At 38.4% G+C, this 144,029-nt stretch overlaps 1 protein-coding gene, 1 non-coding gene and 1 pseudogene across 10 annotated transcripts; 1 reads left to right on the top strand and 2 right to left on the bottom strand.

Moving 5' to 3' along the window:
* The first annotated feature begins 67,576 nt into the window (after positions 1-67,576).
* Positions 67,577-69,953, top strand: LOC118893970 (annotated as a pseudogene).
* Positions 69,954-78,764: 8,811 nt separating this feature from the next.
* Positions 78,765-142,825, bottom strand: ECT2 (epithelial cell transforming 2). 9 transcript variants are annotated; one of them, XR_005019754.1, is made up of 26 exons: positions 142,736-142,812; positions 138,981-139,132; positions 138,271-138,350; positions 138,065-138,157; positions 136,313-136,495; positions 134,418-134,507; positions 133,454-133,561; positions 132,418-132,491; positions 131,252-131,382; positions 130,993-131,108; positions 130,830-130,892; positions 129,246-129,468; positions 124,962-125,098; positions 119,757-119,876; positions 112,126-112,194; positions 110,878-110,988; positions 110,124-110,220; positions 108,098-108,179; positions 105,214-105,292; positions 104,700-104,819; positions 95,286-95,424; positions 93,825-93,979; positions 84,237-84,344; positions 83,124-83,270; positions 81,374-81,639; positions 80,016-80,095 (listed from the first exon to the last, which is right to left on the bottom strand). XR_005019754.1 is itself a non-coding variant. In XM_036851354.1 (25 exons), the coding sequence occupies exons 2-25, from the start codon at positions 139,108-139,110 to the stop codon at positions 80,006-80,008; spliced, it is 2,745 nt and encodes a 914-aa protein (XP_036707249.1). In that variant the 5' UTR covers positions 139,111-139,132; positions 142,690-142,825; the 3' UTR covers positions 78,765-80,005. The 9 variants fall into 9 exon arrangements, 4 of the variants coding, with proteins under 4 accessions (XP_036707249.1, XP_036707251.1, XP_036707252.1 ...); XR_005019753.1 differs by having other exon boundaries at positions 142,690-142,802; XR_005019756.1 differs by having other exon boundaries at positions 129,333-129,468; positions 142,690-142,802.
* LOC118895071 lies at positions 119,034-119,174 on the bottom strand. Its single transcript, XR_005019846.1, has one exon. It is a non-coding gene; the product is annotated as a U4 spliceosomal RNA (small nuclear RNA).
* Positions 142,826-144,029: the final 1,204 nt, after the last annotated feature.

Below are 144,029 nucleotides of genomic sequence, written 5' to 3'. Positions count from 1 at the left end.
AATCAACACTCATAGCTCTTCAACAAGGTATCAAATAATTAGAATTCTTAATAGGTATAATAGCAATGTCCATAGGAATGAATTTTGCTCATTGTTTCAACATTAGTGTCAAGAGCCTTGAATAGCAATAATACAGATGAAGGATTTGTAAAGCAATATGATATTAGTTTAAAATAAAATTAATACCAGAGAAAGCAAAGTTTACAAAGTACTTTCAGAATGCTTATTTTATACCAACTTCATAAGAATTTCTTCACGTATGCATTTCCTCCCTTTGCAATTGAAGAAACCAACACCCAAAGAGGTTAATGCCTTGCTTGACTCTAAAGACTTGTTCTGTCCCATACTTGCTATTTGAAATGTGGTCCATGAACCAACAGCACCAGCATCACCAGGGAATTCATGAGGAATGCAGAATCTTAAACTCCTCCTCAAACCTACTACCTCAAAGTCTGTATTTTTAACAAGCTCCCTAGGTAATTTATATATGCCCATTAAAGTTTGAGAATTGCTCTTTTACCATATTGGAAAATATTTTCCTGTCTGTTCAAAGTTAACATGACACAGGGCCTGATGATATGCTACTCTTAGGTTCTGGTCCAAAAATATTTCCTAATATGATCATTTCTGCAAAGGTTTATGCACCAAAAGAACGAAAAATTAAAAGTTCAGTAATTATAGGAAATGTGTTTTTCCTCTGCCATTTTATTCTAAGATAGATAGGATTTTATTCTGTAACATTTCAAAAACATGAAGCAAAACAAAAGAAAGACATATGGGCCAAAAAGAAGTGGTATACACTTGATGATCAGACCAATTTAAATATTATTAATTGTATAGCTAGTCCATGACCTAAATGCCTCAATTGTTTCCTCTGTCTTCCCTTATCATTTCTCCTATGTCCCTCCATCATTTACTGACATATCTAGATGGGAAGCAGAGCTCTGCTGATCTCTAGAGCTAGGGGCAACTTATCTTTCAAAATATCTAAACAGATTCTTTCCAACTTGTCTACATCACCGTGATCAATTCTGTCCATAAAATGTATTTGGGGAGACTGCCACTGGGTATTATTCTGTAAGAAATAGTTCAAGTTCAGAAGTCCCACCCCGAGAGGAGGAATCCCAAAGGAGGCCACCTATGATCACATGAAAATCCTGTGTATCCTGATCCATGTCTTCCTTAATGTCGGGTACTTGATCATTCTCAGTCATTCCTTCATCATCCTTCGAGACACTTTGGTATTGTTTGTATGTGTAGGGGTTCAGAATATGTCATCCTAAAATATGCTACATTGGCATATTTATTATTTTGAATTAAAGGTACTTGAGAAGCTGCCAATGCAAGAAGAACATTCTGAACTTCCTTTGTCCCCCGAAAGCAGGAAATAAATCTCCCATATGAAAGGTATCCTCTCTGTACCAGGAGGTAAAAGACATCCTTACTGCCAGAGACAGGGAAATCAGGGCCATAAAAGGCTATATTAAACAAACCTTGTTATTTCTTCACTGTTTACTAACCCCAGCCCAAACACCTCTGCCTTGGTAATTATAAACAAAGTTATTGTTTCTTTGTCTAAAAGGTACAAAAGCTTCCTGCTTTGGTCACTTCTTTGAGTCTCATATCTTTGTGAGGCTCCTGCACATACATACGTAAATTAAATATGTTTTTCTCCTGCTAATCTGTCTTTTTATTACAGGTAGATCTGAACCAATAACCTAGAAGGGTAAAAGGAAAATTATTTTTCCTCCCCTACAGATGTTTTTCTCAGCTTTTCAGTTTCAAATTTTTCAAACCTATGGAAAAGTGGCAAGAATAGTACAATATAACTGATATACCCTTGGCATAGATTTCCCCAATTATTAACATTTTGTCTCACGTGCATTTGCGTTCTCTCTGCTCCTTGTCTCTCTCTCACCTTCTCCCCTTCTCTCTCTCTCTCTGTCATCAAGTAAAACACATTCCATAAAAAACCAAATTGTTTCTTTTAGTAGAATTACCTTATCATGAATACACTATGTTAATCCCCCAGTTGCAGGTCTACATTTGTTCTCTGCATCAAATCAGACAAGTGAGCACAGCTACTTATAAACTGCTGGGGCAAGTGGCTATGGACAGCACACACCACACTGTCCCTGTCTTCCACCTCCCTGCCGGCCTTTCTGGAGCATTGCTTTAATGATCACAACAGCATTCAGCAGGGGCAGGGTTCTTGAAGAAGGAAAAGTAAGTAACAAATGCTGGTTGTTACTTGCTAGCAAGGTACAGCCTCAGAACTGGTAATTCATACTTTTTTGTATCTTCAAGGATGGCCAATCTTTTTGAGAACAGATGTTGCAATTTTTGAAAACAGCCAAATTTTACTCAGAACCCAAATCGGTGACTAGAGTAGATGGTCAACTGAGTAATGTTACTCTGTGTCCAAGACTGTGTGCCTCTCTGAAGTAATGGCAGGCACAAAGGCAACTGCAATGACATAAGAAGAGCTTTCCAAGTGACTTCTCTGAAGAGAAACGTGTACCTTGGTATCTACATGCTATTGATAGTATGTTTGTTTCTATATGCTTCTGATGGAACAGAAAATTGGATAAATGTTAAAACCTCTCTAGAAAGCAATTTGTCAGTGTGTATCATGAGCGCTAAAGATGTTTATACCCTTTGCCCCAAAAATTCTACTTTTAGGAAACTATACTAGAGGAATAATCAAATACATGTTTTAAAAGTTTATATTCATCACAGAGTTATTTTAAATAGAAAAATAAAATAAACTCAACCAAAATTTTCCAACATAGGTAATAGACTAAATGATTAATGACAGTCTATCCAATGCTTATTAACCTAATCACAGGTAAAAATTTTATCATGTTAAAAGAAAAAAGATATAAAACTATATAAGCACAGTTATAACTAGGTTATAAAATATATGCATATAAAAGACTGGAAGGACATACAATAAGATATTAAAAATGGTTATCTTGGGCTTCCCTGGTGGCGCAGTGGTTGGGAGTCTGCCTGCCAGTGCGGGGCACGCGGGTTCGAGCCCTGGTCTGGGAGGATCCCACATGCCGCGGAGCGACTGGGCCCGTGAGCCACAATTACTGAGCCTGCGCGTCTGGAGCCTGTGCTCCGCAACAAGAGAGGCCGCGACAGTGAGAGGCCCGCGCACAGCGATGAAGAGTGGCCCCCGCTCGCCGCAACTAGAGAGAGCCCTCGCACAGAAACGAAGACCCAACACAGCCATAAATAAATAAATAAATAAATAAATTTATTAAAAAAAAAAAAAAAAAGGTTATCTTTAGTGGAGACAGTTCTGGGTGATTTTATTATCTTTTCCCTAATATTATACAATAAATATATGTTCCTTGACAATAAGAAAAAAACCTTAAAATATTATTATTTAGTATCACTCTGCAGAGAAAGACCAATTCATATCAGCTTTTCTCTGCCTGTTTAGAGGAAAAAAATTATGTATTCTGAAAACTTGCATCTCAGATAATTGCTGTTGCATAGACAGAGGCCAGTGGAAACATTTTATTTGCAGAATTCTTTGTGGCATAAAAGTTTTTACGACTACCTCCACCAAAAATCCATGGGATACACAGTCCAGAAGGTCACTGAAGTAACTATTACACAGAGCACCAATTATGGTGTTTTACCTGCCTTTAAAAGTAACAAAACTAGAACTTCGCTAGGTGGCGCAGTGGTTAAGAATCCACCTGCCAATGCAGGGGACACGGATTTGATCCCTGATCCGGGAAGATCCCACATGCAGCGGAACAACCGAGCCCGTGCGCCACAACTACCGAGCCTGCGCTCTAGAGCCTGTGCCCCACAACTACTGAGCCCGCATGCTGCACCTACTGAACCCCACGCACCTAGAGCCCGTGCTCCGCAACAAGAGAAGCCACCGCAATGAGAAGTCCAGCACCGCAACGAAGAGTAACCCCTGCTCGCCGCAACTAGAGAAAGCCTGTGCGCAGCAACGAAGACCCAAACGCAGCCAAAAATTAATTAATTAATTAATTAATAACTGATACCACATGTGAGTTGTCCCTATGTCCCTTGCTTGTGTTCCTCATAACTTTCTCCTGATTGTTTTGTTTCGTTCTTTCCCTGTACTCACAGGATATAACCCTACAAAACATGAGATGATCACAGACCAAAGTCCTTTAAAACAAAATGTATTGAAAGTTAAGAGACCACTGGCAAAGCAAAGCTCTGATTTATAGTGGCTTGATTCACTGAGATGGGGTGATGGAGTCCAAGTTCAATCAGATATTTCACAAGTTGCCTGATCCACTCAGCAGTTCCCTGGGCTCTCGGGACATGGATACAAAGGACTATTGTGCAGCCTTGACAAGCAGCAGATTGTCAAGATGTAATAGAATGTAATGACACACCTGGGGCAGGCACCTATCTTTGACAAGTCATCAAAGGGAGGGAAAATCAGAAAACAGACCCAAAGAGAGTATCAAAAGTTATAAATGTAAGCATATCCTGCTTATGCCTCAGTAAAAAGAAGCCAGAAACACTCAGACTGCATGACATAGAGACTAAAATTACTCTCTACGTACATTATTTAATAAATGGTATGGGAACGTGAAAATTAAATACTGGATATGCTCTTTTGTTGTGATCCTTTATTGATCCAAGGCAATGTGCAGAACTAATATGCATTAATAGTCAAGACTTTAACTTTCTTCTTAAATAAGTGTTTGGGGAAGTAGAAAGGTAAATATTCGTTGAGAAATGGGAAGACTAAATCCCTGATATTGATAACAAGCCAGTCTTTCTCTAAGCCTTGTTCAGTAGGTTTACAGATATGAATAGCTATGTCAGGCTATTCCCTAAAACCAGAAGGGGAAGCTGGTGTACTACAGCTGTTAAATGTAAAGCCCTAAGAAAAGTACCTCTCACAGTCACTGCTCAGTTCAAGTTAGCTGACGATGGTGGTAATCATGACATGGAAAGCAAAACGGGCTTTGATTTTGAAGACCAGGGTTTCAGTCCTAGCTATGTTGTAATGAGGGATAATAATTTTTTTCCCTACCTAATGAGGTCTCAGTAAGGAGCAAATAAGATAATGAAATATAAAATAATTTTTAAACATTGAAGCAATAATGCCTTTATTGACAACTCACAATAAGCTGGGCATTGCCCTCTAGTCCTCACTACAATGCTGAGACAGGAAATGTTATTATCTCCTTTTACAGATGAGTAACCTGAGGAACAGGAGGTGATGTACTTCCTTAGAGCTAGAAAGTGTCAAAGCTCAAATTCAAACCCAGGCAGCTTTACTCCAGAGTTGGGACTTGACATTGTACTTCAAGGCTTGTGGCAACCTTGTGTCAAGCAAGTCTATCAGCGCCATTTTCCTAAAGCATTTGCTCACTTCATGTCTCTGTGTCACATTTCACTAATTCTTGAAATATTTCAAACTTTCTCATTATTGTGATATTTTTTATGGTGGTCTGTGATCGGTGAGTGATCTTTGATGTCACTCTTGCAAAAAGATTATGACTCACTGAAGGCTCAGATGATGGTTAGCATTTTTTAGCGATAAAGTATTTTTTAATTAAGGTATGTGTATTTTGTTTAGATGTAATGCTATTGCACACTTAATAGACTACAGTATAGTGTAAATATTACTTTTATATGCACTGGAAAACCAAAAACTTTGTGTTACTCACTTTACTGCAATATTCACTTTACTGCAGTGGTCTGGAATTGAACCCAACATATCTATGAGGTGTGTTTGTATCACTTCTCTGTGATATTTCTGTTTTTAAGACCTGGTGGGGGCTTCCCTGGTGGCGCAGTGGTTGAGAATCTGCCTGCCAATGCAGGGGACACGGGTTCGAGCCCTGGTCTGGGAAGATCTCACATGCCGCGGAGCAACTGGGCCCGTGAGCCACAACTACTGAGCCTGTGCTTCTGGAGCCTGTGCTCCGCAACAAGAGAGGCCGCGACAGTGAAAGGCCCGCGCACCGCGATGAAGAGTGGCCCCCGCTTGCCACAACTAGAGAAAGTCCTTGCACTGAAACGAAGACCCAACACAGCCAATAAATAAATAAATAAATAAAAAGTCAGGAGCTCTTTAAAAAAAAAAAAAAAAAAAAGACCTGGTGGGTCCCTGGTAACATTAGCATTATATACACTTGAGATTGCCCAAAAACAACCCCAGGAGCTCCTCTGTATTCAATACAGTAGCTGCCAGTTACATAGGACTATCAAGCCCCTGAAATGTGCCTAGTGCAACCAAATAACTAATTTTAATTTAAACTTTAAATTTTCCAACTTAACTTTTTAAAGTTAAATTTAAAAATGGACACAGTTCAGTTTTTGGAAAACTTGGAAATATATTTGGAACAATTTGGATATGAAAATCTACTTTTTAACTGTTAAATTTTATGAAATCAAAATACAGATCAAGTATACCCAAAGAAAAATTAGCATCCAAATTGAGAGATTCTGTAAGTGTAAAAAACACACCTGATTTCAAAGACTTAATATTAGAAAAGAATGTGGGGAATTCCCTGGCTGTCCAGTGGTTAGGACTTGGTGCTTTCACTGCCGTGGGCACAGGTTCAATCCCTGGTCCGGGAACTAAGATCCCTCAAGCCTCGCAGCACAGCCAAAAAAGAAAAAAAAAAAAAATTGTTGTACACCTGAAACTAACACAACATTGTAAATAAACTATACTCCAATAAAAATTTTTTAAAAAAGAATCTGTACTAAAATTGAGTATTTCAGAAAAGAAATGTAAAATGTCTCAATAACAAACTTTCTATTAATTACATGTTGACATGATAATATTTTGGATAAAGTGATTCAAAGAAAATGTATTATTAAAAATTCATTTCACCTGTTTCTTTTTACTTTTTTTTTTTTGGCTCACATTATATTTCTATTGGCCAGCACTGGCCTGAACAATAACTCAGCTGGAATGAGGAGTTCTCCCCTTTTCCCAGCAGAAGGGGCTCAACAGGATCTTGACCTTCCTACCCTGGCTGTAAGCCCCCAAGGTTCCCAGAGGCAGAGAAAGCGGCTTTCCCAGACAACTGGCCGTGAAAGCCCTGGAGTCCAGTGGTATCCCCCCTTTGATGAGTTTGCTCTCATGTTTGCCCTATGAGAAATCAACAAGGAGGCAGGTCCTGCTCTTGGAATGTACACCCTTGGTGTGTCCAGCACAGTGCCCTACAGCCAGCCCTCCTTTCTGTGGACGTCATGTACGCCACATCTCGCCGAACCTTGCTTGAAGTTTCCCTAAGCCTTTCTAACTCATAGATCTATAGAATTGGCTTGGCTCCTGACAAATGGTGACCACAAAGGGACCCACCTTGCCCAACAGGGATTCCTGGGATCCTAGGAAAAGACTGAACTTCCTGCTAATAGGAAGGTAGATACTCAAAGAGCACGGAAGTGTGATCTTATTGTAAATGTGACACATGTGTACTTACCACAGGAGAAGCCAAGGACATACTGGTTACATCTGTAACCAGTGTCAGTCCCCTGAGTCACATTATCCCATAAAAATATAAGTGGCAGCAAAGTGAAATTCCTGTACTAAGACATAATACTGCATTTAACCCAGAATAAAGCTAAAACACAATATGATTTATATATTCCAGGGACAGGGGAATCCCTATCCACTAGCAAGCATGACAATGGGCTACCTAATGATGAGAAAATCCACCTCTGTTTAAATGCTAATTAAACATCTACTGAGAGCATCCGACTATATGACAGGAAGTGGGGTAGACATTAGCACAGTAACGTGAAATAATATAAAAAGCATTGGCTTTCTCATGATGAGATCTGTGTCTCAATCTCTTAATCTGTGGAAAAAATGATAACAATCCTCATATGGGTATTGTGAGCCTTAAATTGATCATGTATTTTAATTGCCTAGACAGTGTGTGACACATAGCAAAGACTCTTTTAGTGCCCTCCCACTAAGATAGAAGAGTGAAAAACAGTCCCTGACATGAAAGAATTGATACTATAGCCAGAGAAGCAGCAGACCAGCACAGCACCCATCCTAAGACTCCCATAGCAATGCTGTAGCCCAGGTGTAATCGTGCACCTCTACAGTGGCAGGAAGAAAGGGGGGGGCCACTGATGCATGTGCCTGTGAATCCAGGACAACCAGAAAGTGGACATTCAGAGGCAAGAGGGGGCAGGAATATGACACAGAACATGTATGATATTGAACTGATATGATCCCAGGACAAAAAGTAGGAATTGCTTCCTTGAAGATAAAATTGCTTTAAGCTTGTTTTCTTGTCATTTGCCTTTCTCATAAATGTTTAGCACAGAAAAACCAATTATTTGAGGTATTTAATGAGCTGTGTTCTAAATAATCACAATTTTAAACTAAATATGTTCATGTTTTACCAGAATTCTAGATTTTTGTAAAATAGAAACATGTCTTTCCCCTTATACTTCGCAACTAGGCATCTTTTTTTATTATTATTATAGCTCAAAATCATAAATTTCTCCATCCCAGTCCCTTGGTTACAGACTTTTTCTCATTTTTCATGAGTTTTTATTGTTCCTGATGGGCCCCATTCTCCCAGTTCCCCCTCACTCCAATACATCTTCCACACTGAACCCACAGCAATCTTTCAGAATCCCACAAGTGCTGGTCACTGCACTGCTTCTCCCACCATCCGCAGCCCCCCATTTCTATAGAAGCCAGACCACTTGGATTGCACAGACTTCAAGACCCAGTCCTGCCTAATTTCCTGCCCCATCTCTTGAGCAGTCCTACCCTGGAACACCCCATAGCTCAGAGATGCTGGGCACCACACTTTGGCAATCTCTTGCCATCGTGACCTTGTTCTTACTCTTCCCTATACACTTTCCCTTCTCATCTACCTGGCTTTCAAAGCCTCAGCTCAAAATGTCACTTATTTTTTAAAACCTTCATCCATTCACTTCTCCTGTCTCCAACCCCCAGCGAACTATCATGCTGTTCTCAACATTTACATAACACTTTGTTCATATCACTAGCATAACTCTAGTCATATCATATTAGAATCAATTGTATACACATTATTTTTCTCAGTTACATCATGGACTTTTAAAGGAAAGGGAGATTTTTTTTATCCCTAGTTTAATGATAGGACTGGGCAAAATATCACCTTATAAAATCAGGGTAGCTAGTCAATAGCTCTTTAAAAGTGCCTAGGAGAGAGTGAATTCTCCAAAAATCTTATATAGAGAAGAAAAATAGGGGTGATGAAAGAGAAGGGGGATATTTAGCAACTGAGTTTAGAATTCAACACAATTGGTTTTTAAGCCTAGTTCCTACAGATGAAGTAGCTATGCTGTGACCAAAGACAACCCACATTGTTTCTCTATCACTCACCTAATCTGCGAAACAGAAATAGAAATACTAATAGTAGATCTTACCTCCCTGGTACTGCTCCAGGAACAAATAAGTTGAAGGAGTGCCTGTAAAATTCCAATTTTGAACTGAGTCCAAGGTCACTCCATTTTTAAAAATGTATTTTTCAGAAAAGGAAAATTGGAAATTTGCTCTAAAATTTTTATTGAAAAAATATTCTCTTTTGTTGAATAATGATAGGAGATAAAAACATGCCACAGTTCCAACTCATCCCCCTTTGTGAATGAATTAAGCCACATCAAAATGCAATAAAAAGGGTATAAGGGGCTCCTAAGAATCATTCAAATTTTTATCATTTTCCCTCCATAAAATAAGCATTTCTGTTAAAATGATATTACATAAAAATGGGATTTTAATGTGTGAAGATTCTTTAAAATCACGAGACCACCTGGTAAAAGGGAGGTTTAAAGCTATTTTTCCCTCCGTAGAAATTAGAAGTGAAAGAAATCAGAAATGAATTAAATTAGAAAATGCAAAATCAAAATAGCCACAAAATAAAATGTGCTCTCCAAATGTGGAAGTGTCAGGATATCCAACTCAAAGATGCCCACAGTTAAGAGTACTGGACTCTTGGTCAGCAGTGACCATGGGAATGAGAAGTTCTGCAGGAGTGGAAAGACCGCATGGGTTATGCAGGAAGGCACAACTGCAAGGGAGAGACAAAGTGACTAGAAAACAGGAATTGTGACATCATAGCACAGTCAAAAACTTTAATTACTTGCCAACAAGGTACCTGCCATGAGAAAGAGTCACAGTAGACAAAAAATACAGTAACGTTGAAAGGATGTTCACTTCAGAGGGAAATGGGCTCCTCAAAGCATAGGAAAAGGATCCTTTTGATAAATTTGTATTAATAGGCAAGCCTCAATGTCTTTTTCAAGATACGACTATAGTGATGAATAGAAAGCACTTCAAATTGAGAAGTGTTGAGATAATAAGCATAACACTTCATACATTGTATCTGTAAATATTTGGGGGATGTGAATATTTATCTTGGTCATCCCTGGAGAGCTTCAGTTTGAAAAAACAATGAAAAATGTATGTGAGAACAAAATATCCAACAAAGATTCTTCGAGGGTATAAGCTGAGCACCTTGGAGAGTATCACCTCTGTTGTCCCCTAGGACACAGCTAAGGAAATATCTTTTCTTACACCCAACGTCACCCAAGTGCACTAGAAGAACTGGGTCTCCCAAGGGACTTCATTCACTGTTAAGAGTCTTTTATAAACAAGAAAAATCTAGCTCAAAGTATTCAGTGTATTTAACAAATCTACAGGGCTTCCCTGGTGGCGCAGTGGTTGAGAATCTGCCTGCCAATGCAGGGGACACGGGTTCGAGCCCTGGTCTGGGAAGATCCCACATGCCGCGGAGCAACTAGGCCTGTGAGCCACATTCACTGAGCCTGCGCATCTGGAGCCTGTGCTCCGCAACAAGAGAGGCCGCGATAATGAGAGGCCCGCGCACCGCGATGAAGAGTGGCCCCCACTTGCCACAACTAGAGAAAGCCCTCGCACAGAAACGAAGACCCAACGCAGCCAAAAATTAAAAAAATAATAAATAAATAATTTTTTTTTTTAAATTGTCTTTTGGTATATTAATGAGGTGACTCAGGGAAAGCACCAAAGGATGGGGGTTGATTGCCAATGGAACCAACTATGTGATTAGAGGGTTGGAACTTTTAGCACCACCCCACGACTTTCTGGGAGGGGGAAGGGACTGAAGGTTGACTCAATGGCCAATGATTATATCAATCATGCCTATGTAATGAAACTTCCATAAAAACCCCAAATGGACGTTGTTAGAAGAGCTATGGGGTTGATGTACACGTGAAGGTCGGGGAGAGTGGTGAGCCTGGAGAGAGCATGGAAGCTCCACACCCTTTCCCCATACCTTGCCCTAAGCACCTCTTCCTTATGGCTCCTCCTGAGTTACAGGCTTTGATAATAAACCCATAACCTAGTAAATTCTGTAAGCCACTCTAGAAAATTAATCAAACCCAAGGAGGGAATCTTGAGAAACTCTGATATATAACCAGTTGGTCAGAAGTACAGGTAACAATCTCAGGCTTGTGACTGGCATCTGAAGATATGGTGGGTAAGGGGCAGTCTCCTAGGACTGAACGCTTCACCTGTGGAGTCTGATTCCATCTCCAGGTACATAGTGTCAGAATTCAGTTAAATTGGAGGACACCCAGCTGGTGTCTGGAGCACTACTTGTTGCTGTGGGGAACTCTCCCCTCCATACATGTCGAAACTGGTCTCAGAACACCATTTTAACAAATATTAAATTTTCAAATAAAAGCTGGTCATAGTTCCCAAAGCATGTTCATACACATTAGCTCCTTTGATCTTCAACACAGCCCCATGCAATAGGTAGTGCAGTTACTTGCTGGATGAGAAAACAAAGTCTCGGAGAAAGAAGGTCAAACTCCTAGAAAGCGGCACACTGAAGATAAAAATCCAAGTCTTCTGGGTCCAAATCTACTGCACCTCCCACTTCCATTTTAAATTGCATAACGAACATGAGGATGGTTCAAACCTCTGAGAAAGAACAAAACCTTTGACAAGTGCTCCTAAATTTTTTCAGAGCCCTTTGGAGGAGTCAGTGCCCTGTTTTAATCCCTGGGAGGGGAAGAGACTGGTGGGCTGAATTCCGCGAAGCGTCAGCAGCAGGCTCAGGCTGAGACCAGGGTGCCAAGCGCCAAGCGCAGATTAAACATCCAAATCGGAAAAAGAACAGCTGTAGCCCCTTTACACTGCGGTTTTAAAATTCTGAGCATATAAAGAACTATAAAAATCACAAGTAGGCTCTGGATCATAACAGGTGAATAGGGATTTATAATCCTTAAACTGCAAGGAGAATGGCTTACATTTGTACCATTTCCTATTTTGATTACAAGCATTGTCCTGAGAGCAGATTCATGTTGTGCCTTTTCTGATTCATTTTGCAATCCATCACAAAGAGAAACAGAATGATGATGCCGCTATACATTCTTACATTCTTTGAAAGACAATAAAAGCCTGTGTAACTTCAGGCCTCTTTTTTTTTTTTTTTGCTTGTTTGTCATAACTTGATTGGGCAGTTTGTTTTCTATTGTGGCCTGTTAGCTACCTCATTAATCTAGAAGGGTGAGATGGTCTGGACAATGAACTTCTGGAAATTTTTAAAGGTTAAAGCAAAAAGCCTGCTACTCAGTGCTTTTCATGAACTAGCTGGGATATTAAATTCTGATATCTTGTTCCAGGGTCCCAGACTGTTTCATAAGAAATGGCACAAAGCAAGCCTCTTCCCGAATTGTTTTAAAATGACATTCTTCTTCTAATGTTTTCTGGCCCTATGCAGTTTATATGTCAGTAAGCCTGGTGGAAATGTGTACCCTCCCTTCCCTATAAAACTCTCCTACAACAGAATGGCCTTTATTCCTCAGGAGGGACTTTTTTTCAGCTCAGTCTGTTTTCCTTTGTATTATAGAAACGTCTATAAAATTGATAAGAACCTCTACAGCAACCAAATTCTCTATTTTTCTAGAAATTCATGAAATACAGTGTGAAGATACTGAAGCTCATATGCAAAGAAACAAATGCAAAAGTTTTAGAACCAGTGCGTCTGGGCTCTAGCCTGGCTATTAAGTATTATGGCCTATAGTAGAGCCATCACAGTGTGCACCTACCTGTATTATCGTGCTATACGTGTGACCACCTGTAAAACTATAGCTGCACCAATGCAAGAAAAATGAAAAAAAGAAAGACACGGATTACGTTACAATTTTTCAGATGTTACTCAAATCCCCCAGTTGGGTAAATGCAGGAAGGACATAAAAATCCAGTAATTTCTAAATTAAAAAGGAAACATTCATTTTTCTTCTCTGTGTTATTTTTTTCACTCTTGATCCAGCTAGATTGCCTAGCCTTTTATAGCATAGAAAATCTATGGAGCATTAGAAATTGGTAGCATGCCCCCAGCTGACCTAACGTTATGGAATTGCACCCCTATCCCTATCACATATATCATACTCCAACTTCACCTAGGTGGCTTTGTACACAGGTGACAGTTGGGATCTGTGGGGATTTTCCCCTGGGAGGCTGCAAAGCTTGGGGTAAATTATGTCACATGTGGCTTATCTAGGAGCTCTTGAAAGCATTTCCACACAGTGCTTTATGATGGATATGGAAGCCTCAGGAATTCCAGTTGGATATATAAACAGCCTCTTGTTTGTTATTCTAATTGTGGTCATTATACAAATGTAAATGAAATGTACACTCTGCTCTTCATTTGCATGTAAATTTAGCAAGCAGTATTTGAAAAAAAGTCTTGTCACCCACTTCTTTTACCAATCACTACTCTTCTCAGACAATAAATTAACTAACTCATTCATTCAACCATTCATTTATTCCACAGACATTTACTCTAGTATGCACTAGACAGTGTGAGAGGGTAACAGGCATGGGATATACAAAAATGATAAAGAGATAGTCCCTTCCCTCAAAGAGCATATGTCTAGTGGGGAGAGAAGTAGATAAATTACAAGCACTATTTGTTAAGTGGTGGAATTTGGGTACAAATAAAATTCTGTATCAGGAGACCCAAGCAGGCAGGTTTAACAGAGATAGTATTTGAGTTGGATTTTGAGGAATGAGTAGGACATTTCCAAATGGAGACAGCGCAAAGGACATACTTGATAGAGGAAAGAACAAAGGCATAGAAAAAATGTGTGTCAAGAGAATGCACAGGGGACATCCCTGGTGGCGCAGTGGTTAAGAATCCGCCTGCCAATGCAGGGGACATGGGTTCCAACCCTGGTCCGGGAGGATCCCACATGCCACGGAGCAGCTAGACCCGTGAGCCACAACTACTGAGCCTGCACTCTAGAGCCCATGAGCCACAACTACTGAGCCCACATGCCACAACTACTGAAGTCCATGTGCCTAGAGCCTGGGCTCTGCAACAAGAGAAGACACCACAATAAGAAGCCCACGCACCGCAACTAAGAGTAGCCTCCGCTCGCCGCAACTAGAGAAAAGCCCACGCACAGCAACAAAGACCCAACGCAGCCATAAATAAATAAATAAATAAATAGAATGCAGCATTAGTTCTGGCCGCAGCAAAATTAAGTAAAATTAAAATGAATTAAGTTAAAATTAATTAAGTAGGGGCAATCTACTTTCCTTTGCTGCTCCTTCTCCAAATCACGTGACACAGGGACATTCCAATACAAATAATTTGGGACTCTGCTTCTGTTCTTCTCCATTCTCATGAACAAAGATAAGATTTTATTAGTAACAATCACAAAGACAGCAACTAAATTGGGTCCTGTGCTCTTTCACATCACTGTCTCCCTTGATCTCATAGGTCCTAGGAAATAATCAGACCAGGCTTACTGAGAATCGCCGGCTGACTAAGGCCTACTTGGAATTGGGAATAGATGTTTGCGCCAGGGCATGAGAAGTTTTCAAGGGGGTCAGTCAAGATTTCAAACCAGAGTGTCCTCAGCTGTGCCGCTGTATTGCAGGGACTGGCTGAGCACATGGTCCCTGCCTTCTCAGGGCTGCAGCGGGGCTGTACCACGAGGTGGGAGACAAGGCGACTTCTCAAGGAGTTGGCTACTGCCGCAGCAATGAAGTGGTACAGGGACCATATTTTCTGAAGATAAAATGAAAACATATGGTCTGGTAACAGCACTCAGTATCTGAAGGCAAGACCATCTTGAAAAACTGCCAAGACGGAAGGGCGCCGCAACCATTGCTCTGAGGGGGAGTTGTTCTTTATACCATTTCTGTCCAGTAACAATGAGTCACAACATGAACCACGTGTAATTTTCAACTTTCTTATAGCTGCATTAAAAAAACTAAAAAAAAGGTAAAATTCATTTTAATAATATATTTTATTTAACCTAATCTGTCCAAAATATTATAATTCTAAATTGTTAACAGTATTTTTAGAGTATTAGGATATTTTACTTTTTTTATTCATACTAAGTCTTTGACATCCAGTATGTATTTTCCACTGACAGCCCATCTCACTTCAGACTAGCCACACTGCAAGCGCCCAACAGCCATGAGTGTCTTAGCAGCTATGATGTTGGACAGCATAGCTCTACACCAAAGGCGCTAGCTGTCTGTGGTCCTCCCTTCCCTGCACACTCTGTATTGATAGTAATACCCAAATAACCAAAGCATGAGCTAGGGTTAATCAAGACTCTGGCTGAGGACATATAGTAACTATCCTTGGTTCTTTTATTCATTCATTCATTTATTCACTTAATAAACATTGGCTCAGCAACTGTTATTGTGTGCCAAGTTAAGTGCTTCTTGTTGAAACACAAAATGAAATAAGAGGTCTCTGCTTTGAGAGTCTAGTTGAGAAGAAACAAGTAAAACAATAATGGTGCAATGCCTTGAATTCTTTTCCAGTGTGTGCACAGGGAGCCTTGGGAACCCAGGGGCAAGTCAGGGAATGAACAAGGAAGAGAGGAGAGCTGAGGAACCATTCAGAGCACTGCAGGACTAATGCAAGTTTACTGGACAGTTGTAAAGTGAAAGGAAAAAGATTCCTTGGAAGAGAAAGGGAACAGGTGCAAAGACCTAAGGCACCACTCCACAGAAATCAAAAGTATAATCTGTAATAAGGAGGTTCCAGGGATGTCAGAGAATGTGTCAGGAAAGCTTGTGTGTCTGTTGCATACACCCCAACATAGCTTGGCACGGCATGGAACCAGAGAACCTGCAAGCATCCGACACCTAGTTTGGAGTCTTCTGATAAGTTCCAGGCAACTCCCTGCAACTTGTTTTTAGATAGGGCCAGTAGATGTCTGTTATCAACATTCCACAACCAAACTAAAAATCCAACAAATTATGCTGCAAATGTATATGCTAGATATGAATGTAAGGTTCTGTCATAGTTATTCAAACTTACAATATTTTCAGAGCATAGGCTAGGCACTTAAGGTCAGGATGTCCTGCTTATAAAAAAGTTTTTTACCAATTCAGAGAACTCTTTGCTAAAATATTTTCAGCAACAGTAGCAGGATTACATTTCCCTGGGTTGAGTCCCTTTAAGACGACAGACAAGGTCCCTCCCTTGCCTACACTGCCACCTTCATCCCCAACCTGACACTCACTCAATCCACTGCACTCCAGTCACAGGAAATGACCTGTGGTTTCTGAAACACAGAGCTGCAGTCACTCTCAATTGCAGACCTTTGCACATATGACTCCCAGAGTGCACTAATTTCTACCTGACTGACTGCTTAAAACTCAGCTCAAAGCACAACTTCCTTGAGGAAGGCTCCCCATCGTCCCAACTCTCCATCTGGGTGGGTGCTACTCTGATGTGCTCCCACAGACCCCAGTGAATATCTCTACCATTGTTTTTTAGGCCATTTCCTTCTTATCTTCTGCCACAAGACTGTTAACTCCTAGTGGACAAAGTTTTTTGTTTGTTTGTTTAATTTCTATATCCCCCACCCCTATTCAATAAGTGATTGATAAATAGATGAATGAAACAATCAATAAACCATACTGTCTTTAGAACAAAAGGATTCAGGTTGGAAAAGTTATATGTTATAAATAACTTAAATACAGAAGGCAGAGTTATGGCAAATCAATCAAATTTTTTTTTAAACAGAGTAATGCATGGTAAAGGAGATAAAGAGCTGTGACTAATTTAAAGGGAGACAGATTTTGCCTCAAGGTAGAACTTTCTAACACCTAGGGCTGTCCCACAAAAGAATGCTCTCTCTGGGGGTAGGCAAGTTATGTCTTTGGGCCAAATTCAGGCCACCATCTGTTTTTATAAATAAAGTTTTATTGTAACACATCCACACCCATTTGTATACATATTGTCCATAGCTGCTTTCACAGGCAAAGGCAGAGTTGAATAGTTGCAACAAAACCCAAGGACGAGGAATTCCCTGGTGGTCCGGTGCTTAGGACTCCATGCTTTCACTTCCAAGGGCACAGGTTCCATCCCTGGTCAAGGAACTAAGATCCCACAAGCCTCGTGGTGCAGCCAAAAAAGGAAAAAAGAAAAAACCCTAGGGCCTGCAAAGCCTGAAATATTTACTATCTGGCCCTTTACAGAAAAAGTTTGCTGGCCCCTGGTCTAGTAATGAGGTTGTAAGATTTCCATTGCAGGAAGTACTCAAGTAGAGGCTGGGTCTGTCCAGGATGTGGAAGGAATATGGTCTTTAAAAGAGAGAATGGTTACCTTTAAATGTCCTCCCCTCTGGGCAGGTCTGTGATTATAGGCCTACTTTTCTATGACAAAAGCACATCATACTTTAATTTGTCTTTGACTGACAGCTCTATAATGGGCAGTAGTGCTAGTGAAATGGAGCAGGACCTGTACCCCCCACCCCCCCACCCCGGGTTCAAATCCTTTCAGTGTCCCACCCAAGCAGAGGATGGTAACTTCAGGCTGAGCACAAGATTCCTGGAACGCCACCCTGTTACCTCACCACCAACCAATCCGAAGCAAGTCTGCACACAGTGGAAGATAATGAAGACTCTGACCCCCTCCCCAAATGATCTGCCTTTAAAAACTTTCATGGGCAAGCAGAATCTTCGGAGTTGGTTCTTGGACACAAGTCTGCCTTCTCCCCAGGTTGCCAGCCTCCTGAATTAAGCAACCTTTCCTTTCCAGCTAACACTTGTCTCTCGAGTATTGGCTTTCAAGCAGCAAACAGCCAAACCTTAGCTCAGTAATACTAGTTATAGAAGAGGAAATCATCACATATACAGCCACGGTTTAGGTAATGCACCAGCCTTCCTAAATACAGTTTACACTCTGAATAATGAAGGAAATACGTTTTTGGCTTCAAGCATCACCAGGAGGCTATCATAGGAAGAAGTCAGGAAAGAGTCAAAGGAAGCCAAGGACTTAAACAGACTTAAAATGAGGCTCTCCCTCTGGACCACAGGTATTAATCAGGGGGCAGCCCTTCAGCCTTTACTGTTCTTTATGAGGCTATGTGGTCACAGTGGAAAGGAAAGGGAGCCACCTACGAGATTACCTCTTCTGCTTGCTTTATTCTATTGACTCTCCTCAGCATCATTGGAGGTCAAGTGTCCAAAGCTGCTTTTTCATCCTTTAGCAGGGTTATTTACTTGGAATGAAAAACTCTCAAACTGAAGCACTCTGGATGAAGAATTCCTTTTCAGAAATCATTACATTTTCACATATTACAATGTCACACCATGAAATGTTTTTAATGTTGAAGTAAAGCCATGTGTGTACATTCATTTGGTGTTCATTAGGAGGGTTGAAATGTCTGCATGCTTCCATATTTTCAGTTCTAGAGGATGTACCTTTGGGTAGATTAAGGAAGGAACTGCTGCATCAGGAGAAAGGGCGTTCCTGCATCCTGTTATTCTGGAGAAGGTGTTGCTGCAGGAAACTGGCCAAGGAAGGCAGGTCTGAGGGCAAGGTGCTCCCATCACCACATCAGTCAAGCTCAGCAGTCATCTCAGCACATTTCCTGCATTACCAGGTATACTGTTCTACAAATAAAGGAGGGACAGGAGCAAGTCCTAAAAACCCCCAGTTTTAAAGTGGTTACACGGGCTATCCCCAAATACACTTACCATCCCCTCTTCAATGATCTCCTCACCAACTATATCAAGACTCAAAGATGAAGGCATCTGAAAAGACCCCAAATATTTCTGGTGGAAATTACTTTCAGCTGTTTACTTTCTAGTGGTCACATTTACAGGTTTCTAGTAAATCCTCCAACTTTCCCTCCTATTTCTTCATGAAATGATTCTCTCTCTCCTCGTTTACCACAGCCTCTGTGCAAGTGAGCTGCACTCTTTCAGATTTCTGCCGACTCTTGTTATCAGTCTGAAGGAATTGGCTGCTTTAGGAGGAAAGGGAAGAAATCTCTCCAGCATTATGTAGTATAAGGAGAGGATCATGTAAGTTATAGCTGTCTGGGGTCAACTTATGCAGATACTTAGCATTTGTTCTTTCCTTCTTCGCCCCATCTCTCCCCCCTGTGCTGGAAGATACCTGCTGTAATAAAAAATAGTAGAGAAAATTTGCTCCCGTAAAGTCTTATTGAAATTTTCCATTGGAAGGAGCGACTGTAGGTCAGGAGGGGAAACATTCTGTCAGTGGGATTCAGAGTGACACTCCCTCTTCTGAACTCTGGTGGCACCACGGTTCAGCCAATTGGCTGAACCAGTCATTGGCAGTTATCAAATCCTGTTCTGCTCTGTTTTCTGTGTGTGTTTACCTCATCCACTCAAGGAGGGTGTAAAAATTCCTTAAAGGCAGTCTAATCCCACATACTCTCCTTTGGACCTCCAATAGCTCCTAGCACAGGGCCTTCCACCCTGAAGTCATTTGAAAAAAATTTTTTGCTGTGCTACTTCTGAAGCCTGTGAACTAGTTCGAATGCATTTTAAGAACTTTAAATACTTTTAAGAGTAACCAGAACACAGAAGAGAAGGGGGCAGATTTTAAAATCCTTCCTTACTGGGATAGGCAGAATGATATTACTCTCAAAGATAACCAAGCGAATACGTTATGCAACATGGCAAGGGGGAATTAAAGGTGCAGATGGAATTAAGGTTGCTAATCAGCTGACCTTAAAAGAGGGAGGTTTTTCCTGGATTATCTAGGTGGACCCAACATAATCACAAAGGTCCTTGAAAGTGGAAGCAGGAAGCAGAAGACTTAAGTGTCAGAGTGATGCTATGTGAGAAAGACTCTGCTAGCCATTGTTGGCTTAGGAGATGGAAGGAGACACAAACCAAGCAATGCGGGATGCCTGTAGAAGCTAGAAAAGACAAGAAAAATTCTCCAGGGCCTCCAGAAAGACATGCAGCCCTGCTGACTCCTTGCTTTTAGCTTAGTTCTGAACAATAATAAGTTTATGTTGTTTTTAAGCCACCAAATTTATGAAAAATTGTTGCAGAAGCCATAAAAAAACAGATTCAACTATCCTTGACTTATACAAAAGGGAGGAAAGTTTAATATTGAGGCATTTTCTTCCTGAGAGTTTCTGCCTTGAAGAGGGCCTTCAGTCCTGTTTGACCATAAAGTTTCTAAGTGATAGGGACTAAGATGGAGTCAAGTGACTATATGGCAAAATCTTTGGCCTCCAAGGCCCCTGCATGTTTCAGGTAATACCTATTGTGGAAGGCACAGCTAGCCCTGCTCTCGTATGAAATGAGCAGTTGCCTCTGTAGTGTTATTTCATGGGGAAGGATAAGGTTTCCCAACCTACTTCCCCAAAAATGTCCCTCCTCCTTCCCCACTGGGCCCTGAGAACAGGGAAAGTAGTTTTTGGCTACTTTTGGCTACTATCTCAGCCAGTTGAACAGGGTACCATTCCTTGCTTTCTGTAAGGAAATCTTATATCTATGGATATCAAGGGTCTAGTTTTCACAATGGAAAACCACTTGCTGTAGTGCCTGCACAACAAAATGTCACTTCAAAGTGGTGTCTCCAAACCTGATAAGCATCGGATGTTGCCAACTGAGATAGGCTCAGAGCTAATGGTACTGGCTGGAAACACAAGGGGATGCATGGAGACACAGGTATTTTCCAAGCCAGGGAGGAAAACAGAGAGAATTGGGCTCCAAGACGATCTTTGCTAATATCACAATTTTGCTTACTTTCGACACTTAAAGGGGCAGGCTCCCCAGTTCGGTCTTTAAAAGTTGATTAGCCTCAAAGGGCTGCAAAGGCTGCCTCTATTATATCCTCTGAGTGAAATAGGAACCTCCAGTGTTCTTGTAGTTGTTCAGTACTGAGGTTCAAGTCAAACACATTTATGGGAGTTGGCCTCTAGCCCACTTCTTATGAATACACACAAACGTACCTTTTATTGCTCAATAATGCTTTCCCTTTTGCAACTTTTTATGAAACACTAAAAAAAAATGGGGATTGTGTTTTAATTTTTTTACAGAAGAAACCACAGAAATACCAAATCTTCCAAATGGGAACTTTTCTTGTCTGCTGCCTCAATCAAAAATTATTTGTCAAGGGACTGGTCAAAGCTTCAACATAACAACTCAAGATATTCATTTGGTCCAAATCCAACTGACTTACTCTCCAGACTGAGTTTCTGCATCCCTCTTTACGAGCCCAACCTCCTTCTCTGGGATGCTTAAGGTACAACGCAACAGCATTCATCAGCTCTATATGCCTATGGGATGGGCTCCCCATAGATTCTGTTACAAATCCACATTCTCTCATCTTGGTTCCTGTCTAGAAGAACAAGAAGCTCTTTCATACATGCACACCTTTGCATTGCCACCTCTACATCATGACTCCAGGCCTTCATGAGCCCCCACCTGGACCACTGCAAGAGTTTCCTACCTAATCACCCTACCTCCATTATCCACATTCGACAATCTGAATAAGCACACTGTCATCACATTACTCTTGAAGGAGAGATACAACCGTATTGCCCCAGCTTAGATGCTCCAATAGTTCTCCATTTTTCACCAGGTGAAGTTCAGTCTTCTCAACCTGGCATTCAACCTCATACAACCAGGCTCCGAATTCCCTTTCCAGATGTAGCTCTCACTACGCTCTTTCATGCATTCCGCGCTGCTGACAATCTGGATGGTCCGGCACTCTGCAGTGTACCCCACACATGCCTTTATTCTTGCCACTTTGAGTTCTTTGTTGCAAGCCACAGAAACTGACTTTGGCTACCTTGGGAGCAAGGGGATGGGCTGGAAGGATGTGTGGAAGTTCACAGACTCTGAAGAGCAAAGCACAGAAAGGACAGGAACTAGAGTTGTTAAGGGGGTTGCTCAGTAGTGGGAACTGTTGGACAATCTCTTCGAGGCACAGCCAAAGTGAATAAGTGAGCCCCAGATTTTTGAGTTTTTTGTTTTGTTTTGTTTTTTGCCGCTCTGCTCACATTCCAACTCCAGAGAGCATCGAATGGAACTGGCTTTGGCTGCAGGCAATCAGAGCACCTTGATAGATCATTTTACAAACGCTATTCAATGGGAGAAGAGAATTCTTCAAAAGTAAGTCAGGGGCTTCCCTGGTGGCACAGTGGTTAAGAATCTGCCTGCCAACGCAGGGGACGTGGGTTCGAGCCCTGGTCCGGGAAGATCCCACATGCCGTGGAGCAACTAAGCCCCTGCGCCGCAACTACTGAGCCTGCGCTCCAGAGCCCGCGAGCCACAACTCCTGAAGCCCGCGTGCCACAACTATTGAAGCACGCGTGCCACAACTACTGAAGCCCATGTGCCTAGAGCCCGTGCTCCTCAACAAGAGAAGCCACCGTAATGAGAAGCCCGCACACTGAAACAAAGAGTAGCCCCCGCTCACTGCAACTAGAGAAAGCCCGCACGCAGCCAAAAATAAATAAATAAATTTATTAAAAAAAAAAAGTAAGTCAGAGTTTTAGTGCCAGAAGAACAAATAATAGAGGCCCGGCAACCAAAAGCAACAAATACCTATGACACATTATCTCCACCTGGAATATTCATCTTCTACCTACCATTTTCTGCCCATTCTTCAAGACCCAGCTGAGATATCATTTTGAAGCCAGAGCCCATCTCTTCCGTTGCAAGCTTCCAGTTCAGAATGTGCTCCTCTCCTTCAGTCCTCCTTACTTTCTTCCTTCTTTCATAGTTTTTATGTTGTATCCCTTTCCTCACTAGCTTTGTAATGAGAAAAGTCACATCCCCTCTCTATGCTCCAGTTTCTGGATCTACAAAAAGGAGATAATAATAACCATTTCACATAATCATTGTGAGTAGGATTAATATCCATATGTAATGAAATTAGTTTAGTGTCTGCCATGTTGTGGTTGTTACTTTTATTAGCCTGTCATCATCATCATTATTATCAGCATTAACACTTTTAGACTGGGAACCATGATTTGTTCATCTTTATGGACCCTAGTCAAATATTTTACACACAAAACTATTTGCTACTTCTGGTGAATGAATGCCTCAATAAAGTAATCAATTAATGAAGGAAGAAAAATCTGGAAACTGAAATTGAAACTGGGATTTCAGTAGGCCTTCCCTTTCTACTTTTACCATCCAATAAGGAGACCCCAACTGTAGGAGCAAGGATTATCATAGATGTTCCAAGAAACAGATAGGAAAAGAGCCTTCCATTGAACATTCTGTGGTTCTGAGACAGTTGGAAATACAGCCCCAGTTCTGTTCTTTTGCTGTAATAGCCTCTGTCTGTAGGAGATTTTAAAATGGATAATGAAAAGAAGGAAGGAAGGAAAGAAGGAAGGCAGTGGGCAAACATTAATAAGAAGTTTAGGGTGACCCATGGGATAGGAAACAGAGATCCGCCCCACCCCGACCTAGTTTACCAACTCTTGACAGTGGCCCCCTTAGGAGCCATTCTTGGTGATACCCTGTGCAATAGTTAGGGATGCTCCTCAGGCATCCTTATCTCCCTTGGTTACCATTATGGGTCTGTCATCTATGAATTTATCTAAATCTTCTTCAAATCTATTTGTATGTTTAGTCTTTGCCACTTTCCACTTGTATTAAAGCTTTGCTTTAAAATTTAAATTTTAACCTAGATGGCTAGGGAAAAAAGAGAAAAAAACTCATCCTTCCAACAGAGAACCGGAGAAAGTTCCCTTTAAATTGCACCTGTGCCACCCACTCAACAGCCTGGGCCAGGCATTTGCCCTCCCTGCTTCACCCTGATCCATTTAAAATTGATAGAATAATCTTCAGATTAGTACATTAAAGGTTAATTAGATTTTAACTTTTTCATGCCACTCAGAATATGAAGGAGATTATATAAATATTACATCTTATTATAGATTCTAGATAAGAAGCCTTTCTACATTTGACTAAATTTGTATCCTTCACTGATCAATTCCCTGTCCTCCATACCATCATATTTTTACACACTTTGGATAATCCCTGTATTACCACAATGTGTGGGTGTATAGATTATGCACTGTACTACTCTAGGGGGTGACATTCATATCCTGTTTATCATACATATGTCCATTCACTGTGAAAATTTCCAGACAAAATGTCAGTAAACTGTCTTGGGGAAAGGGTACCTTTTTCTACTTCACACAAAGATATTAAGAAGACATTATGGGGACTTCCCTGGTAGGCGCAGTGGTTAAGAATCCGCCTGCCAATGCAGGGGACACGGGTTCGAGCCCTAGTCCAGGAAGATCCCACATGCCGCAAAGCAACCAAGCCCGTGTATCACAGCTACTGAGCCTGCGCTCTAGAGCCTGAGAGCCACAACTACTGAGCCCGCGTGCCACAACTACTGATGCCTGTGCGCCTAGAGCCCAAGCTCCACAAGAGAAGCCACTGCAATGAGAAGCCTGCCCACCGCAACGAAGAGTAGCCCCCACTCGCCGCAGCTAGAGAAAGCCCGTGTGCAGCAACAAAGACCCAACGCAGCCAATAATTAATTAATTAATTAAATAAAGGGGAAAAAAATCCATGTTAAAAAAAAAAAGAAGACATTATGACTGGATTTGAGACATCACTACTATGTCTTTCCCAACTTTATCCTTGAGCCTTTTAATAAACTTCCATTTATTAGGTAGATTCAAGACAGCTCAATGGTATTTTCAAATATAATACACGTGTAGTAGTTACCTCCTGCATCAGACTTCCCACTCACTGCATACAGCCCTTTGAGCTGAGCTGTTCCTCTTGGAGCTGGTTTTTGAGGCCCAGCACTTCCTCTTCTAGACCTGGTTCTGGGTCCCTAAGATACACACTTTAATGCAGGTCTATACATTAATCAGGCTTGAACGTCTTCACTCCAGATTCCCAACGTCTGGCACAGAAATCTGTCTCAGGTTGGGTGAGAGGATGCGGACAAATCCCTGGAGTAGCATTAAATGTTGTTCCGATTAACAGTATCTTTTATTTTCTCCTCAAAAGGAGATGGCCCCCTGGATTTGGCTCCTTTGGGGTACTGAAGGGTATGTTTTTAACCCTTAGAGTAGAGCCAAGAAAAACATCTCTTGCTCTGTTTCTAGATTTAATATTTCCAGGTGATTTAAGAAAACCACTATTATTTTGCTCTCGGTATACGTACGTGTGCACACACACACACATTTAGATCATCAAGGTAAAACAAGATTTAACCATTTTAACAGGAATGGTTGTCATTTCACAGATTTGGGAGCCAGAATTCTCAGGATGATGCAAGCAGTCATCCATCAAGTACTTAAGTGCTCTTACCTAAAACACTGCTTTTGTTGAAACCACAGGGGAGACAAAATCCTTGCCCCAGGATGAGAATGGAAAGATGTCAAGGTACTTACTCTACTAAACCTCATTTTTCTAATCTTTAAAATGATAATAATAATAATACCTACCCCACGGACCATTAGCTGGTTGAAATAATAAACATGAAATCTTTTAAGTAGCTAATATTCAACAAATGCTTATGGAAAACCTACTGCACTAATTAAAAAGAGAAGCATTGTTCCTGTCTTCATGGAGTTTTACTTTTTATAGGGTTTTTTTTTTCCCCTCAAGAGGTTTTTGAGCAAGGGAGCAACCAATGGTGTGCCAGAGGCAGTGTGTGTTGGCTTGCAAGAGCCAATTAATAAAATATTCAGAACTAGTTGCTAAACCATTGGTAGCTTGAAATATGGGAGTATTTGCACCTCAGAAATTGCCAAGCACTATAAATCAGCCTTTCTTTCCACCACCCCCCAGAAAGCCCGTTTTGTAGCACACCGTTGAAAAATATGAAAGCATGAAAAATACAGCATAGTGGTTAAGAACAGGGATTTGGAACTGGGGAGAGATGGATTAAAATCCTAACTGTATAATCTACAAGCTGTAAGTCATTTAGCTACTCTAAGCCTCATTATCCTCATTCATAAATGAGGAAAATGGATTAATACTGTAATCTACGTATGTTCGTCTGCTCAGGTTGCCATTATAAACGTAGACTAGGTGGCTTAAACAACAGTTTTCTGACAGTTCTGGAGGCTAGAAGTCCAAGATCAAGTTGCTAGTATAGTCAGTTTCCGGGAAGGGCTCTTTATCTGGCTTGCAGATGGCCACGTTCTCACTGCATCTCCACATCACCTTTCCTCGGTGTGTGGGCATGGAGAGAGAGCAAGCAAGCTCTCTAATTCCTCCTCTTATAAAGACACTAATGCTACCAGATCAAAGTCCCACCCTTAAGACTTCATTTAACCTTAATTACCTCTTTAAAGGCTCTATCTCCAAATAAAGTCACATTGGGGATAGGACATATGAATTTTGAGGGGACATAAACATTCAATCCATAACACTGTCTCATAGGAAAATAGAATGAGACACGGTATGTAAATGCAACGCCTAGTTGCAACGCTTCTCAAGTGCTCAATAAATATTAGCTATTATTACCATTACTCATTAGAGGAGTAAGACTGGCTTTGTGGGGTGGTAGGAAGGGAGACTAGAAAGTGAAAGACTACAGTTAAGAGGATCATTAAGCAGACCGTTGGAAAATATCAGACAAAGACAGATCCCAATAAATGAAAAATTAACAAGATATAGAAATTGACTAGATATGGAGGTGATAAGAAGAAATGGTCAGAGTTAGCTCCAAGGAGCCTAGGTGGGAAGGAACTGATGGGAAAAAGACACCAGAAGATGAGAATCGGTTTTAGGAGTTTTAGGAGATGAAATGAAACAATTGAGAGTTTAAGATAATGGCCAAAAATATCCAAACTCCCCAATTTAAAATCCTGAGAGTATGTATTTATTGACCAAATATTTCTTGAGTTTTTATGCAAGACACGGACTATAAGGGATACAAAAATGGTTAGGATATGGTCCCTGTCTTTATGTGCCTATGGTCCATTATGGAAGAGGACATAAAAAGGAAATTGTCACTCAAGCTTGAAAGAGATTCAAATTAGGTGAAATAAAGTTTCAAAAAAAAGGGAGATGGCTTCTTGCTGAGGATAAATTAGCATTTCATGGAGGCAGAGGGATGGAGCATGAAGGATAGATAGGAAGGTGTGGACTTCGATAAACAGTAAGATGTGGAAGAGGGTAGAGAAAGGCTTCCTCATAGAGGTGTTCCTCTAGCATAAGAAAAAGCATTGAATTGAGAAAATGTATTCAGGGGGCAGTTCAGTTCAGCCAAAGCATGGACAGCCAATTAGAGAATAGTAGGAAATCAAGTTAGAGAGGTCATCAAAGACCAAACCACAGAGGATCTTAAAATCTAGGTTAAAGAATTTGAACTTGATACAACATTGATGAAGGAAATTAAAAAAGACACAGATAAGTGGAAAGACATCCTCTGTTACTGGATTGGAAGAAGTAATATTGTTAAAATTGTCCATTACCCAAAGTGATCCACAGAGTCAATGCAATCCCTATTAAAACCCCAATCTCATTCTCTACAGAAATTGAAAATAACAATCCTAAAATTCACACGGAACCATAAAAGACCCCAAATAGCCAAAGCATCTTGAGCAAGAAAACAAAGCTGGAGCCATTTCAAAATATATTGCAAAGCTACAGTAATTGAAAGATTATGGTTCTGGCTGAAAAACACATGTGAGGAGCAATAGAATAGCGAGCTCAGAAATAAACCTATAGTCAACTGATTGTCAACAAGCGTGGCAAGAACACACAATGGGGAAAGGATAGTCTCTTCAATAAACAGTGCTGGAAAAACTGCATATCCACATGCAAAAGAATGAAATTAGACCTTTATCTTACACGACATAAACAAATCAACTTAAAATCGATTAAAGGCTTAAAAGTAAGACATGAAACCATAAAACTCATAGAAGAAAACAGGGAAAAAAAGTTTGACATTGGTCAGGGCAATAATTTTTTGGATATGACACCAAAAACACAAGCAACAAAAACAAAAATAGATAAATGGAATTTCATCAAGGTAAAAAGCTTCGCACAGCAAAGGAAACCATCAACAGAATGAAAAGCGAACTTACAGAACAGAAGGAAATATTTATAAACCATATATCTGATAAGGGGTTAATATCCATAATATATTAAGAATTCATAAAACTCAATAGCAAAAAAACCCCCAAATAACCCAATTTAAAAAATGAACAAACTATTAGATATAAAATAAGCTACAAGGATATATTGTACAACATGGGGAATATTGTCAATATTTTATAATAACTATACATGGAGTATAACCTTTAAAACTTGTGAATCACTATATTGTATACCTGTAACTTATATAATATTGTACAGCAACTATACTTCAATTTTTTAAAAAATGGATGAAGGACCAGAATAGACATTGAGAAAAAAGTGAAGTGAAGGGAAAAAGTGAAGGGAAAAACTGAAGGATGTGCCCGCTCTTCTGGCCACATTTGATGAGCTGTATGGGAAACTGCACATAAATGGCCAGGTCACCACTTACACTTTGGATGCTCTGCTCTGCCACAACCCAGTGACAGGAAATTCCACACGGTGCTATTAAACAAGAGGACAGTCAGCCGTCGGACCTTCCAGCCGCTCAGCCAGTCCCTGTGGGCTGAGTAACCTTGGGTTCAAACCATCCGTGGGTCTGAGTTGGAGGGGGCCTGCTTCTAGTGAATTATTGGCTTCCTAAGAAATCGGGCATCGTACTCCAGTGTACAGTATACTAACACTTGGTCTCCTTAAATTTCCAAGATCATTGAGCGCTGGCGTGCCGCCTTGAGACATTCATATGTTGTGGCACCAGGAAGATCTAGATACAGGCAAGCAGAAAGCTCGGGCTCCCATGGGAAGGAGGCTTCCCCTTGTAAAGGGCTGAGGATCCTTGAAGGAACATGGTCACGGTCTCCAGGGGAACCCAATAAGCACTAACAGGAAGGAATTTCACTATAAGTGGCCACCTCCAACTAATTTTCAGGGGAATAGTGGTCTGAAACCCTACTCTACCATGCCGGGAAATAGCCCAGGATTTTCTCACTGCTTCTGTCATCATTTACCTGTGACCCTAGACAAGATACTTGAGCCCTCAGTTTTTCATCTGTAAAATAATAGTGCCTATGTGAATCTCCATATTGATTTGAAATTTTCATTCAAGGTTCAGTAGGGTCAAGTTTTCTCAAAAGTAAGAGAAATTAAAAGGTTCCTGAGAAAACTTGTTTTCTCAGCAGAACAAACAAAACCAGAATTTAACTCTCAGAACTGATAATAAGCCAAAATTTAAATGGTGACCACTTTGGTCATGGGCAATCCATGTGCTTTTCAAAATAAATGCCTATAAAAACCAAAAAAATTAAAAAACAAAAAATAAAAAATGGATGAAGGACCAGAATAGACATTTCTCAAAAGAAGACATACATATGACCAACAGATATATGAAAAGGTGCTCAGCTTCACTAATAACCAGAGAAATGCAAATCAAAACCACAATGAGATATCACCTCAAACCTGTTAGAATGGTTATTATCAGAAAGATAAAATATAACAGGAGTTGGCGAGCATATGGGAAAAAAACAACACTTACACTGTTAGTGGGAATGTAAATTGAAACATCCATTATAGAAAACGGTATGGAGGTTCCTCAAAAAATTAAAAATAGAACTACCACATGATCCAGCAAGCCCACTACTGGGTATATACCCAAATAAATGAAATCAGTATCTTGAAAAAATATCTACACCTTCATGTTCATCACAACATTATTCACAATAGCCAAAATGTGGCAACAACCTAAGTGTCCATTAACAGATGAGTGGATAAAAAAATGTGGCCTACATTCCATACAATGGGATATTATTCAGCCAGATAAAAGAAGGAAATCCTGCCACTTGCAGCAACATGGATGAACTTGGGGGACACGACGTTAAGTGAAATAAGCCAGACACAGAAAGACAAATACAGTATGATCTTGCTTACATGTGGAATATAAAATACTCATCAAACTCACAGAAGCAGAGAGTATAAATGGTTACTAGGGGCTGAGGGGAGAGGGGGATGGGGAAAGGTTGGTCAGAGGGTACAAAGTTTCAGTTATGCATGATGAATTTCTTCTGGAGATCTCATGTACAACAATGTGACTATAGTTAATAATTCTGTACTGAATACTTGAAATTTGCTAAGAGGGTAGATCTTAAATGCTCTCACCAGAAAAAGAAACTAGTAACTATTCAAGATGATGGATATGTTAATTAAATTGATTGTGGTGATTCTTTCACAATGTATATGTATATCACATCATCAAGTTGTACACCTTAAATATACACATTTTTTAATTGGCAATTATACCTCAATAAAGCTGGAAAAAATTTTTAAGTAAAAACTGCCCCCCTAAAAGAACTTGAACTTGATTTATTTATTTATTTTTTAACATCTTTATTGGAGTATAATTGCTTTACAATGGTGTGTTCGTTTCTGCTTTACAACAAAGTGAATCAGTTATACATATACATATGTTCCCATATCTCTTCCCTCTTGCATCTCCCTCCCTCCCACCCTCCCTATCCCACCCCTCTAGGTGGTCACAAAGCACCAAGCTGATCTCCCTGTGCTATGCGGCTGCTTCCCACTAGCTATCTATTTTACGTTTGGTAGTGTATATATGTCCATGCCACTCTCTCACTTTGTCACAGCTTACCCTTCCCCCTCCCCATAGCCTCAAGTCCATCCATACGACCCAGCAATCCCACTACTGGGTATATACCCTGAGAAAACCATAATTCAAAAAGAGTCATGTACCAAAATGTTCATTGCAGCTCTATTTACAATAGCCAGGACATGGAAGCAACCAAAGTGTCCATCATCGGATGAATGGATAAAGAAGATGTGGCACATATATACAATGGAATATTACTCGGCCATAAAAAGAAACGAAATTGAATTACTTGTAGTGAGGTGGATGGAGTTAGAGTCTGTCATACAAGGTGAAGTAAGTCAGAAAGAGAAAAACAAATACAGTATGCTAACACATATATATGGAATCTAAGGGGAAAAAAAAGGTCATGAGGAACCTAGTGGTAAGACGGGAATGAAGACACAGACCTACTAGAACTTGATTTACTGATAGTAGGAAGTGATGAATCACTACCACACCATTCAAATATAAGCATCTTTCACCCCATCCACAATTGATTTACTCAGACCCTTTCATTCTCCAAGTCTCTAAATAAACTTCTATCAGCTGTGCTGACTTTTAAGGTGCCTAATTCCTGGCATTAACCCTTTTGCAATTCCTTCAGCAACCAGGTTGTCCAAGATCCCAGAACTCTTCCTGATCTCTAGAAAACTAAACCACCTCCCGCCTTTAACTACCTTAGCTTTCAATCTCAGAATTTCCTCAAAAAGATTAAGCAGAGGGGCTTCCCTGGTGGCGCAGTGGTTGGGAGTCCGCCTGCCAGTGCAGGGAACACGGGTTCGAGCCCTGGTCCGGGAGGATCCCACGTGCCGCGGAGCGGCTGGGCCCGTGCGCCACGGCTACGGAGGCTGCGCTCTGGAGCCCGCGGGCCACAGCTGCTGAGGCCCGTGCACCTAGAGCCCGTGCTCCGCAACAAGAGAAGCCCCCGCTCGCCACAGCTGGAGATAGCCTGCGCGCGGCAACGAGGACCCAACGCAGCCAAAAATAAATAAATAAATAAAATAAATTTATTAAAAAAAAAAAAAAAGATTAAGCAGAAAAATCTGTTCTTCTCAATTCTGCTCGTACTCCCATACGCAGTGCGGTCTATGACCGTGCTCCATATACAGTCCGTAACAGTTACTGAGCGAAAGAAAGAGAAGCTAAAACATGGAGGTGACTTACCAAGAACCTTTAGAAGGTATTCGGGAAGAGGAATCAGAGGCAGAGTGTGGAAGCCGATGTTTGTGAGGTTCCAGAGCACAAACACGTACACACCTCCCGTCTCCTTCACCAGCATTTGCACCTCTGCCTCTTGCTCCCCTCTGAGGCTGCGAATCTCTGCAGAGCGCGCCCGGTTCCTTATTCAGGCCCGTGCCCCCTGTGGGCGGAGGTCACGGGAAGGACGCGACTGCCGGCTGACCTGGAGCTGAACCTGAGCGCTCCGAGGCTCCGCAGCCCCTCCCTGTCCTTGGATTGTACGTTCCGCCCACGGTTCCCACAGCTGGAGCCGGTTTCAGAAGCAAAGGCTTGAGAGAGCGCTATGGTGTTGAGACCATCTTGACGGTGTAAGTGACTGAACCCAGTTAAGGCCTCTGCAGAAACTTTTAAAATTTGGCAGGCGGGTGGGGTGGTCTACCCGCAGCCGCGGGAGACTAGTCTCCTACTTAAGTTTCCTTGCTCGTTAAACCTGCCACCTACCAACTGGAGTGGTCTCCTCTTTCTTTAGTCTCTCCCTGCCCTCCATGTACGGGGCCAGTTTCAAATTTCACCAGGGAAATTTCAAGGTCGTGAACCAACAATTGGTGAGGCAGCCAAGGGACCGAAGAGATGGGCCTTGGGAAGGAGACATCCTGGGGGCGGGGAAGCCGACTTGGCCATTGACTTCTATGTGGGGAAGGGTGGCCCGCATGTTAGATGCTTGTGGGCCATCGAGTGAGTCAGGGGAGAAACCCCAAAACGCTGGCTGCTATAATGCTTTTGTTTGAGGAACTGCGCAGGGCGAACCGCCGCAAAGAAGAGAAATAAACGGCTGCCCCAGTGGGCTGGCCTCTTAACTGTGGGCAGACAGGCTGCACCCCAACGCCCAACTGGAGGGGGAAGCTCAGGTTAGACAATTGGAAGAAGAGCTGAGGATAGAGAAGGACGTGCAGTGTCCACGGCTCTGCTAGCTTCAGGGCTGGCAGGCGAGGTGGAAGAGCCGGGTAGTAATTTGGAGGCCTTAGTGTGCGGGTTCTGTGAAGTGAGGAGGGCGCAAGCTGCCAGGAATTAAGGTCTGAGTGTTTGTAGCAAAGCGGATTGGGACGGTAAGAGGTAGAATCCCTGGAAAAGTGAGGAGAGCCAAAGCAGGATGTTGCGGTGATTGACAGTGAAACGCACAAAACGCCTCGAGCGGTATAACCCCTAAAACAAAGGAAACCGAAAGCACAGCAACAGCAACGCCAGCCAGCATCCCCCAGTTCAGGAAACGTTCGTGATGAGAGAATGTCCTCCCACTGAGCTTATTGATCTAGCTACCAAGTTCCAGCAAAAGGCCAGGGAAAGTATCCAGGCATGGTTCGTGGGGCTGTGCTATACAGGGGACGGTGACATTTCTCTAATGTCACTGGGCAGCAGGCAGAAAAAATGAGCAACATCACCGCACACCCTGCCTTCCGGCAGCGCCTGCTGGGTGTTAAGGTTGGGGGAGGGTATTCTAGGAACTCACTCCCTCATAGATTGGATTATTCTAGCCTGCAGGGAGGCTTGGCCCAATGATGGGGGCGGGTGGGGGGGAACCTCCCTGGGCCTGTGCAACCCTGGAAATCTATAGAGGAGGTACAACAAATTCTTAGGGATTTGGGAATGAGACAGGCCATCTACACCCCTGTCTTTGAAGGTCCTGAATTGGCCACATTCACTGCAGGAATTTAAGTCAAGATACTCCAATCCCACCCCAGTACCTGCTTTGGGATGTTGATATCCATGCCGAGTGCAGTCGTGGGAGAAGACATTTATGGTGTTGGGCAATTCATCGCTGGTCTGGGGGGAAAACTGACAAATCCCCGGAACAGGTCGGGGCTGTGGGCAAGACCCAAGATGGAGGGAACTCAAAAAGCCAAAAGGCTATGTCAATCACCTGTAAAGGGTTGGGTAAAAGTAACCCGGAAGCAAAAGTGGTTTGACCTCACTGCTGCAGGAGCCCCACCTGAAAAGATAGAGAGAGGCAACCCAACGTTGTTTGGTCAGCCTATGGAAAGCTTTAAAACCTGAACAACAAACAATTCAGATCTGCCTCACCTGCCCCTGCTATCCCTGATGCCCTGCCTGCTCCCGCAGAGGCTTCAGGGATTCACGCTCTGGATATATGATACAAGCCAAGATTGCCTCCAGGTGAGGGCCCTTGGGGGCCTCATGTTGAGCTCACATTCACTGTTCCCCAGAAATAAACAAAAGGTGATGGCTCTGGTTGACATTGGAACCAAATGTACCCTAATATCATGGTAACCCTCAGAAGCAGCCATTGATGGTTACGGGGGGCAAATGGCTATGGTCAGAAAGGTCCCTTTGGCACTGCAAATCAGGTGTTCTCTTGCACTAGAATACGAGGTTTTTTTCTCTTCAGTACCAGAGAACGTATTGGGCATTGTTATCCTACAAGGTCGAATTTTGCAAACCTCTATCAGTGAATTCCACATCCAGGTTAAAGTAATCAAACCAGTGTTGAGGGGAAATGCCAGCTGAGAACCAGTTAGTCTACTGCCCCCTTGAAGAGTAGTAACTGTCAAACAATATAAATTGCCGAGGACACAGCATAAGGAAATAGGAGAAACTATCCAAGAACTGCACTGAGTGGGTATTGTGCGACCTGCCCCTAGTGCTTTCAACAGCCCAGTATGGCCAGTAAAAAAGCCAGATGGCTCATGGAGGATGACCATGGACTACCAAGGATTCAGCAAGCCCCCCAAGAATTGAAGAAGTCATCCATGTGGCTGTACCCAACACTGCACCATCTTAGATACCTGGCGGCCACCTTAGGAGTGGACCATGCTGCACTAGACTTAGCAGATGCTTTTCTCGGTGTGCCCCTGGCCGCTGAGTCACCAGATCAATTTGCCTTCACACGGGAGGGGCAGCAAGGGACTTTAGGGAATTTCCCCAAGATTACCAACACAGCCCCACCAAATGGCATGGGACGGTAGCTTGAGATCTGTCCCAGTTCTCTTTCCCCACATCAGTAAAATGAGCCCATTACATTGATGTTAAAATGTTAACATGAAGACTTGCCTGTACTGCAGAACACTCTGCAGACTTCAGTGCAACATCTGTGAGGGAGAAGATGGGCAGTGAACCCACATAAAATTCAAGGCACAGACACCACTGCAAAGTTTTTGGGAGTCATTTGTGTCAGGTAAGATGTGTCTTGTCCCAGAAGCTGTGATTGATAAGGTGCAAGCCTAAATGGCCCCTAAGAACACAAGAAGTGCAAGCTTTTGTAGGAGTTTAGGGGTTTGGGGGGACTTTTATTTCCCACCTGGCACAGTGCCTCTATCCCTTCTACTACCTGGTAAAGGAAGGGCATGGGTGAGACTGAGGATCAGAGCAGCAAGCTGCCTTTGAGAAGAGAAAAATACTTGTGAAACAGATCTGGGCATCATCTCCCAAGCAGGGCCACCATTTGGGGTAGATGTGTCTGTGAATCTGGAAGGTATGGGTTGGGCACTATGGCAGAGACAACAAAGGAGAGGGTCCCAGCTCTGGAAGGGGGCAGGAGCCTGACAAACCACCACAGGGCACCAGCTCCTGACAGCGTACACAGTGCTCCTTCAAGTAGAGCCTCTCACACAGGAACAGCATATCATGTGTAAGGATGTCCCTTCCTAGCAAGGGGAAAGTTGAGAATATCTTCCAATGACCCACCTCTGCCATGGCTCAGACTCCCAGTTTGACTAAGAGGCATGCCTATTTGCAACAGAGGAACCTCCTGTCTGCCAGCCCACTCTCTCTAGAAATATGGGGGCTACTTGACCCTGTAGAGTATGTAGATCCTGCAAATGCCTCCACCCCTATTCCGGTGGCAGCCCCTGCAGCCTGTAGGGAGGGACTGGGGGAAATTCCCACTGATGCCCGGTATACAGATGGGTCTAGTAGGGCAAACAACTTCTGCACATGGACTGCAGTCACTATTCAGCCCAACACTGATGCCATCTGGCTGAAACAGGAATAAACTGGTGATCACTTGCGAGCCCTGACTGTTAATTCTTTGCACTGATGGCTGGGCTGTTCTAAAGGGATTAACGCTATGGTTTGCACAATGGGAAAATAAGGGGTGGATAACCATGAAGAAGCCCTTGGGGGTTGGGATATGTGGGAAGACATTTGGGTTCGCCTCCAAGGGCCTAAACTGTCCTCACTGTCTTCCACATCCCCGTTCATAAGGTACTGACACCCACTGGCAATCAGGAAGCTGATGTCCTAGCTTGGGTACAAGCCCTAGCAACTGACCCTTCGGTAGATACAGCAGATTGGGTGGGATGACATACTGCCAAGGATGCTGTGTTGCCCTTGAAATACATTGACTTGATTAATGCAGTAATGGCATGTCCTATGTGTTCTAAACAAGGCCGAAGGCCACTGCCAAAGGAGTCTAGGGCCGTCCACTGGAGTTCCCAACTGGTGAGGGATTGACCAGTAGATTATATTGGCCCCCTCCCTCTGGGTGAGGGTTCTAAATATGCCTGGATCTGTGTGGACACTGTGTCTAGCCTAACCCAAACTTTCCCCTGCCGCTGCACAATCCAGGCTGCCACTATAAGGGGTTTAGAGAAACTGAGTACAATGTATGGATACCATTATCGAATCAACAATGATTGGGGGGTCATGTTTCAAAGGTCATGATATGCAAAGGGCAAAGAACATGACATTACATGGAGGTGTCATTCCCTCTATAACCTACAAGCAGCAGGGTTAATAAAAAGGAAGAACAGAATATTAAAGCAGCAGATTAAATTACAGGTAAAACCACTTTGGCCAGCTGGACTAAAGCACTATCTCATGCCTTAATACATTTGAATGATCAACCAGGAGGACCTGCTGCCTCATACACCAGACTGGGGACCCCTGCCGAGGCACTCAACACTGTAAAGGTATGGAAGTTGCTGGAAACAGCCATTGCCCTGATTCTCACCTTGGATGTGCTATGCTGCTGAGAATACCAAGCCCCATCATGACTGGGAAAGGCGCTATCTACTGGAATTTGCAATGGGATGGGTGAGTTATTAGGCACCACTGGGTGAGAGACCTACTCAGCCTCCGCTGGGATCCCGTTGTCCTGGTGCAGGCCAGACCTGTTGAAATGCACTATACCTAGAACTGAACACATACTATCGGGGGTCCTGGTCTGGCATATCGCATCCCCATCCATCTCCTCAAGCCTGACAGTGTTGCTTCCCCTGGCCAATATGCATGGTGTGCGCAACCAGGTCAAATTCCTAAAGCTGCAGCCACATTTATATCCAAGGATCAGGCCATAGTGTAATTCTTTTGGAAAGGAAAGAGGCTCCCATCCAAGTTCCTACTAACTATCTGTCTTTTTTTTTGGTTTTCAGGGAACAGTTTTTATTTATTTATAATTAATTAATTAATTACATTATTTATTTATTTGTTTGTTTATTTTTGGCTGCATTCAGTCTTCATTGCCCCGTGCAGGCTCTCTCTAGTTGCGGCGAGCAGGGGCTACTCTTCGTTGCAGTGCGCGGGCTTCTCATTGCGGTGGCGTCTCTTGTTGCAGAGCATGGGCTCTAGGCACACAGGCTTCAGTAGTTGTGGCTCACGGGCTCTAGAGCACACGCTCAGTAGCTGTGGCACAAGGGCTTAGTTGCTCCGTGGCATGTGGGATCTTCCTGGACCAGGGCTCGAACCCGTGTCCCCTGCATTGGCAGGCGGATTGTTAATCACTGCACTACCAGGGAAGCCCCTAACTATCTGTCTTTTTGACCTTAGACTTCGGCTTCTCCTGTGGTGTTGGGTAATGGAATGGGCACCTGATGACTGGTTTGGCACTGACTGGTCATGCTGCCCAGGTATTTATTAGGTAGCCCCAGATGGGGCCCAATGGGTGTGTGGCACAAATCTTTGGCCATGGCTTCCACCTGGCTGGTTGCACCGTTGCGCCCTGGGTTTTCCCTGGGCACAGGGGAGAATCCACCCCATGGTAACAGAAACTGCCCACCTCCCTCTCCTCAGGGCCAGATGGGCATGCTCTGTTTTCCACTGGTACAATCATTTGGCCACCACGTTTATTCCTTCCCTTGGCCTGGAGGGCATTATAGCACACATAGAAGCCCTTATTAATTCACCCAGTAACACTTCATTAATAGCCAGCAAAGCTTGTCCTTACTGAACACTGAAATGTCTCTAATGAGAAAAACTGTCCTCCAAAATAGAAGGGCCTTGAACATTAGTACTTCGCTGCAAGGAGGCACCTGTGCCATTGTCCAAGCAGAATGTTGCGTGTTTATACCTGATGAGTCTGCCCAGGGATCATCTTTATTAAATATGAGGACACAGCTGAAGGCCCAGAGTGATCCGACCCCCAGCCTAGGGGACTTAGTAAATCAGCGGTTCCCATCATGGGGCTCTAGGTGGCAAGAACTGTTACTGGGGAATTATTATCTTAATCTGTGTTTTCTCTTGCATGTGCCTGTATCGTCACTGTGGTATCTGCCTCCAGTGCAGCCAGACCTCTGCCAAATGCGCCACCTCCATGCTAGTGAAACCCCTTGCTGATCGCTCAGGGCGCCTTGCAGAAGAGGGCAGCATGTGAGATTGTAAGAGCCGGGCACAAGGGGAGGAGTGTTGAAAGAGGGCATTGAGAGGACACAACCACCAGTTGACCTGTAAGCTGAATCCAGGCAATCAAAGGCTCCTCACCCCCTCCCCTGTCCTTGGGATGTATGTTCTGTCCCCCTTTTTCACAACCAGAGCCATTTTCAGGGATGCAGCCTTGAGAGAGCAATGTAGTGTTGAAACCACCTGGACAGTGTACGTGACTGAACCCAGGTAAAGCCACTGTATAAACTTTTAAGATTCTGGCGAGTGGGTGTGGAGATCTGCTCGTCCAGAGGCAGCCCAAGCCTGCTTATTAAACCTGCCACCTACCAGTCTGCAGTGGGAGGCTGCTTCCTTCTTCAGTCTTTCCTTGCCCTCCTTGTACTGGGGCCAGTTTCAGATTTCACCCGGCCAAGTTTCCAGCGTCGCAAAGCAACACCCCAGCACCTGGCCTTGGGCCTGACACAGATAGGTGCTCAGCGAATGGTGGCTGAAGGCAGGGATGGAGGGAAGGAGAAAAGGGAGGGAGAAGAGGGGCAGCAGGATGGCAGGGCACAGAACTTTGGCACTAAGACCTGCCAGGCTCCGTTACTTGGGTGCAAGTTTGCCTCCACTCTAGATTTTGAGCTTAAGAACAAAGATCATAATCTAGAATCCTCTATATACTCTTCCAGCCAAAAGGCCTAATATGGAATCAAACACAATAAAGCTTCACTAAATTGAATTTCCTCTGTGCAGTGAGTCTGCTCTTTTCTTTCACTTTAGGGAGGCTGATGGGTAGGCTAGCCATAATTTTTTAAATCCACAGATTTTTGTAGATAGGTAGCTGCTAAATTCAAAATTATAATGGGTTCAGTAGCAGGAGGAGCAGCATTACTATTACTACTATTACTGTTACTACTGCTGCTATTCCTATCTCTTGTGCCCAGGAGTATTTAAAGATTCCCATGGGTAGGGCTTCCCTGGTGGCGCAGTGGTTGGGAGTCTGCCTGCCAATGCAGGGGACACAGGTTCGAGCCCTGGTCTGGGAGGATCCCACATGCCGCGGAGCAACTGGGCCCGTGAGCCACAATTACTGAGCCTGCGCGTCTGGAGCCTGTGCTCCGCAACAGGAGAGGCCGCGATAGTGAGAGGCCCGCGCACCGCGATGAAGAGTGGTCCCCGCTCGCCGCAGCTGGAGAAAACCCTCGCACAGAAACGAAGACCCAACACAGCCATAAATAAATAAATAAATAAATAAATAAATAATAAAAATAAAGGAATTCCTTTAAAAAAAAAAAAAAGATTCCCATGGGTAAAGGAGACTGGAGTCTTTTAAAGACTCAAAACTAAAGCACCAGCCTTCACCTTCTCTCTAGCACACCAGCAAGAATTGATTACCTACCTGGGGGGAATTAACAGAAGCATTATACCATCTAGCATGGGAAAACCAGGGCCTCAGGATTCAGAGGGCTTCAAAGCTAAGCCTGCTAAGCTGCATCAGTTTAAGGAAGATTTAAATGCTCTACCCAGCTTTCTCTCTGTCAGAAATGAATCACATTGCCATGAGAAGGAAGCCCAGCAATGACAGCAAGCCCTGGCTTGAGGTCTGTTGGCATAGTCTCTCCTAGATACTTGAAATGTGAAGATGGCAACTGGGTCTCTGCAGTCATGCACCTTTGAGTTATTAGGAACAGGGATTAGAAAGAAGCCTTGCATTTAAAAACAGGTGGGTTTCTCTTAATTTCTAGGAAAGTTAGGAGTGCCCAGATGCTGCTGCTGATAGAATTGACTTCTGTTCGCGTACTGCAGGTTGATGCTCTGTCATTTGTGCTTCACAGAAATCCAGAATCCTTAAGTGCTCTGATCAGTAACAGCCTTAGTAAACTGGAGCTGAAGGAGCTCCTTTGTCCACATATCTCACCATCTTCCACTTCCCCTCTTCTGCTCTGCACCGAGCACTCTCTGATTAAAAGGCAGTCACCTATAAAAAGAATGCAGAAGCCCAACACAGGTAATGTGTTCTTTCCCTTTGCACAATGAATGAAATCTCAAGCTTTTAACCAATCTAGCAGCAACCAGTTTTAAAGATCTTCAGCAAGCTTCCTTGGTGGTAATCAGTGCAAAAGAATTCACTGATTAGTTCAACAGACTTTTCTTGAGCATCTATGTTATGTCAGGGATTGAGCTTTCAGAGGTGCTGGACAGAGTCCATTACTAAGAGTTTACGGCAAAACGCCTCAGGCCCAAAACTCACATGCACTAAGGCCAATGTAGTCCAGACAAATGTGGGCTGTGGGGCTTCCCTGGTGGTGCAGTGGTTGAGAATCTGCCTGCCAATGCAGGGGACACGGGTTCGAGCCCTGGTCTGGGAAGATCCCACATGCCGCGGAGCAACTAGACCCGTGAGCCACAACTACTGAGCCTGCGCATCTGGAGCCTGTGCTCCGCAACAAGAGAGGCCACGATAGTGAGAGGCCCGCGCACCGCGATGAAGAGTGGCCCCCGCTCGCCGCAACTAGAGAAAGCCCTTGCACAGAAACAAAGACCCAACACAGCCAAAAATAAATATAAAAAAAATAAATTAATTAAAATAAGATTTAAAAAAAACAAAAATGCGGGCTGTGGTATCTTCCCAAGGATACACTGGCAAGATTGAAAGATGTTCTTCGTAGTACCTGTAATGGACTTTGAAATAAGTTTTGATAAATCTTGTGAGTATCTTGTGAAAACCCTATTTATATTGCACTATATTTTTGTCTTAACAGAATTAATTGATCATAGATAAATAGATATACACATATTTTTAATACTCTACAGTTTTTAGCCCTATTTTAGCATTTCTCCATTTGTAAACATACTGGCTACCTCAAAATGTGGAAGTAGCTCAGGCGTCTCAGAGTATAAAATAATAAAGATAGCATGAAACCAAAATGACATCATTGTTTTCTAGCCCTTAAATCATCTCAAAGTAACTACTCTTTCCTTTTAAATCTTCACTAAAGGTTTCTTATTGACTCTCTTTATAATGGCATTTCACTGTGGTTTGAAATTGTATTCTGCTGCACTTTAATCTAAATCCCTCCTGCATCAATTTCACTCCATTCTTTCTTGACCTATTGGTGTAAATAGAAACAAAGAGTCATTTACCATCTTTTATACTGGGCCTGCCTTACCTTTTTGCAGTGTATGTGGACAGAGTACTTTGCTTATCATAGATGCTGAACAAATGTTGTTCAAATTTAACCAATCAAGTCAAGTGGATTTATACACGCACGCGCGCACACACACACACATACATATATATATAGGCTACTGAGCAAACTACTTCTTCCAAAACACTTAACGCATATTATTTTACAACATTCCTGTAAAACTTGTTTTTATTATCCCTGATTATGCAGCTGAGGAAACTGAGTCTCAGAGAGGCTAAGTAACTTGCCCTAGGTCACACAGCTAATGAATTTTAGAGTTGGAACTTATGCCCAAGTCTATCTGACCTCAAAGCCCTGTTTTTGGCTCCAGACTAGTAGGTAGCATCTCATCTTTGGTCCCGGGGCTAGATTTGGCTGCTTTTAATTGCCAGTAGACTCTACATGCACTTTCTAATGAAAACAATTCTCAACTATGAACAACTCTACAGAGAATTTGAAAAAATGAAGAGGAAATTTGAAGAGGTCAGAGCTTTGAAATTTTTCCCATCATATTTCTTGAAAGTAATTGCTCAGAAAGATAAGGTGGTACTTACTTCCGGTAAAACTGGGACAGTCCCAGAAATGCTGACTCACTTGTAATGGAACATCATTCCTGGAACCATGTTCCATGTAAAGTGGCCTGTCAGAGCTCTAGCAGACACAAGAGGGCCTCTGTGATCACAGCACCTCTTCCCCTTCACACCAGCCAGAGAGTTCATGGGACACCTTCTGTCTGCTTGATGCTCACGCATTAGGTTTGTGTTAGAGAACCCAGCACTTCTCAGGTTGTATCGTAAACTATGTAGCTACCAGGGCATTTGTTTTCTTCAAAACAAACAAAGTTTGCTCATTTTTAATAATTTATTTTGTCTCCTTTACTATTTTTAGCATTTCATTTTTGGGGTTATTTTACCCTACTTCATTTATGTGCAAGTTTCTGTTTTGTTTTGTTTTGTTTTACCAAGCCACTTGTGGAATCTTAGTTCCCCCACCAGGGGTCGAACCCAGGCCCCCAGCAGTGAAAGCGTGGAGTCTTAACCACTGGACCACCAGGGAATTCCCATTTGTGTAAGTCATTTTTATAGAGTTCTGTCCTATATCAGACAGAGCAGGAAGCAGAGCTCTGGCCACTTTCTCTGTCCAAGACCCCCTGCCCCAAAATTTCTAGTACCCCTCCCTGGCCAAGCTTTTTAAAAATTCTTTTCTACTCTATCACTTCTCATTCTTTCTTCAGTACTCAGCCTTCAATCCACTATTCCCCTTACTACAGGAAAATGATCTCACACTTGCACCTCCAAAGAGTCACGTAACCTGGATATTTCCATTCCTTATTTGTTAGATTTCTGCAGTATGGGATTCTGTTCACCATTCCCTCCTTGAAACTTTTATATCCCTTGACTTCCTTGGTATAATTTTCTTCTCTTCTCATTTTCCTCCTGTTTGGCCAATCCTCCTCATTTTTATTCATATAAAATCTTTCATATCATTCATCCTTCTTTCTCCTGCATCTTAAATATTAATCATTCCTGGGATTCTGTTTCTGCACTTTTAACCACACTCTTCCTAGGTAACCTCATCCCCAATACTTCAAATAGGTCAATTATACTGTGTCTACCAAATACTGTAATCATAATGAAAGCAAGGATCCCACTAATCTTAGCCTGAAGTACAGAAAATAATTAATAGATGTTTGTTGAATGCATTAAATACCCATCTCCAGCCCAGGTCTTCCTCCTGAGCCCCAGACAATAAATACGTATATATGTATATGTGGGCATACATATTATATACCTGCCTATTGGGCTACTCCACCTGAATGTCTTACAAGCATCTTACATTTATCTTTTTCAAAAATAGCTATTCTCTACTGGCCCCCAACCTCTTCCTTACCTTTGATTCTCTATTTTAGTAAATGGCACCATGCAAATCAGACACACTGGAGGTTGTCTTTATGACTACCTCTTCACCTACATGCCCTCCCCCCATATCTAATTATTCATTAAATCCATTTATTTTTCTCTTATAAATCGTTCAAGTCTATCTTCTCTATTCCACTTATTCACACGGCCGCAACCTTAGTTGAGGCCTTCATCCTTCTACAACTACCATGGCCTCCCTCTCTCGCTCTCTCTCCAGTCCCAGATCACCCCAATGCAGCCTCTACACTGCTGTCAGAATGTTCTTTTTCTGAAAACAAACCCAATCACGTACAGTTATACATCCAGTATCAAAAGTCCATGAATTTCCCTTTTCTCTGTCCTTAAAAGCACTGCAACAGGCACCTTTCATGAAAGATTCACTCAAGGCAAATGCAACCATACCCCATAACAGGATTCAGCCAACCTTCTCTAATAGGAATCAGAGCCCTAGGTCAAGAGCACCCTAGATTCCTATGCTTCGTTCATGCAAGGGCAGTGGTGCCTGTGCCACATTCCTAGCCAATACATTTATCTTGAATAGTACTTATTTCACTCCTTTAAAATTATTGCTAGCATCCCTCAGACTACCTAATAAACCCTCTAGTGCTAATTGAAATGGCAGAGAGTTAAACATTTACAGTAGCTACCTGAGTAGAGTCTTTCAGATGCTAACTAACCTCCCTTGGAGTGTGTATTTCTGATTAAGGTACTTCACACATCAGCAATCTGCCCATAGAGGTACGTTAAACTAACTAAACACACATATATGTATTACACTTTCTATGTTGAATAATTTTAAACTAAATTGCAAACTATATAACATCCTGTTTTGCAGGGCCTTACAGGCGTGCCTAATTTGCCTACTGGGTAATTAAGCAGAGCTAGTACATACCCAACCCTTGGCATTCTTGTCTCAATGCTCAAGACAAGAAAAGATAGGCAACAGATGTTTTGTTAATGAAGAGACCAGTGACTTTACTAATCCATTAGGTATAAGGGCAAAAGTTCTGGATGGGAACTCAGAATTCATTTCATCTATCCGGGCTTCAATCTTGCATTTCTCCAACAGAAGCTAATATTAAGCTGAACCATATGAAAATGCCGTCTTCAAAGTGGAAAAACACACAGATTTTGGCAATTTTTATACGGTTCAGTCTCCCATGATGCTTCTAAGCCACCTTCAGATAAACAGAGAGAAACTATTTTAAAGCACTTATAAGAATCAAATTCTATTCAAATGCTTAGTGATGAGGTCCCAGGAGGAGAAGCAGATCCTTACCTCTCAGTGTTGCTAGTGCCTCCAAACTCCTTAATATTCTTAATCATTCAATAAGGGGCTGTGGTTGCCACGAAGTTGTCACAGATCAATTAAATCCTGGGCATTTCTGAGGTGACATTCAGATTAGTGGGAGGATAAAAGGAAATCAATTCTTCCTTTTCAGCCTGCACGTGCCCACTGATTTCCTGGTGTGAATCGTGAACTCTCATTTCAAACACAAAGGCAAAGATGGCCTCTCCTTTCAGGGCCACTAGTTGATTGCTGAGGTGATGCTGGAAGAATAGAAACCCCAGGGGTCTTGCCTTGCCATTAAGGGCACTGACACAAAAAGACCTCTTTATACCAGGACTTAGAAAGAGGAGAGGACAGAATTCCTATTTCACCAATCCTTGAAGTAAAATTACCTTGAGAATTTGGGCTTCAAACAGGGATAAGAGCACCAGCCTTCATTTTCTGGCCTACACGTGAAGAGAAGTAATGCTTTTTGAGGAAGAGTGTCACTGCAGCGTGGGGAGGGGGAAGAAAGATGAGTCAAGGTGAGGCGAAGTGAATTCCACCATTTAATTAGCAATCACCCCTGACCTGCCAGACACTGCTAGTGTAATTCCTGAATGGCTGAGTCAAAGCAAAAGAGCAGATAATTAGATAGCATGCACTAGATCACTAGAAGCATCACATTTTCAGGGTTTGCACTGAGAGCAAACTGGATATATGTGCTATGCTTTTAATATGTTTTGCTTTCCAGTTAGCAATCAGACCTGATTTGTCAGTCATCCCACCTATAATGCATAAAGCACTGGAACATGGAAAAAAAGCAAGTTCAGAAAATCAATCATGCTTATATTTATATTCACTCAAGGCTGAGGCGTTGCAAAAACTGCCGAAATATTATCTTTCTCTTTACAAAGGAGCAGAAATGAAGGGTGAGATTGCAATTCAATATAATGAATAAAACTCTGGCTGTTTGGGGAAAAGTACAATAGCTGAATATTTATGAGATTGATGATGGGAAATGCATTTCATATAGTCAGCAATTGTGGAAATATTCTACCAGTTTTAAAGAGCATAGGAACAAGTACATGTTCAAGAAATATAGAGTCATCTTTTACATATAAGGAGTTAACAGAAAATGTTTTAAAATATAGCCTTTTTATTGGATGGTAATTGGCAGAATGGGAATTTCTCATCTATCTCAAATAACCGCTTGAGTGTAACACACTCACACAAGAGTGAAACTGAGTCTCCCCCAAAACCAAGGCCCTCTAAAACTGAGTTCCCCTGCTGAGTTTATGGTAGCCTCTTTATCCAAAACTTTATTCCCTTTCAGTCCCACTCCTTTCCCCCTCAGGATTGAAGAGTATCAAAGAAAAGGGGGGATCGATACCGAGCAGGATGCTACAGGGACCTCCCAGCTATAAAAACCCCCTACGTCCCCCATTTTCTTTTTGTAGAAAAAGGCTTTAGCCTCCTAGGCCTTCCCCGTTTTCCAAAGAGTGGACTGAAGAGGTTACTAAAGGTTAGGGAAGTGAGGGAACACAGAAACAAAGGTAAAGCAGTCAAGCAAGAAAAGTAATGATAGCTTAAATAAGAGTTCAGGTATAAAACAGAGTCCTAGTTCATCCTCAAGGGATATACACAACAATCTGATGCATAACTTTGAGTTATTCTGCAGAAACTGGGACCCAACCCCCACCCATACCCAGGTGACTACTTGCTGACCACAAGCAGGTAGACCCCAGACTGGCTGGAACCAGAATGTTGATGATCATGATTTCTAAAACATCACTCTGTTACATCACCACCAACCAATCAGAAGAAAGTCCACGAGCTGCAACCCTCACCCCAAATCTTGCCTTTTAAAAACCCTTTCCAGAAAGCCATCAGGGAGTTCAGGTCTTTTGAGCACCAGCTGCCCAATCTCCTTGCTTGGCACCCTGCAATAAATGCTATACTTTCCTTCACCACAGCCCAGTGTCAGTAGATTGGCTTTGCTGCACAGTGGGCGAGGGGACCCAAGTTTGGTTCAGTAACAGAGGTAGTATATAACTTCCTTCTAGCCTTTTAAAGAGAGTAGTCTAAACTCATTCAGTTTCCTTACTTCCTCAGCTCATATTCAGTTCTCAACCAAAGAATCTGTCTTCCATTACCACCATTCCATCAAAACTAGCCTTACCAAGGCCTCCAGTGACCTCTTAATTTCCAATTCAGTGAATACTTCCTGGTAGTCATCTTAACAGATGGCCCTGTGGCTGTTGCCACTGATGACTTCTCACATCTTCTTCAAAAGCTCTCATCCTTGGTTTCTGTGGTGCCTAGCTCTTGATTCTCCTTCTGCCTCTCTGATCATCCTGTTTCTATCTCTTTTGTGAGCTTCTCTTTATCTGCATGTGTCTTAAATATTGGTGCTCCCCACTTCAGCCTGCACATTTTCGCTGAGTGTTACTTGCTTCTAGCCTCTGGTTTTAATTGCCACTGGCAGGCTGAAGATACCTAAATCTTTACCTCTTGTTCTGATCCTATACCTGAGCCTCAGGCACAACATCTCATTTCCAGATGGACCTCTTCATCTAAATATTCACCAACACTTTATACTCAATATGTCCAAAATGGAACTGCTTATCCTTCCAGCTTCCAACCCTGCTCTTCCTCTTGCCCTCCATGTTGCTATTCGTTGTTTGCGGGAGAGGCAGCCCCAACCATGGGCCCCAATGACTTCCACTTCCTGTTCAGGCCCTAGTGTCATCCCCTTGCCTTGAGTGTGGGCTAGTGACTTGCTTCTAACAAATGGAATATGGCGAAAAGTACTTCCAAGATTAGGTGGCAAAAAAAGATAGTGACATCCTTCTTGCTTCCTCTCTCTTCCTCTCTCCCTTATTCACTCAGAGGGAAGCCAGCCACCATGTTATGTGCTGGCCTACAGAGAAGCTCACATGATAAAGAACTGATGTCACCAACCAAGGAGTACAAGAGTCCTGCCAACAGCCATGTGACTGAGCTTGTTAGCAGATTCTCCCCAAGTTGAGCCTTGAGATGGCTCAGCTCCAAACACCTTGATTGTAACTTTGCAGAGCTGGATCCAGCTAATATACCATATACCATATGAATTCACTGTTTACTAGATTAAACAATACATTATTTAGGAAAAAAATATATACATGTGGTAAAACCATAAAAAAAGAAGAGGGAAATGATTAACACACTATTGAGAGAAGCAGTTACCTTTGGTAGAAGAATATGGAGGATAAAATTGAGGAAGGGATCATAGAAACTTCTGAGGTGTTGGTACTATTTAAGCTTAATGGTAAGAAGTGAATATTTGTTTTATTATCCTTTAATCTGCGCTTCATGTGTGTGTCTGTGTATATATATAATGTACTCTTTGAATACATGATACATTTCACAGGTGCTCAATTTGGTTGTTTTCTCATGTTTTCTCATAATTAGATTGACCTTAAGCCTTTTGGGCAAGAATACTACATGAAGTAATGTTTTGTTCTTCTCAGCGCATAACAGAGGGTCATGCCTTATTACTGGTGATACTAACCTTGATCAAGGTGGTGTCTGTGAAGTTTTTCCTCTCTGAAGTTACTATTATTCCCTTTGTAATTAATGGAGATGGTTTGAGACTGTGCTAAAACCCTGTTTCTCCTCAAACTTTTGCCCAATGATTTTAACATCTATCTTACTTAGTGGCTCTTTCTATTGGGTTTGCCCAGTAATGATTTTATATTTCCTTCATTCCTTCAACATTTTTTAATTGAAATTTTTCTATAGGGAAGAGTTGTCCCTTCTCCTTACATAAAGAGTTTTTCTTTCATAAATAAATGAAATTTATTTATTTCATTATGTATTTATATCCGTATTGGCTCAAGGATACTTATTTTACTCTACTGGTCATAATCCAATGTTATTGTTATATATTTTTATTGTTTGAATCATTCCATTCTTGGCCATTGGGAGTTCCACCTTAGCTCCTGTGTCCTTATGACACAATGTCATCCTTTTTTTGAATACTTCTTTTTTCTGACATCACAAGATGTTCCAGTCTCATCTTTTATTTTTTTCCTCCCCAACTTTTCCAAAGAGTTCTGGTTTCTTTCATAGGACAAGCGAATTTATAAACCGAGATTTTGCCACTAGGAGTACTCATGGCTACTAGAGTATCATTACTCCTGGGCTCTCTCAGTGGACAAAGATGGGAAATATACATATGAATACTAACCCACACATACACACATCTACATTTATTTCTACATATATCTATCTGTGTCTATACATATATAAAATCTGTAAATTCATATTCATGAATCATACCTATGATTCCAATCCAACACCATGAGGCTCATTCCACCTTTTTCCCTTGATTTATCTCTAACTTCTTTCTCCAACAGTGAGAGACCCAGCTCTCATTTTCTACAATATATTCACTTGTTTGTTCAATACTAGTATACACATAAAGTAGTTACACAATTGCTCATCTATACCCCTATGAGAAACAGATTTACTAACTAGATAACAGTATTTGCATACAGTTCTTTTTATCTTTAGCCTCACAGCATCCAGCCAAAATATTATTTTCCAAAGCTATTTAGGTTAGTGCTTTTCTGTCCGTTCAACTTCAGTGCAGTAATGTCATCCATTTGTAATACAGTTAGGTTCATTTGTTACTGATTACATTCCATTTTGGATTTTCTCCCAGTTCCTGGTTGATTTTAATTATTAAATGGGGAGAAGGTATGTACGTGAAACATCACTACAGTTCTAAAAGTCAAACCTATAAAAAAAATACTCAGAAAAGTATCTCTACATTTTCATCCCTACTAACCTGTCCCCATTCATTCCTTCTTCCTGCACCTTTCCTACCAACCTCTGTAGATAACCAATCTCTTTAGTTTCTCGTTTATCTTTCTTGTATCTCTTTTGTATACATGTGCAGATACATGTGTATTTTTTTTATTTCGTTCCTTCTCACATAAAGGGTATCATGCTATATATATTCTTTTGTACTTTTCCTTTTCACTTACTAGTAAATATGTCCTGTAAATCACTGCATGTCAGTTCACAGAGATCTTTCTCATTCTTTTTATACAGTAACAGAGTACTCCATTGTCTAGGTATACTATAATTTATCCAATCACTCCCCAATGTGTTGGAATTTACTTCTTGTCAATATTTTCTAATTACAAACAATGCTGTCTTAAATAACCTTGGCATATGTATTTTGTACATATTGGAAGTACATCTTCAGGGTAGAGCCCTAGAAGTGGGATTTTCTGGGTCAAAGACCAAGCGCGTATGTAGTTCTGTTAAGTATTACCAACTTTCCCTCTAGAAGAGCTGTACTGGTGCACATTCTCACCAGGTACTTACTAGGGCATGTCTGTGTCCTCACAGCCTCACCAACAAAACATGTTGACATAGTTTTTTATTTTTGCCAGTTTGATAGTGAGAAATTATTCTTCAGTATTGTTGTTGTTGTTGTTGTTGTTTTTTGTCACGTGTTTCTGCCTGTTGTTGGACAGAGGCAGGTAAACGGAATGAGTTTTTTTTTTTTTTTAATTTTACTTATTTATTTATCTATTTATTTTGGGCTGTGTTGGGTCTTCGTTTCTGTGCAAGGGTTTTCTCTAGTTGCGGCGAGCAGGGGCCACTCTTCATCGTGGTGCGCGGGCCTCTCACTATCGCGGCCTCTCTTGTTGCGGAGCACAGGCTCCAGACGCGCAGGCTCAGTAGTTGTGGCTCACGGGCCTAGTTGCTCCGCAGCATGTGGGATCTTCCCAGACCAGGGCTCGAACCCGTGTCCCCTTCATTGGCAGGCAGATTCTCAACCACTGTGCCACCAGGGAAGCCCCTTCAGTATTGTTTTAATGTACATTACTCTAATTATAAGTGAATCTGAACATCTTTCCATATGTTCGAATGCTCCTTATATATTTTTGTGTCTACTCATGATTTTTTCCCATTTTTCTAATAGGTTTTGGTCCTTTGTTTCTCAATTTCTACAAGTTCTCTCTCTCTCATATATACATATACCACAGACAAAGATTATATATATATGTATTTTTATATATATATAATCTTTGTCTGTGGTATATGTTACAGATATTTTCTCGTAGTTTTTCCTTTGGTTTTGTTTATGATATGTGGTTGTTGTTTTTTTTTTTGGTCACGAAAGCTTTTTTTATTAAACTTTTATCTAGTCAGATTTCTTAATCTTTGCTTTTATTGACCCTGGATTTTGAGTCACAGTTAGAGCCCCTGTGTCTTTAATAATGTTAAAGAGGAATTTATCCATGTTTTCTTCACATACTTGTATGTTTGTATTTTTTACATTTAGATCCCTCACTCCTTTGGAGTTTCTTCTTGGGTATAATGTGAGATGTGGATCTAATTTTAACTTCTTCCAAATGATTACCCAGTTGTCCAGCACCATTAAAAAGTCCAGCTTTATCCCAATGATTGGAGATGCCATCTGATCATTTCTAAATCTGCAACAATGAAGAGGTTATGAAAACCAGCAACAGACAAGACATTTCAAAAAATTATTTGTTACAAAAAGCAGATAGAAGAGCACTGACAGAGGAAGCCAAGCTAAGGAAGTTCATACAGGGGAAGGACATTTTATAATGATTTTTTAAAAGCCAATTCATCAAGAATACATAACAATCTTAAATGTGCATAACTGTACTGTGTCTCTTGACTGATTTTCTAATCTAACAGAATGCTATGCCTCTCATTTAACACAAAAGTTGGGTTGGAAAATCATTTTTTATTTGTTCTTCTGAAATTGTTTTCCATTTCACCCCACAGACCTAGAGGCATAATGAGGAGCTTCCAGCCACATCTACAATAACATCTTGACATCCCCAACATACTCTAGGTCCCTGGAAAACAGCTGGATATAGTAGTCATTCAATTCTTCCAGCTGTGAGTTTTTATCTTTTGCTTTCGGCTTTTTAAAATTTTACCAATTCACTTCCATTCTCCTAGAAAAGCTTCAGAAAATAAAAACATCAATTTGTTTTAAAGGAAGTGGTTCTGGGACAGCACTTTTTATTCTAAAAGGCCATAAAAAGCCAAGTAAGCAGGTTTGGCTACATTACATAGGCCTTCCAACTCCATGCTAGACCTGAGTACTAATGTGCTTCCCAATCAGCAAAAACATTGAGAGATGAATCATTGAATTTCATAAATACTTGGTGTTAATTACAAACTGTGTGATGAATTTTGCTGTAAGTAGGATCAGTATGACATTTTGGAAACTCTCCAGAATCCACTTTTAAGGTGTTCATGAGGTGGGTAGACTAAGTAGCGAGGGTTCATACCAAAAGATTTATCCATATCTCTGAGCTGTTAGAATTCCTGAGTCAGCCAAGTCTTCACTTCATGTTTATGAAATGTCTTTCCTCCAGGGAGTTCTTCTCACATTCATTATCTCTTTAATCATTCACCTATTCCCTTAGAGTAAGCAAAGTGGGGAAACATGGGTTATATTAGCTCTTTTACTCCCAGGAGAGACTATTGAGGTTCAGAGAGAACAAAAAATTTAGTAATTCAAATCTGTGAAGTTAAAAAAAAAAGCTGTCCTAGGAAATTTGTGGAGTAATCATGTAAATTTTATTTTTTTTAATCCCTTAAATGTATACTGAGAATAAGAGGTGAACTCTGCCTAATGAGCATCATTAGTGTTAATTCATAATTTAATGTGATAAAAGCTTTAGAGCACTGTAGCAAAAATGTTAGTCAAATTTTTCACATAATACACAAGGCTATCAGATTCTCTTCTGGTCAAGCTGCTGAAAGTCCTATTCCCTTGCCCACGTTATGAGGATTTATGAGATCAGTCTCAGTTAGGAATAAATCACTGAATCTCCTCATCTGTAAAATGAGGCCTCTGGCCTAACCCATGCCTTGTGCCCTAGGTACTTGGTGAGAATGAAAGATTTGAAAAGTTCCTTACCCCTTAGAAAAAAAAAATTACATATGTCTAGTCAGGCAAATTATTACAGGATGAATGCCTCATGACTTTAAGAGAAACAAGGACTTTATGACACACGATGATCTGAGTGAGAATATTAATAAAAATGAAAATATATTATACAAGTACCTGTTACTGTTTTGTGACTCCCAATATTTATTTCTGGTGGATCATGGTTATGATCTTAACCAATGAAGCTTTCATAAGTTGGTCACCATTTGAAGGTATTGATATGTTTATTATACATATGAGGGAATGGAATTAATTAACGTTTTGGGACTATTGTCTTTGCATGCATAATTTTAATTATTCCTGACAACAGCCAAAAGAAGAAAACATTATTATCCTCATTTTGCAAATTAAATGGGGATACAGATAAAATTACAAAAGATACTTACTCAGGATATCATAGGCAGTAGGTGGTAGAGCTGAGATTTGAATTCTCGTCTTTTGATTTTTAAAAACATGTTCATTCCAATACATGGAACGTTTGCCATCAATGATATGTTTCATATTAATATGAATTATTCCAATATTTTAAATTATGTAATTCACAAAATGGACATGTATCTGTATTCGTTATTTTGGAAATACTGGGCTTCTGCACAAAACGGGAGCAAACTCAACTGTTATAAGTAGAAGATGGATAAATGGCATCTCTCTCTGGAAGAGGCATCCCTGGGGAGTTCGCAACACGTAGGGACTCTCTAAAGGATGCTCCATGATTGCTCTATGACCTGGTATGTTTAGGGAAGGAGGTATTTATAAAATGTCTGACAAAAGAACAATGTTCAAGGCTAAGATTATTACTGCCATACACTATGGCATAAGTTTTCATCTTGTATTTTGTCCCAACATCCCTATGGGATGCAATACACTGATATCAGTAATAGTGGTTTGGTTCTCTGCTCCACCAATTCACACCCTGTCTGAGTACCTTAGGGTAGGGTGGTGAGGCCCCTGCAGAAATCTGGAAAAGTCCCCTTTCTCAGATGACTCAGCTATGGGAGGTGGGAGAGGTAGGGAGAACAGTATTCCCATCCCTAAATAAATTAAGTCATTAGAACAAAACACGCTTTTAAGCAACTTATTAGATATACAGCCTAAAAAGTTACAAGCAAGTTCCCCTTCCTCCAGCCTGATGGAGCTCCATGCCAGGGCATGTGCCTTGATAAGTATAAGACTGTTCTTCAGTCTTGACTCGCCTCTCTGGGCCAATTGGAACATAATCTCCTCAACCATTGGCAGTGACCCTTCTCAGGGACTATGAAAGCATAGGTCTCCACATTTCACTAGAAACACAGAATGGCTCTAAGTACCTGTTAGAAGATTAAAATCTCAATCTCTTTGCTCTTCGATAATTATCAACAGCTCAGTTTATTTACTAAAAAAAGAAAAACATACATACCAAAAGAAGTTTAGCCTAACCAGAAATTAAAGAAACACAAATTTAAATCATTTTTCGCTTCAGGGAATTTCATCTAAAATAGGAATTTTTAGCTTTTCTTGAAAATCTAAAGATCTGGACTATCTTTAGTCTTTATTCCTGGATGACAACGGTTGGCAAAAGCTGAGTATCATCCTCTCCCTGAAGATAGGGCATGCCGTCTCCAGTTCTTTGCTGTCTCCAGTGAACTCTCCCTATTGTCTCACGCATCTGCCTGCTCACTTGCCTGGCCTCTGTTGGCTTTTGAGTTTGCAATCCCTGAGGAAGTACCCTCCTCTGCTCCAATCATTTGTGGCCAGAGAGGTGGAGTCAGGTGACAAGAAACAGCTCCCTGTTTGTAAGAAACGATATGGTCCTGCTCCCTCAGCAGGGGCCATGGATATAGAAAACCTTCAGAAGGGAGATATGGGTGTGGCAGACATTCTGAGGCTTGGCTTATCCATTACATAAACAGGGAAAATCGTCTATTTTTATAAATTTCAACATATACCATTAAATTACATAGAGATATGGTCACAATATATTGTGAAAAAGCAGGTTTAAATAAGTAAGATAGTAACCCATTTTTCATAATAAATTTATATACAGGCATTGCTTGTGATTTGAATCTAATCCTTTTCTTGGTTTGATATGTTGGATATCAAATTTGGACAGAGTGGAGAATGGGCCTTATATCTGTTTCAAGCCCATCCCAAAACCCCAACCAATTTTCCAAAATTTAACTAGATATTCTTAAACACCTATATAGGGAGACAAGATGCTGGAGTAGAAAGACCTTGAGTTCAATTCCTCTCGTGAGAACACCAAAATCACAACTAACTGCTGAACAACCATCGACAAAAAAAGACTGGCACCTACCAAAAAAGATATTGTACATCCAAAGACATAAAGAAGAAATGCAACGAGACGGTAGGAGGGGCACACTCATGATATAAACACCTATATAATAATAACCCCAAGGATTTCTGCATAAATCTATTAGGTAAAAAGTCAACCACATAATTATTTAATGGGCTGTTTAGTGGATATATTTTCATGTAATAGGCAACAATACAGTAGAAATTAGTTTTTCTTCTGTACAACAAGCATATACTATAATGTAAACTAAAAACTACTATATATTTAAAGTAATGAAATGAATATAGATAGAACTTAAATAAGCAAACATGAAACATTTTAGAAATGATTACTTACCAAATAAGGAGGGATTTTTGGAGAGGAAGATGGAGCCACAGTTAGGTAGACAGTGATGCTACTCAGGGGTGGGTGTGGGGAGGGAGTGAGCTAGCGGAGAGCAGGTGAAACAGCACACACCTGCGGTGCACCTACGTTCAAGCCCAAGGATCTTGTGGACAGCCATCTCTTTTTGGCACTTGAGTCTCTAGAAGTGGGTGGCTATAAACCATTATCTGAAATAGCAGATAGCCAAGAACCAAAACTAGCAAACAAACAAAAACTTGCAAAAACAAATATTTTCTCTGCATAATTCCAAGTTTTCTAAAGATCCAGCCACAGGTATTTATGGCTCCCCTTCTTTCTCTTCCTTTGACCTAGAATGAACATCAGGTTGAACAAGTTTCTTGGTTGTAAGTTCTTGGTACCATCCACTTCACTAAAGCTAGCCTCCCGCACAAGATTTAGGATTTTTGCTTTGCGTTAATCACTTCCTTGAAACCTTGGAAGTCAGCAACAATTGCGGGACCAGTTTTTTCCATACTCCATTCGTTGTTTGTGACGATACATGCCAAACCTGGTTGATAAACTTGAAGGCCTTCTGAATGTCAAGACTCTTCCATACATCCTTAATCAAAGCAGTGTTGCCTGCATCACCAGACCATATATCAGCACATAAGCGCCACATAATGCATCACCATCTGTAAACAATATGCCTTGAAGGCTGCAGGGCTCTCAGAGGCTACAATAAGCATAAAGACCACTGTGCTTTTATCTGTGCTATGCTTTATGGGAAGCATAAAGACCACTGTGATATTATCTCTGTAATTGTCAACACTAGAAGGACATCTGGGAGCATTGTCTATTATCAAAAAAGCATTGTTTGCAAGTTTTCCATCTTTGTGTACCCTTTGATGAATAGAGACAGTTAGATCCTCATGTAATGACTGAATACTGCCTTGGTCACCCAATCTTTATGAGTTGATTATCACATAACAGACTATTCACTCAATAGTCCCTAAAAGGTACTGGGGTTTTTAAAGTGATACACCAACGGAGGTTTTAGCTTAGAAACAAATTCACTTTAAAGCAGTGTTAGCCTATTTGGGATGGTTTATGTTTTAGGACTTTTGTCTCCTTTTTCTGAAATGAACGTACAAGATAGCATTTGTTTTCAAAATAGCCCAATTTCATCAATATTAAAAATTTGCTTTGCAGTTCAATCACCATTGTCAATAGTTTTCTGCAATTCATGGGCTCATCTACTTTCTTCATAGGCTTTCCAGCATTCTTAGAAGACATTTTCCTGTAATAATGTGGGGAGTCTGATGAGATAATGCACAACATGTTTAAACTGTGTAAGACAAGATTCAGTATTGCCAAAAGAAGAGCTGAGAATCTACTGCAACATTCTATTTTCTCTCCTGAATTTGTGCACAAATCAAACAGTTTTGCTGCTGTAATAATGTGGATTTGTTATAACAAGTCTTCCTTTCAGATGGTGAATTTTGGGAAAAAATGTTATAAGTCATTTAAACAATGATTTGGATAGTGAGATTCAGATGGCAAGAATTATCCATTATAAGGAGAATATAAAAGGATAGTAACCAAGGTTAATAGTAACTATCCCTGAAAGATGGGACAGAGTAATTTTAACAATTTTTGTTTATCAATGCTTCTGATCTATTGAAAATGAATATCTATCAATTTTATAGTTAAATGGGGAAAATAGATAATAGAATAAAATGCCATCTACCTGGATTAGCAGAGTACCTCACACCTGAAACACACTGTTTTGGTCCTCTAAGCAGAAAAGCACTTTCTGCACCAGGGATTCCTGAGGCTTTGGGGTGTCAAAATCGCTACTGAGCATTCATGCGAAGTGCAGCCTGGAATTGCTGGGGACTTGATGACCATGAGACCACCCTATGTCCATGGCACCACCCTTGAAAACTGGAATGGAAGCTGAGAAATCAATGCTCAGCTTCCTCCTTTCACATAACAGATGGAAAATTTCTACACGACTGAGCAAGGGTGGTTTGTGGTGGTGGCCAGCTTGGTAAAGCAGACTGTGTTGGCTTTCCCTCCTTCTCCGTTTCTTCATTCCTACTCCCCAGGATGAACTACCCAAGTAAACCTTAACACAAGCCTTTTTTTTCAGATTCTGCTTTTGTGGAACCCAGGCTAAGACTAAAGACTACTACATAAATTCTGGAGAAAGTCATGTGTGCCTGAAATACAGCCTGGCAGTGGGAATGGAGACGAGGAAATGGACTCATTCATAAGATCTTAAGGATGTGGAATCAGCAGCATGGCTATGAGGAATGAGGAGAAGAGACAAGACTAGGCCTAGGATGATTCCAGGTGTCTGATTCAGATGGTAGGGTGGCCTTTCACAGAAAGCTGTAGAGAAAAAAGAGAAACAGTACTGGAGGGGTAAAGGAGGAAGAGACTTCAGATGTGAATATACGAAATGGGAGATGGTTTTAAATCATCCAGGGGATGATGTCCTGTGAGCAGTTTCATAAATAGATATAGATATATATATGATATAGATATAGAGATATACATAAAACAGTACAGTATGAGTCGTAAAATACCAAGAAATGAGGAACAAAGATGAACATTTGGGGAACATCTACATATAAGGGCTGGACAATGATTCTCTATATATTCAATGAAATATACTGAGATCTAGTTCAATAAGTAAGAAGAAAAAAAAAACCCAGATGACACAGAATCCAAAGGAGGAAAAGGTTTTTAAAAGGAGGGGATGGGGGGCTTCCCTGGTGGCGCAGTGGTTGGGAGTCTGCCTGCCGATGCGGGGGACACGGGTTCGAGCCCTGGTCTGGGAAGATCCCACATACCGCGGAGCAACTAGGCCCGTGAGCCACAGCTGCTGAGCCTGCGCGTCTGGAGCCTGTGCTCTGCAACGAGAGAGGCCGCGACACTGAGAGGCCCGCGCACCGCGATGAGGAGTGGCCCCCACTTGCCACAACTGGAGGAAGCCCTCGCACAGAAACGAAGACCCAATGCAGCCAAAAATAAAATAATTAATTAATTAAAAAGGAAAAAAAAAAAAAAAAAAAAAAAAAGGAGGGGATGGTTTACAAGAACAGATCCAGAGGTCCAACTGATAAGAACTGAAATGTATACATCAGATTTGACACATGGAAAGTCACAGGTGACCTTGGCAAACAAGTTTCAGCAGCAAAGTAAGTGCAAAAGCCAAATAGCAGTGGGTTACAGGGTGATTGGGAGAGCAATAAGAGAGTCAGAAAAAATAACAACATAGAATTTGCTCCTTCCCCCACCAGAGATATATAGAAAGATGACAGATAGTTGCATAGATGGATGATCTGTTCTACCTATGTGATAGACAGATCATCTGTTCATTATTTTAAAATTTAGACAATAGAGAAGAAATAACTTTTAAAAATCACTTTGTTTCATTCATAGATACTACTATTATTTTGGTATGTCTCTTTCTAGACATTTTCCTAATCATATGTAATACTTCTAGCAAAAACGTGATCATAGTCTATATACCATTTTATAATCTTTTTTTCATATAATAGGTAATAAACATCTTTCCATGTCCATAAATCTATATCTAAAACATCATTTTTAATGACTGTGTAGTATTCCATTGCATGAATGTATCACAATTTACATAACCAATTCCCAATTAAAGGACATAAAACATTGTTGTACTGACAATCTTGTAATACAGCTATGCATGCCTATTTACTTATGATCAATTTCTGGAAGGAGTCTGACTCTATCAAAAGATACGTTTGGTTTGTTTAAAGATTCTGATAGAACTATGCACCAAAAGTTTATAGCACAAGTGCTCCATAAAAGCACTGTTTCCACATACCTTTGAAAATAGTGCATCATTAGTTGTTGTTTTTTTTAACATCTTTATTGGAGTATAATTGCTTTACAGTGTTGTGTTAGTTTCTGCTGTATAACAAAGTGAATCAGCTGTATGCATACGTATATCCCCATATCCCATTCCTCTAGTGTTTCCCTCCCACCCTCCTAATCCCACCCCTCTAGATGGTTGCAAAGCACCGAGCTGATCTCCCTGTGCCATGCAGCTGCTTCCCACTAGCTATCTATTTTACATTTGGTAGTGTATATATGTCAATGCTACTCTGACTTCATCCCAGCTTACACTTCCCCCTCCCTGTGTCCTCAAGTCCATTCTCTATGTCTGTGTCTTTATTCCTGTCCTGCCCCTAGGTTCATCAGAACCATTTTTTTTTTTAGATTACATATACATATGTTAGCATACGGTATTCGTTTTTCTCTTTCTGACTTATTTCACTCTGTATGACAGACTCTAGGTCCATCCACCTCACTACAAATAACTCAATTTGATTTCTTTTTATGGCTGAGTAATATTCCATTGTATATATGTGCCACATCTTGTTTCTCCATTCATCTGTCTATGGACACTTAGGTTACTTCCATGTCCTGGCTATTGTAAATAGTGCTGCAAAGAACACTGTGGTACATGACTCTTTGAATTATGGTTTTCTCAGGGTATATGTCCAGTAGTAGGATTGCTGGGTCATATAGTAGTTCTAATTTTAGCTTTTTAAGGAACCTCCATACTGTTCTCTATAGTGGCTGTACCAATTTACATTCCCACTAACAATGCAAGAGGGTTCCCTTTTCTCCACACTCTCTCCAGCATTTATTGTTTGTAGATTTTTTGATGATGGCCATTCTGACTGGTGTGAGGTGATACCTCATTGTAGTTATGATTTGCATTTCTCTAATGATTAGTGATGGTGAGAATCTTTTCATGTGTTTGTTGGCAATCTGTATATCTTCTTTGGAAGATATTTAGGTCTTCTATTTAGGTCTTCTGCCCGTTTTTGGAATGGGTTGTTTGCTTTTTTGATATTGAGCTGCATGAGCTGCTTGTATATTTTGGAAATTAATCCTTTGTCAGTTGCTTCATTTGCAAATATCTTCTCCCATTCTGAGGGTTGTCTTTTCATCTTGTTTATGGTTTCTGTTGCTGTGAAAAAGGTTTTAAGCTTCATTAGCTCCCATCTGTTTATTTTTGTTTTTATTTCCATTTCTCTAGGAGGTGGGTCAAAAAAGTTCTTGCTGTGATTTATGTCATAGAGTGCTCTGCCTAAGTTTTCCTCTAATAGTTTTATAGTCTCTGGCCTTACATTTGGTCTTTAATCCATTTTGAGTTTATTTTTGTGTATGGTGTTATGGAGTGTTCTAATTTCATTCTTTTCCACGTAGCTGTACAGTTTTCCCAGCACCATTTATTGAAGAGGTTGTCTTTACTCCATTGTATATTTTTGCTTCCTTTATCAAAGATAAGGTGACCATATATGTTTGGGTTTACCTCTGGGCTTTCTATCCTGTTCTATTCATCTATATTTCTGTTTTTGTGCCAGTACCATACTGTCTTGACTACTGTAGCTTTGTAGTATCGTCTGAAGTCAGGAGCCTGATTCCTCCAGCTCTGTTTATCTTTCTCAAGATTGCTTTGGCTATTCGGGGTCTTTTGTGTTTCCATACAAATTGTGACATTTTTTTGTTCTAGTTCTGTGAAAAATGCCATTGGTAGTTTGATAGGGATTGCATTGAATCTGTAGATTGCTTTGGGTAGTATACTCATTTTCACAATGTTGATTCTTCCAATCCAAGAACATGGTATATCTCTCCATCTGTTTGTATCATCTTTAATTTCTTTCATCAGTGTCTTACAGTTTTCTGCACACAGGTCTTTTGTCTCCTTAGGTAGGTTTATTCCTAGGTATTTTATTCTTTTTGTTGCAATGGTAAATGGGAGTGTTTCCTTAATTTCTCTTTCAGACTTTTCATCATTAGTGTATAGGAATGCAAGAGATTTCTGTGCATTAATTTTGTATCCTGCTACTCTATCAAATTCACTGATTAGCTCTAGTAGTTTTCTGGTAGCATCTTTAGGATCCTCTATGTATAGTATCATGTCATTTGCAAACAGTGACAATTTTACTTCTTTTCCAATTTGGATTCCTTTTATGTCTTTTTCTTCTCTGATTGCTGTGGCTAAAACTTCCAAAACTATGTTGAATAATAGCAGTGAGAGTGGGCAGCCTTGTCTTGTTCCTGATCTTAGAGGAAATGGTTTCAGTTTTTCACCATTGAGAATGATGTTGGCTGTGGGTTTGTCATATATGGCCTTTATTATGTTGCGGTAGGTTCCCTCTATGTCTACTTTCTGGACGGTTTTTGTCATAAATGGGTGTTGAATTTTGTCAAAAGCTTTTTCTGCATCTATTATCATATGGTTTTTATCCTTCAATTTGTTAATATGGTGTATCACATTGATTGATTTGCATATATTGAAGGATCCTTTCATTCCTGGGATAAACACCACTTGATCATGGTGTATGATCCTTTTAATGTGCTGTTGGATTCTGTTTGCTAGTACTTTGTTGAGGATTTTCGCATCTATATTCATCAGCGATAGTGGCCTGTAGTTTTTTTTTGTGACATCTTTGTCTGGTTTTGTATCAGGGTGATGGTGGCCTCATAGAATGAGTTTGGGAGTGTTCCTCCCTCTGCTATGTTTTGGAAGAGTTTGAGAAGGATAGGTGTTAGCTCTTCTCTAAATGTTTGATAGAATTTGCCTGTGAAGCCATCTGGTCCTGGGCTTTTGTTTGTTGGAAGATTTTTAATCAGTTTCAATTTCAATGCTTGTGATTGGTCTGTTTATATTTTCTATTTCTTCCTGGTTCAGTCTCAGAAGGTTGTGCTTTTCTAAGAACTTGTCCATTTCTTCCAGTTTGTCCATTTTATTGGCATATAGTTGCTTGTAGTAATCTCTCATGATCCTTTGTATTTCTGCAGTGTCAGTTGTTACTTCTCCTTTTTCATTTCTAATTCTGTTGATTTCAGTCTTCTTTTTTTCTTGATGAGTCTGGCTAATAGTTTATCAATTTTGTTTATCTTCTCAAAGAACCAGCTTTTAGTTTTGATCTTTGCTATTGTTTCCTTCATTTCTTTTTCATTTATTTCTGATCTGATCTTTATGATTTCTTTCCTTCTGCTCACTTTGGGTATTTTTTGTTCTTCTTTCTCTAATTGCTTTAGGTGTAAGTTTAGGTTGTTTATTTGAGATGCTTCTTGTTTCTTGAGGTAGGATTGTATTGCTATAAAGTTCCCTCTTAGAACTGCTTTTGCTGCATCCCATAGGTTTTGGGTCGTCTTGTTTTCATTGTCATTTGTTTCTAGGTATTTTTAAATTTCTTTAGTGATCTCTTGGTTATTTAGTAGCGTATTGTTTAGCCTCCATGTGTTTGTATTTTTTACAGTTTTTTTCCTGTAATTGATATCTAGTCTTAAGATGTTGTGGTTGGAAAAGATACTTGATATGATTTCAATTTTCTTTAATTTACCAAGGCTTGATTTGTGACCCAAGGTATGATCTATCCAGGAGAATGTTCCATGAGCACTTGAGAAGAAAGTGTATTCTCCTGTTTTTGGATGGAATGTCCTATAAATATTAAGTCCATCTTGTTTAATGTGTCATTTAAAGCTTGTTTTTCGTGCTTCCCTAGTGGCGCAGTGGTTAAGAATCCACCTGCCAATGCAGGGGACATGTGTTTGAGCCCTGGTCTGGGAAGATCCCACATGCCATGGAGCAACTAAGCCCGTGCACCACAACTACTGAGCCTGCGCTCTAGAGCCCAAGAGCCACAACTGCTGAGCCCACATGCCACAACTACCGAAGCCCATACACCTAGAGCCCATGCTCTGCAACAAGAGAAGCCACTGCAGTGAGAAGCCTGCACAATGCAACGAAGAGTCGCCCCCACTCATTGCAACTAGAGAAAGCCCGTGCGCAGCAACGAAGACCCAATGCAGCCAAAAATAAATAAATTAAATAAATAAAAAAAGAAAAGAAATTTAAAAGAAAAGCTTGTGTTTCCTTATTTATTTACATTTTGGATTATCTGTCCATTGGTGAATGTGGGGTGTTAAAGTCCCCTACTATTATTGTGTTACTGTCAATTTCCCCTTTTATGGCTGTTACCATTTGCCTTATGTATTGAGGTGCTCCTATGTTGGATGCATAAATATTTACAACTGTTTTATCTTCCTGGATTGATCCGTTGGATCATTATGTAGTGTCCTTCTTTGTCTCTTGTAACAGTCTTTTTTTAAAGTCCATTTTGTCTGCTATGAGAATTGCTACTCCAGCTTTTTTTTTTTTTTTAAGCTTATTTTATTTATTTTTGGTTGCATTGGGTCTACGTTGCTGTGTGCAGCCTTTCTCTAGTTGCGGCGAGCGGGGGCTACTCTTTCTTGTGGTGTGCGGGCTTCTCATTGCGGTGGCTTCTCTTGTTGCGCAGCATGGGCTCTAGGAGCATGGGCTTCAGTTGTTGTGGCTCGTAGGCTCTAGAATGCAGGCTCAGTAGTTGTGGTGCACGGGCTTAGTTGCTCTGCGCATTTGGGATCTTCCCAGTCCAGGGCTTGAACCCATGTCCCCTACATTGGCAGGCAGATTCTTAACCACTGTGCCACCAGGGAAGCCCCTCCAGCTTTCTTTTGATTTCCATTTGCATGGAATATCTTTTTCCATCCCCTCACTTTCATGTGTCCCTAGGTCTGGAGTGGGTCTCTTGTTGACAGCATGTATATGGGTCTTGTTTCTGTATCCATTCAGCCAGTCTATGTCTTTTGGTTGGAGCATTTAATCCATTTACATTTAAGGTAATTATTGATATGTATGTTCCTATTACCATTTTCTTAATTGTTTTGGTTTTATTTTTGTAGGTCTTTTCCTTCTCTTGTTTTTCCTGCCTAGAGAAGTTTCTTTAGCATTTGTTGTAAAGCTGGTTTGGTGGTGCCGTATCCTCTTAACTTTTGCTTGTCTGTAAAGGTTTTAATTTCTCCGTCGAATCTGAATGAGATCCTTGCTGGGTAGAGGAATCTTGGTTGTAGGTTTTTCCATTTCATCACTTTAAATATGTCCTGCCACTCCCTTCTGGCTTGCAGAGTTTCTGCTGAAAGATCAGCTGTTAACCTTATGGGGATTCCCTTGTATGCTATTTGTTGCTTTTCCCTTGATGCTTTTAATATTTTTTCTTCGTATTTAATATTTGATAGTTGATTAATATGTGTCTCGGCGTGTTTCTCTTTGGGTTTATCCTGTTTGGGACTCTCTGTGCTTACTGGACTTAATTGACTATTTCCTTTCCTCTGTTAGGGAAGTTTTTGACTATAATCTCTTATTTTCTCAGACCCTTTCTTTTTCTCTTCTTCTTCTGGGACCCCTACAATTCGACTGTTGGTGTGTTTAATGTTGTCCCAGAGGTCTCTGGGACTATCCTCAATTCTTTTCATTCTTTTTCTTTATTCTGCTCCCTGGCAGTTATTTCCACCATTTTATCTTCCAGCTCACTTATCCATTCTTCTGCCTCAGTTGTTCTGTTATTGGTTCCTTCTAGAGTACTTTTAATTTCAGTAATTGTGTTGTTCATTACTGTTTGTTTGCTCTTTAGTTCTTCTAGTCCTTGTTAAATGTTTCTTGTATTTTCTCCATTCTGCTTCTGAGATTTTGGATCATCTTTACTATCATTACTCTGAGTTCTTTTTCAGGTAGGTTGCCTATTGCATCCTCATTTATTTGGTCTTGTAGATTTTTACCTTGCTCCTTTGTCTGTAACATATTTTTTTTGTCGTTTCTTTTTTTTTGATGGGTGGTGCTGTATTCCAGTCTTACTGGTTGTTTGGCCTTAGACGTCCAGCACTGGAGTTTGCAGGCAGTTGGATAGAGCTGGGTCTTGGTGCTGAGATGAGGACCTCTGGGAGGCCTCACTCTCATTGATATTCCCTGTGGTCTGAGGTTCTCTGTTGGTCCAGCGGTTTGGATTCGGAGCTCACACCACAGGAGCTCGGGCCCGACCTCCGGCCTGGGAACCAAGATCCCACAAGCTTTGTGGGGTAGTTTAAAAAAAAAAAAAAAAGGGAAGAAAGAAAGAAAAAAAAGGAGAAGTACAATATCAAAGAATACAAAACAAAATAAAATTAGAAAGATAAAAAATATATTAGGAAGGGAAGAGATATGGGGACATATGTATAACTGATTCACTTTGTTATAAAGCAGAAACTAACACACCATTGTAAAGCAATTATACTCTAATAAAGATGTTAAAAAAAAGAAAAAAGAATAAAAAGAAAAAATAATATATTAGGAAAAATAAAAGTATAATTGAAACAACTGCAACAAGGTAAAACCACAACAGAAAACAAAGAAAAAGAGAAAAAGGGGGGGGGAACAAGCCAAAAGGAGTGATCACTAACAAAGTATAAAGAATAAAATTAGAAATATAAAAGATTTATTAGGAAAAATAAAAATATAAAAGAATCAACAATGAATCAACAAGGTAAAACAGAACCCCATCTAAAAGAGGTAAAAAAAAAAAAAAGGCTTGGCTATGGGGGCAGAGTTTAGGTGGGGGGGTGGAACTTAGGCAGGGGTGGGGTTTAGGGTGGGGCGGGACCTAGGTGGGGGGAGTGGTGACGTTCAAGCATGGGGCAGGGCCTCTGCTTAGGACCTGTGTGGAAGGGAGAGGCAGCACGTGGAAAGGAGGGCCTCTGGAGTGTGGCGTTCTGGAGTTGGAGGTAGGGCCCTGAGTGAGGGCATGTGGGTGGGGTTTAGGTCCAGCGCGTTGGAGGGGTTCTCTGAGGGTAGAGGTGGGGCCCTGCGTGGGGGTGTAGGGGTGGGGCTTGGGTTCTGCATAGCAGGAGGGAGGCTCCGAGGGCAGAGGATTAGGCCCAGGAGCCCAACAGGCTCCCTGGTGCCTAAGTGGACAGGGAAGGCACTGGCCCTGTTCTCTTCCATTCCCTCGTGCCCCTCCGCATCTCCCCCAGGCTCTCCCCATCGCCGCTGGACCCCTAACCGTGGGTGGGTCCCACTGGGTGTAGGAACTCCTCCCCTCCCCCAGCCACCCCTCAGGGGTGCCGGTCCCAGAGGTCCAGCCTTTACTTTTGCTTCCCCTTCCCTCCTTCCCTCCCACTCCCTCAGGACCCACGCGGCTGGAGGGGGCCTAGGTGGGCAGAGGATCAGGCCTGGGATCTCAGCAGGTTCCTGGGGGCCCAAGTGGGCAGGGGAAACCTGGCCATGCTCCCTTTTGATCCTCTGCCCTCCCAGTGGTTCCCCAATTTCCCCCTTTGGGTGTGGGATCCCTTCCCCTCCCCCAACCGCCCCTCAGGGGCGCCAGTCCCGTCCCGCCTCCACTTTTCCTCCCCCTTCACTCCCCCCACACCCCATGTCCTACCCGGTCGCTGGGGGTTCCTCCTGTCCCCTTAGGTGTCCGTGGTCCCCCACCGGTGCCCGGTAGGTGCCCTAGTTGTGAGGAGGCGCGAATTCCACATCCTCGTAGTACGCCATCTTGACTCCATTCCCCTCATTAGTTTTAATACAGACCTACCTTGTTATATTACACTTGGCTTTATTGTGCTTCGCAGACACTGCAGTTTTTACAAATTGAATGGTTGTGACAACCTTGCGTCCATCAAGTCTATTGTCGCCATTTTTCCAACAGCATTTGCTCAGTTTGTGTCTCTGCGTCACATTTTGGTAATTCTTGCAACATTTCAAACATTCTCATTATTATTATTATATTTGTTATGGTGATCTGTGATCAGTGATCTTCGATGTTACTACAGTAATTGTTTTGGGGGCACCACAGTCCATGTTCATAGTGAACTTAGTCTATAAATGTTGTATGAGTTCAGACTGCTGCACTGAACAGCTGTTCCCCCACCTCTCTCCCTCTCCTCAGGCCATTATTCTCTGAAACACAAGAACATTGACATTAGGCCAGTTAATAACCCTACAATGGCCTGTAAGTATTCAAGTGAAAGGAAGAGTTGCATGTCTCTCACTTAAATCAAAAGCTAGACATGATTAAGATAAGTGAGGAAGGCATGTCAAAAACTGAGATAGGCCAAAAGCTAGGCCTCTTGAGCCAAACAGTAAAGTTGTGAATGCAAAGGAAAAATTCTTGACAGAAATTAAAAGTGCTACTCCAGTGAAAAATGATAAGAAAGTGAAACAGCCTCACTGCTCATATGGAGAAAGCTTTAATGGTCTGGATATTACATCAAACCAGCTGCAACGTTACCCTAAGCCAAAGCCTAATCCAGAGCTGGGCCCTAACTCTCTTCAGTTCTGTGATGGCTGAGAGAAGTAAGGAAGCTGCAGAAGAATGGTCTGAAACTAGCAGAGGTTGGTTAATGAGGTTTAAGGAAAGAAGTCATCTCCACAACATAGAAGTGCAAGGTGAAGCAGCAAGTCCTGATGTAGAAGCTGCAGCAAGTTGTTCAGAAGATCTAGATAATTGTGAAGGTGGCTCCACTAAACAACAGATTTTCAATGTAGATAAAACAGCCTTATATTGGAAGATGCCATCTAGGACTTTCATAGCTAGAGAGAAGTCAATGGTTGGCTTCCAAGCATCAAAGGACAGGCTGACTCTCTTGTTAGGGGCTAATACACCTGAAGACTTTAAGTTGAAGGCAGTGCTCATTTACCATTCCAAGAATCCTAGGGCCCTTAAGAATTATGCTGAATCAACTCTGCCTGTGCTCTATAAATGGAACAACAAAGTCTTGATGACAGCATATCTGTTTACAACATGATTTACTGAGACCTGCTCCTCAGAAAAAAAAGATTTCTTTCAAAATATGACTGCTGGGGCTTCCTTGGTGGCTCAGTGGTTGAGAGTCTGCCTGCCAATGCAGGGGACACGGGTTCGAGCCCTGGTCCGGGAAGATCCCACATGCCACGGAGCGGCTGGGCCCGTAAACCATAATTACTGAGCCTGCGCGTCTGGAGCCCGTGCTCCGCAACAAGAGAGGCCGCGATAGTGAGAGGCCCACGCACCGCGATGAAGAGTGGCCCCCACTTGCCGCAACTAGAGAAAGCCCTCGCACAGAAACGAAGACCCAACACAGCCAAAAATAAATAAATAAAATAAAATTAAAAAAAAAAATATGACTGCTCATTGACGATGCACCTCGTCACCCAAGAGCTCTGATGGAGATGTACAATGAGATGAATGATGTTTTCATGCCTGCTAACACAACATCCGTTCTGCAGCCCATGGATCAAGGAGTAATTTTGACTTTCAAGTCTTATTATTTAAGAAATACATTTTGTGGGCTTCCCTGGTGGCGCAGTGGTTGAGAATCTGCCTGCCAATGCAGGGGACACGGGTTCAAGCCCTGGTCTGGGAAGATCCCACATGCCGCGGAGTAACTGGGTCCGTGAGCCACAGCTACTGAGCCTGCGCGTCTGGAGCCCGTGCTCTGCAACAAGAGAGGCCGCGATAGAGAGAGGCCCGCGCACCGCGATGAAGAGTGGCCCCCACTTGCCACAACTAGAGAAAGCCCTCGCACAGAAACGAAGACCCAACACAGCCATAAATAAATAAATAAATAAATAAAAATTAAATTAAAAAAAAAAAGAATTTGGTCAACAACCTTTAAAAAAAAAAAAAGGAAATACATTTTGTAAGGCTATAGTTGCGATAGATAGTGATTCCTCTGATGGATCTGGGCAAAGTCAGTTGAAAACCTCTGGAAAGGATTCACCATTCTAGATGCCATTAAGAACATTCATGAGTCATGGGAAGAGGACAAAATAGCAAAGTTAACAGGAGTTTGGAAAAAGCTGACTCCAACCCTCATGGATGACTTTAAAGGGTTTAAGACTTCAGTGGAGGAAATAACTGCAGATGTAGTAGAAAAAGCAAGAGAAGTAGAATTAGAAGGGGAACCATAAGATGTGACTGAATTGCTGCAATCTCATGATAAAACTTTAACGGATGAAGAGTTGCTTCTCATGGATGAGCAAAGAGAAGTGTTTTTTTGTGAGGGAATCTACTCCTGGTAAAGATGCTGTGAAGACTGTTGAAATGACAACAGAGGATTTACACAAACTTAGTTGATAAAGCAGCACAGGGTTTGAGAGGATTGACTCCAATTTTGAAACTTCTGAAGTAAAATGCCATCAAACAACATTGCATGCTGCAAAGAAATTGTTCCTTAAAGAAAGAGTCGATCGAAGGGGCAAACTTCATTGTCTTATTTTAAGAAATTGCCAGCTACCCCAGCCCTCAGCAAACAACACCCTGGATCAGTCAGCAGCCATCAACTCGAGGCAAGACTCTCCTCCAGCACAAAGATTCGCCGAAGGCTCAGATGATGGTTAGCATTTTTTAGCAATAAAGTATTATTTAACTAAGGTATATACATTGTCTTTTTGTTTTAGACATAATGCTATTGCACACTTAATAGACTACAGTATAGTGTAAACCAACTTTTACACGCACTGGGAAACCAAAAAATTTATGGGACTTGCCTTATTTCAATACTCAGCTTATTGCAGTGGTCTGGAACCGAACTTGCAATATCTCCAAGGTAGACCTGTATATGTAATTTCTCACCATATACAAACAACTTATCTTTATGAAGTAAAACATGCCTATCTTGACGTTTTTGTCTTGTTTCTTTTCCCCACACACAGAGGTTATGACAATATTTTCCTATATTTTATTGCTTTTATATTTCAAAACGGAACTTATTTTCAAAATGATATAAGCTGTAAATATAACTTTGTTTTCTTCCAAACGGATAGCCCATTATGCCAGTATATTCATAAATAAACCATCCTTTACATCCAAACTGAAATGACACTCTTATCATTTATTAGTTTCTCATATATATTCTGATCTTTTTTTTTCTGGATCTTCTATATTATTTATCTAATCTAGTTGTCTATACCATTCCAGTACTAAGTGGGTTTAATTATAGAAACTTTGGGAGGCAAGTCCTCCCTAACTTGCAAAAGAATTTTGGCTTGTCTCAGATGTCTACTCTCCCCTACAGACATTAGTATTAGAATCATTTTGTACTATTCCAAAAAAAAAAAAAAGCAAACAGAAATAAACAAAAACCTACTTAAAAAAAACAAGTGGGACTACATCAAATTCAAAGGCTTCTGCACAGCAAAAGAAACTAACAACAAAATGAAAAGGCAACTTACTGAATGAGAGAAAATATTTGCAATCATATAGATGATAAGGGGCTAATATCCAAATATATAAAGAACTCATTCAACTCAAAGAGCCAAAACAAAAAATCCAATTTAAAAATGGGCAGAAGATCTGAATAGACATTTTTAGACACACAGATGTCCAACAGGCACATGAAAAGGTGCTCGATATCACTAATCATCAGGGAATTACAAATCTAAACCACAATGAAATACCACCTCATACCTGTTAGTATGGCTATTATCAGAAAGATAAAAGGAGACCTGGTGAGGTTGTAGAAAAGGGAATGCTTGTACACTGTTGCTGGAAATGTAAATTGGGGCTGCTGTTGTGGAAAACAGCATGAAGGTTCCTCAAAACATTAAACATAGAACTACATATGATCCATTCTGGGTATTTACCCAAAGACAGAGAAAACACTAACTTGAAAAGATATATGACCCCCATGTTCACTGCAGCATTATTTACAAAAGCCAAGACATGGAAACAAGTGTCCAGTGATTGGACGAATGGATTAAAAAATGTGACACAAACACACACACACAAAATGGAATATTTATTCAGCCATTTTATTAAAAAAAGGAAATCTTGCCATTTCTGACAACATGGAGGGAACTACTTAAGGGCATTATGCTAACTTAAGTCACACAAAGACAAATACTTTATGGTCTCACTTATATGTGGTATCTTAAAAAAAAACACAACACACAAACACCCCCAAAACACGAGTTCATGAACACAGAGAACAGATTGGTGGTTGCCAGAGGTGGGGAGTGTGGGGTGGAGGGTGGGTGAAATGGGTCAAAAGGTACAAACTTCCGGGCTTCCCTGGTGGCGCAGTGGTTAAGAATCCGCCTGCCAGTGCAGGGGACACGGGTTCAAGCCCTGGGCCGGGAAGATCCCACATGCCGCGGAGCAACTAAGCCCGTGTGCCACAACTACTGAGCCTACGCTCTAGAGCCTGCGAGCCACAACTACTGAAGCCCGTGTGCCACAAATACTGAGCCCGCGCGCCTAGAGCCCATGCTCCGCAACAAGAGAAGCCACCACAATAAGCCCGTGCACCGCAATGAAGAGTAGCCCCCGCTCACCACAACTAGAGAAAGCCCACAAGCAGCAACAAAGACCCAACACAGCCAAAATAAATAAATAAATAAATAGATTAAAAAAAAAAAAAAAAAAGTTACAAACTTCCAGTATTAAATAAGTCATGGGGATGTAATGTACAGCTTGGTGACTGTAATTAGTAATACTGTATAGTATATTCGAAAGTTGCTAAGAGACTAGATCTTAAAAGTTCTTATCACAAGAAAACAAATGGGTAACAATGTGTGGTGATGAATGTTAACTAGACATATGGTAGTGATCATCTTGCAGTATATACAAATATTGAATCATATTTATAACTGAAACTAATATAATATTATATGCCAATTATATCTCAATAAAAAATTTATAAATAAACAAGATTTTAAATGGAAATGCAGTGAATTTAGCTATTAATTTAGAGTTATTTTAAATATTAGGTATTCCCATCTAGGAAAAAGAAGTCTTTATGATCATTCAAGATTGCTTTATGCCCTTTAATAAGGGTCTGTATTTACACAGGGTCTGTTCCTTTCTTATTAAATTTATTCCAAGGGATTTTATAAAGTCTGTCACTATTGTAAGGAGAATTTATCTGTTGCTTCAAATGCTAACTGGATATTGCCAACTTGAAGAAAAGCTTTTGATTTCTGTATTACCTATCATGTAACCAGCCAAATATTAATTCTAAGATTTTTAGGGAAGTCTTTGGAGTATACAGCCACATCATTAATAATTTCCCTATTCTTTTTTTTTGATGTATACCAATTACTTAATTTTTTTGTATTTTGAATTAGCTAAAGCTTTAAAAACCCAATAAACAGTTGTGGGGGAGGGTAAATCTACCTTTTCTAATTTAATGCAATGGTATGTGTATTTCATGTAACATGATATTTGCTGTTCTTACAAAGTATTACATTTAGATGATTTCCCTCTATTGCTATTTTGAGGATTTTTTTTCCTCTTTAAAAACTTTTATTGTGAAATATATAATACAACTTAAAATTTAAAATGAATATTATGAGAATAACAAAATAAACGCCCATGTATACACCATGCCGTATTAAGTTACCAGTACCTTAGAGTCTCCCTTTGTGCTCCTCTCTGACCACATCTCTCTCTCTAAACCCACCCTTCCAAGAGGTAACTGTTATCCAGAATTTTGTGCTAGTTATTATGCCCTTGCTTTTCCTTAAAATGTTACCAGCTATCTATCCCTAAATAACTGTCCTTCTTGTTTTTGAACTTTATATTGTTTTTGAACTTTATATAGACAGAATAATGCTGTATCTATTTTTCTGACTTGCTTTTTCACTCAGTATGTTCCTGAAATTAATGTTTTTGGACATAGATAAAATGCATTCATGTCATCACTGTATGTCATTAAATTGTATGACTATCCTGTAATTTACATATCCATTCTACTGTTGACACTGGGTTGTTTCCAATTTGGGAATACTACTATAAGCAATGCTGCTGTAGGCATTCTCACACCTGTACACCAGCAGACACACGTGTGCAACGGCTTCCCTAAGTAAGAATGGATATAGGTTTGGTCATGTACAACTTTACTACGTAAAGACAAACTGACTTCTGTGCAATAAATCAATTCATCAATACGTCAATTTACCTATCCTTGCACCAAATACCATTTCGTTTATAAGTCTTGGTATCTTGTAAATCAAATGCTCTCACCTTGTGCCTCCTCACGAGTATCTTAACTTTATTGGCTATTTGCTCTACCAAGTCTATTTTAGAATTAGCCAGTTTAATAAATTAAAAATTCTTATCGAGGATGGACAATCAATTTGGGGAATTTCTATCTAAGAATATACTCTGTACTGTTAGATTAATGACTTCTAATAAAGTTTTAATTTTCTGCATAAAACTCTTGCAAATCTTCTGTTGGAATTAATTCTAGTATCTTATATTTTTTGTTGCCACTGTAACTGTTACCTGTTTTTTTTTTTTACTATAGCTTTTGATTTTTGCTGGTACATAGAAATAAAATTGATTTTTACTTGTTTCCAGAACCTTACTAAACTCTTATTAATTCTACCAATTTATCTGCATATTCTTTGTGGAGGTGGGGAGGGAAGATGGGCCTATGCAGACAATAATTCCCCTGTGAATAAGAATATATTTTTTCCTCTTGAATTCTTTTTATTATTTTTTTTTAAATATTTATTTATTTATTTGGTTGCACCAGGTCTTAGTTGCCCCATGTGGGCTCCTTTTGTTGCAGCAGACGGGTTCCTTAGTTGCGGCTCCAGGGCTACTTAGTTGTGGCATGCGAACTCTTAGTTGTGGCATGCATGTGCAATCTAGTTCCCTGACAAGGGATCGAACCTGGGCCCCATGCATTGGGAGAGCGGAGTCTTATCCACTGCGCCACCAGAGAAATCCCTCCTCTTGAATTCTTAGACTTTTTTTTCTTTTTTTAAATTGTCAGTGCACTGGCTAGGACCTCCAATATAATGACATCCTTGTATTCTGATCTTGAAGGAAATGCTTTTAAAGTTTCATCATTAAGTAAGATGTGTGCTGTAGTTTTTCTTGGTGAAAGTCCTTTACTACCTTAAGGAAGTGCTTTTTTATGCATTAAATTTTTCAGATGTTTTTTATATTATTGAGATGATCCTATGATTTTCCCCTTTATCCGTAAATGTGGTGAATTACATTTTGTATTTAAAAACTGATTTTGCATTGTTAAAGCAACCTTGCATTCCAGAGATAAACTCAACTTAGTAATGATGCATAATCTTTTTTATGCAATGCTGAATTCACATTGCTAAGAGTATTAGCAATTTTAGAATTTTTCCATTGATAGTCTTAAATGAGATTAGACTATAATTTTCCTATCCTTTTCTCTTTGTTCTGATATCAAGGTTATGTTAAAAACTCATTAGAAAATGGAAAATGTTGGGATTTCCCTGGTGGTCCAAGTGGTTAAGAATCCACCTTACAATGCTGGGGACGTGGGTTCAATCCCTTGTCAGGGAACTAAGATCCCACATGCCACATGGCAACTAAGCCCACACTACAACTACTAGGCCCACGTGCCACAACTAGCGAGCCCGTGTGCCGCAACTACTGAGCCCGCGCACTCTGGAGCCCGCTCGCTCATCACAACTAGAGAGAAGCCCATGCGCTGCAATGAAGAGCCTGTGTGCCAGAACGAAAAATCCCGCGTGCCGCAACTAAGACCCGACGCAGCCAAAAACAAATAGGTAAATAAATATTTAAAAATAAATAAATAAACGGAAAATGTTCTCTCTTCAATCTGTTCCTTGAATTTGGGGTGTACTTACCCTGAAACTATCTAGGCCAAGCATTTTCTTTGTAAGAAAGAATTTTAACTTTGGAATCTATTCTTTAATAATTATAGAACCAACCAGGATTTTTTTTTCTTACTGAGTCATTTTTTTTGTATTTTCTTCAGAATTTATCAATTTCAACTAAGTCTGCAATTTGACTGGCATAAAGTTGTTCATAATATAATATGCATGTGTCAGTGTATTATATCACATCTAACATTTTATATTTGCTCTCTCAACCTTGAAAGATGTCAACATTATTGGTCTTCTTAAAAAGCTAAATAAAACAATAAATTACTATGAAGTGAACAAGTGTATAACATAAAGGTTAAGAAATAGAATGCTGCCAGAGTACATAAGTTCCCATGTGCCCCTTCCTCATTTTCCCCCATGGAGGTTATACTATGTTGGCTTTTAGAGTAACAATTTTCTTGTTTGTCTTTAAACTTTTACCAGATAACTCTACAACCTTACACAATAAAGTATCACTTTGTCAATTTTTAAACTTTATATAAATAGAACTTTAAAAATAGTTATTTTTATATCTGTTTTCTTTCACTCAATACTCTCAAGATTTATCCAGGTCACTGCATGTTCAGGAGTTCATTCAATGCATGACTATAATACAGTATATTCATCCATTATAATGTTGATATAAATTCCTGATTTTTCATTTTCAGGCTATTATGTATAATGTAGCTATGAACATTCTTTTGTACATGGATTCTGATATTCACGTGCCTATTTTTCCTGAAATAAATATCTGGGATTGCAACTGTTTGGTTTTAAGGTATGCATATCTTAAACCTTACTGCTTAATGCCCAAGCGTTTTGTAAAATGATTATACAATTTACACTCCTACAAGCAGTGGAAGAGACTTCTCTGCTTCCCATTTGTGCTAAGCAAATATGGTGCATGTGCAATTGTATCTTACTTGCATTTTCTGCATTATGAATGAGGAACATTTCTTAATAAGCTTATTAGCCATTTGGGTTTCTCACTTGTAAAATGCCTTTTTTTCTATAGAGATGTCTGATTTTTCAGATTTTTAAGTTATTTACATATTCTGGATATGAGTCGTTTGTCAGTTGCATAAATTGCAAACATCTACTCTGTGACTTTCACTCTCTTAATGATGTCTTTTCATGATTAGAAGTTCTTAATTTTAATGTAGATTTATCAGTCTTTCCCACTATAATTAGCTTAAACAAAGTAACATGTTTAAGTAATCTTTTCCAACCCAACAGATTAAAAATACTCTCCTATATTACCTAGTAAAATCTTTATAGTTTTACCTTTCATATTTAGGTCTACAGTTCCCTTAAAATTCATTTTTGTATAGTATGTGAAGAAATTAATTTCCTTCTCTTCTTTTTTTAATAAAGATACCCATTTTTCTCTGCACCATTTATTGAACAGACTGCCTTTTCCCCAATGTTTTAAAGTGCTACTTTTGTCTGTTTATGTATTTTCAATTATAATTCATTAATCTATTTGTGTTCAGTACACCAAAACTTCCAACACCTCAACGTCTTGATTGCTACGACTTTATAATAAACCTTGTTTCTAATAAAGCTTTGTATTTTGACTGGCTTTGTTTGAATCTATAATTCAATTTGGGGGAAACATTTTTCAAAAGTAAAGTAACCAATCCATGACTATGGTATAATATCTCTATTAAGGTCTTTAATTAACGTAAATAAAGTCCCATGGTCTTCTCTGTAAGATCTTGTACATCTTTTATTAGATTTATTCTTAAGTACTTCAGTGGTTTTTATGCTATTGTAACAGGTATCTTTTAAAAAAAAGCATTTTCAACCTGTTTGTGGCTAGTGTTAATATAATTGATATTTGTATACTGATTTTGTATCAGAATTTAACTTAGTAACTTATCTGTAGATTCTTTAGGATTTCCTATCTACACAATCATATCATCTGTGAATAACAGCAGTATTGGTTTTTCCTTTCTAATTTTTATACCATTTCTTTTTCTTACAATACTGCACTGGGAGGGACTATATTAAAATGTTGATTAAAGGTGCAGTAGGCACCCCTCTCCTTTCTGATCACAAAGAATATGTTGCCAGGCTTCCCTGGTGGCACAGTGGTTGAGAATCTGCCTGCCAATGCAGGGCACACGGGTTCGAGCCCTGGTCTGGGAAGATCCCACATGCCACGGAGCAACTAGGCCCGTGAGCCACAGCTACTGAGCCTGAGCGTCTGGAGCCTGTGCTCCGCAATAAGAGAGGCCACGATAGTGAGAGGCCTGCGCACCGCGATGAAGAGCGGCCCCCGCTCGCCACAACTAGAGAAAGCCCTTGCACAGAAACGAAGACCCAACACAGCCAAAAATAATAAATAAATAAATAAAAATTAAAAAAAAAAAAAAAAAAGAATATGTTGCCAAGGTTTCATCATTAAGTATGATGTTTGTTATAGTTTTTTTGGTAGATAATCTTTTATCAGTTTAAGGATGTTCCATTCTACTCCTAATCTGCAAAAAGTTTGATCACAAGAGACAAACTTATTGGATGTTTTCCCTGCAACTACAGAGGTAATATAATTTTTCTCCCTTAACCTATTAGGAAAATATACTGATAAATTATCTAAAATTAGAATAACCTTGTGTGCCTGGCATAAACCCAACTTGGTTATGATATACTATTCTTCTTATATACTACAATATTTCATTTGTTAACATTTTGAAATATTGAATGTATTTTCACAAATAGGATTAACATTTCTTAAAATGTCCAAAGTTATCTGGAACTCATAAAATGAGATGGGAAGTTTCCTTCCTCTATTCTCTTTAAGTATTTGTGTAAGATTGGTATTAATTCTTCATTAAATATTGAATAGCATTATCCAGTGAAGCCATTTGGGTCTGGTGATTTTTTTCTAGGAATAATTTAAAATGTGGATTCCATTTCTACAGTGTTTATAGGAACATTTATACGTGTTCTATTTCTTCCTATATCAGTATTAATAAGTTACATTTTTCTAGAAATATGTCTATGAGAATTGTGGTATTCTGTTGCAGTAATGAGTTCCAATTTGCTCACATCTTTCTGCATCCACACTCCTGGGTAATAGTACCTTCCCACACTGACTTTAAAGCTCCCTTTAAAGTTAAAATTAACTACCTGCTACACTTTGCCAGTGAACATCCAACACATTTCCAACTTCATGCCTTTTCTCACATCACTTCCTCTCCCTGGAAAACCCACATCTTTGGAGGCAACCATAGCTCCCTCCATCCCAATAGAATGATAAAAGTTGTGTATTTTCTGCCAGAAAAAATGCATACATGCACATAAACACAAACTCTTATATAAACTATCATAGGATTCACTACCTCCATTCTGCAAAGTAGATTCCAGATTAAAGACTCCTAACTTACACATTGCCAAGTATATATAATGCTTACAAATACTAATAGAGGGAGAAATAAGCAATAAATATGCAAGCAAATATACAACAGAGCAAAGGCTGATATAAGCATTCATACTGGCCTATGAAAATTTGTCTAAAAGAACTGTTTAAAACATGAAACATAAAATATACTTGGGTTTTAAGTATTTATTTACAAAGTTCTTCCTAATACAACTGCTTTTAAAATATAGCAATAAAGGATCATTTACTATTTAAAAGTGGTACATATGTGGCATAGAAATAAATCTATATAGTCAGTTAAACTATTATAACTGATAACTGAAAATTGTTAGGTGACAATTAAACATTTGCAGTACTCCCTAAACAGGTAGGAAATAAAAATGCATTTATTCATAGGAACTTGATTAATTTGTATTACTGACTTAAAAAAAAAAAAGACTACTGTGAAAGATGACATCAGGGTTTGAAAAATATTTTACAAAAGCAAATAAATGTATTTCAGTTTTACACTTAATTATGAGGCCATGATAAAAATTTGACCATACACATATCTATGTATTTTACAGCAGGTTAGCCAACTTTAGAATTATTTCATAAAGAATATAAACAATCTTTACCACAATTTCCCCATGGTCTTATCCTTCAAAATAAAATTCCACACACTATCAAACTAAATCAAGATTTGCTAGTGGCTAAAATCACCATAAGTATATTGTCCCTTAAACAGCTACAAGTATACACCAGTATCACATTTGTGCAAAATATACATTATTTTCTAATCTTTCTGCCCTTATCTCAATTTGCAAGCGTATTTTGAAACCATCTCCTTTAACTGTTATTCTTGTTAATAGGGGCAAATCTTTTAAAATCCACATGCTGTATCTTTATTTATTAAATAAACTGCAAAAGGAGCAGTTAAATAACTACTTTAAATAGCACATGTGGACCAAGAACCCACTATTCAGAGATCTATGCAGGTTTTTATCTAGTAAGTACTGTGGTATCACTTAATTTCTGAACAAATTGAGATACACAGATATTTATTTCCAAAAATTCATTCATGGACACTATACAAAGAGATTCACAGCAGTATTTGGCGTCAGCCAATAAAATTTATTTACTGTATCACGTGGCAAAGTTACTAATATCATGAATAACTTAAATGACTGGTCTTCAATTGGATTCAAGAAAGAGAAAAATTACATCAAAATCAATATAATTTTTTACATGAATTAACAAAAAATGTAAGAGGTTAACCTTACTCTTTCAAGAAGAAAATAAAATGGCATAGTTTAGTGTTACCTTCTTTCCAGCGTTCAGCAAGTGCTAACGACAAGTACTATTTAAGTCAGTTTCTTATTTGAATATGAGGTTGTTTAAAAGTTTCTACAAATTAAGATTTTTTTTAAGCTTCATATCAAATGAGTTGTAGATCTACTTAAAGTATGACTTCTCCTTTCAAAGAAGGAAGGAAGGCTGACAAGGGAAGGAGATGGGATGCCCTGTAAAGACAAAATATTTTGTACTTAAAATTTTTTCTTTTAAAAATTGTAATATACAGTTTAGTATCATACATGTCATTTTTACATTTTACAAGTTAACATAATAATTAAGACATCTGAAAAATCTAAACTCTTTAAATAAACAGAAACTTAAAATTAGGGGGAAAAAAAAAAAAATTAGGGGGAAGGGTGGGGAGAACACATAATTAAAACTATTTTAGCATTCTGAAAACAAGAAACAAATGGATAGACTACTACATATGAACTCAGTTGAAACAGATATATGCTTAGTGTTTCAGGTTTTTTTAAAATTATAAATTAGAAGATAAGTTTTGAGGTTAAAAAGACAAACCCTAGTGGCTTCTTCTTAACTTAATGATAAAGCAGAATTAAGAGGAGTAAAATTACTTCATGGGAAATAATTTTCTAAATTAAAAGTCATAAACTCTGAAAGAGTTTTTATATTATGTATGCAACCCATATTTATATGTCTGTATGTGTCTGTGTGTATGTATGATTTTGTTCCATATAAAAATTGAGCAAAACAGCAGTGCTTCTGATAATAGAGAGTATTAATATACTAAGCTGTCTAAACTTATTGTTTCAGTGTCAAAGTTAAATATCATCAGATTTTTAATAACAAAGAAACACAGACATGAATACCAAACACTCAAGAGGGGGTGTAAATCAAAACAAATTATAAAGGTACTGTTTTATTTTAGCAGATATTAATGGCTAACTGTAACTAAACTTAGAGCCAGCAAGGTAGCTAGCTATAAGTTCTCATCAACTAGGTAGTAAATAAAATGAAGTGTTTAAAGAGCTAGGTTGGTAAAGTATTACCATTCAAGTGATAGCAAAGCAATGATTTAAGTAGATAGTATGATAGTTTACATTTTCCTCAGGTAAAACCTTTACGATTTGCCATATTAAAAGCATAAATTTTACATAAATGTCATAAATCTAAGATTAAGAATCAGATCGGTAATATAAATCCACTTCACAGGACATTTACTACTATTTTTTAAATAATCATTTTCATAAATAAGAAAATCTCTAATGGGACTGATTTTTTCTGGACTTATGAGTAAATTATCTTGCAAACATATCTTTATGTGCCAATAAGCAAATAAACTCTATTAAGCCTATGTTGTTGTGAATTCAAAGCAGTTATAAAGTTGTGAATTCAAAAGTCCCCACCCACCTAATAAGTAATTCAGTGGAGAAAAATACTTTCTTTTTTCACAAACGCAAACTTCAAATAGCTAATAAGCTCACATTAAACTTCACGAGGCTTGTTTCCATTACTGGTTGGCATATCTCCTAATTCTTCACAAATGTCAAAGGTGACTTGGATAGAACTTTTTTTTGAAATTTGAAAACTCAGTATTTCCTTCTAGCATCTCTGAAAAACTAGCTCGTGAGGCAGAATGACGTATAGATCGAAACCAGTTTTGAGAGCGCCCACCAGTAGAGTTTGAGCGCTGAACATAACCATGCTTAGTAAATCCAATTATAGTGCTTGTGGAAACAGAATGGGTAATCTGTTAGAACAGAAATAGGCAATTGAGAAGAGGACATGAATGTCTTAAAGATCTTTTAGGTACTTCTTATTTGTTGTCTACATAAAATTGACAAAACCATAAATAATATATATTAATTTTCCAAAATTCTTCTATAAAATCCAATTATCTTCGTTTGAAAAGCAATAATGTTTATAATAGTCACTATAAATGCAGGAAATAAACAAGGGATAGTACTTTGGCCTTCAGAAAGCTTACAATCCGATTTTAGTAAATGAATGCTAAATTTTGTCAATTCAGTATATTTTTCATTAATCAAATTTCTTTGCAAAAATTTATATCATTAAGTACAACTTCTCTCTCACTGGAAGGTTAATGTTGATTAAAAGTCTGTATAAACATACTCATATTTAGCTGTAACCTTTGATGTATATTAACTAACGACTTAACTAGCTTTATAAAAAAATAAGTTATTAAGCATTATGTGCCTTTTCTGTATAAATTTTAACAATTAAAGGTAACCATTTATAAAACACCAAAGCACTCCCTTTGTGCACTTTGTGTATATTAACTTATTTAATCCTTACAACTACTACTTTAGATTCACTTTACAGACAGTGAAATTGAAACAGGAAGATCTCTAATAAGCTGACAAAAGTCACACAGCTAGCAAACAGCAGAACCGGGATTTGAACATGTGAGTTCCAGAGTTCCCGTTCTTAACCACTACTCAAACTGCCTTTGAGTACATAACCACATTATACGTGAGTGTGTGTGTGTGTGTGTGTGTGTGTATTTACTCTCTACAATAACACCATAGGTAAGTACTATTAACCTCTTTTCTCTCATCTGCAAAAATGGGGATAAGAGAGAACAGGAAACTTGCTGAAGGACATAGAGCTAAGAAGTGACAGTCACTTGCTTTTCTTAACCTTAGTAGATAAGATTAATAATTTTTACAAAGGACAGATACATCACTATTTAGTGACAGTAATAAATGTTAGAAATGCCCTTAATATTAATTAAATGACTAAAATTCTGACACTGTTGGGAATTTGGATTGCTCAGGAAACATTTAAAAACATATACATGAATTTAGAACCCATACCATCCTTTGATATTCACGGCTTCAGAGATTATATATTCATCACGGAAATAATAAAAGAAATAAAACTGAGTCTCTGCTATATTACTGGAGCCAATCTATAAATAGAACCATCGCTATTTACATCAGTAAAGTGATAGGCCAGATTGAAACATGTTTCTTTCTTAGAGATCTACATCTCAATCCCAATAAAATTTCATATCAAACTACACATTAAGTAAGTCTCTAATTCATTAAGTGAGGTTTTCTCAGTTACTTAACCCAGTAAAGAGGTCAGATGCTTAGATATCTCCAAAAAATTGATGGAGATATTAATATTTCCATCTTTAAAAAGTTAACAAATCCCACACCAACTTCATAAATTTGGAGTCATTTAGCCCATTAAATCAAAATCACTTACTGCTAATGATGATGTGCTAGACAGACGACTCATTACATGTTTATCATTGCTAGAAGGACTTCTTCCCTCCACTGAACTTTGGGATGTCATAAGAGCCCTTCGTAGAGCTCTTTTTGGAGTTTTGGAGAAAGAGAATGCTCTTGTAACCTAGAGTTAAATTACAATTAATTAAAAAACCTAGACAAATCTAACTGATTAGAACAATTATATGTAAACAAAGCCAAATTCACACCAAAAGTTTTTCTATAAAAAGTATATAGCAGAATTAGAATCTCTTTGGACAAAGTAGTGAGAAAATGTAGTACATTGTAGATTACTCCATCTTGGTTTCATAGAGCACTAGTCCAGCAGGAGAAAGTGGGAGGGAAAATTTGGCATGAGAGAAGAAACCTGGGTGTTATCTGATTCTGCTACAATTTAGGTGTGAGATCTTTGATCCAAAGTCACTTAGACCTCAATTTCTTTAATTGAAAAAGTGTAGGAGTTTATTTGAATCATCACTGCTAACGTGTTTATCTACTATACATCATACATGTTAAATGCAGAGATACAATGATGATTAAAGTATAAAGCCTCCCCTCAAAGGCAAGGAAAACAACAACCAAAAAACTTATAAACCTAGCAAGTAGACTACAGTTGCAAAATTTCACCTGTAAAATTAAAATTCTAGTTCTACTTTTAAAAAGCCCTATTACCAACATTCTTGTATAGTCCTCAACAACTTCAATACTGTAAGGTAAGTAGCAAAGCTATCTTCATCATTAGAAGTCTGAAACACACTTATGGTAAGGAATAGATCCCAGGTTTCCTGACTCTACTGTGTGCCCTTTGCTGAAAAATATCTGAGGCAATTTCTAACATGAATGTGCACATATCTGTACCTAAAACACCATCAGAAGTATCATAGTAACTAGAATGGGAAGGATAACAAGTTGTTATAATTACTGTGCCAAAGAATTCACTGAGCTAAACTATTATCTCTGTAGGCCATTTCTTAGAACCAAAAACAGCTTTGTTTTATACACTACCTGATGTCTATGGCAATACTATTTTAATATACTCTGAAAAATACATTTTGGAGATATGCTGAATAATAATTTCACTAAGACTCACCTTTTTTGAAGTCTTTTTTATTGCTCTCGATGCTCTACTCAATGTACTGTCCATATCTTTCGTATTTACTTCAAAGGATTCTGGATCAGCAGTGTAAATAAGATTCTCCTGTTGAAAATTAATATTTTTATTTTAAAATAAACAAATAAAAATAAAAATACACAACTGTTCCTAAAATCAAACCTTTAAGAACTTATATGCACACATAGGGAGCATATATAAATGAAGCTACTCAAGATTTCTGATGTGTTTGACATCATTTCTACTCTGAAATTTATTTAAGGCCTCAAAAAGTATATAACAGAAGGACAAAAACTGATTCAAAGAATCAGATTTTTATATTTTTTACAGTGTGTGTGTGTGTGAGTATAGAAATATTTTCTCTTCAACATGGCAAAAGTTCTCAAATGATAAGACACTGACTCAGGGCTTTTAAAAAATATACTATGCATAATATTTGAAATGTAGGAAAGAGCTCAACTGAAGTTGCCTAATATCTGAATTTATAAACATTTCTTAGTAACAAACTTTCACAACTGGGAAGAATTTTGTGGTTTAACACAGTATAAATCAGGATATAGTTAACTGTTTGCTGCCATCTTGTGGTTAATTTTACTTTATGAAATATCTTCATTAACTGTTTATATTTCAGTTCTAGAATTATTAGCCATCCTGTGGCTAGTAATTCAATAGATTTTATTTTAAGGAAATTTTTCCATTAACTGTTTACATTTCAGAATCATGGTTACAAATTTAGAAAGGACTACATAAGCCATGTAGTCGGACATTGTGATAAATGCAGGAGTAATCTCTATAATAGGCAATCACTATACTGCAGAAATCCATTTTATATATGGATATCTAGAACTATGAGAAAAAATTCTTCCTTATAATGAGCAGTTTTTTGGCTTTACAAAAAGCTGTCTGCATCTCTTTTCTCGTCAGCACTCTGTTGTACGCACTAGCACTGTATTTCCTTCTATGAACCTTTTTGTGGAACAATCCTTTATTTACAACAACATATTCTTGGCCCACAGAAATTTTTAAAAAACAAACAAATCAAGGACCAGAGGAGGTGGTGGAATAGAAGGACGTGGAGCTCACCTCCTCCCACAAATATACCACAAATACATCTACATGTGGAATAATTCTCACAGTAAACCTGCTGAATGCCAGCAGAAGATCTCATAAAACCAAAATGCAAGAAAGATCACCACCTAACAGGGTAGGGCGTAAGAAAGAAAACGGGAATCGGGACGGGATCTGTGCCCCTGGGAGGGTGCTGTGAAAGAGGAAAGGCTCCCTCACCCTGGGAAGCCGCTTTACCAGCAGGGAAGATCAGCGGGGAGAGAAAGGGAGCTTCAGAAGCTTAGAGGAGAGTGCTGCAGCCAGTGTGCAACAAGAAGAACATAGAGAGACCTGCACAGAAGGCCCTGTTCATCTCACTGCAATCCCCAGCCTAGGACCCACATCTGCTGGTACACACAGTGGCTGAGTGCTAAAACTTGGGCTTCAGAGGACAGACCTGAGGAGAAGACTGGGACTGGCTGCATGGAGACAGCCTGAAGGGGCTGGGGTGTGGTCCACAGCTGCAAACGGGGGGCATTCGCAAGAAGGAACCCAGATCTGTCATTGACGCCCCATTGTTAACCTGCAAGCTTGAAGAGAGGGGCGGGGCCTGGAACAGCAGCCTCATTCTCAGTGTGCTCACAGAGGGTGAGCTCTGCTTCTATGTTTTGGGAGTGAGCAAGCTTGGGTGAGCCGCCCACACATGGAGGCAGGGCTGAAACCCCAGCCTATGGCCAGCAGCCGCACAGCTTCAGAAGCAGGGTTGAAATCTGAGTGTTCCAGCAGCTGTGATATCTGCGGATTTGTGCACCTGAGACAGCTTTATAAACCCAGTGCCTGCAGGACATCGGAGTAGATTATTGGCGCTCCTGTGGCTGGGGCAGGTCTGGCGATATAGCAGGTTCTGCTGGCGCTCACACACAGAGGCGGGGCCGGGGTCTGGGCTGACTCAGTAGCTCCTACGGTGGGTCCAGGTGCTCGACCCAGTCCAGGTGCGCGACCAAGGCGTACCAGTGCTTGACCTCAGTGGTTCCATGTCAAAAGATCTATGCTAGTGGCTTTGTGAGCACAGCACCTGAGGGATACCCAAGCTTACTGCCTGAATTCCCACGGTTGAGGTGGGACTGAGGGCAGTGCCAAAGACAGTATACTTTGGTAAAGCCAACATGACAGGTAACAGGCAAAACCAGAGAGCGACTTCCCAGTAGACAGCTTCTGCAGAGGAATAATCAGGGCCTCCTCTCCCAGCAGGGGCATTCAAGCCCCACCTACCTCACACCAGTCCAGAAACAGAGCTGGTGGCATCTACTCCAACAACCGGGGAGCAGACCCTGCCCCTGACAGAGCTGTGACAACCAAAGACCAAAGAGGAGGCCACGCTCAACATCCAGTGCAGGCTCTGGTCATCACGGTAACAATCATACCCCCTATTAAGGGGATAATGGCTAACACACACTAAAGAAAAATGTGGCAGACATCCATAATAAAAACAGCCCTTGCACAAAAATATTACACTCACGAAGGCTACACAGGGAAACACAAAAAACAGCCCTTCAAGACCACAGCAGATAACTATTTCTCCTTAATCCAGAGTCAGAGAAATAGAAGTAAAATGAAGCAGAGGAAACACTCCCAATTAAAAGACCAAGAGAATTCCCCTGAAAGAACAATGAAACAGACATCTGCAGTCTAGCAGATCCCGAGTCCAAAAAGGAGGTAATGAAAATACTGAAGTAATTAAGCAAGTCTACCAAAAGAAATGCAGATTACTGTAAAAAGGAACTAAAAACTATAGAAAGGAGGCAATTAAATTAGAAAACTCATTTGCCAAAACAAAAGCTGAGCTCCAGGCAATCAATAGCAAACTGGATAATGCAAAAGAACTAATAAGTGATCTGGAAGATAGAATAATGGAATCACCCAATCAGAACAGCAAACAGAAACACAAATGAAAAAAAAAAAAGGAAAGCAATAAACGAGACCTATGGGATAATATAAAGTATCCAGATCTATGCATAATAGGGATCCCAGAAGGAAAACAAAGAGAAAAGGGGATCAAATATTTATTTGAAGAAATTATGGCTGATAACTTCCCAAATATAAAGAAGGAAACAGATACCCAGGTACAGGAAGCACAGACGGTCCCAAACAAGATGAACCCAAACAGACCTACACCAAGACATATAATTAAAATGGCAAAAGTTAAAAGATATAAAGAGGATTCTAAAGGCAGCAAGAGAAAAAACAAAGCATTAATTACATGGGAAACCCCATAAGGCTGTCAGCTGATTTCTCTACAGAAACAATGAAGACCAGAAGGGAGTGGCAAGATATAGTCAAAGTCTTGAAAGGGAAGAAGCTGCAACCCAGGATACTCTACCCAGCAAGATTATCACTTAGAATAGAAGGAGAGATAAAGAATTTCTCAAACAAGCAAAAACTAAAAGAATACAGCAATATTAAACCTATCCTAATAGGAGTATTGAAAGGTCTTCTCTAAATAGAAAAGAAGCAAGAATCTAGAGGAAAGAGAAATATCTCAATTGGAAAGTAAATCACTTAAGCCAGTATACAGATTAAAAAAATAAATTTTTGTGAAAGCGATGATAACTACAATGAACATCAAAACAATAAACATGAAGATGTAAAACAGGACATCAAAATCATAAAATGTGGGGGAGGAGAGTATGAAAAATATACAACAGATTCACAAAAACCAAAAAGAACAGAACAAAAGCATAATACAAAAGAAAACCATCGGGGCTTCCCTGGTGGCGCAGTGGTTGAGAATCTGCCTGCCAATGCAGGGGACACGGGTTCGAGCCCTGGTCTGGGAGGATCCCACATGCCGGGGAGCAACTAGGCCCGTGAGCCACAATTACTGAGCCTGCGCGTCTGGAGCCTGTGCTCCGCAACAAGAGAGGCCGCGATAGTGAGAGGCCTGTGCACCGCGATGAAGAGTGGGCCCCGCTTGCTGCAACTAGAGAAAGCCCTCGCACAGAAACGAATACCCAACACAGCCAAAAATAAATAAATAAATTAATTAATTAATTAAAAAAAAAAAAGAAAACCATCAAACTACAAAATGAAAAACAAAAAGGAACAAAGAAGAAATACAAAATCAACTGGAAAACAAGATTTAAAATGGCAATAAATACATATCTATCAGTAATTACCTAAAATGTCAATGGACTAAATTCTCTAATAAAAAGACATAGAGTGGAAGATTGAATAAAAAAACAGGAACTTACAATATGCTGCCTACAAGGAACCCACTTTAGGGCGAAGGACACACATAGATTGAAAGTGATGAGATGGAAAAAGATACTTCATGCGAACAGAAATGACAAGAAAGTGGGTCTAGCAATACTCCTATCAGACAAAACAGACTCTAAAGCTCATGTAATAAAGATAAAAAAGGACACTCTATAATGATAAAAGGGTCAATACAAAAAGAGGCTATTACACTCGTTAACATAACACTTGTTAACATATGCAATATAGGAGCACCTAAATACAAAAAGCAAATGGTAACAGACATAAAGGGAGAAATTGACAGGAATACAATAGTAAGAGACTTTAACACCTCACTCACACCAATGGACAGATCTTCCAGATATAAAAATCAGTAAGGCAACAGAGATCCTAAATGATACAATAGAACAGTTAGACTTAATTGATATTTTCAGGACATTACATCCAAAAAAACCAGAATACACATTATTTTTAAGTGCACATGGAATGATCTCTAGGACGAACCACATACCAGGACAAAAAACAAGCCTGAACAAATTTAAGAGGATAGAAATTATTTCAAGCATCTTTTCTGACCACAAAGGCGTGAAACTAGAAATCAACCACAAAAAGAGAAATGAGAAAAAAATGATTACATGGAGACTAAAAAACATGCTACAAAAACCAATGGGTCGATGATGCAATCAAAGAGAAAATCAGAAGATACCTTGAAACATATGACATAAAAACACAACCATACAAAATCTATGGCATGCAGCAAAAGAAGTTCTTATAAGGAAGGAAATAATAAAGATCAGAGAGAAAATAAATAAAATATAGATTAAAAAAACAATAGAAAAGAGCTGGTTCTTTGAAATGGTAAACAAAATCAACAAACCTCTCTTCAGGCTCATCAAGAACAGAGGACCCAAATAACAAAATAAGAAATGAAAGAGGAGAAATAACAACCAGTACCACAGAAATTTTAAAAAACATAAGACAATACTATGAACAACTATATGCCAACAAATTCAACAACCTAGAAAAAATGTACAATTTTCTAGAAACATACAACCCACCAAAACTGAATGAAGAAGAAAGAAAATTTGAACAGACCATCACTAGAAGTGAAATACAATATGTAATGAAAAAACTCCCTGCAAACCGAAGTCAGGACCAGATGGCTTCACTGGGGAATTCTACCAAACATACAAAGAAGAACTTATAAAAACCCTCCCCAAACTCTTCCACCAAAAGATTGAAAAGGGAACACTCCCAAAGGCATTCTAGAAAGCCACCATCACCCTGATACCAAAACCAAAAACAATACCAAAAAAGAAAATTAAAGGCCAATATCTTTGATGAATATAAATGCAAAAATTCTCAACAAAATATTAGCAAACCAAATCCAACAACACATAAAAAACAAGATCATACACCACAATCAAGTTGGATTCATCCCAGGGTCACAAAGATGGTTCAACATACAAATATCAATCAGTGTGATACACCATGTCCACAAAAGAAGAGACAAAAACCACATGATCATCTCAATAGATGCAGGAAAAGCATCTGATAAAATTCAATGTCCATTCATGATAAAAACTCTTACCAAAGCGGGTAAAGAGGGAACATATCACAACATAAAAGAAGCTGTTTTGACAAACCCCCAGCCAAAATAATACTCAATGGTGAAAAGCTGAAAGCCTTCCCGCTAAAATCTGGAACAAGACAAGGGTGCCCACTCTCACCACTTCTATTCAACATAGGATTGGAAGTCTGAGCCACAGCAATGGACAAGAAAAAGGATTAAAAGGTATCAAAATTGGAAAAGACGTAAAATTGTCATTACATGCAGATGACATGACACTAAATATAGAAAATCCTATAGACTCCACACAAAAACTATTAGAACTGATAAATTCAGCAAGGTAATGATACAAGATTAACATACAGAAATCTGTTGTATTTCTTTACACTAACAATGAAATATCAGAAAGTTAAAAAAAGAAAAAATCCCTTTTAAAACCATATCACACACACACAAAATATTTAGGAATAAACTTGACCAAGGAGGTGAAAGATTTATATGCTGAGAACGCTAGAAAATTGTTAAAGAAATTCAAAGAAATGAAAAAAGAAATGAAATCATGCTCTTGATTGGAAGAATTAATATTGTTAAAACGGCCATACTACCCAAAGCAATCTACAGATTTAATGCAATCCCTATCAAGTTACTCATGACATTTTTTACAGAACTAAAACTAATAGTCCTAATATTTATATGGAACCATAAAAAGACCAGAATTACCGAAGCAATCCTGAGGAAAAATAACAAGGCTGGAGGCATAACCCTCTCAGACTTCAGAGAATACTACAAAGCTACACTAATCAAAACAGTGTTGTATTGGCCCCCAAACAGACATATGGATCAATGGAACAGAATAGAGAGCCCAGAAATAAACCAACATACCTACAGTCAATTAATCTTTGACAAAGGAGGCAAGAATATTCAATGGAGAAAAGACACTCTCTTCAGCAACCGGTGCTGGGAAAGCTGGACAGCTGCATGTAAATCAATGAAGTGAGAACACACCCTCACGCCATACATAAAAATAAACTCAAAATGGTAAAGACTTAAATATAAGATGCGACAGCATAAAACTCCTAGAAGAGAACATAGGCAAAACATCCTGACATAAATTGTACCAATGTTTTCTTACGTCAGTCTCGCAAGGCAATAGAAATAAAGGCAAAAATAAACAAATGGGACCTAATCAAACATAAGCTTTTGCACAGGAAAGGAAACCATATAAAGAAAAGACAACCGGGCTTCCCTGGTGGCGCAGTGGTTGAGAATCCGCCTGCCAATGCAGGGGACACGGGTTCGAGCCCTGGTCTGGGAAGATCCCACATGCCACGGAGCAACTAAGCCCGTGTGCCACAACTACTGAGCCTGTGCGTCTGGAGCCTGTGCTCTACAATGAGAGGCCGCGATAGTGAGAGGCCCGCGCACCGCGATGAAGAGTGGCCCCCACTTGCCGCAACTAGAGAAAGCCCTTGCACAGAACGAAGACCCAACACAGCCAAAAATAAATTAATTAATTAAAAAATTTAAAAAAAAAAAAAAAAAAAAAGAAAAGACAACCTACAGAATGGGAGAAAATATTTGTAAACGATTCAATCGACAAGGGATTAACTTCCAAAATATACAAATAGTTCATACAACTCTATAACAAGAAAACAACCCAATCAATAACTGGGCAGAAGACCTAAGTAAACATTTCTCCAAAGAAGACATACAGATGGCCAAGAGGCACATGGAAAGATGCTCAACATCACTAATTATTAGAGAAATGAAAATCAAACCTACAATGAGGTACCCCTCACACCAGTCAGAATGGCCATCATTAAAACGTCTACAAATGACAAATCCCAGAGAGGGTGTGGAGAAAAAGGGAACCCTCCTACACTGTTGGTTGGAATGTAAATTGGTGCAGCCACTATGAAAACAGTATGGAGGTTCCTTAAAAAAACTAAAAATAGAGTTGTCGTACGACCTAGGAATCCCACTCCAGGGCATATATCCAGAGAAAACTATAATTCAAAAAGATACATGCACCCCAATGTCCACAGTAGCACAATTTACAATTGCTGAGACATGGAAGCAACCTAAACGTCCACTGACAGATGAATGGATAAAGAAGATGTGGTGTATATACAAAATGGAATAGGGACTTCCCTGGTGGTGAGCCACAACTACTGAAGCCCACGCGCCTAGAGCCTGTGTTCTGCAACAAGAAGCCACCACAATGAGAAGCCTGCACACAGCAACGAAGAGTAGCCCCCACTCGCCACAACTAGCAAAAAAGCCTGTGCGCAGCAGCAAAGACCCAATGCAGCCAAAAATAAATAATTAATTAATTTTAAAAAGAAAGAAAAGTTTAAAAAAATGGACTGACTACCCTTCAGTCATGAAAAAGAATGAAAGTATGCCATGCAGTAACATGCATGGACCTAGAGATTATCATAGTAAATGAAGTAAATCACAAAGAGAAAGACAAATACCATATGATATCACTTACATGTGGAATCTAAAATATGACACAAATGAACTTATTTACGAAAAAGAAACAGACTCACAGACATAGAAAATGTAAGAACTTATGGTTACCAAAGGGGAATGGGGTTGGGAGAGGGATAAATTAGGAGTTTGGGATTAGCAGATACAAACCACTATATATAAAATGGATAAACAACAAGGTCCTACTGTATAGCACAGGAAACTATATTCAGTATCCTATAATAAACCATAATGAAAAAGAATATGTGTATATATATGTGTAACTGAATCACTTTGCTGTACACCAGAAACTAACACAACACTGTAAATCAACTATACTTCAATGAAAAAACATAAAATTTAGAAGTCTGTTAATTTTTCTAAACAGTTAGGTAAATACTTTTAATAAAGTATTTACTTTATAAGCAATAATAATTATACCTCAATGTCTTTGAAGATCAGATTTAACTATAATAAACTAAATGTTTTATTCCCACAGGAAATGTCCAAGTACTATACTGAAAAAGGTTATCTGTCTATACATTCTCCTCCATCTATGCCATTTGTGCAAAGATGAAGGGATCTATATCTATCACATGCCTCTCCCATATATATAATGAAGAAATCAAATTATCTTTTAATGGACCTAGATTTCATCCAAGATCTACTACAAGCTACCTGATTTCTGGTGAGTCATTTAACTTCAATAATTTGATTTTCTCATATATCTTCACTTTAATCTGTATAGGATAAAAATGATTATATATTCATAATGGCATTTGATTTTAAGAGATTAGACTAAGAAAACTGCACTGGCAACTTGCCTGACAGGAAAAGCAACTTGCTACAACTCACCTATTGCTCTCAATAAGATAAAAGAACAATAGAACAAAATACTCTCTCACAGATAGCCAAGTCAAAGAGCACTAAAGAAAATACATTATAAGTCCCAAAAGCTTCACTACAGCAGAGCCACAGGAGCTGTATGGCTATGAGGCCTTATATATGAGGCCCTGTCTATAAGCTAGGGACTCAAAGAAATGTTTCATGTGTCTATATTTTTAAAAATTTCCTCCAAAACAACTTTTAATCAGTTTTCCTCAATAAACACAACACAAACTCTCCTTCATTCATAATTAACAAGTCATTAGAAACGTACATGTTTAGTCTGTACACTACCATGGAGTTTAAACTTTCATTATAATAGCGGTTTAAGAACTTACAGCATCTGCTTTACAAATGGTGTTGGCTACATGTCGACATAGCATCTTTAGCCAGTTTTCTTTTGGAAGTTCCTCTGATGTCATCTGGAAACTGAGCAGCACATTTGCCTGCTCTGTAGGTGGCCTCACAAGCAAGGCAAAAGCATTATGGCAATCTAGGGTTCCAGAATAATCACAAACATTAAATGTTACTCCTTGGAAAATGACAGACTTAACACAAGTTAAGTTCCCTCAGAGCAATGAAATTCCAAAAAATTATCTCTTCTCTACCTTTTCTGTCCCCTCTGTTTTTAACTGGACAAAGAATAGCATCATACTAAGTTGAAACACTGGAAAGAATTATAATAGTATGTACCATGTGAGGAACAAACAATGATATTGTTAAGTAAGCAGTATTTTCCATGACATTTAATATTTTCTTTGATGGAGTTTTTAAAAATTAAATTATATCATTTCTTAGAATTCTAGAATTTAAGTTTTAAATTAAAGTGACACTGTAAGAATAATTCAATAATTCAACCTATTTAAATCAAGTTCAAAGAAATAAAATACTCAAATATTAAAATTGTTACAAAATGTTTTATGATCAAGATGCTAACACAGAACCTATTTTAAACAATGAAGTCTTCCATAATTATAATCCAAAAATATAGAGATCATTTAAGTGAATGCTCTATGAATGCTTTAATAAATCCAGAATTTGACAACTGAGTAAAGATAGCAATATAAGTTGCCATTCAAGTTTTTTTTTATTGTTTCCCATAAATTAAAAGTTTTCCATCATTTGAGGATGGGATCAGTAATGGAACCAGTTTACACTGTAAAAATATATGCCTAAACAAGCAAAATATTGCCAGGCACACGCATCACTAGGTACTATTTTAAAAAATGATACTGCGTCAGTAGGTATAAACTTTTCCCAATTTCAGGCCTTCAAAGAATCCTCTCTAACACTCCCAAAGTACAGAGTAAAAGCTTTCCTTAATACACATTTGAGCCCATGTTGAGTCTACCATAGTTACTTTGGGTGTACTTACTCATGCACATCTATTCCTGGTCATATCCTAAGTGTATCCCTAACAATACAGCCATTGGCAACAGGGAAGGTTACAAGCTGTGGGGCACAGGTAATAGACTACAATTGCCTTTGGATTCTGAAGGAATAAAAATAAGTTTTGGTGGGGGAATGGGCACTATTTTGACATGTAACCATTTAAAAGCTCTCTGTCCCTTAAAAGATGAAGATATCCTTCAGATTGAGATAGTATTTTCATTTGAAAAAAATTAAAAATCTCCCAGTTCCTAGAGATGTAGTTGAAGTATAAGAACAATTACTTTGCCAGAACTAACCAACAATATTTAAAGATAATTTACCAGTTTAAAAAATATATATAAGGGAATCAAACTTTCAATGAATATAAACTATTTTTATCTAGCCAATAGTTTATCCAACGACCATACCTTCTGTCTCTCGTATGTCCAGCACCTTCTTAATCTGAGAAAGAGGCATTAGATGAATATGCTTAAGAGAAGCTGGGGGTCGGGTCTGGCCATGAGGACTCCTAAAAGTGCCAATAACCTTGTGTCGTTTTCTTGCTATCTGATTATAGAAAAAAAAAAAAAGTCACCATCAGTAACATAAAAACAAACACCAAATGCTTAAAAATAAAATGGCACTAATCACATAAATCTATATGCAGCTTATTTAACTACCAGTCATTCCAAAATTACTATCTGATAAGAAGCATAGTTACTATGTGACAAATTCATACATGTAACTATGTAGCAGAAATGCTCATGTTTATATGAGAAGAGCTCAAAAGTCAGGAAAACAGGATACATGGAAAAGATCCCAGAGGTGTGAAAGAACTTAGAAGCACGGTGAGAAGTAACAGCATCAAAGGATGAAGGAACCTTCAGTAAAAGGCCTTGAATTCGGAAAGGGGAATCATTGCTCTGGGATTGCTGCCTTGGGTTCAAAAGATAATTGATTTCAGTGTAAGAGCAGAATACACAATTATCTCAGATGCTGTGCAAGGCACTGAGGATAAAGGAGTGAATAATACAGAAATGGTTCTGGCCCTCATGATACCTACATACTACTGAAAAATAGGAAAATTAAAGTAACTAAATAATACATTAAAAACTGATACAAATTATGAAGTCAAGGTGCTATGTTAAGATATAACTTTACCTAAACTGGGAACTCATGCAAAGGAAGACATAGGTAAAGTAATGCTGGAGAAGACAGGAGCAAAACCAGAAAGGACCCTGGGACTCACTACGTATTTGAGTTCTGTGAATTTTATAAGGTCTTTAAATTTATTGTTTTCATTTCCATGAAATCCTAGTATATTATTTTGCCTTTTTAAAAGAACATTTCTTTGGGGGTTATAATCATCAACTGAAAGACATTAACACAAAATGATTTAGATTAAGCTACTTAATGAATTGAGATTGACTGGTCATCATCATGAATATGACAAAGTAAGGCTGAAAAATGTACTGTTGATAGCTTGTGTTGGCTAATGAGAAAAGATCAAAAGGCAGTCAGTATCATATTCACATTGATGCAGAAATATGACACAGATCTATGATACATATCAAATATTAAAAGCCCATTTTCATTAATATATGAAAAAAGCAGATTCTTTAAATAATTATTTCCACTGTACTATTTGAATATACTTTTAATTTAGTTAAGCAAAATAAATAATTTTAAGGTTCATTTTTAAAAAGGAAAGACAATGACAAGTGCTAATATTGATGATACAAATGCTAGTCCATCAAGGTAAAAACTCAAAGTACAGATACATCACCTGTCATGTTTAAGTGAAGTCAGTTTAGATCTTATCTATTTTAAATGCTTCTAACTTTTACCATTCTCTTCATTCCAAATTTGCTCAAAGTTTTGTTTTTTTTTAAACAAACAAGCTAAAGAATAAGAGTTTATAAATCTAAAAGTCCAAATTATAAATCTGGAGTCCAAATTTAATGTTAGCAATAGAAATGTTACAGTTAATGTGATTCTGACATGCAGACTAAGAGAGAGTAGAACAAAAAGTCACTGAATTCAGGAAGATGAAGGAAGTGAGAGGCCAGGGTATCAGACAACAGACTTGGAGGCTACAAGGAATGACCAATGGCAGGAATTAAAATGGAAGGTAAGTCAATGAGCCAGTTGTAGAAGACTTCACAAAACTTGAAGGGGATGTAGAATAAAAAAATTTAAAGTAAGCCTCAACTATCTAAGGATTAAGAGGATAAAGACCAGAATGGATTAGCAAAGGAAGTACAGATAACCTCACCTATTAGATGAATGGAGCCAGCTGACCTATGAACAGTCAACAGGAAAAACTTACAAAAGCTTAAATGAAAGCAAATAAACAGAACTACGAAGCAGCTACATGGTACTCAGTGAACATGATACTGCAGATTCAAATAAAATATGATCAAAAATTGACTCTACCTAGCCCCTGTTCTCAAAAGCAGAGCAGGCTAAAGCTCTCATTATGGGGAGACAAGTAGTTCAGAATTATCTGCCTCATGATTTTTTATAACTTTCTCAGTTCAGGGTAAGGTCAATTGTGTACAGTATTTTCACTGCCTTTACTTTTGTGTTTTGTGACAGTACTGACCAAATGAAAATACCATTTTTCACTAACCTCACAACAACAAAACTCTTTAACACAAGTAAATTTTTGGTGAGATTTTATTGCACCTGTAACTGTACTTGGCTTGTTCTCTAAGATTCCCTTGTATTTATACTTTAAAAACTAATGTGCAGGAGACCTTCAAGATGGCGGAGGAGTAAGACCCAGAGATCATCTTCCTCCCCACAAATACACCAGAAATACATCTACGTGTGGAACAACTCCTACAGAACATCTACTGAATGCTGCCAGAAGACCTCAGACTTACCAAAAGGCAAGAAACTCCCCACGTACCTGGGTAGGGCAAAAGAAAAAAGAAAAAACAGAGACAAAAGAATAGGGACGGGACCTGCACCAGTGGGAGGGAGCTGTGAAGGAGGAAAAGTTTCCACACATTAGGAAGCCCGTTCACTGGTGGAGACAGGGGGGTGCGGGGGGGAAGCTTCAGCGCCATGGAGGAGAGTGCAGCAACAGGGGTGCAGAGGGCAAAGCGGAGAGATTCCCACATAGAGGATTGGTGCCAACAAGCACTCACCAGCCCGAGAGGCTTGTCTGCTCACCCGCCAGGGTGGGCGGGGGCTGGGAGCTGAGGCTCGGGCTTCGGAGGTTGGATCCCAGGGAGAGGACTGGGGTTGGCTGCGTGAACACAGCCCAAAGGGGCTAGTGCGCCACAATTAGCCGGGAGGGAGTCCGGGAAAAAGTCTGGAACTGCCGAAGAGGCAAGAGATCATTGTTTTGGGGTGCATGAGGAGAGGGGATTCAGAGCACCGCCTAAATGAGCTCCAGAGACAGGCGCAAGCCGCTGCTATCAGCATGGACCCCAGAGACGGGCATGAGACGCTAAGGCTGCTGCTGCAGCCACCAAGAAGCCTGTGTGCGAGCACAGGTCACTATCCACACTGCCCCTCCCGGGAGCCGGTGCAGCCCACCACGGCCAGGCTCCCGTGATCCAGGGACAACTTCCCCGGGAGAACGCACGGCGCGCCTCAGGCTGGTGCAACGCCACATGGGCCTCTGCCGCCGCAGGCTCGCCCCACATCCGTACCCCTCCCTCTCCCCGGCCTGAGTGAGCCAGAGCCCGCAAATCAGCTGCTCCTTTAACCCCGTCCTGTCTGGGTGGGAACAGATGTGCTCAGGCAACCTACACGCAGAGGCGGGGCCAAATCCAAAGCTGCAACCCAGGAGCTGTGGGAACACAGAAGAGAAAGGAAATCTCTCCCAGCAGCTTCAGGAGCAGCAGACTAAATCTCCACAGTCAATCTGATGTACGGTGCATACGTGGAATACCTGAATAGACAACGAATCATCCCAAATTGAGGAGGTAGACTTTGGGAGCAACTGTAGGCTTGGGGTTTGCTTTCTGCATCTCATTTGTGTCTGGTCTTATGTTTATCTTAGTTTAGTATTTATAGAGTTTATTATCATTGGTAGATTTGTTTATTGCTTTGGTTGCTCTCTTTCTTTTCTTTTCTTTTTTTAATATATAGATTTTTCTTCCCTTTTCTCTTTTTGTGAATGTGTATGTGTATGCTTCTTTGTGTGATTCTGTCTGTATAGCATTGCTTTTACCATTTGTCCTAAGGCTCTGTCTGTCTGCTTTTTTTTTTTTAAGTATAGTTTTTGATGCTTGTTATCATTGGTGGATTTGTTCTTTGCTTTGGTCACTCTCTTCTTTCTTTCTTTTCTTTTTTTTAATTACTTCCTTTTTTTATTTTTAATAACATTTTTATTTTTTATTTTAATAACTTTATTTTATTTATTTTTCTTTCTTTCTTTATGTCTTTTTTTCCTCCCTTTTCTTCTGAGCCATATGGCTAACAGGGTCTTGGTGCTCCAGCCAGGTGTCAGGCCTGTGCCTCTGACGTGGGAGAGCCGAGTTCAGGACACTGGTCTACCAGAGACCTCTCGGCTCCACGTGATATCAAACGGTGAAAGCTCTCCCAGAGATCTCCATCTCAACGCTAAGGCCCAGCTCCACTCAACGACCAGCAAGCTACAGGGCTGGACACCCTATGCCAAACAACTAGCAAGACAGGAACACAACCCTACCCATGAGCAGAGAGGCTGCCTAAAATCATAAGGTCACAGACACCACAAAACACACCACCGGATGTGGTCATCATGTCCACCAGAAAGACAAGATCCAGCCTCATCCACCAGAACACAGGCACCAGTCCCCTCCACCAGGAAGCCTACAAAACCCACTGAACCAACTTTAGCTACTGGGGGCAGACACCAAAAACAATGCGAACTACAACCCTGCAGCCTGTGAAAAGGAAACCCCAAACACAGTAAGTTAAGAAAAATGAGAAGACAGAGAAACACACAGCAGATGAAGGAGCAAGGTAAAAACCCACCAGACCAAACAAATGAAGAGGAAATAGGCAGTGTACCCGAAAAAGAATTCAGAGTAATGATAGTAAAGATGATCCAAAATCTTGGAAATAGAATGGAGGAAATACAAGAAGTGTTTAACACGGAAATAGAAGAACTAAAGAGCAAACAAACAATGATGAACAGCGCAATAAATGAAATTTAAAACTCTCTAGAAGGAATCAATAGCAGAGTAACTGAGAAAGAAGAACGGATAAGTGACCTGGAAGATAACATAGTGGAAATAACTACCACAGAGCAGAAGAAAAAAAGAATGAAAAGAACTGAGGACAGTCTCAGAGACCTCTGGGACAACATTAAACACACCAACATTCAAATTATAGGGGTCCCAGAAGATGAAGAGAAAAAGAAAGGGACTGAGAAAATATTTAAAGAGATTATAGTTGAAAAGTTCCCTAATATGGGAAAGGAAATAGTCAATCAAATCCAGGAAGCACAGAGAGTCCCATACAGGATAAATCCAAGGAGAAACACGCCAAGACACAAATTAATCAAACTATTAAAAATTAAATACAAAGAAAAAATATTAAAAGCAGCAAGGGAAAAACAACAATTAACATACAAGGGACTCCCCATAAGGTTAACAGCTGATCCTTCAGCAGAAACTCTGCAAGCCAGAAGGGAGTAGCGGGACATATTTAAAGTGATGAAAGGGTAAAACCTACAACCAAGATTACTCTACCCAGCAAGGATCTCATTCAGATTCAACAGAGAAATTAAAACATTTACAGACAAGCAAAAGCTAAGAGAATTCAACACCACCAAACCAGATTTACAACAAATGCTAAAGGAACTTCTCTAGGCAGGAAAAACAAAAGAAGGAAAAGACCTACAGTAACAAACCCAAAACAATTAAGAAAATGGTAATAGGAACATACATATCGATAACTACCTTAAATGTAAATGGATTAAATGTTCCAACCAAAAGACACAGACTGGCTGAATGGATACAAAAACAAGACCTGTATATATGCTGTCTACAAGAGACTCACTTCAGACCTAGGGACACATACAGACTGAAAGTGAGGGGAAGGAAAAAGATATTCCATGCAAAAGAAAGCTGGAGTAGCAATTCTCGTATCAGACAAAATAGAGTTTAAAACAAAGACTATTACAAGAGACAAAGAAGTACACTACATAATGATCAAGCAATCAATCCAAGAAGATATAACAATTGTAAATATTTATGCACCCAACATAGGAGCACCCCAATGCATAAGGCAAATGCTAACAGCCATAAAAGGAGAAATCGACAGTAACACATTCATAGTAGGGGACTTTAACACCCCACTTTCACCAATGGACAGATCATCCAAAATGAAAATAAATAAGGAAACACAAGCTTTAAATGACACATTAAACAAGGTGGACTTAATTGATATTTATAGGACATTCCATCCAAAACAACAGAATACACTTTCTTCTCAAGTGCTTATAGAACATTTCCCAGGATAGATCATATCTTGGGTCACAAATAAAGCCTTGGTAAATTTAAGAAAATTGAAATCGTATCAAGTATCTTTTCCGACCACAACACTATCAGACTAGATATCAATTACAGAAAAAAATCTGTAAAAAATACAAACACATGGAGACTGAACAGTACACTAGTAAAGAACCAAGAGATCACTGAAGAAATCAAAGAGGAAATCAGAAAATACCTAGAAACAAATGACAATGAAAACATGATGACCCAAAACCCATGGGATGCAGCAAAAGCAGTTCTAAGAGGGAACTTTATAGCAATACAATCCTACCTCAAGAAAGAAGAAACATCTCAAATAAAGAACCTAACCTTACACCTAAAGCAATTAGAGAAAGAAGAACAAAAAAACCCCAAAGTTAGCAGAAGGAAAGAAATCATAAAGATCAGATCAGAAATAAATGAAAAAGAAATGAAGGAAACAATAGCAAAGATCAATAAAACTAAAAGCTGGTTCTTTGAGAAAGTAAACCAAATTGATAAACCATTAGCCAGACTCATCAAGAAAAAAAAGGGAGGGCTTCCCTGGTGGCACAGTGGTTGAGAGTCTGCCTGCCAATGCAGGGGACACAGGTTCGTGCCCCGGTCCGGGAATATCCCACATGCCGCGGAGCGGCTAGGCCCGTGAGCCACAACTACTGAGCCTGCGCGTCTGGAGCCTGTGCTCCACAACGGGAGAGGCCGCGACAGTGAGAGGTCCGCACACCGCGATGAAGAGCGGCCCCCGCTCGCCGCAACTGGAGCAAGCCCTCGCACAGAAACGAAGACCCAACACAGCCAAAAATAAATAAATAAATAAATTTTTAAAAAAAGGGAGAAGACTCAAATCAATAGAATTAGAAATGAAATAGGAAAAGTAACAACTGACAATGCAGAAAATACAAAGGATTATGAGCGATTACTGCAAGCAACTATATTCCAAGAAAATGGACAACCTGGAAGAAATGGACAAATTCTTAGAAACGCACAACCTTCTGAGACTGAACCAGGAAGAAACAGAAAATATGAACAGACCAATCACAAGCACTGAAATTGAAACTATGATTAAAAATATTCCAACAAGCAAAAGCCCAGGATCAGATGGCTTCACAGGTGAATTCTATCAAACATTTAGAGAAGAGCTAACACCTATCCCTCTCAAACTCTTCCAAAATACAGCAGAGGGAGGAACACACCCAAATTCATTTTACGAGGCCACCATCACCATGATACCAAAACTAGACAAAGATGTCACAAAGAAAGAAAACTACAGGCCAATATCACTGATGAACACAGATGCAAAATTTCTTAACAAAATACTAGCAAACAGAATCCAACAGCACATTAAAAGGATCATACACCATGATCAAGTGGGGTTTATCCCAGGAATGCAAGGATTCTTCATTACACACAAATGCCCATTGACAGATGAATGGATGAAGAAGATGGAATATTACTCAGCCATAAAAAGGAACAAAATTGGGTCATTTGTAGAGACGTGGATGGATCTAGAGACTGTCATACAGAGTGAAGTAAGTCAGAAAGAGAGAAATATTGTATATTAATGCATATATGTGGAGCCTAGAAAAATGGTACAGATGAACCAGTTTGCAGGGCAGAAATAGAGACACAAATGTAGAGAACAAATGTTATGGACAACAAGGGGGAAAGTGGTGGTGTGATGAATTGGGAGATTGGGATTGACATATATACACTAATATGTATAAAATGGATAACTAATAAGAACCTGCTATATAAAAAAATAAATAAAATTGAAAAATTAAAAATAATAACCCAAAAAACCCAGAAAAACAAAGAGTCGTGTACCACATGTTCATTTCAGCTCTATTTATAATAGCCAGGACATGGAAGCAACCTAAGTGTCTGTCCATCAACAGATGAATGGATAAAGAAGATGTGGCACATATATACAATGGAATATTACTCAGCCATAAAAAGAAACAAAACTGAGTTATTTGTAGTGAGGTGGATGGACCTAGAGTCTGTCATACAGAGTGAAGTTAAGTCAGAAAGAGAAAAACAAATACCATATGGTAACACATATATATGGAATACAAAAAAAAAAAGGTTCTGAAGAACCTAGGGGCAGGACAGGAATAAAGATGCAGACGTAGAGAATGGACTTGAGGACACGGGGAGGGTGAAGGGTAAACTGGGACGAAGTGAAAGAGTGTCATGGACATATATACACTACCAAATGTAAAACTGACAGCTAGTGGGAAGAAGCCACATAGCATAGGGAGATCAGCTTGGTGCTTTGTGACCACCTAGTGGGGTGGGATAGGGATGGTGGGAGGGAGAAGCAAGCGGGAGGAGATATCGGGATATATGTATATGTACAGCTGATTCATTTTGTTATAAAGCAGAAACTAACACACCATTGTAAATCAATTATACTCCAATAAAGATGTTAAAAAAAAAAAACTAATGTGCATGATACAAGAGGGTAGCACTAGATAAGAAGTGAAGTAGAAAGGAATAAAAGGAAGAAGTATAAATTTTAAAGAAAAAGGCAACTCATCAAATCACTTCAATGAATGCAACAAAAAGTTACCCAATAACACAAATGTCAAATGAGTCTCCTGGTTAATGACTTTATCGTTAGAAGACAGAATGTGTTCTATCTTCTGAGATGAAAGAAAATACATTCCTTTATATCCCCCAATTAGACTGTTTAGTTGATTAAAAATACACGAATAAAAGAATGAAAGAAAGGGGTTGAAAAAGCACATAAATATAATTCAATCTGCCTGTAGGAGTAATATGGGGAAAAAATTTAATTTGGATAGATAAGAATTTTAGAATTAGAATCATTGCACCGCATCTGATAAACTGACAATTAACTCACTCTAAAACCTGCAGATTTAAGGAAGAAATCAGGGGATTATAAATTCATTATATTAAATAATCAAGTTATCTCCTTCTTCAACAAAATACTGATTTCTTTGCTGGAAAAATCTACTTAAATTTCAAAAAGAACTCATAATTATTTTGTAAATCTTGAAGAAATATACAGAGATACAAGAAGTTCCTAAAATTCTTCACCGAAGCATTTATTTGCATGGAAATAAACTAAATTTTCATTGTGACTTGGATTTGAAGTCATGAAAAATCATCACATTTCTTAATATTAGGCCTTCTCCTAAAAGCATTCAATTAATAGTATTAAATCAACAACCAGTCTCATCAAAAAAATGTGATTAAGTTCACTTTACTTTAAGCTTATTTACTTTAATCACTTAATTAAATTAAAGTTATTGTAATTAAATCAAGGTTTGGTTTTAAACATTCAGTGAAGTCACACAAAACAGCAATGTTATTATACTGTATTAAGGACAACTTTACCTCTAGGCAGTCATTGAAGAGGAAGAGGGTTACTTGTTCTCCTCTGTCACAGGGGTGCTCACCTAGAGAAACTGTTTCAACTCGCTGAACTAAGCTTCGGTGAGAAGATAAAAGATTAGCCTGAATAGATTGAAAATATTAATAAAAGAGATTACTTTATAGCAAATAATTTTTAAAAGTTAAAATTTAAAAGAAAGTTGTGTTGAGATTCTGTTTATATTATAACTGCAGAATTGAAATACAGCTGAGCCTTTAACAACACAGGTTTGAACTGTGCTGGTCCACTTATACACAGTTTTTTTTTTTCAATAAATAAGTACTACAGTACTACACGATCCACAGTTGGTTGAATCCATGAATACAGAACCACAGAAACAAAGAGCCAACTATAAAGTTATATGCAGATTTTCTACTGCACTGGTGGGGCAGGTGCCCTTAACTCCCAGTTGTTCAAGGGTCAACTGTTAACAAGAAAAAGAAAATAAGTTGACAATCATCAAAAATGAATACCTACTGGACATCCATCTACTTCATAAACAACATCGAAAATTTGCTTTTGAGCTTCTGTCTTTCTCTTATCCTCATTAATATGGCTGAAAAATTAATAAGGTTACTTTTAGAACAACAGACTATAAAAACTGTACATACATACATCTCGTGTCACAAACAAAAATCCTTCCATGTGAGTCTATCTTAATTTTGATACTTGTATCTGCTAAAATATTCCCTAAAAGTATCCCACTACATTAAAAAACATTTCATACAACCCTTCAGAAAAGTATATTTTGCTTTAGTCCTTACTATATTCTGTCTTTTTTTTAAACTATACTCACTATATACTTCCTAAAATACGTTACACTGGTATAAACTTCAGGTTAACATAATCTAACTGTAAGTTCAGGTAAGGTTTTATGCAAATCATTCCTAAGTCATATGCTAATCATTTCACTGAAATAAAAATTAAGACTACTGGACAAGATGGAATAAGGAGGAAAAAAATATACTCTGCCTGAAACAAGTAAAAAAAAAAAAACCATCAAAGTATAAAGAAACAGGGTTCTCAAGTCACTGGAAGTCAATTCTTGTGAGACAGGAAACAGTGCAAGGCCAATTATATCTTGTCTACGAAAGATATACTTTACACACAAAGACATAAATAGACTGAAAGTAAAATGATGAAAAAGAGCACAATATATTCTCAAGTGTACATGGAACATTCCCCAGGATAAGCCATAAAATAGGCCTCAAAAAGTTTGAAAGGACTGAAATAATACAAAGTATATTTTCCATAAACAATGAAGTGAAATCAGAAATTGATAACAAAAGGAAACTTTGAAAATTCACAAATATGTGGGAATTAGCCAAAACACTCCTACACAACCAATGGATCAAGAAGTAATCACAAGGGAAATTAGAAAATACTTTCAGATAAACAAAAACACAAAATTTATGGAATATGACTAAAGCAATGGTTAAAGGGAAATTTATAGCTATAAAAGTGTACAATTAGGGGCTTCCCTGGTGGCACAGTGGTTGAGAATCTGCCTGCCAATGCAGGGGACACGGGTTGGAGCCCTGCTCTGGGAAGATCCCACATGCTGCAGAGCAACTAAGCCTGTGCGCCACAACTTCTGAGCCTGTGCTCTAGAGCCCACGTGCCACGACTACTGAAGCCTGCACGTCTAGAGCCTGTGCTCCACAACAGGAGAAGCTACCACAATGAGAAGCCCGCGCACCGCAATGAAGAGTAGCCCCCGCTCGCCACAACTAGAGAAAGCCCGCGCACAGCAACGAAGACCCAGTGCAGCCAAAAATAAATAAATAAATAAATTTAAAGAAGTGGAAAAAAAAGAAGTGTACAATTAAAAAAATGATCTCAAATCAGTATCCTAACCTTCTACTGTAAGACACTGGGGGGCAGGGGGGAAGAGGAAGCTAAATCTAAAGCAAGCAGGAAAAAAGGAAATCATAAAGATCAGAGTGAAAATGAATGAAATAGAGAATATAAAAATAATAGAAAAAAATCAACAAAACTAAAAGCTTTTTTCTTTTATGAAAATATGTTAACACTCACTGCTTAATTCGTAGTTCATAGAAAGGATCAAGGAAAATAATGTGTGAGTATGTTAAACCACAAAGTGTTGAAAAACACTATCATCCTGATCCCAAAATAACAAAGCAAAAGCATGAAGGCTGGCTGATTAACATATAATATATAAACATAAGTAAAAGCCAAAATATGTATAATGCTTTCAGCAGCAACAGAAGCTGGTATTCATTAATTTGAGCATTATACTACTGCTGGATCCTTTCACTAGAGCTAGTAACGTTTCTCTCTAGGAGCTCCTTTGCAAGTATTTTTAAGAAACGCTATTTCACATAGAAGCACCTCATGGAATCTCAGAAATCATTTAAATCTATTGAATATGCTTATATGTAAAGCTCAAAGAGGTGACATGCCCTCGCCCTTCATGAAGCAAAACAATGAACAGCAACAGAGTTTTCAATTCTGATCATATTAGTCAGGAAAAAATCATTTCTGATCAGTGCTATGTCTCCAAGTTAAACCTACAGTAAACAGCTTAAATTTAACAATCAAGTTCCCTAGTAAATTTCTTTGAGTGTATACTTTTAATACATCTCCAACAAACCGTATCAATTTAATTCCATAGAATTCAAAGTAAGAAACAAAAAGTCAAAGCTAATGTGAAAAAAGTATTATAAACTTCTTCTTTTCATCATGGTCAAATTCCCAATTTCCATTTGGGTAGCTTATAAGAATATGAAGACAAAAACAAGCTAAGACTGGAGGTATATGAAGAAAATGTCTACTAGTGTATTTATAACATTTTCAAATTTCTAAACCATTGTTACTCTCTGCATAATAGTTCAATACCGGGCTTCCCTGGTGGCGCAGTGGTTGGGAGTCTGCCTGCCAACACAGGGGACACGGGTTTGAGCCCCGGTCTGGGAGGATCCCACATGCCGCAGAGCAACTAGGCCCGTGAGCCACAATTACTGAGCCTGCGCGTCTGGAGCCTGTGCTCCGCAACAAGAGAGGCCGCGATGGTGAGAGGCCCGCGCACCGCGATGAAGGGTGGCCCCCACTTGCCGCAGCTGGAGAAAGCCCTCGCGCAGAAACGAAGACCCAACACAGCCATAAATAAATAAATAAATAAATAAATAATAGTTCAATACCTTCAGAAATATGTTTTTAATTATTGTATGCTTAACAATACTTCTAACATTTTAATGTGTGACTACACTACTATAAAATAATTTAGATACTATTACAGAATTTTGCTATTGATATTTTTCTCACCATCTATGATTCTAATTGTTCTACCAATTCCATTCTAAATCTAAGGAGCAATAAAAAATTGAAATAATGTACTTACGTCATTACCTCCTTTAGTGATCCAATAGCTTTTTCTAGAGTGCTTTTGTCAGGATTTTCTTCAGCTGTATGCTTCTTAAGATCTGTAATGATAAAATGTTTTCTCTATGATTAAAAAAAATTCAGTGGTTTTCCAACTATGACTTAAAAATGCTGTCCACTTTGACAGATACAGGTTGATTAATTTTTAAAAAATAATATCTAACTTTTACTTTTAAAAATGTTTTATGCAATGTTTCCTTTTAAGAGCTCTCTTCTTAAATGTATTAAAGTTTCCATGTTTTTTCGTTGACTAAATTTCCAGAATATGTAACAGATTTTCTTACACTATTTCAATTCCCTTCTAGTAAAGCTTGAGGACTCCCAGATTCTTCAAACTCTCTCCATAGTGCTGAAGGAAAACACATGATTCTCAATTAGCTAAGAAATCATTATATATGCTATATTTCATAGCGGGGTCCATGGCTCCATCACAGAGAGCAGTTGGTGTCCTCAAGAGATGGTTTTTTTTAGTTTGTAGGTTCATGAGATGCTTACACTTTGACTCTTCTTATCCAAGTTGCTTATAATGTTCCATCTAACCGTTTGTTCCCTAATACCAGGTCCACCTAATCTTTTAAGTGGAATGATAGAAGAAAGGCTTAGAAATCAAGTTCATTTTAGTCATGACAACATTTGATGGGATTCCTATAAGTACTTAATGAAACAATAATGAAGATAAATTAAAAAAATACCCTGCTTTGTAAAGTTAAAAGTTCACGTATTCATATATTCTTCTTATAATCTGTAAAACAGGATAGCTTTTAAAGACTGGGGAAATCATCTCATATGCTAGTAATTCTGAACTACATTAGATAACCTCAAAGAGAATAAAAATGATCAATTTTTGTAGTTACAACCATAACTCATAGCTTAACCAATATACTTTAAAGACAATAATAGATTAAATAGTCACAAATTTAGCCTCCTTATCTGCTACACACACTACTGTAGTTAAGGTTTGGGGACCAAAATGCTTTATTATACTTATTCCTATTTGTAATTTAATTTTCATACTTAAATTTAAAAAATATAAAAATTGACTGTCCTGGGCTTCCCTGGTGGCAGAGTGGTTGAGAATCTGCCTGCCAATGCAGGGGACACGGGTTCGAGCCCTGGTCTGGGAAGATCCCACATGCCACGGAGCAACTAGGCCCATGAGCCACAATTACTGAGCCTGTGCATCTGGAGCCTGTGCTCCGCAACAAGAGAGGCCGCGATAGTGAGAGGCCCGCGCACCGCGATGAAGAGTGACCCCCACTTGCCGCAACTAGAGAAAGCCCTCGCACAGAAACGAAGACCCAACACAGCCATAAATAAATAAATAAACAAATAAATTAAAAAATTAAAAAAAAAAAATTGACTGTCCTAGAACTATTCACTACTTTAGTCAGGCAAATATAAAAGCATATAAATATGCCTTTCTTTTCATGCAGCCATAATTTATTCATATTTATTCATAAAAATTGACTCTGCTATAAAAATCTCTTTCATTGATATCTGTAGTTTAAGTTTTAGAATAAATGGATGTATGTTTCAAGAGTGTTCTGCACAATGTAAGAAAAAAAAAGCATAAAATGAAGCATAAAGAACTTTTACTAAGATTCAGAAAAAGACTAAATAACTTGAGACATATTAATCATCTCTGATCTTGTGATTTTGTGGGTGAATTTCGTGTGGATGTCAACTGATTGTGAAATCAGTGATGCACCATGAAATATAAGAAGACTTTTAGTAGAGAGACAAAGAGTACAATACTAGTCAATATAACTGACATCACAACAAATAAAGCATTTTAAGCCAGAGTGAATTTCTGTAGCACCAGTGATTATTCAGATTATCCATAAAGATATTTCCTATGTAAAAGATATAAGTTTTAAAGCTGAAACCTAAGAGCATTTTGAAAATAAGAAATTTTTCAAATTTTTTAGAACAAAACAATTCCATAGAAACATCCAAAATTGTCTGGAAACAGATCAGACAAGTACCATTTAAAAGTAATGCAACACTGGGTAACCTCTGTACTGGTCGGATGAGAAGTTCAACAAGGCTTTGCCGTCCACATTCTGGTTTAGCTTGGTTTATCTGAAAGGAATTAATTTATTCAATAATTACTTAAAAGGTTTTCTCCAAAGATTAGACATTACATTTATTAGATTACACTTTTATCATTTGTGCCCTGATAAGAACTAACAGGAGAAGTAGGGTGGCAGTTGTTCTCTGGCAGATTACTGTGGCTAAATAGTCCCCCAAGGCCTGAAATGGCCTCCTGGCAAGCCAAGGACTAACACCTTAAACAGAGAGTGAGTTCTCTAAGCACTCGTATACATTTCATTTGAGTTTCTCTTACATCTACACCATTCAAAAGAAAAAAAACAAATTTAAAATATTAATTATGCTGATACCATTTGGATAAACAAAGTAAGGCACTGGTAAGAAAATAAAATCATCAAAAGCAAAACAAAACTCATCGGAAAATTTTTAGAGGTGTTTGAGAACTAAAACGTGCATAAATTTAAAAAGAAAAAAAAAAAAACCACAGACAACACTCATATTCATTCAGCTGCCTCTTGGATCCTGCTTGTAGCATGTCAAAACTTGAGAAGCCAAACATCACTGCCACTCTCAGGCAAAGCTAAAGTTAACAGATAACATTAAGGTGTTCTTACATGGATACATTTTTACTAAAAGTATAATTTTAATGAACTCCTTAGATTTTTATTTGAAAGAAATGTACATTACCTTCAGAAAAGCATGAAATCTTGGTTTCTGTTTTTCACATTTAATAATTGTTTCCTTGCTCATTTCAAAGAAGTTCACAAAGGGAGGGTACGTTTTTACCAAATCTTTTGACTAGCAACAATTAAAAAAAAACAACACATTAACTGGTAATGGATGTTACCCTTAGTCAATGAAACTTAAAATTGAATAATCAATAGTCAAAATCTGACATACTGGACCCAAAATAAAAGTTTAAAATAAGTTTCTTCTCAAGTTAAGTACAGGAATTTATTTTATAAACTTTTCACTAACTACTGAGTTAACTGCTAAACAAAATGCATCAATTGGTACCCAGAGCCTAAAGCCTGAAAAGCAAATAAAGACTCAAAAAGAAAAAGAAGTATATTAAAGCTTATAGTATTGATATAAACATGACAAAGTTTTAAAACTTCTATAAATTCAGAGTATAGTAATTATAGTTGATCTATGCAGAATCCAAGAACATGCTATTATCTACTGAAGGATCCAAACCACCATTAAAAGACCAACTGTACTGGGTAAAATGAAAACAAAAAAAAGGAAAATGTCTTGACTAATTGAGACTAACAGGTATCAAAAAGATATGGGACAATAATTTGCATATTTGGAATTCTCAACCAACCAGAAAAAAAACATCTAAGGGATATAGGGTAAAGATTAAAGTTAGGAGACCTCGGAAAACAAAAATAAATGGGCAAGAATCCAAGGCAGTGAAACTTATAAATCATATCCAAAGAGACTGACAGAAATTTATAAATCCTATTCACAGCACCTCATCCAAAATTAATATACTTTATTTGATAAACTATGTTGTTCTTATCTTAGAGACGAAACAGTTCATTAGAAACTTTTATGCAGACACAAAGACAGTAAAAACTGCTATCAACTAAGGAAAGAAATGACTAAAATTCGATTACTGAAAAATTTTAAAAAATCATTAATCTGTGGCTATTTATAAGAGGCAAATAACATGATATATAGTAAAATGTTTGTAGCACAATACAACAATTAGTGTTCCTAATGATGACCTTAAGCTATCAAGAAAGTGTTAGACTGTATATAGAAGGCATGTTTCAGAAGACAAGAACACTTCTAATATATTTTACAAACACAACTATGTCAAAGTGTTTAAAAAGCTCTCACATTTAAACAGGTAACTTTCATTCCCTGCCAGTCCTTGTTGAGATGATACTTTAATCTGAAAACTTAAAAAAGAAATAAAATACTTACATATTTAAGAAAGATATCACCAATACTTTTGCTCTCATCCCAATTAACAATAAGGTCTTCAAGATCATCCTGAAAAAACACAAAATGGGACTAGGAGATTGATTTTGACAATCCCTTTAACATCTTTTAATATTTAAGATATTCATTTGAAAGATGCACTTTACAATGTATCTTAATTTGATGTGTATAACAATTAATAACATTCTTTCTCCTCAATAAGAAATTAACTTTTTGACTATGAGGAAAATATCCTTTGAAAAATAATTAGGAAAATATAAAGAATGTCAAGTCAATAAGACTTAAGTCTAGGGACTTCCCTGGGTGGCGCAGTGGTTAAGAATCCACCTGCCAATGCAGGGGACAAGGGCTCAAGCCCTGATCCGGGAAGATCCCACATGCCGTGGAGCAACTAAGCCCGTGAGCTGCAACTACTGAGCCCGCGCACCACAACTACTGAAGCCCACGCACCTAGGGCCCATGCTCCGCAACAAGAGAAGCCACTGCAATGAGAAGCCCGTGCACTGCAACGAAGAGTAGCCCCCACTTGCCGCAACTAGGAAAAAGCCCGTGAGCAGCAGCAAAGACCCAACGCAGGCAAAAACAAAAAAATAAAAATAAATAAATTTATTAAAAAAAAAAAAGACTAAGTCTAACTTCCCAGTATGATGTGGTAGTTCAGTATCTTTTCTAATTATTAACTATAAAGCTGATGGTGTGATTAATTATAGAATTAATTAATTATAGAAAACTACTTTTGATCTTGCTGCTGAAGCATCAGCCATTAGAAACTGTAATCTATCACGGGGTCAGCAAACTTTACTTAAAGGGACAGAAGGTAAGTATTTTAAGGCTTGCAGGCCACAAGGTTTCTGTCACACGTCCTCAACTCTGTCCTTGTAGAGTGGAAGGAGCCATAGATAATACATAAATGATTGTGTGTGGCTGTGTATCAATAAAACTTTCCTTATCAAAACAAGCAAAACTTTACCAAAATCCTAAATTGGCTGGATTTGGTCCACTGACTATAGTTTGCTAATCCCTGGCCTATAAAATTTCTCAATCATCATCCTAAAATACTACATATTTGCAAAAATTTAGAAGACACTTAAAAGCTTTCTAGGATAATAAAATAAAACACAAATCAGATGATAAAATGAGATGCCAAGAAATGACACGCCCTAATTGAAATCCTAAAAGTGACTTTAAAGTAGAAATTAATCAATAAACTTATACAAGAGCTTTTCAAAGTGTTACATGCAGACCCCCCCCCAAACACACATTTTTAGTGGGATCCATGAGATTAAACTATTTTTATTACAATACTAAGGCATTATTTGACTTTTTTATTCTAATTCTCTCATAAGGATACAACAGAGTTTTCTAGAGGCTATACATATGATGTGTGATACTGCAACAGAATGAATTAAGAAGTAGGCAGGAGAAATAGTCTTCTATTAAGCCAGACAGAAAAAAAAACCATAAACCAACATCACTCCTCACTATTTCTGTTTTGGAAATTAGTTATTTTTCAAAAAGAACATGTTATTTATGCTATCATATAATGAGTCATTATTACTTTAAATTTATTAATGTATGTTTTTAAAATTGGATATCCACACAAAAAAAGATGAACTTAAACCCTCACCTCAGCCAAAAATGAACTCAAGATCAGTTCTAGACCTAATTGTAAGAGTTAAAACAATACAACCTCTAGAAGAAAATATAGGAGAAAATCTTCAAAACCTTGGGTTAGGAAAAAATTTCTTAGATATGACACCAAAAGCACATTACATTTTAAAAAATGGATAAACAGGACTTCATCAAAATTAAAACTTTTGGTACTTCAAAAGACACCCCTAAATAAATGAAATGACAAGCAACAACAGGCTGGGAGGAAATACCTGCAAAACACATAGCTGATAAAGGACTTGTATCTATAGTTTACAGAGAACTCTTACAACTCAGTAAGACAACAAACAACCCAACCAAAAAATGGGCACCAGATCTAAGCACACATTTCACAAAGGTAATATATGAATGGCTAACAAGCACATGAAAAGATGCTCAACATCATTAATCATTAGGGAAATGTAAATCAAAATCACTTCACATCCCAGAATGGCTATAAAAGAAAAAGGATAAGTATTGGCAAGAACGTGTAGAAATCTGAACTCTTATACATTACTGGTGAGAATATAAAATGATGTAAAAACCTGGCAGTTTCTCAAAAATTTTAAATATAAGACTACCAATATGACCTAGCAATTCTACTACTCCTAAGTATCTACGGAAGAGAATGAAAGCATGCTCAAACGAAGATTTGCACATAATGTTCGTATCAGCATTATTCCTAACAGCCAAAAACTGAAAACAACCTAAATTTCCATCAGTTGGTGAATGGATAAAGAAATGTAGCATAGCCGTATAGTAGACTATTATCTGGCCACAGAAAGGAACAAACTACTAACGTACTAAATCATAGATGAAATTCAAGAATATGCTAAGTGAAAGAAGCCAGACATACGACACCACATATTATATATTCACATTTATATGAAGTGTCTAGAAAAGGCAAATTCATAAGAAAGTAGATTAGTGGTTGCCTGGACCCGGGGCTAGGAATTGGGATTAACTACAAATGGGTATGAAGGATCTTAATGGGGAAGGTGAAATGCTCTAAAATGGATTTATGGTGGTGGTTGCATGACTTGGTAAAGTTATTAAAATCATTGAATCGTATATTTTAAAAAGGTTGAATTTAAAGATGTAAAATGTACCTCAATACAGCTGTTAAAAAAACTGAGGCATCTTTAAAAATACTATTCAATTTTTGTTTTAATTTCAAAAAGAGTTAATACCAATAGATAAAACCCATATAAACATAAGTTCCTCAGTCATTTTTAAGAACGAAAAGGGACCCTGAGACCAAATAATTTAAGAACCACTACCCTATATTCTGCAGATTCAGAAAAGCCAAAAGGAAAAAAATTTACTTCCAATAGCATAAAGGTGAACTCAAGCAAGAATAATTTAACAGCTCACAGAGTCAAGAACTAAGATTTAACTGTTTAAAATTGCACTTGAAAGAAACAAAAGAAGAAAAAGATTATAAATAAGACTAATCTTGGAACAATATAATGTAGTGAATTCTGGCACTGACCAGTTAGTTTTAAATACTGGTTCTAGAGCCTGTTAGTTTTGTGCTGTTAGGCAAGTTACTTAACCTTAAAGTGCTTCAATTTTCTACTATGAAAACTGAGGATAGTAATGACTATCTCATAAAGGATTAAATTAGTTAATATTTGTATAGCACTTAGAAGAAACCCTAACCCTAACCCTATAGTAGTGCTCAATAAGCTATTAACTATATTTTCCTATGTATTTAATATAAATAAGGGAGATATTTGGAAAACTGTGATGCAAAAAAAAAAAAAAACTTATAGCTCTGCCAATATAATCTAGTGGTACATTTTTAAAGTGTAAAAAATTACAGGATGACTGCATATACTTATATAAGAATATTGTTATCAGAAAGCAAAATAATCTCTAGGGGATCTGAAAAATAGTCTACTGTTTCTGGTTAACCTTTAAATCCTCGTGCTTGTTGATTAAATAAAGATCTCTGCCCTAATCAACTGTTAGTTCAGGGACTAAGTAAAGAAACTAAGGCTTAGAGACATTAATTTGTCCCAAATCACACAGTTGTGAACTAGTATTCATACTCAGGCTTGTCTGACTCCTGATTCTATGTCATTCTACTTGATCTGCACCACAGTTCTCCCCATCAGAAACGGGGAGTCAGGTGGGCAGGCGAGCCCCAAAGAGCATTATTCATAGTGCCACCATTTCTTACAATGTTTCTGTAGGAATATGCTTGACTCAGTTTCGTACAGACCCTGGGACATGTCTCCTCCTTGTCCATTACACAATTCTCCATCGGATGCTCCCAAAGTTACCTCCTGACCATAAGAAAGGGGAACTCTATAGTTCTAAGACATAGAGCATAGCTCCCAAAGCATATTGCAAAAGTAGAGGAAGTTGTAAGCAGATGGGATTAAGAAAGCTTAAGCTCCTTCCTTCTCTTCTTCCTCGCTAAGATTTCTTCTGTCCTGTTACCATCTATTTTTATACAAGATGGGTTTCTCTTTTGCTTAGCTAACAATACACCAAATTAACAGATTTCCCAGTATACACCTGTTCCTGAAACAAGTACAAGGTACCTTAGGACTTACACTAAATTAGCAAATAACAAAGCATAAACACAGAAAGAAAACCTTCTCCCTCCAACCCTTTCCTTTCTCTTTTGTTTCATCATAGTTCCATACAAAAGCAGGCATTTGCACATCAAGGACCAATGGTGATTAGCCCTGAAAAGGAAAAATTCACACATAGGAAAAGAGGTGTTCATAACAATCTCAAAAATTCTCAACTTAATCTAAATATTAGCATGCTAAAAGTTGGAGGCAAATTAAGAATAAGGCTAAAGGTATCCACATGATATCTAGGATGACAAAATACACTAAGTTCCAGTCCTGATTTGGACATTTAAAAGTAGCATGACCAATGTTCAGCAAATATTTACTGATAGAAATCTAAGTGCCAGACAATGGTTATAAACACAGTGGGTAAAAAATGATTCTAGTCCTTCACAAAACATCTAAACATTAGTTTACTTGCCTTCTGAATTTAGTTTATTGGTAATACGAATTGCTATTGTTATTTATTGACTGCTCAGTGTTAGGCACTATGCTTAGTGACTTATAAAAATGTAAAAATTGAGAATAAAAATTTCACAACCACCCATGATTCACATACTATACCCATTTTACAGATAAGAAAACTGAAGCAATTAAAGTTACCTTACTTCAAACCCAAATCTACTTTATTCCACAGTCCATCTCTGAAACCACTATGCAATGCTATAAAATACAGATACCAGTGCTTCCCAGGAATACCATACCAATAAGATGATATGAAAAACTGTACAAACCTAAGCCAAATTTACATGGTTTATTCATTTACATATTAAAAGAATAAATCTACAGCATGATAATCAAGACACAATACAGCATTAGTAAGTCAGGACATGGAAAGAAACTAAGTGTCCATAAATGAATTAATGGATAAAGAAAATGTGGTATATACAATGAAATATTATTCAGCCATGAAAAGAAGGTTATCCTGCCATCTGTGACAACATGGATGGACCCTGAGGGCATTATGCTACGTGAGATAAGTCAGAGAAAACAAATACTATATGATCTCACTTACAAGTGGAATCTTTAAAAAAAAAACCTCATAGATACAGAGAACAGATTGGTAGTTGCCAGAGGCAGGGGGAGGAGGGTGGGTGAAATGCGTAAAGGTGGTCAAAAGGTGCAAGCTTCCAGTTATAAGAAAAATAAGTCCTTAGGCTGTAATGTAGAGCATGGTGACTATAGTTAACAATACTGTTTTGTAAATCTGAAAGTTGCTGAGAGTAGATCTTAAAAGTTCTCATCACAAAGGAAAAAAAAAAAAAAAAACTATGTGTGGTGGCAGATGTTAACTAAACTTATTGTGGTGACCATTTTGCAATACATACATATATCAATCCATTATGTTGTACACCTAAAACTAATACAATGTTATATGTCAATTTTATCTCATCAGAAGGGGGAGGCAAGACAACATTAGGGTTTAGGAGAACAGACTTAGAAGTTAGACAAAAAAGGGTTCAAATTCAGTGTCCAGAATTTATTATATGACTGACTTCAGAAAAAGTATTTAATCTCTGTATATAGCAGTTTCACATCTGTAAAATGTGGACAATTATAATATCAACTTCTTGGTAATGTTCAATAGATGTGGCAGTACTTGATAAATGGTGGGCTACATTCAAAAGAGAAAAAAAATGTTATGCAACAAAATTTTAGGAGTATTTGGGTTATGGGATTATAGGTTTTTTCTACTCCTTTTTCCTTTTCTCCTTTATTTTACAAATAAATGTTTGACAGCACACATTGGCATCATTGTAGAAAAAAACACAGGTTTTAACATTTTAAATGTAGGACAAACCTGAAATCAGCTAAAAAACAACTACTAGTTGAAATACTGGTAATCCAAGTTTATAAAAGAAGCTTAAAAAATTATGTTACACATTAGAAAACTAAAGGGTGATCATCGTTTTCAAAGCTCCAGTGACTCACTAGTGAATGAAACAAAAAAGCAGCCTCACAGATATAGAGAACACACTAGTGGTTACCGGTGGGAAGATGGAAGCAAGGAGGGCAATATAAGGGTAGTGTGGAAAAAGAGGGTTATTACGGGATTATATGAAATTATGTATATGAAACTTTTGAAAGCACTATAGAATTTAAAGACTCTTTCATCTAGTAAAAAAAAAAATATTTTTTTCTTTTTTAAAAAAAAGCTCCAGTCAATCAGAGAACATGATTTTCTGAATTGAGATTATGATCCTATACACATAAAAAGTATGTAACATTTTATATTGGACGGGAACTTGCACACCCAGACTGACTAAATGACTAACACAAAGTGATCCACAAATTAGTAGTAAAACACCAAGATGAAAACCTGCTTTCCTTTCCACTCTACCTTTATGCCTCTCAGTGCTTCTTATGGAAAAAAAAAAAAAAAAAAAAAAAACCATTCCAAGAAAATTTTACTCTTCAAATATCCAGAATCCTAACTGCAAATAAGGAGAAACTAGCCTGAGATTCTATAACTTTTTAAGAAAAGAAAAACTCCTTCAAAATTACTTGTAAATCTAGAAATAAGTGAAATATGGTCAAGGATTTTGATAAAATACAAAATACAAGCATTTGATAAATTGCATTTTTATTAACTTCTAGATCTTTTATATTTTTGTCCACAATGTGCAGTAAAATCAAAAGTAAGTTAATGTATTTGTTTGAAAACATTCTGTAATTCAGATTGATCTTTTTATTATAATATAGAATAAACATTTAGGGAAAAGTTTTCAATTAGCAATAATAGCACGCCTCAGATAAACCTCATTGGCTATGATATTGCCACTGCACAAAGCTGGAATAAACATTGAGAGGAAAACTGATAAATTTTGCTCAGGCATCACATAGGAAAAATAAGAGGAAATAATGCTAAACTACTTTTAAGGGTTCAGCTAAACCTGCCCCAAAATTACTTTACTATGAGAGATTGATACCTGGAATTCATGGACCCTTCATCAAGGGAAAATCATTAAAAAGAGGATAGCATTGTCTTACACGGTTTTGGCATTTATCTGACCATACAGATAGAGAGAAATGAATGAAATGATCTCGAGTCCCTTCCAACTTCACAGTTTTTCAAACAAACCAAAGCAAAACAAAAACACACAACTTAAGATGAACAACAGCAGGAAAATAAGAAAAATAGTACTAGCAAACACATGTCTCTATAGAAAAGACTTCATAAGGTCTAAATTCCTTATTTTCAAATTAATCAAAATCAAAAAACAGGCAAACAGCAAATGCTAATAAGGCACTGGAGCAAAGGGACAAAAGAAATTTTAAATACAAAACTTATTTAGCTAGTCAGAAGTACCTGAAAAATCGTAGTAAATATACACAACGTAAAAAGAGTTACCACATTAACATATACAAATTTACCTTTATCTTAGTGTGCACATCAAAGATATCTGGAATACTACCAAAAATAGTCTTAATCTCTTCTGGTGCAAGGATAGGCCCACCTCGTTGTCCTTCCTCTTCCAATGGCACTTGAAATAACTAAAAGGTAAAAAAGATTAGTTTAGGTAGATTGTGGAAAAAGAAAAAAAAATTAAAAATCTAACATACAGACAGTGATAAAGGAGAGCTATGATGTTAATGGAAAAGAAAAAAAAGTTGAAAAAAAAATACTTCTCCTTAAATTTGAGACCTTTTCTCATAACATTTTCTAGTCTGTTTTATCCTATTTATTCATCTGTGTGTATATACAATCTTGTAATAAAATGTTACATTAGAATCTAATAAAAGTTTATTACAGTTCTACAAATCATTAAAATTGTTAGTATGATTCAGAGTCATTTCTACTTTTTTATTCAAGTAACTAAGGAACAAAGCAATAAGCAGTCATACACTTAATATAAGTACTAAATGTTTTTAAATGATAGCAAAAAAACTTGGTTTAGGGGGAAAAGACTGGACGTGAAGCTAGAAGACCTGTTTATAACCATGTTGATCTAAGGGGGAGCTGAGGCAGTGATGCTAGCACTGGGGAGCGGCTGCAAATACAGATCATCGTTAGCAGAGAGGTGTGACTGCACAGAGACCATAATAAATCAATTGCTTGCAGGCTCATATCAAAACCCTATCAGGAGTGGCAAGTGAAAAGCTCAGGGCTCTCACTGATTCTGCATTATGGTGAGTTGTATAATTTTTTCATTATATATTACAATGTAATAATAATAGAAATAAAGTGCACAATAATGTAATGCGCTTGAATCATCCAGAAACCATCCCCCGCACCCCCACCATACGTGGAATAATTGTCTTCCACGAAACCGGCCCCTGGTACCAAAAAGGTTTGGGACTACTGTATTATATGACTCCATTTTATGACATTTTCAAAATCCACAAAATTGTAAAAATGGAGAAGATATCAGTGGTTACCAGGAGGTGGAAGGAGAAAAGGGTGTGACATAAAGGAATAGTACCAGGAGCTTTTTGGGGGATGGAAATATTCTGTATCCTGATTGTAGTGGTGGTTAAACAAATTTTCACATGTGTTAAAATTCACGGAAATATACATCAAAGAGTCAATTTTACTATATAATTAATAAAATTTGACTTAAAATTTTAAAATGTTCATTGACTATTCAAAGTAAAAATAATAATGTATTATTGTGTTCTTAACATATGTAGAAGTAAAATGAATGACAACAGCACAACGGGCAGGAGGGGATTGAAGGAAGGAAGGGGGGAAGAAAGTACATTCTAAATAGTAAGAAACTTCATTAAGATTATGAATTGTTCCTATTTTTAAGAACGACTACAATTCTACAACAGTTTATCCCCCCCTTAAAAAAAAAAAATATATATATATACACACACACACACACACATATATATATATTTATATTCAGGCTTTCCATTTCTGTAAGTATGGTGAAAGCTACCTGCTGAAAACAAAATACTGAAGAAAAACCTCTTTCTAAATACAGCAATAAGTTGACAAGAAAGTGAGTTACCTTCAGAGGCCAAAATCTAAGTGAAAGTAGAAAGTTGAGTACTAAATCAACTTTTGCCCCAAAGACATCTGCCTAAACTGATGAAAGTTAAGCTTCACCTATAAAAGCCTCAGTGGGAACAGAAGACCGACACAAAACCTAGTTTCCAACATACTAACAACTTCCAGTAAAATTAAAAGTGTGTTTAACCAATGATCCAGAAATTCCAGGTTTTTGCCCAGAATATGTTCTCAAGGAGCCATGAATAAGAATATTCACAGCAGCACTACTAGTAATAGTAAAAACAAACAGCAACGAAACACTAAAACAAATTTCAATGTCTATTAAAAATAAAAGTTAAAAAAGTTGAAATATTCATACAGGAAAATGAATTACTGCTACATGCAGTGACACAGGTGTGTTTCAAGAACATTTCTATCAAGTGAAAAAGGCAATTCACTAAAAAATATATACTGTTACATTTGATTTTCTACACATATGTGATAGATCTATAAGGAAAATGATAAGCACAAAATTCCAGATTACAGTTATCGCTGAGAGCGGGGAAAGAAATGGAATTGGGAAAAAACACAATAGAGGATGCAAAGGTATCTGTAACCATTTATAAGCATTCCTTTATCTAGTCAACATCTAATTAAAAATCCTAAACAAAAATATTCAGACACCAAAATACATCAAGATTCATTAAAACTTCTCAGTATTCTTAAGACACAATACCTTAAAACAGTTCTACTGTGTTTGTTTTAATCCCTCATATAAAATTAGTTAGCCAAAAAACTATTGATTCTACCTTTCCAATATTTCTCAAATCTATCCTCTTTTCATTCTCACTGATACTATCCTAAGAAGTTCAGGTTCTCAAAATCTCTAACCAAGACTGCCAAAATAACCTCCAAGTTGATCTCCTTGCCTCCACAATTTCCCCTTCTTCAATACCTCCTTCAAAGTGAACCAAGTTCCCTTCTAAAATACAAGTCAAGTGATATCATCCCCCCTCCCATCAAAAATTCTTCTATAATTACACATGACACACTGTACAAAGGCCTTCTCCAGTCTGGCATAAGCAGTCTTAACTCTCACTGTATCCATACTCCAACCCCTATCCCAGTCCCCTTAACCCACCCTCAACTCTAATCCCCCTAGACTACTCTGTAATACCTTGAATGATACACATCTTCAATCGTTTGTACTGTTGGAATAATCTCAAATACACTTCCTACCATACTCTTTGCATGCACCAATCATAATTATGCTTTAAAACTCACTTCAATTTGTATCTTCCTTATGATACTTTTCCCAATGTTCAACCATTGAAAATTCCAGACCAAACCTTCCTTAAGCTGGAAGAGGAGCAAAATTCTCACCATACAAATCTCCAAATACCTTAACTAAACCTCCCTCATGAAGTTCATAACCTTCCACTTGGTATTATAATAGGTGTGTATGTTTTAACTCCTCTTCCAGTCTAAGTTCCTTTAAAACAGGAACCCTCTTTAACACCTGTCACAAAACTTTATATTAATAGGTACCTAAGGGGGCTTCCCTGGTGGCGCAGTGGTTGAGAATCTGCCTGCCAATGCAGGGGACACGGGTTCGAGCCCTGGTCTGGGAAGATCCCACATGCCGCGGAGCAGCTGGGCCCGTGAGCCACAATTACTGAGCCTGCGCGTCTGGAGCTTGTGCTCCGCAACAAGAGAGGCCGCGACAGTGAGAGGCCCACGCACCGCGATGAAGAGTGGCCCCCGCTTGCCACAACTAGAGAAAGCCCTCACACAGAAACGAAGACCCAACACAGCCATAAATAAATAAATAATTTAAAAAAAAAAACAGGTACCTAAGTATTATTTGGAATACATCAACAAGCTTCTGGATAGTCACTTAATTTGGGGGCTAAGTTAAAATTAAGCTATTCCAAATCCAAACTAAAAAAAAAACAAACAAAAAAAAAAACAAAAACACATTAGTCCTAAAATAGAAAGCTTAGGGCTTCCCTGGTGGCGCAGTGGTTGGGAGTCTGCCTGCCAGTGCAGGAGACACGGGTTCGAGCCCTGGTCTGGGAAGATACCACATGCCGCGGAGCAACTAGGCCCGTGAGCCACAACTACTGAGCCTGTGCGTCTGGAGCCTATGCTACGCAACAAGAGAGGCCGCGATAGTGAGAGAGGCCCGCGCACTGCGATGAAGAGTGGCCCCCGCTCGCCGCAACTAGAGAAAGCCCTCGCACAGAAACGAAGACCCAACACAGCCAAAAATAAATAAATAATAATTAAAAAAAAAAAAAAAAAAAAGCTTAAAGAGAACACTATCATGAATTTAGACCACAATCTTTTAAGTAAACTTAGGTGAGTTTATACTAAGCACAGTGGTATGAAAGTCTGTCTACAGTGTAATAATTACAAGTGCTTTTAAAAAAGAAGTTTTAGTGAATTTAATTGATATGCAAATTAAAATTCTGAAACTCCAGTGCCTTTACCACGGCTTGAAAGGATTTACATTTCTAGGTAATAAATGCTACCAAAGTACATGAACAGTATATGCCAAAAGGATTTTCTGCTACTCAACCCCATTTTGGCTGACTATAAAAACTTCAACAAGAAACTCATCTAGGATGATTTCCCTTGAGGAAGAAGAGCAGAGCTGACTTAAAACAAGTGAAGTTTAATATAGCAGAGGGCCTCATAAAACCCTGACTACTGCTAAACAAATTAACTGTGAAGAATAATCTCTCTGTGAATACCAAGAAAGAAGTCTTTTCATTTCTTATTCATGCATTTTATCAATGGTACAAGCAACTAAAGGCCATTATATTGGACCTTAATGAGATATATTAAGATTTCAAATAGAGATCAGTTAAAAATTAAACCCAAATCAGAAACTCCCTATCATTTTTCTATTCAAAGTCAAGCTTGGTGGTATTAACCTTATTTTCCTGACAAACTATCTCCTTTATTACCACAACCAAAGTTATTCCTTCTTTCTACAGATTCCAAATAATGTCCTATTATTGTGTCTTTCAGAACCTTGAATTTTGATTTATTCCTTAATATCTTCTTCAATCTCAACCTACAAGGATTCATTAGAATTGTTTTTCTTCAGAAATAACTTCATAGTACATTTTAATAATATTAAGCAATGAGTCAACATATGACTACTGCGTAATTTAAGAAAACTCGACACAGTAAAGGATTACTAAAAAAAAATTACTGACAGCCATATTGTTATGCTTCATTGCTAACTGCTTTTCCATATATATACAGTACTAAATAAAGCAGTGACTCTAGAATACACATTATCAGAAAAAGCTACCATTTCCAAATATAAATGTAGTACCTTGACGTGGAAGCTGCTAAATTCTGAATTAAACTCAGTCCCCTCTAAGATTGTCTATTGAGGATCCTTCTCTCTTTAAAGTCACTATTAAAAAAAGATGCTATTTCTGCATGAATAAAATGCTAATCTTACAGTTATGCCATTTCCCTAAGAGCAGTTTTTGTCATACATTTTCATTTTTAATATCTATATTCAAATTCTATGCTTATATAATTTTCTTATAAAAAATAATACCACTTAGATTTTTTTACTTATAAACACTGGAACAGAGATCATTTTTCCAAACTCTTACCTGAATAATTGTGGCCAATATATTTACGTAATTACTTTCAGTCTGATAGAGCTCTCTTGCAACTTGCCACCTGGCTGACTGCTTTGAAGGAACTGGAGTAGAATTTTTAGATGACTTAGTACAAGATTTTGGTGTTTCTAAAAGGTAAAAAGGAGGAAAGATTTAAAATGGAAGTCAGATGTAAGTACCAAACACTGTACAAATTTAACAGAAAAAAAGGGAAAGATATCTACTCTTATAAATATACCACCATACACATTCTCATTAAAGTAGAATTTCCTCCTAGAATAAGGCCAGAAAAAAATAATGGTCATGTACTCTTCAAAAATATCGAGGTCATTAAAAACAAAGATTGATTTAAAAAAAGAACTGTTCCAGATTAAGAAGAGACTAGAGAAAGATAACACAACAACCTGTGATCGTGGATTGGATCCTAAGCCAGAAAAAACTTTTTTCTTTTGCTTAAAAGCACATTAGGACATTAGTGGAATAACTGGTAAAATTTAAAGGTCTATAGAGTAGATCATAGTATTAAATATTAATTTCCTAATTACAATACTTATACTGTACTTATGTAAGAAATGTTCCTGTATTTTGGGAAATACACAATTAAGTATTTATAGGTAGAGGCACATCATATCTCCAACTTACTCTCAAAACAGCACAGATATAAAAAATACACGTGTATGTAAAAAAAGAGAGAGAGAGAGACAATGAATGAATGAATGAATACTAAAGCAAATATGGCAGAATATTTCCATTTAGGAAATCTGAGAGTACAGGAATCTTTACAGCAATATATAAAGATATTTAAGTTAAAAAAGGAGGAAAAGGTTGTTACGATTACACAGTCACAGTAATGGAAAACTTTTCATATATATATGGAGAAAGACTCCCTTAAAAAAAAAAAACAAAAAAAACCCCCCAACAACATTAACTAAATTCTCTGTTAAAGTATCTTAACATAAGTCTAACCCAAATTGGAGGGAGGATGCATTAGTATATTTTATATGTATCTCAAGAAAAAATTCTTAATGAAATTTCATAAAAGCTTAAAATAAATTTTCTTACTATCAATATGGTTAGAATACTTAAACATTATATACAGAATCTCCTAATAGCAAGTTTCTCAATAGGAAAAGGAATGTATAACACATAATAGAATGACATGAAAGAAGACAATATATAGTCCCAGCATATCAAATTTACTCAATGATAAATAATCTTAAGCATTAATTTAAACAATCATGCATACTGTGGAGTTCTGAATGTTTTAAAAAAACAAAAAACAAAAAAACAGGCTTCAAAGAATTTCCCACTTGCCATATATTATTTTGGGCTACACTCACCAGACCCAGGAGCCTCTGCCATTACGGTATACTTTAGGGGGAAAAAAACTGACATACACTGATCTAATTTAATTATTGTGTCTAAGCAGTGATCTACAAACTGGGTATTCTATTATTCAGAATATCTAATATATAGCAGTTGTCATGTCTGTTTTCTTTAGTGGTTCATTTTCTTCTGTCCCCTCAACTTCATATTCAAGCTTCAGTCCTGCATGTTCATCTCTTACCATCTCATGCCCATTATGTCCACCATGATCATAGAACCAGTAAATTCTTAGATCTACATATCTAATCATAATCCCCCGCCCAAGCACCTGGTCCAGCTTTTCCAAATGCCTACTGGACATTTCTACCTCAATTTAACCTGGATTTTCTCTCAAACTACACTCCTTCCTCCAAAATATAAATTTTCTATTTTTGCTAAGGTAGAATTTCTTCCATTTAATACTTTGCCATCTTCTCCTCTTCCTCCCTCTCTATCACTCCATTCTATCAATATTTCCCCAGTGCTTCTTACTTTTCTTTCCAAACATCATCAACCCTGGTTTAGGGCCTTATTACCTTGTGGCCCAAGTCTCTAGAGATTACTTCATGGTCAGGCTCTCTCTAAACCGCCTTACTTCTAGTCATTCTTCAGAATAATCCACTACAAATTACTTACTCAATGAATCACTCTGCTGCTCAAGTTTCTAAAGTTCCTTGCTGATGACAATATACAGATCAGACATGCCAGTCTGATTTCAAAGTCCTCTAATATTAGGCCCCAATTAACCTTTCTAATTTGACTCTTACTCCTCCATACTCCAAGCAAACTGACCTAGTCACTATTCCCTAAAAACTCATTTTGTACGCTGTTACCTGTATTCTTGCTCCTCTTATAATCTCAAATCCACCTCAGTCTTCTGGGTCTACCTTAAATTGACTTTCAATTCCTTCCATGAATATTTAGTGAGTACCTACTCTATACTAGGCACTGGGAATAAAGCAGAGAAGCTAGACAAGGTTCTTGTTCTCTTCCAGCTTACAATCTGGTGAAGCAAGTAAAATAAAGGAGTAAACAAACAATTTCTAACAGTGATAACTACTACTGAAGACAACAACCAGGTAACGGGTTGGTAGGAAGGAGTAGTGGGACAGAGACTTAACTTTAAAGAGAACCCCGATAAGATTTCTTTAAGACAGGGAGAGCAAATATAAAGTTCCTGAGGTATGGTTGTAGTAGAAAAATCCGAAGAATAATAAAGATATTATGACTGATACCCAGAGAGGATTAGTGGAGGACAAAAGCACATGAGGTTAGAAGTAGGTGAAGAAAGATTACATAGGAACCTGAAAGCTACGGTAATACAAAGCCATTGAATGACTTCATGCAGAGGAACGGCATGAACTAATTTATACGTTTTTAGAGACTGGTTAGTCTGCATGTAGAAAGGCAAAAATGAGTACAGGGAGACCACCTTGGGGACCACTGCAATTGTCTAAGAGAGACCATTTTTACAGAAAAGGTTGATAAAGGAAGGGTAACAAAGGAAGAGTTGGAGTGGCAGAGAGAATCAAGAGCTCTAATTTGATTATGTTAAGTTTAGGATGTGTATTAGACATGAACAAGGAGGTGTCAAGTATATAGTTGGACAGGGAAAACCTCAAATTTGGGAGTCAACAGCATATAGAAAAGCCATGGAATTAAATGAGATCATTTAGGAAGAATTCAATGGAGAAGAAATGACTCAGGAATAATATTCCACATTTAGAGTTGGAGAGAGAAGTTAGGTCAAGGAGAACATGAAACGAGTTATATACAAAAGCCAAAATTTAAAAATGTGCCCAGGAAGAAGTAGCTGCTAATGTGTTGAATGCTGCTGATTACACAAAAACTGTCAGCACCCCCAGCAAGAGCAATGAAATTCAACTGGAATGAATTGAAAGGAAAATAAAAGGCAAGGAAATGAGACAACGGATCAAGGTGATTCCTTCAAGAGTACTTATATGAAAGGGAAGAGGGAGATGGGATAGCAAGTGGAAAGTATTACAGAGTCCAGGGAAGGTTTTCATTGTTTCATAAATTAGAAAACACAACAAATTTGTGTGCACACTAAAAAAAACAGAGGGGAAAAACTGAAGATCAAGGGAGAAGAGCTAATTATAGGTGGCTTCCTGTATCAGCTGAGAACAAAGTCAATTCACCTTCCTCTGACTTCACTGTACCTATTTTCTCCATAATCTATGTGACATCTTCTATGATTCCTGTGTGTTAAGAGTCTGCTCTTTGAACAGTTCTATCACTTTCTAGCTGTGTGACCCCAGACAAGTTTTACTTCTCTAACCTCAATCTAGTCATCTGTAAAACAGAGACAACAAAACCTATCTTATAAATACACAAAATACATAAACAGTTAGTATATAGCAAGCAACTATTAAATATAAGCATTTTCATGTGCCTTTTCTCCTCAGACAGAACAAAGGTCATTAAAAACAGAGACCTTCTGGGACTTCCCTGGTGGCTCAGTGGTTAAGAATCCGCCTGCCAATGCAGGGGAGACAGGTTCGAGCCCTGGTCTGGGAAGATCCCACATACCGCAGAGCAACTAAGCCTGTGCACCACAACTACTGAGCCTGCGCTCTAGAACCCGAGAGCCACAACTACTGAGCCCGCGTGCCACAACTACTGAAGCCCCCATGCCTAGAGCCCCTGATCCGCAACAAGAGAAGCCACCGCAAGGAGAAGCCTGCACACCGAAACGAACAGTAGCCCCGCTCGCCACAACTAAAGAAAGCTTGCGTGCAGCAACAAAGACCCAACGCAGCCAAAAATAAATAAATTAATTAATGTAAAACAAAGAGCCTTCCAAACTCACTGTAGTAGGGATTTATCTATATTCTAATAATTATTCTATTCCACTAAATTTAGAGACCAATTTTTTAAAATGTGAATTACCTCCGTAGTTAATGCTAGATTCTGGTGTGTTGGAGATATCTAGGAGTGACCCTATAGAAAGGGAATGTTCAGCTGACGGGCGCTTACGGGGAGGGAAAGGTGACATGTCTGTCTCTCTTGAAAGCTGAGCAAGTGTCTCTTTTAAACGACGTCTTTTGCGATTGCTGTTTGGGGTATTTAGAGAAAGCAGTGATACTGATTTCTTGAGCTCAGGTGTATTAGCCTGCAATCAAAAGCACAAAAGCTCAATTTTACTTCCGTGGTTCTTTACTGAGACAGGAACAAAAGACAAATATATTTACGAGTCTGACAAAATCGGGATTTTGCACAATAATTGTACATCTATATACTCTTCCATGTAATTCAGAAGCTTCATGAAACATAATAATCAAAGGATCATTGTAATTGTCTAACCCCTAACACCTAATGCTTTTTCTCCATAGCACTATTACTATTACATATTCGGCTGTAAGCTTCCCTATTGTCTACTCCCCATTAGGCCATAAACTCCAGGAAGACAGAGACCATTCATATTTCATTCACCATATCTCTGGCATTTAGCACAATGCTTGGACATAGTGCTCTCCAATATTTGTCAAATACCACTTGATTTTAGGAGTTCTCTTCTGAAATCTAAGGCATATTTTTTAAACTTTATGTCAGGAACCTTACATTGAGAATAAAAGAGTCCAAAGAGAACACAACAGAGTACATATTTAGATTTTATAGAAACACAATAAATCCACACCTTCACTTTCAAATATTCCATTCAAAATTATTAAATCTCGAACTGAAGTAAATTTTCCTTAAAGCCTGTTTCTATACCTTTATGTCACATTTTGGTGAATGATACTACTTTTCACCAAGATCCAGCATGAAGGCTGGATTTTTCCTTGCCTATATTCCTTCTACTACAGTCATTTTTAAAATGCCATCTCTCCCCTTAATATTCTTCAGTGGTTCCAATACTTACAGGCCAAATCCAAACCCTTTAACATATTAAAAACTTGATTCTGCCTATCTAGTCTGCTTTATCTGTTGGCCTTCTTTCCCACACTCTTTTCCAAAGCCATACTAGACTACTTGCTATTTTAATGTACTTTCAAGTTTTCACACCCTCTCCCACCTGCTATCTAACATGAATGTCCTTACCAGGTTAGCCTAGGAAGCTGGCTCAATATTTATTTGCTCTTTCAATCCTGCCTGAGTCTCTCAGAGTGAAGCTAGTTAGAATACATACATTACTCAATTAATTATAGCACATTTCATTCAGCACTATAACTGTTTGCACATCTCTCTTTCCTTTAAGGTTCTAAGTTTTTGAAGACAGGGATGTTACTGTGCATAATGGTATTACCAAGAATTTGCACAGAATGAAATGTATTAGATTAAAATAAGATCCAGTACATTAAATCTACATAGACTATTACTCAATATCCAACTGTTTAATTATTCTGAAACCCCTAAATATGACAAATAAGATGACCTGTGTGCTAATTATACTATGCTCTTTTGGGATAAAAAAGTGTCATCTTTATACAATCAAGTTCACAGAACAAATGACAAAAGGGACAAAAAGCATACCTTTTCATATAAATACATAGTTTCTCCAGCTCGGGCATCCATCTGAATGCTTCCCCAGAACCACTAGGAGGAAGAACATTTTAATTAAGAATTTATCTCATCAGAAAAGCTCTCAATATTACCAATGTGTTTTAAAAACCAATCTCATTCTAGAATTACTTGCCTCTTGCTTGACAACATAAAGTTTCTTTGAAGGTTCAAATGGAAGTTCTTTTACTATATTCTCTTCAACTATAAGGTGAGTGCATCTTTCATCTCCAACAGGTAAATAGTTTCCTCCTAAAGGGGAAAGCATACAAGCATACATAAGCCCAACTATTTAGCCCCAGGCCCAAATTTTTAAAGAGGCATATTCACCAGGAAGTGATCAGCAGCAGTAAGGAATAAAATACATATAACTTTTAAATTATGCTAAATTCTACCTTGCATTTCAGTCATTTCTTCCATATTGGTTTTCTCTTCATCTGAAAATCCCAGGAAACTTAAAATGCAATCTTGAAATGGAGGAACTTTAAATTCATTTCTAAACTCATCAAATGATGCACAGAAATCCCTAAAAACAAAATACACTCTTCTAAAACCAGCTTAACGGAAATTCAATAAGTTAGGCAGATTAATTTATAAACCTACGGTAATTCTCAAGGTTTTAGCATAACCTATTTATTGAAAATATTTTACATTTGGTCCTGAAATGTTCATGAAAACCTCAGTTAAAAAAAAAATTGACGGGCTTCCCTGGTGGCGCAGTGGTTGAGAATCTGCCTGCTAATGCAGGGGACACGGGTTCAAGCCCTGGTCTGGGAAGATCCCACATGCCACGTAGCAACTGGGCCCGTGAGCCACAACTGCTGAGCCTGCGCGTCTGGAGCCTGTGCTCCGCAACAAGAGAGGCCGCAATAGTGAGAGGCCCGCGCACCGCGATGAAGAGCGGCCCCCACTTGCCACAACTAGAGAAAGCCCTCGCACAGAAACGAAGGCACAACACAGCCAAAAATAAATACATAAATAAATAAATTAAAAAAAAAAAAACTTAAAAAAAAAAAAAATTGACGTGTCCTCAGTCATCCCAGAAGTAACGTCTCACAAAGTTTAATCACGGGTAATCTTTACAAGACGCAAATCTCTACTCTGTACATGAAATTTTATATGCATTCCAGGAGTTCTATAGTTTCATAAAATCTTAAGGAATAATGAAGTACAATAGCAAGGAATTATGAGATTGTAAAGCTTAACAAGGTTACGAAATGCAATCACCACTTAAAATGTAACCAGACAAACAGAAAATAAGAAAAAATACAGCACAACCCAAACATCCAGATGCATTAAGCTATTACCTGATAATTTTAGAATGTTCTTAATGGTTATTAAATTATTTCACAAAGTGAAGTTCAAAGATATCTTAGATGTCTTGCCATTTTCAATTATTTATAAACAAAACTTTGCTCCTCCTAGACTTTATTCCCTAAGCTTCACAAAGACTGAATTAATTTTTTATATACTAATCTATGAATTTTGGGCACGTGGGTTTATCTTCATGACACAACGTGACTGATTCACATAATTAACTACTAAATTTCTAAACACTTACTGTTCATTCCGCCTTTCCCAAGCTTTATATATCCATTCTGGTTTCATAATTGGAGTACCCAGGCTCACAGCTATCTAAAAACATAAACATGTTTATCATTAATTATATGGTGAATTTTTACCTTAAATAACTGCATTCATGCAAGTTATAAGTAATTATATACATACATTTTTTGCACAGTCTTAGATCATTGTTCATCTGCTTTGTAACAAAATATAAAGAAAAATTAACAGAAAAAACTATCTTTCCATCATACAATTTAGGTTAAAATAACTTTGAAACAAGTTCCATGATGTCCAAACTGTTTCATTGTATTTTAAATAACTACATCTGTGAAGTTAATTAAGTTCACCTTTATTACATTTCTATTTCTCTTTGTGTTTACCTCCTTGGAAGTACTAACCCCCAAGACAGCAGTAAGAGTAAGAGAAAATTTCTGATTAAGTCACTAAAACCTTAGATATGAATTGTAAGTATACCTCCCAGGAATTCAACAATACCCTAAAATTACCATTTGCTACATAAATACACTGATGGAGGGTGGGAACAAAGTGATAAACTCTTCCTAACATATTCAAGTGCAATCTTAAGCTAAGACTTTAATCCCAATAAAAGTATTTTCTCCTGTTCTTTTATAATTTTCACAAGTTAAATCTTGGAACCATTTTATAAGAACAAAGTTCTGCTCTTAGATAAGAGAGAAATATCTGCCCTCATCACCTTCTGACCTCCTTATTCACCACTGCTCATAGTAATCTTTGCTAATATTATTCATCTGCCTAAACTGTTATCCACCTACCAACCTCCACAATCCCAATCATCTTTCAAGACCTAACTCAAGTTCCACTGCCTCCTTCAAACCTCAGGGGCCACACTTCTGTGATTTAAAATTTTTACTAAATGTGCATATAGCAAAAATTGAATCTCTGATCCTCAATAAATTATGGGGGAAATAGACAGGATAAGAGCACTATTATTAAATCCATCCTCAAACAGTGCTATATTGAAATACACAAAAATACTGAAGTTTACATACCCTGAATTTTTCTCCTTGTGTACAATTTGCCACCAAATGTGTAACTTTTGAATTAAAGTCTTTTCGAATAACTCCACCCATGTGATGAACCAATGTCACCAATCTGACCTCAAAAGAAAATGTAAACATTGACTTTATGATTAATTTGAACAAAATTTTAAACTATGTTTACAATTCATTTAGCATTTACTGAATACTTTCTATTTATAAGGTACATATGAGAATTTTTATAAAGATAAATTTTATGCCAAAAAAATTAAAGGTTCATTTGCCTTATTGGCACAGGCAAAATTATACAGAGATAAGCTAGTAAAGATGATCACACAAAACTAAGTTAATTAACAACTGGCTTTCACACAAGTAAAAAAGCAAATACATTACTTTTTGGAGGGGGGTGAAGTAGAAAAGAATAGCTTTATTGCTTTGCCAAGCAAAGGGGGACACATCGGGCTCATGCCTGGAAAAACTGTGTGTCCCCAGTACATTATTTTTTTAAAACCAGGTTGCCATCACACCAAGATTCCTCTCACAAAATTAGAGTAATACCCCATTAGCTCCAACACAAAAAATTTTATGGATCAAAGAAAGAAGTTTCTATGAATTCTCTAGAGCAATGAGAATGCTTTAAGGCTGGACCTGCATAACAAAAAATCGCAATGTGTAAACAAAAACTTCAAATAATATGGCTGATGTGATACTTAACAAAAAGACAGTTTAAACAGATTAGATAGTCATGAAATTTTTCTAATTCACATACCAGCTATCCTAGACAAAATATGTGTTTCTTTACAAGGCTCTTCAGAGTTACTTCTTCACAAAGTTTAAGACCTAGTATATTCATAGTAATTTCTCCTTCAATATTTTAAAAATAAAACCATGATATAACTACCAAAAAAAAAAGCTAATTTAAATTTATTTTGCTAGAAAAAAATATTCTTTGAATAGAATGTTTTAAAATACTTACTAGTTCTTCTTTCTTCCTGAATCCAGTAAAACATAGTACTAGATTCATCATGCTTGTACAATAGAGTGGGCGACATGAAAATGGCAAAGGCTGAAGGACAACAATTTTAAATCTGTGAGCTTCTTTACAGTAAAAATAGAACACATCTTTCTCAAACTAAACATATTTCCCTCTCTCGCCAATTAACTTTCCAAATCCAAAGATATACTTGCATCTTTCAATATGCGACAAATAGCAAAAAACCAGTTTCACAATAAAAATTTCCCATGATTCCCATATCGTATTCGATACACATCATCCAAACACACTTTACTACTGGCAAATAAAACATAAATATTCATACCCAAACCTTTATTTCCAAAATGTACTTTGACACATATGAAGTATTATAAGGAAAGATTTCCATACACTACTGTAAGTGCTTCAAATTAAAGTTAAAAGAGGTCAAAAATATTTTCTAATAAATACTAATAATACATATACTTGAACCAAATATGATTCCAATTTATGAGTTAAAAAATGGAGATAGTAAATAATTTAACAAATGGGGGGCTTCCCTGGTGGCGCAGTGGTTAAGAATCTGCCTGCCAATGCAGGGGACATGGGTTCGAGCCCTGGTCTGGGAAGATCCCACATGCCGCGGAGCAACTAAGCCCGTGAGCCACAACTACTGAGCCTGCGCGTCTGGAGCCTGTGCTCCGCAACGGGAGAGGCCGCGACAGTGAGTGGCCCCCGCTTGCCGCAACTAGAGAAAGCCCTCACACAGAAAAGAAGACCCAACATAGCCGAAAATAAATAAATAAATTTTTAAAAAAAAGGAAAAAACTCAACTATAAAAAAATAATAATAATAATTTAACAAATGGTTTTATCTATCTATACATGAAAGAGAATGGTTAAAAATATATATTTAATTCCCACTATTATGCAGGAATGTTCTTTTCCATAATTTTGGCCTTTAAAAAGTTTATGTGGTTTCTGAAAGCAACACTTCTGAATCAAAACAGAATTAAAGATTATCATGTGCTCATTACTAGTATCTATAACAAAAGAAGCACAAAGACCCAAGCAATTTAAAGTTAAGGCAAACTTAAGAATGCCAAAACAGAGCAATAAAGAACAAAGAATAGGTATTAATTCTACTGCAACTCTTGCACTGAAATGCTGTTTAAAAACAAAAAGCTAAAGTAGGACTTCCCTGGTGGCGCAGTGGTTAAGAATCTGCCTGCCAACGCAGGGGACATGGGTTCAAGCCCTGGTCCGGGAAGATCCCACATGCCGCAAAGCAACTAAGCCCGTGCACCACAACTACTGAGCCTGCACTCTAGAGCCGGCGAGCCACAACTACTGAGCCCATGTGCCACAACTACTGAAGCCCGGGCGCCTAGAGCCTGTGCTCCGCAACGAGAAGCCACCACAATTAGAAGCCCACGTGCCGCAATGAAGAGTAGCCCCCGCTCACCGCAAATAGAAACAGCTTGCACGCAGCAACGAAGACCCAACACAGCCATGAATGAATGAATGAATGAATGAATGAATGAATAAATAAATAAATAAATAGCTAAAGTAATTTCCCTAATTTTAAATCATGCAGAAACTGATAAAAATGGAACTGTGGTACCTGTTCTGTGTGGAGGAAAATTAAAGTTTATGTATATGTACACATCTTTAGAACTCGAGTTTAAGCAAACTACTACTTCCCAAGATACTGCAGGTATTGAGACTAAATATATGTAAATAATATTGTTTAGAATTAAAGGACTATATTAGAGTAGCCACTACTATTCCTAACCTAAATATTCATATTCTCAACAATTAATGAAATTTTTCTGCATAAAAATTCTTTAATAAAAATTTAACCTTGAGAAGTTATAATAAGCATATATTCTTTCTTACCTCTCCTTTTTGTGCACAGTTTAATACAACTGGTGGTCCAATAACTCTACAGTCAGTCTTGTATAACTCATTAAAGACAGAATCCTGGAAGTCCGTGACTATGAATACATTTTCAAATTCTGGAGAATCCAAACTTTTAAGTTCTTCAACTGATTCCATCTTTACAAATGGCACTTTAATTTCCTTGATTTTTTTCATGGAGTTATTAGAAACAAAATTTATATATTATAAAAGTAATTCATGTGTCTCTCTAAATAAGACCTAAAAATCAATTCAGTATCAACATTTTTATTTTTATATTTGTAGAAGTTGTGAATCATACAATAAGCATTATACTTAATAGTTAACAGTCATACGTCATATTTCTTTACTTATGTTTTTATATAAACATATCTCAATCCATATTAAGATCTTAAATTTTGAAGATTATTATAAAGGCATAAGCTTCTGATATGACTTGGTAGTCATTATAAAACATCTAGTATGCATATAAAGATGATGAATTTTTTAAGTACACGTATTTTGATAGTAAGATGCATTAGAAAGATATCAACTATTGCTCTTTATTCGGATCAAGAAAATGATGCCATGCATATAGTTCTTCCTGCACAAGTTGTTTTCAGAAAAATAGAAAAAAATACTATGACATGCAACATCTACAAAAAGGATGGAGTTAACTTAATCATTTCAGTATATACAAGGGAAGTAAGAGAAAGATATGAAATATGTAGGCAGTTGCAGCATGGCAAACACAGGATATAAAAAGGCAAGTTAGTGTTTAACACTTTATACTGTAGATCTATGAAAAAGAATGAAGATATTTCGGTATCTATATGACTCCCGTTTTTAAAGAACAGAACCATTTAAAAGAAAATTCAAATGGGTCAGTAAATTATTTGGGATTTATTTGCTAGGCTGATGTGAAGGGCTGAATTGTGTATATCCAAAACTCATGCTGAAGTCCTAACACCCTATACCTCAGAATGTGACTATCTGGAGATATGGTCTTTCAACATGTAATTAAGGTTAAATGAAGTCATAAGGGTGGATCCTAGTCAGATTGGATTAGTGGTGGATTGGTGTCCTTATAAGAGGAGGAAATTTGGATACACAAAAGAGATAGCAGAGATGTGCATGCACAGAAGGCTGTGTGAAGATATATCAAGAAGGTGACAGCCATCTACAAGCCAAGGAGAGAGGCCTCAAGAGAAATCAAACCTGCTGACACCTTGATCTTGGACTTTTAGCCTCCAGGAAAGTGAGAAAATAAATTTCTGTTGTTTAAGTTGCCCAGTCTGTGGTATTTTGTCATGGAGGCCCTCACAATCTAGTATAACTGGTATAGAGAGTTAGATATATTTCACATGCTGAGGTAAATTCCCTGATGACTGTCAATTATTGTGATTTGTAATTCTGGAAATAAAGCAAGAATTTAGAATAAATATAAAATTATTGAGAAAAAAGAAGCTAAAGAGTTTAAAGTGTCATCTTCATAAATACATAAATGGAATGCCATTTAAATCTAACAATGCCAAATTACTTTATAAGGATTTCATTATTTATGAAACATTGTATTTTTGGGTTTCAGAAACACCCAAATTTTAAAATAAATGGAATAGTTTCTATTAATCTAGCTTCAGAGTGCTGAGAGTATAACTTGTGCCTAATTTAGCTCCAATCACCGTAAGTGGACTCTACGAATACAATCAAAGGAAGTGCAGCATGCCACATGCAATGAAATGCTTGACCTACCATATTAACAATACTTTTTATTAATTTTTCATCCGATTTTCCAGGACAACTTTCTTTTATCTTTATAACAGGGACTTCCATTATTTTAACAGTCTGTGGAAAAGAGACTTAAGTATGAGATTAAGAAAACTATAAATTTATTTATACACGGATGGAAGAAAAATAGTTTAAAAAAAAAAAAAAAACTAAAAACTAAATTCCCATACCTTTAAGGCTTTTATAAGTTCTTCTTGTTTTCCAGCTTCTTGAACCAGTATTACTCTTGTTTCAATCTGAGGCATTTCTTCTATTAAAATTAAAAATGTTTAAGTAAAATATTTTTATTCACTAACATCAAAATCAGTAGTTCCTAACCCCTTTTTTGGCTGTATCTGGAATGTTTTCCATGTTTGAGATCATAACATTCCCTGAAATTAAAATGACTTAATCCCCAGCTTATTTTAAAACTTTGATCATGTATCATTTTAGAAGAAGAGAAACATATTGTATTGTAGCAAAGTATTCAAACATCAGCACTCCTCCTAACCAAAGAAAGCATTCGCCCACTTGCACAGTCATCCTCTTCAACAGCACATGCAACTTTAGGAAAGATCCATTTATACAGTGAAAAGAAAAGAAGTGGCTCTTCTCCTGACCAGTCATAACTGACTATATTCTAGCTAACAATGTTGCAGCTAGATTGCCCTCACTTACAGAAAAAGCAATATCCAACAAGATGCTTTCACCTTCAAGGTTGGGAAGCATTTATCCAAACAATAATAAAAAATCTAGTGTAAAGAGTTTCTGTTAACAAATTTTTACTGAATACCTGTACCCTAGCTTAACAGTATTACAGTTAAATCATAAAAAAGTCACTAGTCAGTAAGTTTAGGATTAAAATAGTGATTTGATATTTTAAAGCAGATAACATGTTTACCTTCAACATATGAAGTAGATCCAATAAATAAGTTTTCCTTAGAAGTTTCGGTAACTTTAGAATCAAAAATGGAAGAGTCTGCCAAGCTTGTACTCCCAGTAGTGGGTGTTAATGCACTATTTTCAGCCATTATTTGTACTCTTCTGCAATGGCTGAAAAAAACAAAATTTGAATAAAATTACATGAAACAAACAATTACTGGGCAAAGACAAGCGTTATACCTAGAACTTATAAAAAGTATCATTACCCTTTTTTTTTTAATACTGAACCAAACAAAGTCACTCAACTTCTCTGAGCCTCAGTTTGCTCTTCTGTAAAATAAAGATACTAATAATTGGGCTTCCCTGGTGGCTCAGTGGTTGAGAGTCTGCCTGCCAATGCAGGGGACACGGGTTCGAGCCCTGGTCTGGGAGGATCCCACATGCCGCGGAGCAACTGGGCCCGTGAGCCACAACTACTGAGCCTGCGCATCTGGAGCCTGTGCTCCGCAACAAGAGAGGCCGCGACAGTGAGAGGCCCGCGCACCGCGATGAAGAGTGGCCCCCACTTGCCATAACTAGAGAAAGCCCTCGCACAGAAACGAAGACCTAACACAGCCATAAATAAATAAATAAATAAATAAAAGATACTAATAACTGACTCATAGGGATACAGTAAAAGTAACAATGTACCAAAAGTACTCAGATATTACCTGACAGTCAAAAAGTACTCAGAAGGTACTCACAAATACTATGCTACCTCCCCACTCCATACCTTTGCCCTCAACCAAACTATTTCTCTTCCTGTATTCATTTATAATACCATCATCCCCCAAATAATCCCAGTCAAAAACACGATCCAGCCATACTCTTTCATCTGCCTCATTCGCCCTGCCCCAAAGCATCTCTGTATCTCTGGGACCCAGCCCCCTTTTTGTGGCCAATGCCACAGTGGCCACTTGGTCAAATACAACAGTTCCAAACAACTTTATCACCAGTTTCTTCAGAGGTCACTTTCCACATGGTTTTCAGGGTATGCTCCTAAAAACAAATGTGACTATATTATTTCGCTCCTTAGAACTTCCATGAGCACTGCTCCCTATACGACCAAGTTCAAATTCACCATCCACTTTACACTTTAGTCCTAGCCTACCTATTTAGCCTCATCTCCTGTATTTCCCCCAGTCCACATCGACTGTATGCTCCAGCCACAAAGCATTTCCCAGCATTTTTCAAATACAGATCACAATTTACTCCACACCTACTTGTATTTAATAGTGCTCAATTCTCCACCTATCATGTCTTTCAACCCCTGACCCACCACTCTTGACTTATCCTCTGTAGATTTCTCCAAACCTCTCATGTATAACTGGACTGCTCCCTTACCTGTATTTTTATATTACTTTACAAATGTCTAAAAGATTTCACGAGACAATTAACACGTGTCAGTAAGACTCTGGATTATGAAAGAAAATCTTTGTTTGTTTTTAAATTTCCAGGACTTAAAAAGAGTTGAAAAGTTAAGCAAGCAGGGAATAAAGAAAAAGTTGAATAGATCTTCATCAATTTAAATTGGGGTTTTTACATAAGTTTATTATCTTGAAGTAAATTTCCAGAATATTGGGCAAATATAAAGAGGAAGCCCAATCTTATCTGGAGGTCTATGCCTGATCTAATTTACCCTTTCCTACTTTTTCGGTATAATAAAATATACAAATAACTTCCACCAGATTTTTAGCAAAGTAATAGTTTCAGGTATCATTAGCATCATTTCGGCATGGTGATGTCAAATAGTGTGAATATGTACACACTAATAACAACAGACCTAAGCCCAATTATTAGGTGCACACTTCAAAGACAAGCAACTCAGCTTCCTGTCTCAGCTCTGCACTTAGTAGGGTAAGCCTCAGCTTCCACATCAGGAAAAGAAATAATAGTACAACTCAAATCCAACTGTGATAAAAACTGAATAGATGATGTCTCTAAATGAGTGACGATTATTCATTCTCATACATACTCAAAATGTGGACGTTTCTCATTGTCTTACCAAACATCCACGGCAATCATTATTCTAAGGCTCTCCAAAGGAGTGCTCCAATAGTTGTTAATAAGAGCCTTTACTTAGAATCAATGATAAATTCTATCCAGCCCTTATTTTTTTAAGTCTCACACTTAAATGTTCCCAGTGAAAAAGAAAGGCTCTATCTAAACAGGCTTTCATTTAAAGTCCCCTTAAAAGAATGTTAAAAAGAAAAACCAAGAGATGAATTAACCTGCCTTAAGGAATGTAGGAGGAGGGAGACTTTAATAAATCAAAAACACCATGAGTTCACATTTTTCACCTATGTCTCTCTGTTTAAAGACCATCAAAACAGGTAAGTGATTGGGACTTCCCTGGTGGTCCAGGGTCTAAGACTCTGCGCTCCCAATGCAGGGGCCCAGGTTCGATCCCTGGTCAGGGAACTAGATCCCATATGCTGCACCTAAGAGTTCGCATGCCGCAACTAAAGATCCCACGTGGCCCCAACGAATATAATGTATGCCACAACTAAGATCCCACGCAGCCAAAAAAAAAAAAAAAAATGGTAGGTGATTAAAAATTAAAATTGACTGATGACACTGTATGTGATCAATTTATTGCCAAAACAGTTTTAAAATTTAGAAAATAGCTGCATGCTAAACTCATCACATATCAACAGTCTGATTACAAACTGAAATACACTAATCACTTTTTCACATTTATGTATTCTGTAAGCTTTTATAACAAACACAAAAGGATCAGTGTTCATAAACCCATACAGATTCTCATCTGAGAACATACTCAAGGAGCTTCTAACTAAATACAACTCATGCCTTTTTTCATCACAAAGATAAATTTTGCCATTTAAATAAGTTTCCTTTCACTTATTTTTTTAGGCAATCATCTTTCAGGGTGGAGGAGCTAAATGCCTTCCTGGATATGTTGGTGGTGTTACAATAACATTGTTAACGTTACATGACACTGTGACTAACAATATTTATTTAACGCTTAATATGCGGCATTATTCTAAACCTTTAGACATTGTTCTAAACCTTTTACTTGTATTCATTTAATCTTTGCAACAATCCTAAGAGGCAGGTACTATTATCACACTCCTCTTACAGGTAAAGAAACCTAGAGCGGAGAGATTAATTCCCCCCAGGTCACAGTGTTAGTGGCAAAACAAGGGTTCAAATCCGGTCTGATTCCAGAGGCTGCGCTTTTACCCATTAAGCCATACCCATCTGTACGCGGGGTGGGGCGCCGGAACGAGCTGGCGTTTTACCTTAAATACTAAAAACTAAAGAGAAGACGCCAAGAAGAATCCAAGGGTGAAACCACTAAGTAATCTGAGATAAGCCCCCAAAGGGCGCAGTTGCCAGCCCCCAGAGCCGCAGAGCCCACTGCGGTTTGCCAAGACCCCCTTCCCGACAACTCCCCACTTTGCCCAGAAACTCTTTCGGAAGAAATATTCAACCAGGTGAGCGGTGACGACGCACAGCAGCCAGGCGGACCTCGGGCTCCCACTCCGCATCCCGGCCCCGCTGTTGGGAACGCGGCGGTGTGGTTCCCAGAGCCGGGAAGCCAAGGCTGGTAGCTCCGGAATTCGCGGTCACCGGGGCGGGGCCGTGGGACACAAGCAGAGCGGCCCACTGCTCCAGGGACGCCGGCCCACTCCCACCTCCGCCACCCGCACCCACAGAGCCCTCACCACTCTCAAAAGACGCCCTGGAAGTTCCACCTTTTCAAGAACCGACCCTTCTCACTTTTACCGCCATTCCCCGCCGCCGGCGGCCGCAGCCAATTCAAAAAGTGACCCGCAGAGGGGCGGTGATTGGCCGCTGCTCTCCGCCCACCTCCCCGCAGGTGCCAACCGATTGGTTGTGCGTGTGTTTCAAATAAACCCAACGGCTCCGACGTCAGAACGTCCCGAATTTGTAGAGAAGTGCCCGGATGTGACCAGGAGGTGGTAGTAATGGCTCCTGGGCTTCTGTGGGAGTAGCAGGTGTGTCTGTGACTACCGCTTATTTACTCAGTAAACATCCCGTTTCCTAAGGAAAGTTTGAGTGGATTCTCCGTCCCCTCGGCTTTTTTCTGTTTTTTTTTTTTCCCCGCCACAAAATCCTTGAAACGTAATCAGTGCCTTGACAGATGAATTTTTCCCCAGTGATTCCTGTGAGCTGTAAGATTTTTCTGCCTGAGCTTTAGGAATTTAAAGTTGGGTTAAGGGGTTTGGGGTTTGGTGGTTGTGTTGGCGCGGCGGGGCCCAGGACACGGGAACTCGGAGTCTCTCCAGATGGACTTCAAATCAGCAGCCTCTTATTTAAATCCTGACGTATGTAAAGCACTGTGCTCTGGTCTAGGGAATTTCACGGATGATTAGAATAAATTCTTAGGGTTTCTAAGCCTTTTTTTTTTTTTTTAATATAAGCTTGCATTTGAACAAATGTAAAAATACGTCACGAGATTCTAGACTCTCCTGGAGCCAAAGTAAATTGTTAGCTGCTGCACCCGCCCCTCCCCCCCTTCCCCGAGGTCTTTTGCTGCTTTCCTCTGAAGTCTAGCCAAGAATTTATCGGTTTTCCTATAATTACGATTGCTATCATGAAAATCTTTTATTTTCTTCGTTTTCTAAATATAATATCCTGTCACACAACCTCTTAAAAAGACGCCTCCCGAAGGTGAGTTTTGCATAGTTCCCACCTAATCGCTGGTTTAAATAAAGGAAGAAAGGAGAATCCGCTGCTGAAACCTTACATTTCAACAAGAGGAGGAGAACTTGTATTTTGGAATGCAACACTTCTGAACGTCTCAAACAGGTCGTCAGGATTTGGAATTTTTCCTAACTTTGTCGGGCCACCTTAGAATGCCTGAAAAGTTTGTAATACATTCCACAAAATGAGTGAAGCAGTCTGGTAATTATTGGTTTCCCTGTTGATAATTGAAGAATATTTACAGTCTGCCCTTCATTTAATGCCATGATAACCGTTAGGGCGAAAGCAAAGAAAAACAGTAATTGAAATTTCACTTTGGAATGTGCTTGCGTACTTA

Source organism: Balaenoptera musculus, chromosome 4 (assembly GCF_009873245.2).
Source record: "Balaenoptera musculus isolate JJ_BM4_2016_0621 chromosome 4, mBalMus1.pri.v3, whole genome shotgun sequence".
Classification (NCBI taxonomy): Eukaryota; Metazoa; Chordata; class Mammalia; order Artiodactyla; family Balaenopteridae; genus Balaenoptera; species Balaenoptera musculus.
Note: the sequence above shows the minus strand (reverse complement) of the source record. Positions and strands in the feature narration are given on the sequence as shown.

What these genes read in the sequence shown, in the direction of transcription:
- ECT2 (XM_036851354.1), bottom strand. Translation starts at nt 139,110, where the DNA reads ATGGCTGAAAATAGTGCATTAACACCCACTACTGGGAGTACAAGCTTG. An exon ending in ATCTAGCATTAACTACGGAG is followed by an intron (nt 125,099 to 129,245) that starts GTAATTCACATT and finishes TTTACCTTTTAG; the next exon opens with AAACACCAAAATCTTGTACT. An exon ending in GTGATATCTTTCTTAAATAT is followed by an intron (nt 110,989 to 112,125) that starts GTAAGTATTTTA and finishes AATTGTTGCTAG; the next exon opens with TCAAAAGATTTGGTAAAAAC.